This window comes from Crocodylus siamensis, chromosome 6, assembly GCF_052110815.1.
Source record: "Crocodylus siamensis isolate JL-2025a chromosome 6, ASM5211081v1, whole genome shotgun sequence".
Taxonomy (NCBI): Eukaryota; Metazoa; Chordata; order Crocodylia; family Crocodylidae; genus Crocodylus; species Crocodylus siamensis.
The window spans coordinates 45,786,882-45,922,871 of NC_143400.1; the positions used below are offsets into that span (position 1 = coordinate 45,786,882).

General features: G+C 54.9%; 8 protein-coding genes across 32 annotated transcripts in view; 5 read left to right on the top strand and 3 right to left on the bottom strand.

Moving 5' to 3' along the window:
- Positions 1–1,412: 1,412 nt before the first annotated feature.
- Positions 1,413–9,657, top strand: HNRNPC (heterogeneous nuclear ribonucleoprotein C). 7 transcript variants are annotated; one of them, XM_090052951.1, is made up of 10 exons: positions 1,413–1,561; positions 2,779–2,928; positions 3,207–3,232; positions 6,201–6,461; positions 7,015–7,129; positions 7,618–7,665; positions 7,895–8,055; positions 8,785–8,898; positions 9,104–9,261; positions 9,350–9,657. In XM_090052951.1, exons 4-10 carry the CDS (start codon positions 6,221–6,223, stop codon positions 9,431–9,433), a joined length of 921 nt encoding a protein of 306 aa, XP_089909077.1. In that variant the 5' UTR covers positions 1,413–1,561; positions 2,779–2,928; positions 3,207–3,232; positions 6,201–6,220; the 3' UTR covers positions 9,434–9,657. The 7 variants fall into 7 exon arrangements, with proteins under 7 accessions (XP_089909077.1, XP_089909079.1, XP_089909076.1 ...); XM_090052953.1 differs by lacking the exon at positions 2,779–2,928 and having other exon boundaries at positions 1,427–1,561; positions 8,785–8,886; XM_090052950.1 differs by lacking the exon at positions 2,779–2,928 and having other exon boundaries at positions 1,432–1,561.
- A 14,875-nt stretch (positions 9,658–24,532) lies between these two features.
- Positions 24,533–45,787, top strand: ARHGEF40 (Rho guanine nucleotide exchange factor 40). The gene is made up of 21 exons (XM_090053999.1): positions 24,533–24,605; positions 27,467–27,807; positions 28,284–28,481; positions 29,475–31,641; positions 32,112–32,229; positions 32,507–32,612; positions 32,918–32,995; positions 33,376–33,492; positions 33,907–34,008; positions 34,335–34,462; positions 34,841–34,967; positions 35,873–36,660; positions 38,630–38,870; positions 39,254–39,340; positions 39,719–39,952; positions 40,443–40,613; positions 41,613–41,790; positions 42,016–42,120; positions 42,656–42,874; positions 43,466–43,569; positions 45,047–45,787. Exons 1-21 carry the CDS (start codon positions 24,533–24,535, stop codon positions 45,140–45,142), a joined length of 5,778 nt encoding a protein of 1,925 aa, XP_089910125.1. The 3' UTR covers positions 45,143–45,787.
- A 154-nt stretch (positions 45,788–45,941) lies between these two features.
- ZNF219 (zinc finger protein 219) lies at positions 45,942–64,027 on the top strand. 2 transcript variants are annotated; one of them, XM_090051152.1, is made up of 7 exons: positions 45,942–47,902; positions 48,003–48,164; positions 48,502–48,633; positions 58,523–58,597; positions 59,941–61,477; positions 61,830–61,961; positions 62,239–64,027. In XM_090051152.1, the coding sequence occupies exons 4-7, from the start codon at positions 58,592–58,594 to the stop codon at positions 62,943–62,945; spliced, it is 2,382 nt and encodes a 793-aa protein (XP_089907278.1). In that variant the 5' UTR covers positions 45,942–47,902; positions 48,003–48,164; positions 48,502–48,633; positions 58,523–58,591; the 3' UTR covers positions 62,946–64,027. The 2 variants fall into 2 exon arrangements, with proteins under 2 accessions (XP_089907278.1, XP_089907279.1); XM_090051153.1 differs by lacking the exons at positions 45,942–47,902; positions 48,003–48,164; positions 48,502–48,633 and adding an exon at positions 48,652–49,917.
- A 5,956-nt stretch (positions 64,028–69,983) lies between these two features.
- LOC149862582 (uncharacterized) lies at positions 69,984–78,602 on the top strand. The gene is made up of 4 exons (XM_090054176.1): positions 69,984–70,073; positions 71,156–71,232; positions 72,041–72,130; positions 72,707–78,602. Exons 2-4 carry the CDS (start codon positions 71,184–71,186, stop codon positions 74,197–74,199), a joined length of 1,632 nt encoding a protein of 543 aa, XP_089910302.1. The 5' UTR covers positions 69,984–70,073; positions 71,156–71,183; the 3' UTR covers positions 74,200–78,602.
- A 154-nt stretch (positions 78,603–78,756) lies between these two features.
- Positions 78,757–87,414, bottom strand: LOC149862583 (uncharacterized). Of its 8 annotated transcripts, none has more exons than XM_090054188.1 (5): positions 87,108–87,414; positions 82,566–82,647; positions 82,070–82,242; positions 81,500–81,603; positions 78,757–80,851 (listed from the first exon to the last, which is right to left on the bottom strand). In XM_090054188.1, exons 4-5 carry the CDS (start codon positions 81,567–81,569, stop codon positions 79,830–79,832), a joined length of 1,092 nt encoding a protein of 363 aa, XP_089910314.1. In that variant the 5' UTR covers positions 81,570–81,603; positions 82,070–82,242; positions 82,566–82,647; positions 87,108–87,414; the 3' UTR covers positions 78,757–79,829. The 8 variants fall into 8 exon arrangements, with proteins under 8 accessions (XP_089910314.1, XP_089910313.1, XP_089910316.1 ...); XM_090054187.1 differs by having other exon boundaries at positions 81,500–81,606; XM_090054190.1 differs by lacking the exon at positions 82,070–82,242.
- Positions 87,415–87,880: 466 nt separating this feature from the next.
- Positions 87,881–96,689, top strand: LOC149862584 (uncharacterized). 5 transcript variants are annotated; one of them, XM_090054175.1, is made up of 7 exons: positions 87,881–88,014; positions 88,270–88,582; positions 89,292–89,572; positions 90,914–90,988; positions 93,236–93,337; positions 94,462–94,578; positions 94,837–96,689. In XM_090054175.1, exons 3-7 carry the CDS (start codon positions 89,532–89,534, stop codon positions 96,167–96,169), a joined length of 1,668 nt encoding a protein of 555 aa, XP_089910301.1. In that variant the 5' UTR covers positions 87,881–88,014; positions 88,270–88,582; positions 89,292–89,531; the 3' UTR covers positions 96,170–96,689. The 5 variants fall into 5 exon arrangements, with proteins under 5 accessions (XP_089910301.1, XP_089910296.1, XP_089910297.1 ...); XM_090054170.1 differs by having other exon boundaries at positions 94,462–96,689; XM_090054171.1 differs by lacking the exon at positions 90,914–90,988 and having other exon boundaries at positions 94,462–96,689.
- Positions 96,690–101,366: 4,677 nt separating this feature from the next.
- On the bottom strand, positions 101,367–111,995 carry NDRG2 (NDRG family member 2). 5 transcript variants are annotated; one of them, XM_090054179.1, is made up of 16 exons: positions 111,970–111,995; positions 109,463–109,548; positions 109,141–109,185; positions 108,399–108,504; positions 107,877–107,997; positions 107,595–107,657; positions 107,345–107,405; positions 107,024–107,110; positions 106,640–106,696; positions 106,243–106,346; positions 105,816–105,860; positions 105,484–105,535; positions 105,094–105,141; positions 104,485–104,520; positions 104,166–104,217; positions 101,367–103,190 (listed from the first exon to the last, which is right to left on the bottom strand). In XM_090054179.1, exons 2-16 carry the CDS (start codon positions 109,538–109,540, stop codon positions 103,027–103,029), a joined length of 1,119 nt encoding a protein of 372 aa, XP_089910305.1. In that variant the 5' UTR covers positions 109,541–109,548; positions 111,970–111,995; the 3' UTR covers positions 101,367–103,026. The 5 variants fall into 5 exon arrangements, with proteins under 5 accessions (XP_089910305.1, XP_089910304.1, XP_089910307.1 ...); XM_090054178.1 differs by having other exon boundaries at positions 111,930–111,974; XM_090054181.1 differs by lacking the exon at positions 111,970–111,995 and adding an exon at positions 103,946–103,979.
- A 12,833-nt stretch (positions 111,996–124,828) lies between these two features.
- VWA5A (von Willebrand factor A domain containing 5A) overlaps positions 124,829–135,990 on the bottom strand; it is a 16,655-nt gene continuing 5,493 nt past the window's right edge. The window contains exons 6-19 of one of the 3 annotated variants that reach the window (XM_090053112.1): positions 135,291–135,405; positions 134,326–134,498; positions 133,933–134,021; positions 133,418–133,562; positions 132,914–132,993; positions 131,239–131,353; positions 130,810–130,974; positions 130,312–130,415; positions 128,050–128,258; positions 127,197–127,343; positions 126,959–127,117; positions 126,322–126,446; positions 125,572–125,698; positions 124,829–125,095 (exon numbers count right to left, since the gene is read on the bottom strand). In XM_090053112.1, coding sequence (XP_089909238.1) covers positions 125,016–125,095; positions 125,572–125,698; positions 126,322–126,446; positions 126,959–127,117; positions 127,197–127,343; positions 128,050–128,258; positions 130,312–130,415; positions 130,810–130,974; positions 131,239–131,353; positions 132,914–132,993; positions 133,418–133,562; positions 133,933–134,021; positions 134,326–134,498; positions 135,291–135,405 — 1,833 coding nt within the window. In that variant the 3' untranslated portion in view covers positions 124,829–125,015. The remainder of the gene's footprint in view (positions 125,096–125,571; positions 125,699–126,321; positions 126,447–126,958; positions 127,118–127,196; positions 127,344–128,049; positions 128,259–130,311; positions 130,416–130,809; positions 130,975–131,238; positions 131,354–132,913; positions 132,994–133,417; positions 133,563–133,932; positions 134,022–134,325; positions 134,499–135,290; positions 135,406–135,990) is intronic. The other 2 variants (XM_090053114.1, XM_090053113.1) reach the window with 2 other exon arrangements.

Genomic DNA, 135,990 nt, shown 5'->3' on the forward strand with positions numbered 1-135,990 from the left:
CTGGGAGGGCTTAAAATTGAGAGTTTAGTGTCATCATCTGATTCCAGAGACAATAGCTGTACGGTAAATGCCTGATATTGCTGGTCTCATGAGAGCTGGCAACACTGGACAGGTGCTGTGTGAAAACCAGTGATGGACTGGGATCTAGGGAAGGAGACGGTTGAGAGGCGATAGAGTGGAGCAGTCTAGAGATGGTATTAACCCAGACGTGGAGATTTTGGAGGGGAGAATAAGAGGGGGCCTTTGTAAGCAGACCCACACTCACCAGAGGCAGCAAGGCAGGGCTGGGGACACCGGGCCATAAGCTCAACAACAGGACAAATACTGGTCCCTGCAGTGCCAGGCACTGCCCGTTCAGAAAGGGAGCCGGTCAGTTCTTGGAAGCAAGTGGTGGCAGCAGCTATTGAGCAGGAGCACAAGCACACAGCCTCTGACTGGAGCCGCCTAGAAGGGAGCGTCTACACATTTGCTTTCATGTGCATTTCACTGCTTTATTGCACATTAAAGAGTCACAAAAAAGCTGTGCACTTTTCCTAACATGCATTAAACTAACGTGCCTTTTTTCCAGTACCTCTCAGTGGAGGTATTAGATTTAATGCACACTAGCAAAAGCACATTAATGAACGGGTAGAGGCGCCCTAATTGCTGGAGGCTGCAAGGGGGACGAAAACCTCTGGGCGGACCCAGTTCACTCCCAGCCCCTTCCCGCCCCACCACCTCAGGCAACGGTGTCAATGATTTCAAACTGGCCAATGGGCGTTCGGGAAAGACAGCGCCCAGCAGCGATTGGCGAAGACCTGACCAATCCGCGCCTGCCTTCTCGCTCCCACTGAACACGCCGCGCTCGACAGCCTGCGCCGGCCTCTGACAAGCAGAGTGTGGGAGGGGAAAAAAGGAGCCCTACGTCACCCCCAACCGGGACCAATGGAAAAGCGCCTATGCCAAGGTCCTGGCCGCCAGTCACAAGCTCCGCCCTGCTCCCTGGGGCTTTTCCCGCGAGTCCTTCCGTTGATCCCGCCTTCTCAACTTCTAGCCTATAAGAGCTAAAACTACCGGGGAGTGACAGACGTTTCAGCCATTCACAGTGGACCGATGCAGAGAGGTGGGTCCGTAGAAAGCGTAATGACCAATCACAGAGAAACATGAGGCAGGGGCGGAATCGAATGTGCCCTTCACCCAATGAGAAAGGACTGCGGCGTGGACTGACAGCGAGTTTAACCAAGCAGAGGAGAGTGTTGGGCTGCGGGCGTGGAGCGATGGGAGCAGTAGCCAGTGGTTGCTTACAGCCTGCCTTCGCCGAGGCAGAGGGGCCGAACCCGCCCATTCCAACCCCTCAGAGCCTCCTCTCTTATTGGCCAGGAGCAGGATTGACTTCCGCGACAGCCAATGACAGCGGATAAGGCTGTTGCCCCTCTTCCAATGGGGGCGGGGACGGGGCGGACTCGGATTAGTCCGGGCTGAGCGGTGCAGAGGGCGGCGTGGGCGCCATTTTGTGAGCAGCCCGGAGCCAGGAGGCCGCGGCAGGAGCGTGAGCGACTCGGAGTCCGAGCGGGGCCTAGCGGTAAGTCTGTTGGTGCTGCGCCGCTGCACGCTAAGCTGAGCCGGGGCCCCCGGGACAGAGCCGGGGCCGCCCCCCCGCGCAGTGTGCTCCGCCAACCCGCGCCATTTGGGGGTAGCGGACACCCCCCCCTCCGGCGCGGCTCTGCCCGGCCGGGAGCGCGGGGGACTCCCCCCCCGTGGGCCTACAATGGTGCGTTCCAGGCACTACAGCCTGTTCTCTTGGGTGAGACCATCGTGGGGCCAGGGGGGAGCCGGGGAGAAGAATGGTACGGCTCAGGCGGGAGAGACCACCATGGCGGAGGGAGGGGATGATATTGCTGAGGGGCGGCCGGGCGCGGGCTGACCAATGGGAAAACGAGGAAACCGCGCCCCACCCCCGGGGGGGGGGGACAATGGTGCGGCCTGTAGAGCCCGGCTTTCCCGCTTCTTTGGGACAGACCAATGGGCGCGCAAGGGGGGGATGGCGCCTTCACCTCTATCCACCTCCCCCGCCACGCGGCAGTGGTCTCGGCCAGGTGGGGGGGTCTGGCTCCCGGGGCCTGTGCTGCAGGAGCCCGGCGAGGGACAGCCTGGTGGGCGGCAGCCGGCTGGGGCAGTCTGGAGCAGAGCCCCAAGAGGGCAGGAAGAAGGGGCACCACCTTGGGTCATGTCTCGGCCCTGCTGCTCTCTGCTTCCTGGGTCCTGCTCTGCGCCTCAGCCCTGCATGCGGATCCCTGCAGCCAGAGGGCACAGTCGGGATCTGGCCCCGGTGGGCCTCGTTTCTTTCCCCGTTCTGCCAGGGATAGGCCCCCTCCCCTTGCCTCGCCCCCTGTTTCCCGCCGTAGGTAACGCTGGTGCCTCCAGGGAGGTGTCAGCATTGCATTGGGTCCTTGGCTGGAGCAGGATGCGTGCCTGTGGACCCCCACACCCTCAGGGCAGCTTGAGCTCCAAAGATCCTCTGCCAGGATAGGCTCACATGACACTTCCCCGCCTGCAGGGATGTGCATTAGCAGGATGCAATCCCCTTTGAATTCCCTCCTGCTGCCGTGCTTGACGTCTGAGCTGCTTCCTTGGAGACGGAGGAGCGGAGGGGTTAGCGCAGGATGGTGGCAGAAGCCCTAGCTTGAGTGCTCGGGGGGCCCCTGGAGGCAGGCAGGCCTTTCTTGGGGCGGGGGCGTGGGAGGGGCATGCAGCATTTCTGAGGAACCCTGACTCAATCTGTCCCTTCTCCTTCCACAGGGCAGCGAGGCGAAACCCCATCCCTCCTCACTGGAGCTCAGCTTCGTGTTAACCCCCTCCCCCCACACACCTCCCCATTTTATAGAGCCCTTTTAACAGTGCCCCTGGGGCTCAGTGCTCCCCGCGCCACACTGGAGCTGGATTTAAGATGTAATTTTGAAAAGTGTCTATTTTTTTCTGCAGCAGCTGGGTTAGAGAGGAGGAGCCTTTTAGCCCCTCATGAGCTGACCTCTCGGGTATTTTTAGAGTGCAGTGGTGGTGTGCAAAGGGCTTTGATTGTCTCCTACCAAGAGCTCTCCCCACGTGGCTCTGTGGTAACCACAGAGCGCGAGAAAGAGGGAGAGAACAGAAATGATCATTGCTGACTTGACCTTTCGGCACCTCCCGTTTTTCTAATCTGGGCTATTTTTATTTTTGTTTTTTTACAGCGAGATTTTTTTGATCTTCAGCTACAGTAAGTTATTCCACATTTTTTTCCATTTTTCCTGCCTTTCCACTGATTTCCTTTTTATTGTTGTTGCTAGTTACTATTACTATTATACTACTATAATGCTGATGACTTTACTATGCTGATATATTACTGATGGTGATGATAAATGACACTGCTGATTTTTAACCAGATGAAATCGCGTTTTTCTGAGTGTTCCTGACTGAGCTGGGTTTTTACCCTTTGTGAGAGACAACAAGGTTTTTGCATTTTTAAAGTGGATTGATCACGCTAACTCTTTTTCCCCCCTTGACTGTTGAGAGTGGGACCTGGTTTCTCCTGAACTGTTTTAGAGCGTCTTTGGAAGTCTGTATTTTTATTTTTTCTTTTGTTTTTTTTTTATTTTTTTATTTTTTAATCTTTCGTTTGTGCCATTTTTAAACTTGCTGCCGTTTGATGTCTGTGGTGCTGATCGCCTGTGGTGGCGATGGCCCTTCCCCAGCCCCCTCCTCTTGTGCCCCCAAAACCCTCCTCCTGCTCTCTTCCTCTACGCCGTCCTTCCCTCAAAACAACCCACCACCACGCCACGGACACCTGGCCTGGAGCGGCAGCAACAGTCAATGGAACCACCCGTGGAGCAGATACAAACCCATCCCAGGCGATGGTAAGAGGTGTGAGGCCAGTAGGTTTCACTGTGAGCTTTGGCCACCAGAGCTGCAGGCCCAGGCATGGAGGAGTCCCCAGCACAAAGATCCTGTGTTATACTGGAGGCCTGGTTTAGGGTTAGAAGTTCCATGTCACAACTGTCACCTTGGCTGGCAAAGCTGTGTAGGAGCATGGTGGGAGCCCTGGCGCTGTGGCCTTAGTGCTGGGGGAATAGACCCCACAGGGAAGGCCCAGCTTTGGGAACCGCAGCGGCTCAGCAGAGCTGGTACCCCATGTGCGGTGAGCAGTGCTTCAGGAAGACATCTGGGTTTGACCTGGACAAAGGAGGAAAAAAAGCCACGGGAGTCTTGTTTCCCTGCCTTTGGGCAAGCTGGTGCCCTGCTAAAGGGGAGCCTTCCACCTCCTGTCCTTCAGCCTGCTTCCCCATCCCCTTCCCCAGTGAGGAAACCATCTCTGAACACAGGACACCACATGAGACCTCCTAGAACAGTGCTGTCCCTTGTAGTGGGATGGCAGGTCAGGCCTAGAGCTGTGTGCAGGGCCAGCGTATGTCTAAAAGGCTTTCTGTGCTTCTGTGCCGTGTCTGCAAAAGCAGCAGGAGCTTGAGCCGCCAGTGAGGAAGAAACAATTTTATCATAGTACTTAGTGCTACGCTCCTGATCTTCTAGCTCTTGAGTCCTCACCACACTCTGGAGGTGGCATTCAGTCTTGCCCTACAGCCTCTTGTCTTTCAGCTCCCAAGCTTCCCTCTCACAGCGCTGCTCAGGCCCCCTTGAATACTAAGGTACAGTCCAGCATCTCAGGACAGGTGACTGTTGACAGGCTTCCAAGCTCCTAGGAGATGCTTCATCTAGCCTGCTGAAGGAAGGAAGCTGTAACCCCTCCCCTTCCCTACTGCCTGCCTTTTTCCTTTGTGGAGAGGGTCATATGGCTTTTTCTCTGCTGGCCTGTCCCTTTCTCAGGACAGTGTAGTGTAAAGGCTGAGTGACACCTGGAGGAGGTAGGCTGGCACTCTGTCCCTCCCAGGCCCTCCTCCAGCTCTTCTGGAGTGCAGCCTGTTTGGTGTCTGCAAAGCCATGCTTTAAGTCTGTGCAGTATGACTTCATGGGTATGTGACCATTGTCTGCAGCGCATCTGCACCCCATGCCCACTGAGTGTTCTCCCTGTCCCTTCTCAGCAAGGGTTGCAGGGTTGAGCACCTTCAGAGAGGGTACACTGGTGCATTTTTGTGGCTGCCTTGTGTGTCTTTCTGCAGTGAGGCTGGGAAGGTGCGTGGGTCCATGAGGTGCTACAGCAGTGCCACGGTACCTGGGCCTGGTCCTGGTCCTTTGCACCTGGATGGGGGGAATGTGGGTGGCAGGAGCTGAAGGGCCTTGGATGGCAGGTCTGCCCTCTTCTGATGGTGACAAGGCTGAAGTAGTTCTTGCTGGCGAGGGTAGGATGGGAGGGGATTAGTGAGATGGGCAAGATGGAGCAGGTTGGTCAGGAGCTGCTATATGCAGTTTGCTGTAGGACTAAAGAAGGGGTTTGCTGGGAAGGATAAGCAGCAGGTACAGTGCCAATAGGTACTATCGTGTTGTGTAGCTACTGCAGCCTGTGGAACTCCCTGCTGCAAGGAGTCATTGAGGCCAGAACCTGTGTCAGGGTTCATAAAATATCAGGCACTCATCCATGTTGAGTGCCCTTAGCATGGTTGAGGTTGTGATTGCCAGATGAGATCCTTTGAAAATGCCAGCTAGACTTGAAGTGTGGGGGAGGTCCTGGTGCTTCAGCCCATGGTTTGGCCCCTGGGAGTGGTAGAAGGGCCAACTTCCTGAGGCCTGCTGCTCTCAAGGGTTTTCTAGCTTTCCTCTCAGGTGTCTGCTGTCAGCTTCCATTCAGAATGGGGCTGGCTGACTCTGGTGTGGGCTGTAGTCATGGGGGGTGGGGGGAGCCTGAACCCAGGAGCTGGACAAGGGCCTTCTCTCACCAGCTAGAAGCGTGTCTTGAGCTGGGGTGTTGGACCCCCTCTTTTCCAACCTTTTTGATTCTTGGAGGTGCAAAAGCGAGGGCAAGTGCTCTGGAGCCTATACCCAAAGCCAGTGGAGAATTTCTGGGTTTGCCCTGCATCACTGTATAGCCATGGGCGTGGTGTTTTTCTGTACAGACGGTGTTGCTATGTATTGCAGTGGGAGGCTGTGTGATTGGTCCCTTGTAATTCTGAAGCACTTAAATCCCTGGGGCAGATGATGCTGGGGACAAGATTGGGAGGAGGGAGTGGCTGGGGGGGACACTTCTGACCTTTCTAACCACCATGGCTGCCCCTTGCCTGACACGCCTGCCCCGGCAGGTCCTTGCTGCACGTGAGTCATGGCCAGCAACGTCACCAACAAGACAGACCCACGCTCCATGAACTCGCGTGTCTTCATCGGGAACCTCAACACGCTGGTGGTGAAGAAGAGTGATGTGGAGGCCATCTTCTCCAAATATGGCAAAATCGTGGGCTGCTCTGTGCACAAGGGCTTTGCCTTCGTGCAGTATGTCAATGAACGCAACGCCCGTGCAGCCGTGGCGGGGGAGGATGGCAGGATGATTGCTGGCCAGGTCCTAGGTAAGTGTCCCTGAGGTGTGCCTGGCCTGTACTTCAGGGATGGCAGGTAATTGTGAGTTGGGTTCTTGGTGAGTGTGCAGCTGTGGCACTGCCCTGGACCAGATGCCTTTATCCCACACAGGGCAAGGTTAGCCCTGGCCTGCTCTCATTCTGCCTCCCCCAGAAGTGCACGCTGGCCTATTTGTGTCCCATTGTGAACACTTAGGCCAGAGGCAGGGGAGGTCATTAGGAAGTGTCCCCTGGCCATGGCTCTGACCTGGCCTGTGTAGTCTGCAGATGGCAAGATGCCTGCTAGGTATTGGGTGAGCCTTGGCCTCTACCCCTATATACAGAGCACATGCCACATGACATGGGAGGAGCTGTTGGCAGTGAGGAAGCAAGTTGAACAGGAGTAAACAAGTTGGGGGCTTGGACTGGGGGGATGGGTTTGACCTTCTGTGTGCTGTGATGTTGCCTGTTTCCCCACCCAAACCCTATTTGGTCACAATACCATGGCTCTGGCACTAATGAGGAATGGGGCTGCTCCCTCATTGCACACCCATCTCTTCCTCAGACATTAACCTGGCAGCCGAGCCAAAAGTGAATCGAGGCAAGGCGGGTGTGAAGCGGTCGGCGGCGGAGATGTACGGGTCAGTAGCTGCACCACCTTCTCCGTCCCCTCTAGTCAGGTCGGGACCGTTATGTTTTCTATATCGCGTTGGTGCTGTGCGTGGGCACCTTCTCTCTTTCTGTCTCCCAGAGGTGGGGAGGGACTGTTGGGAGGCAGCTTGCTGGAGGTATCTCCGCTGGGGGAGCATGTCCTGGCCACTCAGCCCCTATCCTGGGCTGTGACTCCTGGCTACCTGGGACTGGGGAGTGGCGGCCCAGGCCTATGCCAGCTCACCTCAGTCAGTGCCAGGGAGCAAGCAGGGGCAGAAGCAGGCACTGGTGGGCTTGCCCAATAAAACTGCCTCATCTGCCTGCAGCACAGATGCTCTGTGTGTGACCTGCACTGGCAGTCTGGGGAGGCTGGGATGCTCTACCCTCCCTCCATGGGAGGTGGTGTGGTGCTTGGCACCCATGTTCCTCACCTCCTCTGTTGGGTCCCTCCCCACCTCCTCCCCTACTCCAGGGTGCCTGCTCCTCCTGATCCTATTGCCTGGGTTCTCTCTTTCAGGTCTTCCTTTGATCTGGACTATGACTTTCAGCGGGATTACTATGACAGGTATGTCACTGCCATTGCATACTGCAGGTGTTTTGGTGAGCTGCAGCCCAGGGGGAATGGGGTGGAGCCATTGATTCCCATGTGGGACCTGCAGTGCCACTGGCTCTCCGAAGGGCAGTGAGTAGCCTTCCCAGGTATCTTTGGTCCTGGGGTGCTTACTCTTCTGGGGCATTTGCATGGTAGCAGTGGAGAACTGGGGGGTCACCCTCCTCTCCTGACCTGCTCCTAGGATGTACAGCTACCCGGCACGTGTGCCTCCACCTCCCCCCATTGCCCGAGCAGTGGTGCCCTCGAAACGCCAGCGTGTCTCTGGCAATACCTCCCGCCGTGGCAAGAGTGGCTTCAACTCCAAGAGTGGCCAGCGGGGATCGTCCTCCAAGTCTGGTAAATGTATGTGTCAGACCCGTGGTGCTGCTTCTGGGGAGTGGGGGTGGTGGGATACAGTGTACCCCTTCTTTCCCCTGCCCCCCCAGTCCTCCATTCCCTTGCTGGAGCCCTGACTCGCTGATGGAAGGGGGAAGCTGTGTCTCATGCATCCTATGCTCTTCCCTAGAGAAATGCAGACAAGTCAGGGGTGATCTGATGGCCACCTATAAGTTTATCAGGGGTGACCACCAGTATCTGGGGGAATGTTTGTTCACCAGAGTGCCCCAAGAGATGACTAGGTTGAACAGTTATCAACTACTGCAAGACCATTTCAGGCTGGACATAAGGAAGAATTTCTTTACTGTCCAAATCCCCAAGGTCTGGAACAGCCTGCCATTGGAGGTGGTTCAAGCACCTACATTGAACACCTTTAAGAGCAGATTGGATGCTTATCTTGCTGGGATCCTATGACCCCAGCTGACTTCCTGTGCTTCAGGCAAGGGGTGGACTCTGATCTTCCAAGGTCCCTTCCAGCTCTAGTGTCTATGAAATCTATTAAGTAGGCAGGTCTGCCTTGGGCCACATATTTTGTTCCTAGTGCATCTGCTTCTTGCTTGTGTTTGGCATATGGGTCTTAGTCTCAGGCCCTGGGAGTGGAAGGGGATATGGAGTAGTCTGTATCTTTGTTGGGTTGGGCCTCAAACCCATTGGGGCCCACTGACTGATCTCTGCCCTGGTCCTCTTGGCTTTCAGTGAAAGGTGACGATCTCCAGACCATTAAGAAGGAGCTAACCCAGATCAAACAGAAAGTGGATTCCCTGCTGGAGAGCCTGGAAAAGATCGAGAAGGATCAAAGTAAACAGACGGGTGAGAGGGCGGGCGGTGATGGGTGTGGGGCTCCTATTTGGGACCCTTGGGACCATCCACTCTAGGGAGCCATGGGACGAGGAAAGACTTTTTTTTCATCTGGAGGATGGGGGGAGCTTTTTCTTCCCTCTGGAGCAGTTGTGCGGGAAGTCTCTAGGAGGCAGAATGTTCCCCTGATGTGCCCCTCTTCTCTTGTCCCCTGCAGAGCAGAAGAATGACAAGTCTGAGGAGGAGCAGAGCAGCAGCTCCATGAAGAAGGAGGAGAGCAATGTAAAGCTGGAGTCTGAGGCAGGGGCAGATGACTCTGCTGAGGAGGGGGATCTGCTGGATGATGATGATAATGAGGATCGGGGTGACGACCAGGTATGAACCTGGGGGTCCAAGAGAGCGGGCGTAGGGGCGGGCGTCCCTGTCTCTAATCCCGCCCCCCCATCCCTGTCCCCTCTCATAGCTGGAGTCCATCAAGGGTGACGAGAAGGAGGCAGAGGAAGGAGAGGACGACAGAGACAGCGCCAATGGCGAAGATGACTCCTAAGCACCCAGTGAAGCCCCCGGCAAGGTGCCCATCTGATATTTGAGCCTGTCACTGGCCCCTCCCCCGCCTCCTCCTCACTGCCCGCCCCCTGTGTTCATGGTGTTGTCTCCTGCCACATCCCTGCTCTCATCGTAGTTCTGTTAAGTCCCCTGTAATTTTCCTCTTTTAATTTTGATACCTCTTTATGACTTAACAATAAAAAAGGACATATGGTTTTTACCTGGTGCATTAACCTGTACCTGTTATTTCCGGGGTGAGGAGGTGAGGGACAGAGCAGGAGGCCAACCGCCTGTGGGCCTGGCCCCTCTTTGCCAGCAGGCTGAGGAGTAAAAGATGCTCATCCTAATGAACGGGAACCTGGTATGGAAGAGGTTTAGATGCTGCATGTGGGGCTTATGCTGATCACCCTGTGTCCTACACTTGCAGCTGGCCACTGTCAGTTTGCTTCCTGGTAGCTGCCTGTATTAACCAGGCTCCCAGAGCCCTCTGATTGGGGTGTTACGAATTCATGGTGCACAGCCACTGTTCCCTGGAGAAGGGCAGATGTGTGCTTTTTCTCTGCCCCTCTGGGCATCACTGGGTGGAAGAAGATGCTGGTTACTTCTCCAGCTGGCTTTCAGCATCAGTTCCCTTTGCAAGGAATTGCTCCTGGATGCAGTGGGGCAGCGTACACCCTGCAGGGGCCAGTATCAGTTTTACTGGGTGGAGGTGTCCTATGTCCGTCTTGGCCGCACACAGAGTGTTGTGGCCATGCTTGCCCTTGCTGCATCCCAGGGGTGATAAGACATGCTACAGGCTACCTGATGGCCACCCCCCACCCCCAGCACCTGTTCTGCTGCCTTGCTGCAGGTGGGGGGGTGGTGTGCTGTGTTTGGGCAGGAAGTATGGGGGCCCAAGGTGGGGGTGGTAGAGTTGAAGGGGGTGGTGGGCTGGAAGTGGGGGCTGTGGGCTGGCAGGGGAGTTAATACTAGAGCCATTGATTGTTGCTTCAGGGGCAGATCTGGGGAGTGCACTGATGCACTCGCTTCCCTGCCTTCCCCTCACTTTGATTCTTTCTCCACCCACAATTTCAAGCCAACTGCGTGCCAGCTGCAGCATATCTAATCGGGCAGTGCTAAGGGAGTCACTTGACTTCATAGCTCATTGCCATCTACCTGATTCCTGCTAAACTCTTTTCTCCCCAGGGGTTAGCAACACTCATCCTTCCTTCTGGTGTTCAGCAGTGCTCTCTTCGCTGCTTCTGGTCACGTTGCTTCCATTTCCCAGCCCTGCCCACTCTTTAACTGTCACTAAAAACATTTACTGTGGTGTGAAAATACCCCACTTCCAAGAGATTTGAGAAGGCTTGACTGGGTTTTATGAGCCTGAAAGCAATGCACAGTTAATACTAAGGTCTGCAGGACTAAAGATACTGTGTTTATCAAGTTTTTTTGTGACTTTAATATGTAAAGTGTGATGGGGCAAGCGAATGCACTCTCCAATAAAGTTACCTTGTTTTGTTTTGTTTCTGTCTAGAAGTGAGTAACGTATCCCTTGCTCTCCTGACCTAGGCATGCACAATCTTGATAGGCAGTGCCAGGTTCTGCTGGCCGGGTCCAGTCCTTCGGTCTGATCTGGCTTCAGGGGGTGGCACAGCCTTACCTTGATCTGTCTGCAGGGGCAGAGCAGAGCAGCCCTAATATGCCTGCCCTGGGAGATTTGGGGGACTAGCCCAGATCCAGATGTGCTGGTGCGAGAGGAGGAGTGAGAATCAGCCCAGCCTGATCTACGTGTCCAGGGATAGGGCCTGATTCCCCTTCACACCAAGAGTCTACTTGCGGCCACACAAAGCTTCCACTGCTCCCTGCTATGCTATGTCTGGCCAGCACTTGGGGCACACAGAGGTGCACATGGGCCAAGCGGTATCATGTTGCTGTCCTATGCACATGCATATAAGCAGTGAGCAGCACAGCTAGCGTCCCTAGTGTAGACTTCACCACTTGGAAATGCAGCTCTGCAACCAGGCCAGGAGGCAGCATCATCATGTGCAGAGACCTAAGGCAGTTGATCCCTCAGGTAGCAGCAGTGCCCTCTGCCCTAGCCCTGAGGTCCTGCTCTCCATCCCCCATGCCAGATATCTTTGCAACTGGAGGCGTGGACCCTGCTACCAGCTGCCCTTTGGTGTCTCAGTAACCTGATTCACGGTGCCAGTGAGCATGAAGTGCATTTCCCAGGGGTGGGATCTTGTGCTGTACCAGCTGGGTGGTTGGCATGGAATTTGGCTTCCCAGTGCCAGGACTGGAGGCAGGAGGCGGTGCATTGGCAAGCTTGTGTAACTAGCCTGGCTCTGCAGCTGGTCCAAGAAAAGATGCTGCCCTAAGAAATTCCTGCCTCTTTTCTGGAGCAGCAGGCCTCCAGCCTGGCTTTCCCACTCCACCACCACCCTGGCTTCTGGTCAAGGCCCTCAAGTAGCTTCACCTCTGCCTCTACCTCCACCATGGGGCAACTGTAGATCCTAGCGGTACCAGTTGGCATGCACAGTGGCAAAAGGGGCAGGGGCCTACTGACGTCTGGACTTCCCATCTGCCAACTGGAAGGTGTTGCCAATCAACCAGAGTGACAGCTACCTACAGGGCCTTCCCAGCCTACTGGGGCTCACTCTGCCCCAGTTCAGACCTTTGGCTTCTAGTAGACTGCTGCCCCCCTGTGGACACAAGGTGTCATAGCAGGGGGGGTGCTGCTGAGGCATCCATGCTGGGAATAATTGGTGCTTGGCCTGGCTTTCTTCACCTCCATCATAGAGATCAGAGAGAAGTAAGGCTGAAAAGGGACCTCAAGGGATCATCTAATCCAGGACTTGCCTTCCAGCCATGAGCAGCAGCCCAGTGCAGGGGTGGGTGGATGCAGGGTTTGGGAAGGTGGCATGTGGCTGGGGTGTCCCACCCTCATACCACCCACATCAGGCTTCTGATTTCTCCTTAACCCAATCACAGTGTAAAGAAGGCCAATCTGGTGCCTCTGGGCCTAGCGGGAAGTTGTGCTGACTCTCACTTCACCCTTGCTGGGAGGCAGCAGCAGCTGCTTGCCAGCCAGCACTGATGCCTTGAGATGTTGGGGGACAGCTCTAGGGTTTTGAAAAGGGTTGGGGGGGGGTGCAGACAGTGCACAGTATTATCTAACACAGCACTCATTTTTCCTCAAAGTAAAAAGCAACTGAAAGCTTCACTAATAAACAGGCCCTGAGCCCAGATTATTCAGTTTAAAACTTGGAGTGTGCATTCATTTCCTCTGTCATATATGATCTAGAAAAACACAACAGACACAAAACTAAATGCATTTCACCAAAAGACTGTTTCATTAGCTCTGGTGTCATTACAGTTAAATGTAGGTAAGGACTACAGAAGGAGGTGGCATGATTGAGCCAACAGGCAATTAACTGGCAGATGAAAGAAAAGTATTTATACCCGAAAGCTTGCAAAGAAGAATTTTTCCAGCTATTTGAGTTGGCCTAATAAAGGATACCGGATATACCCAAAGGACCTTCTCTGCCTACAGTGATGCATATGGGCAAAAAATAACCCAAACTATAGCTACGCCATGATGGGCTCTACATTAGCTATTACCAGACAGGAAAGATCTGGGAGTTAGTGCAGATAGTTCAGTAAAACATCAGCTGAGGGCTCAGCAGCCCTCAAAAAGGCAAAAGGTTAGGGATTATTAAGACGGGAATTGTGCACAAAACGGAAGGTATCATGATGCCCTTTTATAAATCCATGGCACATCCACATTTTGAAGACCATTCCCAGTTCTGTTCTCTGCCCCTAAAAAGGAGATAGAGAAAGGCAACAAGGATGATAAGTGCTATGGAGGGTCCTTCAGATGAGATGAGACTAAAGAGCTAGGCCTATTCAGTTTAGAACAGAGATGCTTGAAGAGGGGACATGGTAAGGGTTTACAAAATAGTAAATAGTGAAGAGATAGTCAATAGGAATTTATTATTTACTCCTGTTCACCATATAAGAACTAGGGGGGCATAAAAAGAAGCTGGTAGGTCATCAGTTTTAAACTAACACAAGGAAGTTCTTTTATATACACGGCACAAAATTAAAATGTGACACTCATTGCCATCAGATGTCGGGGAAGCTAACAGTTCAGCTAGATTCAAAAAGGGAGTGGACGCGTTCATGGAGGAAAGGGGCATTGGTAGCTATTGAGCATGGGTGTGAGGGGCACGGCCTCTGAATTAGAGCTTCTTAGACCCTCAGTGCTGGAGGCTGCAAGTGAGACAGGCTGGGGGGAACCCTGGTCAGGCCTAATTCACTCTTCCTTCCAGCATCGGCTCTCTGCCCCAGTGTGCCCTGGGAGACTGGAAATGACTATTCTTATATATTCTTATGACCAATATTTTGCAACATTTTTTTCATTTTGCACCCTCCTACACAGATGCCGGGTTGCAGCTGCTCTTCCTGGCTTCTCTCCAGCCCATCCCTGCAGAGCCTGACTCCTGGCTTTCTCCCACCTGCTCCCAGTGTCCTCGATGCAGAGAGGGTCACAAGTGGCTGGAGGAGTTGGGGCCTTTTCTAGCCAGCCTTCCCCCGTAGAAAGGAAGCTTGGGGGGGCGGGGGGGTATAATTTATACCAGATGCTTAACCCTGCCACTACTCCTCCTGCTCTGGTTCTAGGGCTTCCCTCCTCCCCAGTTTCTGTCTCTTGTTTCCCCCCACTCCCTTGCCAACTGCACCCCACTGCAGAATCAAAGTGGAGAGGAGGAGGATTGTTCACCTGTGGGCAACTGCATGTTTGGTCCTCTGAACAGTGAAGCCACAGTGCCCCAGCACTCCCTGCACAACACCCCTGGGCTCACAGCCAATGCTCTGCTTCTGAAAGCCCCCTCCCCTCCAGTGTCTTCCCCTGCCCTGGAGGGGCTTCATGTGTTTGTGGGGAGGGGGTGGGTTGCTGGCTAATTTTGGTTCTGTATATTTTTTGGTCTCCCCATCTGTCTTTGCACCTCCCCTCGTCCCTGGAACCCACCCATCCACTCTCCCCCTATTCCCTGCCCCCATATCTTCCTTTTTGTTTCTTAGCAGGTGTATATAATACCCTGCCATGAATGAATGAAACGGAACTTTTTTTGTGGGGGTGGGGTTGGAAAAAAGAAACCAGAGAAACTCACAGACTGTTCTTAGCTGCTGATTTCTTGACAATAAAGGGTAGAAGCCTTGACAGTGTGTGCCTCTGGGTCTGGGGTGGCATGGGGATATCTTGAGCACATGTGTGAGTATGGATGTCTGTGATCCCTATCAGTGCGGCGATTGTCCCTAGGGAGGGGGTTGTGCTTAACCCAAATACTGTATTTGTTTAGATATAAAGCACTCCACTGAATATATATATATGTGTGTGTGTGTATGTGTATGTATGTATATAATGTTATATATGCTATAATATAATATGCATCTTGATATTCTGAAAGGCAGAATGAAGGCAAGAAAGGGTTTTCTTGGGGGGGCAGGGGGAGGGTTTATTTTATTTTTTTTCCCTCCCTCCCTCCCCACCCAGAGTTATGGTTGTATAGAGCAGGCACCAAGCCTTGTCATAGAATCATAGAAAAGAATCCTAGAGAAGTCAGACTGGAAGGCACCTCCAGAGCTTATCTAGCCCAACCCCCTGCAATGACATAAGCATACACATTGCATATGATTTGTGTGTGCATGTGCATTTATACAGACATACATACATGCCTTTTCACTAAGATACACATTCAGACAGGATAGGCCAGGATTGTTGCTATCCAAACCACCCCATATAAACCATAATCTAAACTTTGCATAAGATGACTCAACCCTAACCCAACACAGACTTAACACCCTAATATGCTACAGGTAAAGCAGGGGAACCACAGCAGCCAATGTTCTGCATCTATGAAATGTAGTCAAAAGATGCTCAAGGGATCCCAAGCTAGGCCATGTCCCCCACTATAGAGGAAGGCAACCCTCCCTTCTCCCCACAGTCTGTAACAACTGGATCCTGGGGTAAAATTCCTTGCTGACCCCAAATATGGCAAGCAGTTTCACCCTGAGTGCAAGACCTTCTAGCTAAGAACCTCTGACTTTGCTTCTGGCAGGAGCATTGGCATACCCTAGTCAAAATCCCCAGCTTTAGCTGCAGCCGACAACCGAGGAAGCCTCTGAGGAAGGCTTAAAAACACCCTAAAACATACAGCAGAAAGTAGGGCAAGGGGGTTGGCAACCAGCAAAGCCCAGAAGCATGAGAAATACCCATGGTAGAATATAGGCACAGCTATGCCTAGATTTTCCCCAACCAGTGACTGTCCAACCTCTTCTTGACCACCTCCAGTAAAGTTGCAAATCCACAACTTTCTAGGCATTAATTTCCCTGATATCAAATCTAAACCTGCTTTACTGCAGCTTCAGGCCATTCTTCCATGCCCTACTCTCTGCAGCAAGACAGAAAAAGGTGTTTTTACTTTCCATGATAGTAGCCAACCATTGATCTTTCTGAATCATGGTGTGTGCACAAGATGGCACAAGACCCTTTGATGTATAGGCAGGAATGGAGTCTGCCCAGACCTTTCACCCCTCCTTTAGACCATTGAGATAGTACCCCAAGGCCAGACCAAGTCCTGGCACTCAGTATTTGAAAGCTGTAATTACATGCATCACCAGGAATTGAATGCAGATCTCCTACATGGGGGAGAAGGGAGAATGTCCCCCTACACTGAAGCACAAGTATTTGACAGTTGCTTTTGTAGCATCTCTTAAGTGCCTTTCCGAAAGCTGAATATGCCTACCAGCCTCTCCTCACATGACTTACTTTCCAAACCCTTTATCTTCTTTATCACTCGCCTCTGCACCCTTTCTGACTTCTCCATGTCCTTTTTAAAATGTGGAGCTCAAAACTGCACACAATACTCTAGATGAGGTATTGTGCTGTGTAGAGAAGCATGATAACCTTCCTTATTTTGCACCAAATGCTTCTATTGATACATCCCAAAATGATGTTTGCCTTTTGTGCAGCTGCTGCAGACACATACTGAGTTTGTGGTCTACTAAGATTCCCAGATCCTTCTCTGTGGTGTTGCCATCCAGCCAGGTATCACCCATTTTGTATTTGTGTTTTTGATTCTTCCTCCCAAAGTGTAGCACCTTGCATTTGTCAGCATCAAACTTCATCCTGTTAGCTCCAGTCCAGCTTTCCAAACTGTCAAGATCCTTCTGAATTATGCTCCCATCTTCCAATGTGTTTGTGATCCTTCTTCGTTTTGTGTCATCTGCAAATCTGTTCAAGACGCTCTCTATGCCAGCATCCAAGTCATTAATAAACACGTTGACCACCACTGGGCCCAGGACAGACCCCTGTGGGACTCCTTGCAACCTTCTGCCATTCTGACATGGATCCATTAATAATTACTCTTTGCTTGTGGCTATGGAGCCAATTGTCTATCCACCTTAAAGTAGTTTTGTTCAGGCCACATTTCTCCAATTTGTTTTTTGGACCTTGTTAGAAGCCTTGCTGAAAGCCAGATACATGATATTCACAGCAGTCTCTCCATCCACCCAAGTAGTTGCTTTGTCAAAGAAGATCAAGTTTCTTTGACATGATTTGTTCTCAGTGAATCCATGATGGCTGCTTGTGATCAGCTTTTCCTCTTCCAGATGCTTGCAATGTTGCTTCCTTAGGATAAACTCCAATAACTTCCTAGGTACTGAGGTGATGCTAACCAGTCTGTAGTTCCCTAGGTCCTCCTTTTTGCCTTTTTTAAAAAGAAGCACTACGTTGGCCCTTTTCCAGTCCTCTGATACCTGCCCTATCTCCCACAACTTCATAAAGGTCAAGGGCTCCACAATCCCTTCTGCCAGTTCCTTCTGTACCCTGGGATGAAGTTCATCAGGCCCTCCTGACTTTAATTCATTTAGACTGACCAAAAGGTCTCTGACCAACTCTCCTGTTATCTCCTCTCTCAGCTTGTCCCTTTCCTTATCCAAATAATCCTTATTGAGTGCCTGGCTGCAGCTTGATATTTTTTTGAAGACCAAGGTAAAGTAGCTGTTGAATAGCTCTGCTGTCTTTGCATCTTCTGTTAAGAATTCTCCTGGGCTAGTTACGCATGGACCTACAGCTTCCCTGATCCTTCTTTTCTGGCCAACATACTTACTCAACCTCTTCTTGTTGTCCTTAACTTCCTTCACCAGCTGCAACTCATTCTTTATCTTTGCTTTCCTGATTTTTTTCCTGCAGGTTGTTGCAATTTCCTGGTATATCTCCTTGGTGACCTCCCCATTTTCCCATTGCCTACACAATTTCCTTTTACATATGAGACATTTTAGAAACTCCTTGTGCAGTCACATCGGTCACTTGATGTTCTTCTTGTTCCTCCATTGTGTCAGGACAGTTTTTGTTGGCCTTTCAATACCGAGCCCTTTAGAAGCTTTGGCAGTCTCTCTATGATGTCCTGAGTTCGAGCTCCAGACAGACAGCACACTTCCCAGGACCCTAAATCCAAATGACAAATTGGTGCCTCTGTCCTCCACAGAAGGGAGTCACTAACCACCACCACTCTTCTTTTCCTTCTTATGCACTAGTCCTAGAGCCCCTGTTTCATAGTGCTCTCTAGACTGCTGCCTCCTCTGCCTCACTCCTGCAGAAATCCTCTCCTTTTTCTCATCCTCAGCATTTCCACCGCAGAGTGCTTGAAAGCAGCTGTTGACTTCAATCCGTTGCTCTTCAATCCTGGGGGCCTCCTTCTTCAAGTAGTAACATGCTGCCACTTCTCCTCATTGCCCTTTGGCCTTTCCAGTACCAACCTCTCATAACTCCTCTCCAGATGCATCCAGGACCAGGGAGAGTAACGCAGCATGGATACCTGTGCTTCCAACCTTTGAATCTTTTTCTCCAGGGCAGGCACCAGCTTACACCTGGTGCAGATGAAGTGCTTCCCACCTTCTGGGAGGAACATGAATATGGCATATCCCATGCAGGTCCTAGCTGCTGACCTGGCTTTCACTTTTCTCATTGCCCTAGGGCCAATAGGGCCGGCTCAGTCCACCCCATGGTTAATCCATCTCAGTCTGCCTCCTTAGGTCAAATTGGCCAACTTGAGCTGCCTTGGCCACTTCAGGGTCAATCAAGCTGACTTGGGCACTCCAGGGTCCATCAGGCCAAGTCAGTCACCCTGGGGGTCAATAAGAGTTACTCAGTCACCCAGGAGTCAATCTGACAGACTCAGTCATCTCAGGGTCAATTTGGGTGACTTGGCTACCCAAGGGTCAATAGTGCCAGGTTGCTTGACTTGGTCACCCCAGAGTTAGTTCAACCAGGTTAGACATCCCAGGGTTAAGCAGATTCAGTCTGACTTGGCCTACCTAAGGTCAGTGTGGCTGATGGTCACCTCAGGTCAGCTGGGCTGACTCAACCATCTCAGGATCAATCAGGGTTACTTGGCCACCCAGGGATCAGACTGTTAGATTCAGCCATTTCAGGGTCAGTCTAGCAGATGCACCTGTCCTGGGATCAGTCAGGCTGAATCAGCCACACAGGGGGTAGTCGGGCTGAGTCAGCGACACCAAGGTCAATTAGGCTAAGAGCTGCCAAATTGGCCACCTCTGTTCTCTTGTGCTGAATCAGCTGCCTTGCAGTTAATTAGGCCATTCCAGAGGTCAGTCTGGCTGACCCATCCAGTGCAGGGTCAATTGGGCCCACTGGGGTCAATCAGGCTAATTCAGCTGAGGGTTGTAACTGGAGTGGGAGCAGGCTTCAGGCACTCCAGGACGGGACTGGTGCTATAACCAGAGCAGGGCTCTGGGAACAGGGCTGGGACCTGAGCTGGATCTGAAATGGCTGCAGGCTTTAGGCACTCCAGGAACAGGACTGGAGCGGGCAGGGAGATCATCATGCCCACCTTCACCTTTCCAGAGGGGTAGAACCGAGGCAGGGAGTAACACAGCTGCCAGCACTGGTGGCAAGACCACACAAATTTCCCAGGGCTGCCACCAGAGCATGGGGGCAGAGGTGCCTCTGGGTTGTAGGTGGTCTGAAAGGATGAACAGGTGTTATAAGCAGCAGCCTGGGCCCTCAGCGTCTCACTCCTGCTGACGGGTCTTCATTGGAGCTGAAGGTGCAGTGCTTTGTCCTTGTGTTAAAGCAGCTCTGCAAGGCAGCCAGAGCCTGTAGGGGAACTGCAGTGGCTGAGGAGCCCATCACAGGGAATGGGGCCTGCCCTGCAGCAGACACTGACACTCTAGGGGTAGTGGAGGCCATGCAAGATGCAATGGGTAGAGTTGTGGACAGTGGCTGAGACCACCAGGGGAGGTGGTTAGACCACCAGGTGAGATGATGGTTAGGCCATGTGAGGCTAGTGGTTAGACCACCAGGGGAGATCCAGAGATCAGGGCAGAGTCTGAAACACAGGCCCAATCCAGGATCAGGAAGCAGATACCAAGGTCCCAGATCCAGGGGAAATCCAGGGGGCAAGTTCTGAATCACAAGCAGAGTGGAAGGTCAGGAGTCAGAGGCCAAATTACTGAATCAAGGGATGATGCAGAAGCCAGCGTGCAGGAACAGAACGAGCAGGGTCAGGAAGCCAGGACTGCTAGGTTGTAGTGGCTTGCCAGGACAGACCTTCCTCAGGAACTGCTGGCTTCCCTGGTGTCTACTGCCACAAGCAGGAGCTAAACGGGGAGACTGCTCTCCCAGGAGCCAAGCAGGAGACCCAGGCAGGTCTGACCCACTAGGGAATTAGCTCAGCTTCCAACAGTTATGCCCAGTTGTGCCACCCAGGGAGAAAGTCCAAACTGGGTTGCCTGGATCCTGGGCAAGCTTTTTGAGAAAATTATTCTGGCGCATATCCATGAGGGGCCAGCAGGGGAGATCATGCTTAGGGGCAACCAACACGGGTTCATTAGAGGCAGGTCCTGTCAGACCAACTGGGTGGCCTTCTATGATCAGATCACCAAATCCTGAGATGCAGGGGTAGCAGTGGACATAGTCTTTCTGGACTTTCGGAAGGCCTTTGACACTGTCTCTTACCCCATTCTCATTAAGAAACTGGGGGACTGTGGTGTCGACGCCCACACAGTCAAATGGGTTGCCAACTGGCTGGAGGGCCGCACCCAGAGAGTGGTGTTGGATGGGTCATTTTCGACCTGGAGGGACGTGGGCAGCGAGGTCCCCCAGGGCTCGGTCCTCAGGCCCGCACTGTTCAACACCTTTATCAGTGACTTGGATGAGGGGATAAAAAGCACCCTGTTCAAATTTGCTGATGACACTAAGATGTGGGGGGATGTGGGCATACTAGAAGGGAGGAATAGGCTGCAATTGGACCTACACAGGTTACAGGGGTGGGCAGATGAGAATAGGATGGGATTCAACACCGACAAGTGTAGTGGGGCTGACGGAAACCTGGTGGGATTCATCCCATGACTGGGCGGTACATATCGAGGGCTATAGATTGTACAGAAAGGACAGGGTGGGGAAAAAGGGGGGAGGGGTTGCGCTCTATGTTAAGGAGCAATATACATCAACCCTCAACAAGACAGAATCAAAGGATGAGGAATTAGAAGGACTGTGGGTTAGGCTAAATGGGGGGCATGGAGAAAAGGATTTGGTGGTAGGGGTCTGCTACAGACCCCCACATCAAGGGGAAGAAATAGATTTGGGGCTCCTGAGGCAACTCTCGGAGACCATAAAAGCTAAAGAGGCGGTGGTCATGGGGGACCTAAACTACCCGGACATCTGCTGGGAGACACAGACAGCAAAGTCCCACCGCTCACGCAGGTTTCTAACCTGTGTACAGGACCTCCACCTGACGCAGGAGGTACATGGTCCCACTAGGGGGAATGCCTTACTGGATCTGGTATTGGCAACGGGGGATGACATAGTAGGGGACCTACAGATCGGTAACCATCTGGGGGACAGTGATCACCTAAAAATACAATTCAACATAAGGCGTCGAGTGGGTAAGGTAACTAGTAGGGTGAACGTGCTGGACTTTAGGAAAGCTGATTTCAGTGAACTCAGGCAATTAGTGAAGGACGCACTACAGAGTAGTAGTTTTGAAATGATGGGAGCCCAAGAAGGGTGGCTGTGCCTTAAGGAAACTATCCTTCGAGCACAAAGCGAGACGATCCCCGTGAGAGGTAAAAGAGGGAAAGGGCCAGGAGGCTTCCCTGGCTGACCAGAGAAATCCAGGGCAGACTAAGGGCCAAAAGGGGAGCACATAAAAGGTGGAAACAGGGAGAGATCACCAAACAGGAATATACCTCTTCTGCTCGTGCTTGTAGGGAGGCAGTTAGACAGGCCAAAGCTACCATGGGAGCTGAGGATGGCAACCCAAGTAAAAGACAATAAGAAATTGTTTTTTAGATATATAGGGAGTAAAAGGAAGGCCCAGGGAGGAATAGGACCTCTGCTAAATGGGCAGAAACAATTGGTGACGGACAGAGGGGACAAGGCTGAACTCCTCAACAAGTTCTTCGCCTCAGTGTTCCTAAGCGAGAGGCATGACAAGTCTCTCAGTGGGAGTGTAGGGAGGCAGCAGCAAGGCACCAGACTTCCATGCATGGACCCTGAGGTGGTGCAGGGTCACTTGGAAGAACTGGATGCCTTTAAGTCGGCAGGCCCGGATGAGCTCCATCCGAGGGTACTGAAGGCACTGGCCGACATCATTGCAGAGCCACTGGCGGGAATATTTGAACGCTCGTGGCGCACGGGTCAAGTCCCGGAGGACTGGAAAAGGGCCAATGTGGTTCCCATTTTCAAGAAGGGGAGGAAGGAGGACCTGGGCAACTATAGGCCAGTTAGTCTCACCTCCATCCTTGGCAAAGTCTTTGAAAAAATTATCAAGGCTCACATTTGTGAGAGCCCGGCAGGACAAATTATGCTGAGGGGAAACCAGCATGGGTTGGTGGCAGGCAGATCGTGCCTGACCAATCTAGTCTCTTTTTATGACCAGGTTACAAAACGCCTCGACGCAGGAGGAGGGGTGGATGTCGTATACTTGGACTTCAGGAAGGCCTTTGATACGGTATCCCACCCCATACTGGTGAACAAGTTAAGGGGCTGTGACTTGGATGACTGCACAGTCCGGTGGGTGGAGAATTGGCTGGAGGGTCGCACCCAGAGAGTTGTGGTGGATGGGTCGGTTTCGACCTGGAAGGGTGTGGGCAGTGGGGTCCCGCAGGGCTCGGTCCTTGGACCGATACTCTTTAATGTCTTCATCAGCGATTTGGATGAGGGAGTGAAATGTACTCTGTCCAAGTTTGCAGATGACACTAAGCTATGGGGCGAAGTGGACACACCGGAGGGCAGGGAGCAGCTGCAAGCAGACCTGGACAGGTTAGACAAGTGGGCAGAAAACAACAGAATGCAGTTCAACAAGGAGAAATGCAAAGTGCTGCATCTAGGGAGGAAAAATGTCCAGCACACCTACAGCCTAGGAAATGACCTGCTGGGCGGCACGGAAGTGGAAAGGGATCTTGGAGTCCTAGTGGACTCCAAGATGAACATGAGTCGGCAGTGTGACGAAACCATCAGAAAAGCCAATGGCACTTTATCGTGCATCAGCAGATGCATGACAAATAGGTCCAAGGAGGTGATACTTCCCCTCTATCGGGCGCTGGTCAGACCGCAGCTGGAGTACTGCGTGCAATTCTGGGTGCCGCACTTCATGAAGGATGCGGATAATTTGGAGAGGGTCCAGAGAAGGGCCACTCGTATGGTTAAGGGCCTGCAGACCAAGCCCTACGAGGAGAGACTAGAGAAACTGGACCTTTTCAGCCTCCGCAAGAGAAGGTTGAGAGGCGACCTGGTGGCTGCCTATAAGTTCATCAGGGGGGCACAGAAGGGAATTGGTGAGTATTTATTCACCAAGGCCCCCCCGGGGCTTACAAGAAATAATGGCCACAAGCTAGAAGAAAGCAGATTTAGATTGGATATTAGGAGGAACTTCTTCACAGTTCGAGTGGCCAAGGTCTGGAACGGGCTCCCAAGGGAGGTGGTTCTCTCCCCTACCCTGGGGGTCTTCAAGCGAAGGCTAGATGTGTATCTAGCTGGGGTAATGTAGGCCCAGCACTCTTTCCTGCTTATGCAGGGGGTCGGACTCGATGATCTATTGAGGTCCCTTCCGACCCTAGCATTGATGAATAAGTGCAAAGTGATGCACCTGGGAGGAACAACCGGCACCATACCTATAGGCTGGGGAATTCCCTTCTTGTCAGTACAGAGGCAGAAAAGGATCTTCGAGTCATAATTGACTCCAAGATGAACAATGGGCCGGCAGTGTGGGGATGCAGTCAGGAAGGCCAACCGCACCTTGGCATGCATCCACAGATGCATCTCGAGCAGGTCCAAAGAGGTGATCCTCCCCGTCTATGTGGCACTGGTCAGGCCTCAGCTGGAGTACTGTGCCCAGTTCTGGGCACCACACTTCAAGAGGGATGTGGACAGCATGGAGAGGGTCCAGAGGAGGCCACTTGCATGATCAGGGGGCAGCAGGGCAGGCCTTATAAGGAGAGGCTAAGGGACCTGAACCTGTTCAGCCTCCACAAGAGAAGGCTGAGCGGGGATATAGTGGCCTGTTATAAACTAGTCGGGGGGGATCAGCAGGCACTGGGAGAGTCCCTGTTCCCCCGAGTACCGCCAGGAGTGACCAGGAATAGCGGTAACAAGCTGACAGAAGGTAAATTCAGATTAGATATCAGGAGGCGCTACTTCACGGTCAGGGTGGCTAGGAACTGGAACCAACTTCCAAGAGAAGTGGTACAGGCTCCTACCCTGGGGGTCTTTAAGAGGAGGTTGGATGAACATCTTGCTGGGGTCATTTGACCCCAGTACTCTTTCCTGCCATGGCAGGGGGTCAGACTAGATGATCTACTCAGGTCCCTTCCAACCCTAGTAACTACTATGAAACTAAGATGGTGATGTAGAGGCAGGCCACCCTGCATGACATGCTGAAATGGGCTACCTGGGGGGCATCCTACAGCCCAGGCTGCTTCCCTCATCCCTTGCTCCCATTCACCCCAGTCCAAGGACAAGGGAAATGCACTATCAAGGGAACCCTGGACAATAAATAACTCCTCTCTCTCATTGACTGGGAAGGGTAGACCGATGGATCATTTCCGGGAACCAGAGCAGAATGTGCATGCCCCCCGGTTGCTCCAAACCTTCCACCTCACCCCCTGTGAGCAGAGGGGGAAAGAGAAAGGGGAGCAGGGGGAGGTGGGTGGGCAACTCCTCAAATCATCCTGTTCACCTCCAGATTTCCCCCTGCCACATGGATCATTGCTCTGCTGCTGTAGTCACCCCCCAATCACCCCCTCTGTCTCCCACCGGTCCCCAGATTGCCCTCTGCCTCCAATTGGCCCCTCCATCCACAAATTGCTCCTTGCCACTTAGATCACTGCTCTTCTCCCTCCCAATCACCCCATCTACCCTCCCAATTGCCCCCTGAATCACCCTCTCAGTCAGCCCCATTTGATATCATAAAAAACTCCTTCACCATTAGAATAGTGAGGCAGTGGGATAGTTGCCTAGGGAAGCTGTGGATTCTCCACCACTGGAGATGTTCAGGAAGAAGTTGGACGCACTGGTCAGGGAAGATCTAGGCTTAGCAATGCCTACATTTTCTTGTGGGTATTTCCCATGCTTTTGGGCTTTGCTGCTTGCCGCATAGGGCCAGGAGGGGAATTTCTCTCCCCCACTCCTGCCCTCATTGCCACTATATGTTTCAGGGTGTTTTTAAGGCTTCCTCAGAGGCACTGGGTGTTGGCTACAGCCCAGGCTGGTAATTGTGACTGGGCAGTGCCAGTGCTCCTGCTGGAGATTCCTGGCTAGAAGGTCTTGCCCCTCCACTCAGAGTCAGACCCATTGCCATATTTGGGGTCAGGAGAGAATTTTACCCCATGGGGGATGGACACTCTACCTGGGCTCTCTTGAGCAAGGGGCAAGGCCCTCTACCTGGGATCTCTTGAGCATATACTGACATCTTTTACAGCAGCAGGACATTGGCCACTGTGGTCCCTCTGCTTTACCAGTGGCAGGTTAGAGAGTGATGCCTTGTGTTGTGTCAGGGTTGACTGTGAAGTTTTGCAAAGAGGTTAGATGTGGATTTGTATGGGATGGTTTGGAAATAGATGATCCTGCCTCAGACAGGGGGTTAGACTACATGACCTCTGGAGGTCCTGTAGCCTGACTTCTCCATGACTCTATGGTTGACTACGGTATGGGTGACCTATCTGAGTGGATCATACTAGGTCAGGGTTTAACAGAGAGGAAACTGAGGTCAAAGTGACGTATCAGCCTTTGTCCAAAAGAGTAAGCTAAGAGTCAAGATGAGGTAAAGGTCATGGCAAGCAGTAGATCCAGGCTGGGAGGTCCAAGAAAGGAACTGGAGCCAGCAAGCGAAGGCAGGAGGGTACAAGCCAGAGGTTCAGATCATGGAGTCACAAGTCAGAGATTCAGAGCACGCCAGAGATGCAGCAAGGCAATCTGTTGCTCATACAGTTACCTGCTGTCTAGTTTTATCTAAGCCAATGTGGGTAGGGTCTAGGCCCTACTCACAATGATTGCCTGATGTCTTCTAACTGGGGCATGGGACTGGATCTGCCGTGGCTGGGCCTCAGCTCCTTACCCTGTTTTTCCAGCATAAATGCATTTCTAACTACCCTTTGCTTGCAGTTATTGAGACAGTTGTCTATCCACCTTGCAGTAGTTTTGTCTAGCCCGTATCTTCAAGTAGCTTATGAGAAGGCCATGTGAGACTTTGCCAAGCCTTACTGAAGTTCAAGTACACTGCCTACACTCCCTTCATTCACCCAGCTAGCTACATTGTTAGTGAAGGAGATGAAGTCTGTCTGGCATGATTTCTCCTCAGCACATCCATGCTGGCTGCTTGCAATCAGCATTTCCTCCTTGAGATGCCTTCAAATTCCTGGGTATTGAAAACTGACTGGCCTCTCAAGCCCACATCCTCCTTCTTTTTCCTTTATTCTTTTCTTTTTTTTAAAGAGGGGCATTAAGATGACTCTCTTCCAATCTTCTGGTACCTCATCTGTCTCCCACTACTTGTCAAAAGAATTACCAAAGTCTCTTAGATCTCTTCTGCCAGTCCCTTCAGTCCCCTGGGAGGAAGTTCATCTGGCCCTGTTGACTTCAGTTTGTTCAAACACACCCGGGATTCACTCAGGGGTGAAGAGCCATGTAGAGTGGGATGCCTAAATCAAGGGTGTCAAACTCGTCCTGCCACGAATGCTGGATAGGAGGCTCAGGGTTGGTCTGTGGGTTGGATTAGGCCCACAGAGCAGCCCCATGTGCTGGATCCAGCCTGCAGGGCTTGTTTGGTGCAGGTGTCACATTAGTATGTGCCCCTAACTGATTGCATGCTGTATGCAGCCTGCACCAGATGGGCTCTGTGGGTTGCATGCAGCGTGTTGGGCTGAGGCCAGCGCGTGCTACATTCAGCAGGCAGCACTATGGGCCAAAGGATAGGACTGCATGGGCCATATCCAGTCCACAGGCTGTACTTTTGACACCCCTGCTCTCAATCTTCACACACACACACACACACACACACACACACACACACACACCCCCTTATGTTCCTGGCAAACATAGCCCTACTCACAAACCCATGCCCCCGGCAATATCAGCTTCTGACCAAAGCCCAGCAATTCTCAACCAGGTGCCACAGCACCCCGGGGAGCCTTGAGATCCTTTCAAGGTGGCTGTGGGGTGCCACACAAAGGTACAAACCATGCAAACATGATTCACAAGATAAAGACGGCGTCAATTTGCACCTTACAGACTAATCATAGTGTGTGTAGCACCATGCTTGGCTGAATGAAATGGCATTATCTATCTATCTATCTATCTATCTATCTATCTGTCCCTACACAGGACTTTCATTCATCCCTCTATATATCTATCCATCCATCTACTCTTTCCCTTCCTTTCTTTCCTTCCTTCCCATCCCCCAGCTACCCTTCTATCTGCCCATCCATTCATCCCCACACAGCCCTTCTCTGTATCTCCCCATCCCCACAGTGAAGTATCCATCTATCCTCCCCCGGCTCATCCATCCGTTCCCACAGACCTTCTTTCCATCTAGCAAACGCCGCACCGCCCTCCTACCCCTGCAGCCGTCGGGCTGTGTCCGTGGGGCCATCCCGCGCAGCCCGGGCGCCCCTGCCGGCTCCGAGCCGCGCCCGTGCCCCGCTCCCGCCCCCGCCCCCTCAGAGGCGCGGCGCTGCCGGGCGGCCGGCCCGGCCCGCGGGCCCGTGTCCCGCCTTTGTCTGGAGGCGGCCGCGGTCCGGCGCCGCCTCCCCGCGCCCCCCCGGCCCGGCCCCTCCCCGGCAGCGGAGCCCGCGGAGCCCGGCCGCGCCATGGTGGGTACCGCCGCCCCCCGGCCCGGCAGCCCTGCCGCAGCTCGGCCGCGGGCTCGGTGGCCGGGGGTGCCCGGGCTGGCGGCGGCCCGCCGCTGCGTCCCGGCCAGGGGCGGAAAGAATGAGCTCAGCGCCCTTAATGGCTGGTGGCTGGCGCGGCCGCCAGGCCAGCCCCGCTCCCAGCCCGCTGTCAGCGGCGGGCAAGGGCCCCCTGCGCGGCACCGTGCCACCCGGCCGCCCTTCCCGGGGCCCCTGCTCCTACAGGTGGGGGGCAGCAGGCCTGGAAGGCAGGCCTGGTGTGGCTGCCCCAGCGGCCCGCCGGCTGAGGGGCTGGTGGGATACGGGAGAGGCAACAGGGCTCCGGGATGCTCTGGCAGCCCTGGAGCTGGCCTAGGGGCGCGGGCAGGAGGGAGAGGCTGGGTGGTCGGGGGGCAGCTCCCGAAGCCGGGCGTGCCCCGTGACCTGCGCCCGCCCGGCAGGAATCGGAGCCGGTGGAGGACTGCGTGCAGAACACACTCTCGGCCCTGTACCCACCCTTCACCGCCACGGCGCCCACGCTGCTGGGCCAGGTCTTCGACGTGGTGGAGAAAACCTACCGCGAGGATGCCCTGCGCTACACCCTCGAGTTCCTCGTGCCTGCCAAGCATATCCTGGCCCGCATCCAGCAGGAGGCTTGCGTGAGTCTGGCTGGCTGGCTGTTTGTCTGTCTCTGTCTGTCGGGGAGCCTTCCCTGCTGCAGGCCTGACCTGACTTCCTCATGGAGGGGCAGGTGCGGGCACGGGAGTGGGGGCAAAGCAGGGCTGGCCAGCAGAGGGGTGGCTCTCATAGCTGGGAAGTGGGTCATGGGAGAGAGCATAGTCTGGGCAGAGTAAGCCGGGCAGTTATGCCTATGATCTACTGCAGGTATTTCCCGGGCTTCTGGGCTTTACTGGTTGCCCCCTTCCCCCTTTCTGTTGCACGTGTCTGGGTGTTTTCGAGCCTTCCTCAGAGGCATTGGGTGCTGGTTGCAGCCAACGCTGGGGACTGTGGCTGGGCTGTGCCAATGCTCAGCAGGGGCCAGAGGTTCCTGGCTACAGGTTGCCCCTCTGCTCAGGATCAGACCGATTCCCATATTTGGGGTCAGGAAGGACTATCATCCCATGGTCAGATTGGTATGGACTTGTGCTGGGGGGTGGGTTGCCTTCCCCCATAGCTGGGGTGTGGCATCTCCCTGGGATCTCTTGAGCATGTATTAACAGCCTTCCCCCTGATTTCCCCAGTGGCAGGTTGGGGTGTGATGTCTGGTGTTGTGCCAGGGTTGATGGTCGTTTTACAAAGAGGTTAGATAATGGGTGGGTTTGGGCTGGTTTAGATAGGGATGAGCCTGCCCCAGGCAGGGGGTTTGGACTACATGAGCTCTGGAAGTCCCTTCCAGCCCTGCTTCTCTAGGTTTTAATATTCTGTGGTGTGGGGATGGGTAGTGGGTGCAGAGGGGTGGCAGCGGGCAGAAGCCTAGTGAAAGGGACAGGGTCGTGTGGGCCTGAGCTCGGGGGCAAGGTTGTCTGGCTGGGCAGCAGCCCGGTGTATGGAGAAGGACTGCAAGGGGGAGGGGTTCAGAAGCAGGGTCACGTGGCGGTGTGTTGGGGTCTCTCGTGCCCCTCCAGCCCTGTCCCTTTTTCTTCCCCCGTCAGTCCCAGTACAGCGGGTTCGTGTTTTGCCATGAGGGCTGGCCACTCTGCCTGCATGAGAAGATCGTGGTCCAGCTCAGCTCCCTGCCTTGGCAGCAGCTCCGGCCCGGTGACTTCTACTTGCAGGTGGTGCCTTACCTGGCCCGGGCGCCCTGCCTGGTGCTGAAGTGCCTGGCGCCAGATGGACACAGCATCCAGGAGCTGCCAGTGCCTCCCGAGGCCTACCCATTTCTCTTCACTGCTGAGTGGCTCAATGGCATCAATAAGGACCGGCGCGCGGGGCGTCTGGAACGCTGTCTGCTGGCAGCTGAGGAGCGCGTGCTGCGCCTGCCCTGGACTGAGCTCATCTGCCCACAGTTCGTGCATGAAGGGGGCTTCATGGTGGGCAGGCGATGCCCACCAGGCACCAGCCCTGAGGGTCTGGGGGCACGGAGTCCTGGAGATGGGCACCACTCCAGCGGGGAAAGCCAGGAGGTAGAGGGGGGCGGCCCAGAGGGGGAGTATGTGCAGCTCCTGGAGATCAGCCCCCCCCGGCCCAATGCCCCCCCAGCCTTTGTGCCCCCTGATTCCCAGAGCCGTACCCTTCCTGCCCGCAAAGGCCACAACAAGGGCCGCAACCGGCGCCACCGGGCCTGGCTGCACCCCAAGCCAGGGCGTGAGGAGACCCTGCCCAGGAACCGGACCCGCAGAACTTGGGAAGGGACACATCTGGGAGGTGGCCAAGGCCAGGGGAGGGTGCTCCTCCAGGACTGGGACATGTCACAGCTGCCCAGAGCTAGGGGAGGGCAGAGATGCAGCCAAGGAGATGGCAAGGACCAGGGGGCAGATGTGCCCCCTGCTGTGGACACACAGAAATCAGGCAAGGAGGGGTGTTTGGCTGGAGAGGGGCAGCCAGTGGGAGACCCTGGTGAAGGGTGCTTGCCTGGGAAGGAACTATGGGAGGGAGGTCCTGGAGAAGGGGAGCAGGGAGGAGACCCCAGGGAGGGCTGTGTACCCAGAGAGGAGAAGCAGGGAGGGCACTCCAGAGAGGAGCGTTTCCCTGGGCAAGAGAGTGTGCCAAGGGAGACAGAGAGAGGAGGGGAAGCCAGGGAGGGGCAGAGAGAAGGGGACTGTGCAGACAGGCAGCTGAGGAGGGGTCTGTTGGAAGGCCAGCAGGCAGCAAACCCAGGGGAGAGGCAATTTGGAGGGGTCCTGAGGGAGGCACAGCAGGGAGAGGACCCTGGTGGGCCAGCCCCCACCCTCCAGCCTAATGCTGCCGGAGCACCAGTCAAGGCCAAGCCACCAGGCTTGAGCGAGGGGCTGGGGCCAGCTGGACCCCCTTGCCCTGGACAGAGGGAACAGAGCCCCCCGAGTGGCTTCAGAGAGGTGGCTCCTGATACAGAGGCAGCACCGGCCAGGGCTCACCTGCAGGCAGGGGGTAACAGAAGCTGCCCCTCAGCCCCAGCAACACCGCAGCGGGCCCCCAGGGGCAATCGCCGGAGGAGGAAGTGGGGTGGGAGAGGCTGCCCCACTGCTGCAGGCAGGAAGGAGTCTGTGTCTGCAAGGGAGCTGGCCGTCCCTGCCAGCAATGGGCAGGGGGGCATTCCCCAGGGGGCTGAATTGCCTAGCACTGCTGCCAAAGTAAAAAGCCAGGTGCCCCGTGGGACTGGGAAAGAGAGTGTCCCCACTGACACTGGGGTCCCCAACACCCTTGCCATGGGAGAAGAGGGCATCCCTGAGAGCCAGGAGGAGGGGGCTGGCACTGATGTCCCAAGGCATGAGGCTGGTGTGATGGATGAAACAGGGGACTCCACCCAGCAGGACGGGGTTGTCCCAGCTGGCCCTGGAGAGGCGGATATCCCCACTCCCCTTGCAATACCCAGCACTGAGGTTATGGGAGGTGAGGGTGCCCCTGCCAGTCCAGGGCATGCGGCCTCCCAAGCCAGCACTGAGGAAGAGACCGTGGCCACGGTCCCCAGCCCACAGGCCAGCGCAGGGGAAAAACTCATCACTGCGTCCCCAAAGCAGAGGGAGCCAGTCATGGCTGGAGAAGCCTCAGCAGAGAATGCCCACCCCCCTGGGGGAGCAACAGAGCCCAGCTGCCCCCCTTGCTCCCTGCCCTCCACCTCAGCTGCCCTTGGGCAAGATGTGGACTGGGACCTCCTGCGCTCTGGCATCTTCCAGCTGACAGGTGAGAGCCGTGGGCTGGCGCGTAGCACAGGCTGTCTGGCTGGGGCCTGGCACATCAGCACCTTCTGTTCCCGGGCTTAGGGTCTAGTGCCTGCCAGCCTACAGGCATTGCCCTACCAAAGAAGCAGGCTTCCCAGGGCACGAGCAGGCTATATAACCTGACAGCCCGGCTCTGGGACAACAGCAGCAGTCTCAGCTGCATGGCTAGATGGGACACAAGATGCCTTCACCCCCATATCCTAGGGCAGTCCTCAAACTGTCCCAGGCTCAGAGGCAAGCACCCAAAGGAGAGGGCTGGGGAATGGGGCATAGTGCCAAAGGTGGAGGTGTTGCTTGTACTATGCAGGACCACAGACAAGGGTTTAGCAGCATGATAGCAGTCTCCCAGAGATCACCATCTCCAAGTGCTGGGGGCCGCCATGGCTCCAACCGGTGCCCTGGGCTGCCCTCACCCTAGATTTGGCTCTGCAGGAGGTGTGGACCGGGCCGGAAGGGCTGTGCTGGCTATCACCCTGCCGCCCCCAGGGGATCAAGCCCTGGCCCAAGACGAGTTCATCAAGGCCCTGAGATACCTGCACTCGCTGCTCAGGTAATGCCAGTAACAGAGGAGGGGAGGAACAGGGCAGAGTCCTCCTTCAGAGTCCTCCATTCCTGAGGCTGCCCCACATCCAGTGTGCCTTCCTGTGCACCCCAACAGCTCTCTCTCATCTCTTCCCCTGTGCAAGGCCACAGCTCACCCCATGTCCCATATACCAGGATCCTTCCGTGCCCCCTCCAATCATTCCCCTCCACCGCCGCCACTGCTGCTCTCTGGGTCCCCGTGGAAGCTGCCACCTCTTAACTCCTCGCTGTCTTCTGCCTCGCAGGAAAGAACAGCAGGAGCTGGGGTTCACGGTGCTGCTGGACCTGCGGCAGGGGGGGCTCTTGTCCCCCCACTCCCCTGCGCTACTGGCAGCCCTGCAGGAGCTGCAGGTACCGCCCCTTGCACCCCTGCTGCACAATCAGCCCTGCTGCCTGCCCCATAACCCCTCACAACCCTACTCCCCACACCTGCTCCTTTGCCCACTGCCTGGTGCTTCCTTGCTGCCTGCCCCATGCCCTCTACAGCCTCTACCCCTGTTCCCCTGCCCAGCTCCCACCCCCAAACCGCCTTTCCCATTCCTCGCACGGCCTCCCGCCCTGCGCCTTTCCCATTCCTCCCTCCTTTCTCTGGGCCTACTCCCTGCTGCCCTTCTTGGCAGTCGGGGGTGCCAACCTCCCTCCTCCTTGCCCCACAGGAGGTGTCCCCAGCACTTGTGAACCGCCTGCTGGTGCTGGCCCCACCGGGGGGCCTTGGGAAGCTGGCACTTGCTCAGGTATTGGGTTGGCAGTAGGTGCAGTGCCTGGGTAGCAGTGAGGTTGCAGGGGGTGACTACAAGGAACTCATGCTCAGGAGGATGGAGGGTTATTGGGTTTTCTATGAACAGGAGGGCTCTGCCCACGAAGTGGGGAGGGGCAGTGATGGGCATGCCTTGTGATTCATCTTCTAGAGGGACAGCAGCAAAGGGTCTCTGACAAGGGTTTCCTTTGCAGGAGAGGGGCAGTCATGGCGGGGACTGCTGAGGGGCATGGAGGAGGCAGCGGGGAGGTCCCTGATGGGGGTGGGGGCATTTCCCACGTGCCAGGGAGCTCCTGGGGTTGAGGAAAGGGTTGTGGGAAGGATCCTTTCCACCGTGACAGCTGCTCCATCCTCCAGGAGATGCTTGTGCTCTCTGTCGCCGACCTGCCCCGCTTTGTGGAGCCCCAGCACCTGCAGCAGTGTTTGGGGGGCAGCCTGCAGCACTCACAGGCCCAGTGGGTGGCATCGTGCCAGGTGAGAAATGGGAGTGCTGCTGCCCCCAGCCAGAGCTGCTCTGTGCCTCTCACCCCAGCCTCCGGAGACACACCTGGGGGCGGGGAAGGAGTGGCTCCCTCTCAGAGGCCCCGGAGAGGTCCCCATGCCTCACAGCCTCAAATCACACCCCCTGTGTCGCAGAACCCAGGAAATCCAGTAGCTCCCCCCATGGTGCCCAAGCCCCATCCCCTGATGCTCAGGGTCTGTATTCCCAGCTCCTGGCACAGCCTATCAGCATCCCTCCATGCCCTGCAGAAAGTTTGTACCTCGTCACCCCTCCCTGGTGCTCTGCCTCTACTGCTGAGCCTTTCCCTTGTTGCCAGACCTTGACACCTCAAGTCCTCCTCAATGCAGCACCGTCTCCCCCTGTGCCTGGTGTGCTTCTCCCTGCAGGCGCTGGAACAGTTGTGCAGACTCTGCCGGGGCGTGCTATGCTCGGTGCAGGCAGCCAGCGTTGAGGTGGAGGAGGGGTCAGGAGCAGAGAAAAGCAATGAGGTATATGACCCTGCACTATGTCCCCTGGACTCTGCTGCTCTGGCTCCTGCAGTGCAAGGCCAGTTCACCCCTAGCTGGCCATGTGGTGTGTCTGCATTGACATGCACGCAGCAGCAGCATATTGGAGCAGAGCATTGGCACGTGAGTGCTTTGTGCCATGCCGTGCTGAGCAGGCTCTATCGGCAGCATTGCCTCATGGTGTTGTCTTGCACTGTACTGCTGTTTCAGGATGCTGGGTTCACCCTGATCCTGCTCCAGGCTGGGCTAGCAGGCTAGGAGGTCGCTGCGATGCCTCGTGGCATCTGCTTACCGTGCTGTGTTCCCAGGAGCTGACTGCTCAGATCGCCAGGCACCAGGACACCATGCGCAAGCTGCTGTCGGATGCACGCTTGCTGGAGCTGCAGAGTGAGGGAGGAGCCCTGTTAGCCCGACTGTGTCCCTGGGAAGCCCTCAGGTGAGACCACCCTGTGCTCTGATGTGGGAGGGAGAGCTGCCATGTGCTTGCCTCAGTGGAGGACCCCACTCCGTGCTCTGCACCACAACCTGTTCCAAAGTGGATACCCCCCCCCCACCCCGTACTGCCCCTGACACAGAGGATAGCCCCAACTCTGTGACCCATGCCACAAGGCAGAACCCTGCACCGAGGAGGAGATATTTGGTCCCACCCAGGGGGAAAAGTCTAGCCCCGTGGCCCATTCTGTAGCTCTCCACCAAGGCAGTGTTTAAACTCCTGTATCCTAGAGCACTGCCCGCCAACTTCTGTGGGGTGTGGAGTGGCTGGGCCGAGGTGACAGCATGCAGTAGGGACTGATGTGCTCCCTTCTGCCCACAGCGGCCTAGCTGAGACAGCTTCCAGCCTCTACCAGGAGGTGGACGACGCCATCCACAGGCTGGTGCAGCTCAGCAATCGGCGCCTAGGGGAACTGGAGCAGCTGCGCCACCACCAGGAGATCGGACAGGTCACTGCTTCCTGCCACCACCTGCTGTGCACCTCCCACCCATGCCCCACCCACCTTCCTGGCCCAGGCCCCTGTGCCCACTGGTGCATGACTGTGGGCATGCGATTCACGAGTGTGTGAGCCACCCGCCCTGCTTTCACTCGCATTGCCCAGCTCCTGTGCCAAGCTCCCACTACTCTTCAGCTTCCACACCCAGCCACTGCTGGTGGCTCTATTGGCCCCTGTGCCAATCTCCTGCTTACATTGTGCCCTATCCTTTTGCCAACCTCCTGCCTATGCCCAGTCCCCACTGAGCCCCTGCAGAGCTCTCTGCCTCATGCTCTGACCCTGGTGGGCTGGGCTGGGCTGGGCTGGACTGGCTGGCCCCCGGGGGAGGGGGCAGGAGCTGGCCAAACTTACCGCATGGGGCTGAAGGGTTTTCCCCCTGCTGCTCATCAGGTGTAGGCCAAGTTTGAGACCTTGCCTGCCCTTGCTGAGGTGACACGTTCTCCTGTCCTACAGGTTGGGGGCCACACAATACCCCAGGGAAGTGGGGAGGGTCCCTGGCCAGAGATGGGGAGGATAGCCTGGGCTGGAGGCTTTTGTTGGGGGTCCCTCCACCTGGCTCTCCTGGAGCTGTATTGCCAAGATGCGGAGGGCATCCCCCACCCATCTCACCGGGGCGCTCAGTGCCAGAGGCAGCAGTCTGTGAGCATTTGGGTACAGGAAACAGCCCCGCTTGGCCTCACTCCTTCCTTCCCAGGAGTGGTTGGCCCAGGGCTGGGAGTCTGTGTGTGTGTGGAGGGTGATGATGCCCTAGCAGCCAAGTGTCAGCTCCTGGAGAGCCACCTAAAGACCCCGGCCCTTGTGTCCCTAAGGCCTATGTCCCTTTCCTCCTCTGAGCCCATCTCCTGCTCTCCCGGCAGGCCCAGGATGGGAGCCTGGAAGATGAGCAGTGCCTGGCCGCCCCTGAGGATGATGCGGGGCCAAAGGCGGTGTACGGGACGCTCAGCCAGCACCATCAGCCCCCCGCTGAGACCTCGGGCAGCGTCTGCCAAGAGATGCAGGCACTGGCCCTGCAGACCCCCCGGGCCGTGCAGGAGTGGGGGCGCTGCCGAGCCCGCTGCCAGGAGCTGGGCTGCCTGCTGCAGAGGAGGATGCGGGCAGCCCTGCAGCCTGCCTCGCCACCCCGCCGGCGGGCTGGCAGCACCAGTGCCTCCTGCACATCCCAGCATCCACTGCGAGGCCTGGGCACAGGGTTGGGCTCCTCCCGCAGCATGAGCTGTGTACTGCCCCCACCCAGCAGCCCCTCACCCAGCCTGCAAGTGGCACCCTCCTGCCAGTCGCTGGGGCCTGCCAAAGAGCTGGCAGAAGACAGTGGGAAGGAGTGGGGCCCCAGCCCCACAGATGCACCCCCCAGCTCCTTCTTCCAAGCCCCAACCCTGCCAGCAGGCAGCTCCCCTCCTGTGGGCATGCCACCTGTCTGCCGGCCCACCTCCAAGGGACCCCCTGCTACTCAGAGGGCACTAAGCGAGCCGGGTCCCAGCAGCCCTCGCCCCGGCGTCCACATCCGAGGACTGGAGGTGAGCAGCCGGGAGGTGGTGGACAGGACCTGCTCTCCCCGGGAGCACGTCATGCTGGGCCGCACTGGTGCCCAGAGAGCCGAGGCACCCTGGGGAGGTACGCCCAGCACTGAGAGGAAGCGTCGCCTAGGGTGAGTCTTGGGGCCATCAATGCCTGAAGGGGCTGGAAGGGCCGGGCAGCTTGCACTCTTGAGGGCAGTGGGTGGCATAGGAAAGCACTGCCATGGGCTCCCGCCTTATGGCTCACTCATGCTCCAGCTGCAAAAACATAGGTGGCCTGGCTGGCCATGGCACGTTCTTGGTCCTGCCATGGAGGAGAGAGGGCACAGCTTCCTTGCCATGCCTGGTTTGGAGCAGACATGGGCTGAGCAGCATGCACAAGAGAGCAATATGCAGCCAGAATGGGGCAAACAGGGAAAGAATGAGTAGGGGCTGGACAGCCTATGAGTACTCATAGTTTCATAGTTTCTAGGGTCAGAAGGGACCTGAGTAGATCATCTAGTCTGACCCCCTGCCATGGCAGGAAAGAGTACTGGGGTCAAATGATGTACACCAGCAAGGTGTACATCTAGCCTCCTCTTATAGACCCCCAGGGTAGGAGCCAGCACCACTTCTCTTGGAAGTTGGTTCCAGATCCTAGCCGCCCTAACCATGAAGTAGCACCTCCTGATATCTAGTCTGAATTTACCCTCTGCCACCTTGCGACGGTTATTCCTGGTCACTCCTGGTAGTGCTCGGGGGGAATAGGGACTCTTTCAATGCCTGCTGGTTCCCCCTGACTAGTTTGTAACAGGCCACTAGATCCCCCTCAGCCTTCTGTTGTGGAGGCTGAACAGGTTCAGGTCCCGTAGCCTCTCCTCGTAGGGCCTGCCCTGCTGCCCCCTGATCATGCAAGTAGCCCTTCTGTGGACCCTCTCCATGTTGTCCACATCCCTCTTGAAGTGCGGTGCCCAGAACTGGACGCAGTACTCCAGCTGCAGTCTGACCAGTGCCGCATAGAGGGGGAGTATCACCTCCTTGGACCTGCTTGAGATGCATCTGTGGATGCATCATCTCATGGCACCCTCTGTATATGCAGAGCCAAGGCAAGTCTTGCCTCTCCACACACTGTAACCATGCCAGGGTCTGCCCCCCTGCTGTGCCCAGTGCCCCGACCACAATTAAGTAGGGGTCTCCAGTATGTGCCATCTTTTTCCAGTATGCACTGGATTCTCTCCAGTGTGCCAGGTTGTAGAAACATAGAAAATGAGCATTGGAAGAGACTTCAGGGGGTCACATCTAGTCCAACCCCCTGCTCAAAGCAGGACCAACCCCAGCTATCTTATCCCAACCAAGGCTTTGTCCAGCCAGGTCTTAAAAACTTCCAAGGATGGAATTTCCACAGCCTCTCTGGTTAACCTGTTCCAGTGTTTTACTACCCTACCAGTGAGAAAGTTCATCCTAACATCTAACTTAAACTTCCGTGGCTGCAGCCTAAGACCACTGCTCCTTGTTCGCTCATCTGCCACCACTGAGAACAGTCCAGCTCCATCCTCTTTGAAATTTCCCTTCAGGTAGTTGAAGGTTGTTATCAAATCTCCTCTCAGTCTTCTCTTCTCCAGACTAAGCCCAGTTACCTCAGTGTCTCCTCAGAAGTCATGTGCCCAAGCACCCTAACAATTTTCATTCCTCTCCACTGCACACTCTCCAATGTCTCCATATCCTTTCTGTAATGGGGGGCCCAAAACTAGACACAGGACTCCAGATATGGACTCCTCACCAGTGCCAAATAGAGGGAAAGAATCACTTCCCTCAACCTGCTGTCAGCAATCCCGCTAATGCAGCTCAGTATGCTGTTAGCTGCCTTTGCAACTCAGGCATACTATTGACTCCTGTTCAGCTCATTGCCCATTGTAACCCTCAAGTCCTTTTCTGCAGAGCTGCTGCTCAGCCAGTTGGTTCCCAGCCTGTACCAGAGCATGGGATTGTTCCATCCTAAGTGTAGGGCTTTGCACTTGTCCTTATTAAAGTCATGCCTTTCCTGATGCTCACCTGGCAGTGCCTGTGCCAGGGTGCTGCAGGGGCTCTGGCTCTTGGATGACTCCTGTCTCCTCCCCACAGCACCCAGCAGCATTTGGTGGCTGAGCTGATCACACTGGAGCAGGAGTACGTGAGCTGCCTAGTAGAGTTGCTGCCTCTGGGCATCAGACACCAGGAGCTGGCCTCGGAGTTGAGGCATGAGTGCAGCACATTGCAGGGCCTCCGGGACCGCCTGCTGGCCTTCCACCGTGCCTACTTCCTCAAGGAGCTGCAGGGCTGTACCATCCACCCCCTGCGCGTGGGCAGCTGCTTCCTGCGCTATGTGAGTGATTCTAGGACCCCCCTGGTGACCCTCATATCCTCATGGGATGCCAGTATCTCCCCAGGGACCCTCACATACTCAAGGAGGCCCCAGAGACTCCTCCATGAGAGGGAATGTGCTATGTGGGTGCCAGGTCAGAGCGTGACAGTCCCAAAAGGTGGAGAAATCTTTTGGGGCCCCCCTGACACTTCAGCAGGTCTGCAAAGGGGAGTTGTTGCCTTTGACACCTAAGTGCCTGGCTCTGAACACCCCTCTCACGGGTCCCCAGCACTTCTCCAGACCGCAGACCCCTCTTTGTTGCAGCCATTTGCAGTGCTGACTCATAGGAGGGCAGTAGTGTTGGGCTGGGTTTTGTTCTAATGCGCACCCATTCTCCGTGCCAGGGGGACCAGTTCAGTCTTTATGCCCTCTATGTGAAAAGCCAGCAGAAGCTCGAGGCCATGTTCACAACTCAGCGAGTGCACGGCAAGGTAGGGTGCCAATGCCCCATGGGCCCATGCTGCCAGGGAATGGGGTGTCTCAGAGTCTGGGGCTCCTTGTGTCTTGAGGGAATAGAACAGGGGGCTTGAACAGGGGGCTATGTGCCAGGACTCCTGGGCTCTACCCCAGCTCTGACACGGAGCTAGGAATCCAGCTTCCTGGGTTCAACCCTGGAGATAGGAAGGTGAGGTCTAAAGTTTAGAGTTGGGGTGCAAAGCACAGGACCCCTGGGAGTTTGTCTGGAGCTAGCAGAGGTGGGGATAGACCAGTGGGTCACAGCCCAGCTCTGGCGGTGGTAGGTTGAGCCAGGGGCATGGGATGGTAGCGAGGTTGGGGGAGTTATGTGCTCTGTTCTCTCCCTCTCTTAGGGTGGGCCTGGTGGGCTGGAGGGGCTCTGGGAAGATGGGGGACTGGTGCGCTCTCTCCAGAGGCCCCTGCTCCAGCTGGAGCACTACAGGCGCTTCCTGGAGGAGCTGCTGCGGGAGAGCGGTGCAGAGCAGACACAGGAGCGCGAGGCCCTGCGGGCAGCGCAGCAGCTCCTGGAGTCCCAGGAGCAGCATGGCAAGAACCTGCTGGCCGTGGAGCAGATCCGAGGCTGTGAGGTGAGTGCAGGCAGAGGCAGCGGGTATTATCTCAGCATAGACTGCTCCAGGGAGCTATCCCAGCATGCACTGCTCCCTGGCCCATAGGTTATCCCACCATGCCCTGCTGCATCTGTATCCAAAGCGTGGTCCAGGCTTGCTATCCCAGTATGCATCTGCATCCAAAGGATAGTCTAAGGATGCTATCCCAGCATGCCCTGCTGCATCTGTCTCCGAAGTGTGGTCCAAGGGTGCTATCCCAGTATGCACTGCTGCATCTGTCTCCAAAGTGTGGTCCAAGGGTGCTATCCCAGCATACACTGCTGAACCTGTATCCAGAGCCGGTCTGGGGTGCTATCGCAGCATGCGCTGCTGTGTTTCCCATCTGGCAGACTATAAGGTGTATCTCCCAGCTTGCCTTGAACTCAGCCTCTAGGGCTGGGCTGCTGCTTGGTGTTGAGCAGGCCTATGAGGTTTGGTCCTACCCTTCCAGTGTTTCTTCTTCCACCAGATTGATCTGAGGGTCCAGGGACAGCTGCTGCATCGGGACGAGTTCACTGTGCTGTGTGGGCGCCGCAAGTGCCAGCGCCACATCTTCCTCTTCGAACACCTGCTGCTCTTCAGCAAATGCAAGGGTCCTGAGGCCGGCCTGGACGTCTTTGTCTACAAGCAGGCCTTCAAGGTGAGCTCTCCAGCTTGCAGTTCAGAGCCATGGATGGCATTGTCTTCTGCAGCCTGAGGTGGTCCCATCTCCACAGTACTCCTGGGCCATATAGCAAACCCACCCTCTTGGTGTCCCCAGCTCTAGTGTCAGGTCCATAGTGCTTCTGGGACCTGTTCCAGTTCTAGCTTTTTTCTCCAGACAGCAAGATGAAGGGTGGCTGCCCTGGGTTTTAGTCATGACTCCCCCCTACTCCCAGGTCAAGGGCAGAGCCTGCATCCAAACTGACATGGTAGTTGATCTGATCCTGAGTTGTGGGGCAAGACCCTCTAACCAGGAGCCTCCAAGTTTAAAACTCCCAGCAGGAACACTGGCACAGCCCAGTCAAAATCCCCCAGCCCTGCTTGCAGCCATTCTGAGAACGGTGAAAAACAAACAAACCCTGACACAGGTAGCAGCAGGAGGGGGGAAAAACATCCTTCTTGGTCCTACATGGGAGCAACAAAAGCTCAGAAACCTGAGAAATACCCGTAGTAGAGCATATGACAATGGGATGGTTTGGACAGGGATGGCCTTGCCTCAGGCAGGGGGATGGACTAGGTGACCTCTGGAGGTCCCCTTCCAGCCCTACTTCTCTATGGCTCTATGATCGCTGACCAGTGCTTGATCAGCCTCTTTTTGACCACCTTCAGTGATGGAGAGTCCACAGCTTTCTTGTTCATCTGCCTCACTGCTATAACAGTGAAGAAGTTTTTCCTGATAGCCAATCCAAACCTACTTTGCTGCTGACTCCAAGCCATTGGTCTGTGTCCTACGCTGTGCAGTAAGAGAGAAAGGGTGTTCGCCCTTTTCATAGCAGCCCTTCAAGTATTTGAAGGCTGCTATTGTGTGCCCTCCTCAGTGCCTTTTCCAGAAGCTGAATGCCTAGCTCCTTCAGCCTTTCCTCATATGAATTGTGAGGAGAGGCTGAAGTAATCCCACCAGACCCAGTAAACTCACCTGGCTGTGCTGCCCCCCCAGACGGCCGACATGGGACTGACGGAGAACATTGGGGAGAGCGGACTGCGCTTTGAGCTGTGGTTCCGGCGCCGCAAGTCACGGGAGGCCTATACCCTTCAGGCAGCCTCGCCAGAGGTCAAGCATAAGTGGACCAGTGCTGTGGCCCAGCTGCTCTGGAGGCAGGCCACACTCAGCAAGGGTAGGACTATGAGCTGCAATGTGAGGGGAGGGGATGGAGCCTGTGGATGGACTGGCATGGAGGAGGGTTAGGGTTGGAGGGGGTGCAGGCCCCATCAAGATGGGATGCGGGACACATTGTGGCAGGACAGAGCGCAGCGTGTGGGGAAGTGGGGCTAGGGTGAGACAATGAAGGGTATGGTGGGGGAGGCACAGGCCTCTGTGTGATTGCCCTTCTCCTCCCCAGAGCTGCGCATCCAAGAGATGGTCTCCAAGGGCATTGGTGACAAGCCTTTCCTGGACATCCAGGCTCATAGCCAGGGCCACCTGAGCGCTCTGCTCATGGGCAGAGGTGAGGGGGCTGTGGTACATGGGGGTTGCAACTGAGGCAGGAATGTTTCATGTTTCATTACAATTAGGGTTGTGGACACTGAGGTATCTCTGGGGATTCCCAGGGTGGAAAGTCTCTAGGTAGGGTGTAGGTCCAGGAGTGTCTTCCAGGGCTGAGGTGTCAGGGTTCTCTCTCAGGGGGTGGAGGGTCTCAGGGCATTTTGAAGATGGGATTCTCTTAGGTAATGACCTTTTTGGGTGTGGGTTTGCCTTGGGGGAATCCCTCAGAAGTCTCCCTGTGGAGTGTCTAGAGGTGGAAACCTTTATTGCTGCTTGACAGAACCTCACAGACATCTCTGGGAGTGGGGGGCTCAGGGGGTATGTGTGGGTCTCTCTGGGAACTCTTTGAAGTGAAGGCTTCTCAAGAGTCTCTTTGGGTGTGAAGATTTCTCAGAGGTGCCTCAAGATTGGGATGAGTCCCTTGGGGTGTGTCTCAAGGAATATCTTTGAGATTTGGGTGTCCCACCAGCTGCTCTCAGCTGCTCCTTTCTCCACAGCTGCCCGCACACGCGCCTCTGTGGCTGTCTCCTCCTTTGGTGTGGTCCCATGCTCCCCGCCAGCTGCCACCTCATCCCCACGCTCAGGCCCTAGCCCCCTTAGTCTGTTCTGTGATGCCAGCCCAGTGACTTCTGCAGGGCACTCACCTGGAGGCTGCTCATTGCCCGGGCACTTGGAGGAGGAAGACTGGGAACTGGACATCAAGAATATCCCACGGGGTGAGACCATTGTGTGAAGCCTGCCAGGGCCAGAGGAGCCTTGGAAGAGGTGGAGGGCTTTGGGAAGAGGGCTGGGTGGGTTGACATAAGGTGCTGTGGTGTTTGCTTTGTGGGCATGTGGCTGGTGTGGGCACAGGGGAGGCAGCTGGCTCTTGAAGCTCTAGGCGAGGCAGTGTGTGCCATGGGAGACGTACAGCTTAAGACATGGTAGCTCATCCAAGACATGCCTCATCAGGCAGCAGGTGGTGAGAACATATTAGGGGGTTTGGGAGTGTGTTACAGCTGAGTCCTGGAGCTCTGGGAGAGGGTAGGCACCTGGGTCCTTGGACTCTAAGGTGGCCAGACTGTGGGCTGTGGAGGGGCAGGCAGTCAGACTCTGGGCTTAGGGGGCAGGTGGTTGCATTCCAGAGCTCTCTGAGAGTCCAGGCAGCCAGGTCGCAGTGCTTGGGGATGGGCATTCTGTCTCTTCCACATAGCCAGGTGGCTACTGCCATATTGGCTCGTTCTGCAATGCCACATATGCTCTTCAGCAGACACCAGCATCACAGCCCAACACTGTCCTCCTAAATTTTCAACCCCTGTCTGTTGCAGTGGCTGAGATGCCTGAGAGTGGAGAAGGCACCCCAGCACAAGAGGAGCCATGCCTTGGAGGCATGGAGTTGCCAGGGAACTCTGCCCCTGTGCACCGTCGACCAGTAAGTATGGGGCTGGGCAATGTGAGGGGCTTTTAGGCCAGTACCAGTCTGTCCACACTCTCTTCTTCTCTCCTTTTCTCTCTTCTGATGCACTTTGTGGTGTCCAGATTTTTCCTGTTTGGAGCTCCCCACTGATGGCAGAAGAGGAGCATGGGCAGGCGCTTTCCTGTCCCTCTGTTAGATCATTTGCTTGCTTCTGTCTGTGTGCTTGGCTGGCTGTCCATTGTGGCAGTCTGGCTCACTGCCCTCACCCTGGCCTTTCCAAGAGGGATGGGTGTCTTTTGGGAAAGCCCTGGGAAGGGGTGTATAGGACTCACAGCACCAGGGGAAGGCAGGGTGTGGCCTGGGCAGGAGCAGTCCCTTGCACTGGACTGCTGGAACTAGGGGTGTCCAGGTCATGTCAACCCCCGACAAAGCCCTCGGAGTGGATGGTGCTGGGGGACCAGGCTGCTTCACTCTGTGACCATCTCCATACCTCCCCCATTGGCTCTGCCATCATCTCCACCATGCCTCAGCCTCCCTAACAGACCTAGGGGCTTTCCTTCTCTGCCCTCCCAGGCACCGGATCTGGTCTCCCCGATGGGCCACATGCTTCCCAACATGTGCCTTACCTCAGTCATGGTCCTGACTCCCATTTTCCCTGGCTCTGATATCCTCAGCCCACCCTGTTCCTGGCCCGCTCATCTCCCATCCCCACCAGTCCCATACCCCACAACCTTCCCAACCCCACCCCATTCCTCACGTTCCTTCCTCCTGCCCTGCCATGATTCCCCGTATGACCAGGCCTCCTGTCCTCTTACCCCAGTCCCAGATGCCCCCACAGCCCCTTTGCTCCTCTCCTCAGTTTTCTGGGCATTGTCACAAATGCACATCTTGTTTGTTTGTCAGAGGGACAGCTGCGCCCCCCCCGACCTGGCGACCCCGCTTTGACCCAACCAGTGGCAAGGTACAGCGGCTAGGACGCCCGCCGGCGCCCATCCGTCTGTCTGTCTGACTGTGTGTCTGTCTGCCCTGCACCAGCACCTGGGTGGCGCAGCCTTCCCTCTCCTTCCCTGTGAGCCTGTCTGTCTGTGTCTCCACCTGCCCCCGTGCATCCACCCACCAGTCTGTGCATCTGTCTGCCCCCCTCAATCCTCCAGCAAACCTCAGGCACCGTCCTCTTCCCAATGCCTCTGTCTGTGCCCCTGGCACCTTCCCCCAACCCATATGTCAGTCACACTCCACCTATCTGTCTGTTTTCCCTTTACGTCCCTGTGTGTCCATCTGTTTATTCCTTGACCATCTTTCCTGTTAGTGTGTCTGTCTCCTTTTCTTACCCCATCTGTCTGTCCCGTCCTCTCCCTCCTCCACATCCATCCATCCATCTGTCCCTCTTCCCACCTGTCCCTCTGTCATTTGTCTGTGTCTGTTTGGCTGTCTCTCCAGGCCTGGCTGTCATGCACCTCTCCCTAGTACTCACCTACTTCTCTTCCTCCAGAGCTGGGTGAAAAGCCTGCACCGGAAGCTGTTTCTACCACGCAGCCGCACGGGACGGGATGAGAGCCCAGGGGCTGCCAGGAACCAAACGGTTTGAGAAGCCTCATGCTGCAGACCTCTGGCATGGGGCTGAACATGGACACCACAACTGCCTGCTCTACACGTATAGGGGCTTCTCACCTCTGCCCCTCAACTAAAACCATGCTTCCCTACTAAAATAAGACCCATTTTTAGCCCTTGGCCCCTACGGCCCTCCTTTCCATTCCTGCCACCTTAACTTGTCCACATTGGGAAGGAGGTACCAGGGTTCTTCCTGTTGTCTGATGAAGGGAAGGGCAGGAAACATCTCCCCCTCACAAAGGGAGCAACAGGGATGGAGGACAGAGGGAGACCCATAGCACGGCGCAGGGGCAGGGAGTGCCCCACGCTCAACCTATTCATTGAGCTGCCCCTAGCTTGGACACCTGCCAGCTCACGTGGAGACACAAACTCCCCTGAGCACTGATCCTGCTCACATGTGCTCTGCTCCCACCAGGTGGGATTTTCTACGCGGGGGAATCCCAGCAGAGGCCAGGAAGCATTAGTGCCGTTGCGCGAGGCTTCATTCTGCAAAAAAATCAAGTATTTCTCTCCACCAGAAATACCCCAGGGGCTTCTGACATGGTGCTAGATTAGTTTGTGAAGGGGAATTTGTAATGCCCAACCCTCTACCCACCCCCACCCACCCACAAGGATCCCTGCACACACCACCTTGTGGGGGTGCCAATCCCACTCATGCTTATACAGCTCTGATTGCGTGGATGCTGCCCGTCCTCTGCAAACAAACACCCCCTTGCCTGAATTCCAGCCTGAAGGGAGCTTCCTGTAATCCGATCGTCATGGAAAAGTCTGTTGGGGACCAGAAACTGAATGTGAGCTCAGAAGGGCCTGCCTTTTTTGCATGTTCAAAATCCCATGGAGTCCCGGCACAGCCCAGCTGACAGAGGTTGCTCCTCATTCTCTGTTGGCATGTCCCACTGTGTGTGAGTACAATGGGCAGTCATGCCCCATCCTTGGCCCTCTAAAAGGACAGGGAAATCAGTGCCTGGGAAGACTAGCATTAGGGTAGATTGGGTGTGTCTACATGTTCATTAATGTGCCATAGTTACTGTGCATTAAGTTTAGTACTTGGTTAACCAGGTACTAAATAAATGTGCAGTAACTCACACTACTGCGCAGTAATGCCTGTGCATGGTTTTTAGTGATGTTCACTGCGCAGTAGCCTAATTACACTGCACAGTAGCATATTAGCATGTAGATGTGCCATTGTGTATAAAAGGGAAGGGAAACATCATAAGGCCTTTACTCACACGGGTGCATGTGCACCCCCTGAGATTGCTGGTGCATCCCCTGAAAGAAGCACTGTCAGCGCTGCCTGTGGGCAGTTGCCTCTCACCCCCACCCAACACTGCCAGTGGCGTCTGCGGGCAGTCGCTGATCACGGCTGGCTGCTGCCAACATTGCCAGCGGCGTCTGGGTGGTCGCTGACTGCTGGTTGGCACTCACCACACCCATCGCTGTGGCCGACTGCAGGCAGTTGCTGTGCCCCCCCCAGCCTCCGGGGGCATGCGTTGTTCATGTCTTTCCTTTCCAAGCAAACTGGAGCATTATGGGAAATGTTGTGTATAGAAAGAGTGAGCTGCTGTGGAAAAGTCTGTGCCTGGCAAACTGGACTATTATGGGAAATTCTGTGCCTGGGGAACCTGGAGCATTGTGGGAAATTTGCTTCCACAAGAAATTGGGACATTGAAGGCAATTTCCTCCTGGGAGATATGAGGCTTCCTGGGAAACCCCATGCCTGGCAGACTGGAGCATCATGGGACTAAAGCATGGGAAATTCTGTGCGTGTGGACATGAAAGCATTATGGGAACTTCCCTGAAGGGGTGGGGGTAAGGTAGGGAACTAGCATCATGGGATATATGCCTGACAGACTGGAATGCCGTGAGGACTCAGTTACATCAACTCTCACATTGGGGTGACACGTATACAAATATTCATGACTATATGTACAATATATAACCTGCAGGAGAGAGAGCCAGCAAGACATGGCTACTATCATGGGTGAAAGCAGGGTTGGGTTGCCAAGATATGGGCATATGCCAAATACAGCTCCAGCCCTGAGGGTACCCGCTCTTGGGGGTCTCAGAGAAGGCTGGGGTTTTGCCAAGGAGCTAGGCTCTGTATGTACTCCCACTGTTTATCCTGTGTATTAATAAAGCAGAGATACTAGCCATCAATCCGTGTTGCAGCCCTGCGCAGATTTATGGTGTCCCACTTCTGTAGCTGCCTGTTCCATGCCCAGCACACCTGGCTGGTCACATCCATGGAGGTCTAGAAAAATGTTCTGCCCCTGGCAAGTCTAGGTATGTACCAAGGCATCACAGGGACTGAAGCCTACCAGTGTGTATTTCTGGTGTCATGGCAGGGACTTGTGACAGTCATTGCAGGGCCAGTATAGCCTCTTCCTGGCACCAGGATTGAGATTTTATGCTGGCATTGAGTCCTGCCAGGGCCAGGGCTCTTGTGAGACAGTGCTTGCTTCCACTTGACTGGACCCTGCATCCACCAAAGAGCTCCACAAAACATCTGGGAAACCCTCTTCCAGTTCTCCCTTCCTCTTTGCTTTCCTATCCTTAGCTGACCCCACATCAGGAAGCAAATAGCCTCAGCAGAAGTTGGGTGTGAGCACAAGGATGAGACAGGCCCAAAGCCATCCCAGCCTTTTCTCCACACGTGGGACCCCACAGGAGAGATAGGCGTGGAACCACCCAAAACCTGCATCACCCCAAGGCCTGGACCAGGGCAGTGCCCCTAGAGGTAGGTTGGTATTTGGGATGGGGGGCATTCTGGCTAACACTGCTGGTTGGGCCCTCTGCTCCGGTTCTGGGTCCTTTAGCCATTTTTTTTTTTTTACTAGGAATCCAGGCTCTATGGCTTTCCTGTGGATTTGGGCTTCTCCCAACACCCACTGCAAATACCTTCAACCCTCCCCAAGGTCCAAACTCCCTTTGGTCAATCACTATACCCTTCTGCTGGTACCACAGTGAAGAGAAGTTCTCTATCCTGCTACAAGTACCAGGTATGACAGGCTGGGAAATGACTATTCCCACCTGAATGCAACACCTAGCCATGGGACCAGCTTCCAATAACAGCACCCAAGCATCCTTCCATAGGCTGTAATGGGGAAGCATTTCTCAACAGATAATAATGTCCAACCAGCCCACCACCAGGGGCCAGTGTCTCATGAATCCCTCCCTCCCTATAATCAGCATGTCATAGAGCACCATGCGGTGTCTGAAGCATTCACATGCATGCCCCTTTGGTCTATGGGATCCTCATTGCTTCAGCTTAAAACCCCCCAAGGAAGGAGGGTCCCTAACTTTCCTGGGCAACTCACTCTATTCATCTCCATGCAGCCTCCACTTGGGATGACCATTGCTGCCCTACTCTGCAGCCTCTTCTCCTGGGGATATGCAGCACCAGCACCGGATGCCTGCTCGACAGATGGCTACCACTAACCCGCACTTGTGTACTCCCAGGAAGCAGAGGTAGCAATGGAGGGCCTTGTCACACGTTACACTTAGCATGTGTTAAATGAACTGCAAATGCTAGCATCCAAGCAGTATAGCACGTACTAAGTGCCACTGGAGGGTAGCAAAGCTAGGATTTTTCCAGTGGGATGCATTTCCAGAGCGTATTACCTAATATGCGTTAATGAGCTAGCATCTGACTGCTCCAGGGCAGCAAAGGTGCATTGCTCTGTATCTATATAGAGATTGGAGAGAGCTGAAGGCATGCCCAGGTTGGTGGGGGAGTGCCCTGGGAGCAGGCTGGTGCTGGGACAGGGGCCCTGTGCCTGGCAGAGGACGTTGGAGAGGCAGGGTCAGGTGTGAGGAGGTTGATGTGGGGCAGGGGCAAGACAGGCTGGGGGCAGGGCAGTGCCTCGTGAGGGAAGGTTGGGGCTGCTGCAAAGAGAGACGGGGCACAAGGGCATTTTCCCTGAGGGGCGTTGCTGGTAGGGGGAGGTAGGGCCACGGGAGCAGTGCCCCTAGGGGAGGCTGGTTCTAAGGGATGGGCGTGCAGCTCCAGGCCTCCAAGGAGGTTAGGACATGGTGGCTGTGTCAGCAGAGCCATGGCAGGCGGGTTGTGCTTTGTTGGGAAGCCGATGAGGTGGGGTGGAGGGCATTTCCCCAGGGGGAGCTAGGGCAGAGGGCAGGTGAGGCCAGAGGGCGGCAGGTTTGCTCTGGGGTCAGGGGGAAGCGATGTCAGGGGCTAGGTGTGGGGTCAGAGCATGGCTGCATGCCCAGCATGCTTTGCAACAGCAGGTGCACAGGGCCTTTCCTGTTCCCGCTCTACCCCAGGGGATCTGCAGGGTCTCCTCCATGCTGCCCGCAGCCCCTGCCCTGTGCCATCCTCCTGTCCTTCTGCTCCCCAGTTACTCTCTTAACAGCATGATCCACGTCCGGCCTCATCCTCCTCCTCTCCCCTCATCTGAACAAAGGGGGTACGAGTTGGAGGAGCAGGCTCCATGCCCCCTCTCTCTCCCCTGTCCCCATCTGGCCTTCCCGTGCCGGGACCCCCCTCCCAACCTTCCCAGCCTTGCCACCATTTTGCGCCAGGAGACGAGCGCAGGGGGGGGTGGGGGGGGTGGACGAGAATCCCTCTTGATCCGCTTCTGCAGCGATGAAAAGCTTCAAAAATGCAAATTGCTCCATGCATGCCTGCTCCATACAATGAAAAGGGGAGGCCGGCCGCTCGCCCGCCGCTCACCTCAGTCTCTCCCAGCTCAGCGCTGGTGCGGGGGGTTCCCGAGCTGTCGCCTCATCTGGCCCGTGAGTAGCAGCCCTTGTCGTCGCCTCCCCTGCCGGTGCCGTCCCCCCCGTTTTCCGGGTGCCAGTTGTCCCCCTCCCCCCCGCCCCTGGCTTCCAACTTGGGAGCAGGTGCCGTGCGGGCAGCGGGGGAAGAGGCGGCTGTTTGGGGGTGCTCTGGGCGAGGGCAAAAGTAAGCCAACTTTGGCCTCGACCCACCTGTGGGCCTGGCCAGGGCGGGGGGGAAGCTTGGCCATGCACCTGAGCCTCACCGCAGAAGGGTTTTCCCTGGGTAGCCCTTTGTGTTGCTGGAGGAGTTGGGGACCGGGTGGCAGGGAGGGGCACTGCTTCCCAGGGGCCAAGGGGCCTGTGCCCGCGGGTGGGGGGCCGGGGGCGGTGGGGGGCGGTGGGGGCAGGGGTTGTGCAGTCTGGAATGCACTGCTTTACATAAACACCGAGTGGCACAAAGGAGCCGGGGCGGGCGCTGCTGCCTCTCCTGGAGCCTTTTGTTCTCCTGGGCTGCTGGGAAGGGGCCGGCAGGGACAATCCCGCCCTTGTCTGGGCATCCTTGTATGGGGGGGATGCTCACGCCAGCATGAGTGAGGTGGGGATTGAGGGGGGGCAGCCCTCCGTGTGGCCTGGCGACCCAGGGTGAGGGGGGCCAGGCAGCCGGGCTCTCAGCAGCAGTAGGGGATGCCTCCGAAGGCCTCTTTTTGCTCTCCGTCCCTTTTGTCCAGGCCCCAGAAGTTTATGTGGACAGACGGACGGCTGGTGGTGGGGGAGGGGAAGGAGGCCTTTGGCCAGGGATTCTCACCGCTGCGCCCTGCCACCGGCTGGCGAGAAATGATCTCGGGTGGGAGTGGGTTGTCAGGCCGCACTGGCTCCCCGCCCCCCCGCCAAGCCCCCTTTCAATTCAAACTTTGATGCTAAGGTGCGCAGGGGGCTGAAGGAGCGCTCAGAGCTGGCAGCTTTCCAGCAGTCCAGAAATCTCCGGCCTGCACCGCCTTGGGCTAAAGCCATCCTCCCTCCCCCTCCCTGCTTTTGCTGGTACATGCTCAAGGCAGCCAGGATTTAAGAGCCTGGAGCTCACCCTGGGAGCTGCTCCCTTCCTCTCTACTGCCAGGGAGCCAGGGCATGGGGTATCCAGGCATTGTCACGGAAGGGGAGCCAAGGCCGGGAACAAAGCTCTCCCCCGAGGATAAAACCCCAGAGCTCCTTCACACGTGGAGTTTTTGGTGGACAGACATGCCCCACAGTGGGAGAGGGCACAGGGCCGGGGGAAGGCAACAGGCGCCACCATAGCCTCCCGTGGGAAGACTCCTGGGGGCAGGAAAACGCATTTTCCAAGGCTTGCTAGGCCATGGAGACGAATCAATCCAGCAAGCACAATGAACCAGGGGCCCAGCCTGGCTAGCAGTCCTGGCTCAGGTGGGCAATGAGTGGCACAGATGCCCCACACATCCACCCCTGTGTGCCTGAACCACCTTCCTCCCAAGGCACTTGTGCAAGGGGAAGAAACCCCTCTATGTGGGCTGCCTGGTGCCTGAGTCTCCTGTTCCTTGCACCCTCCCAAGCTTCCCCTCCATGTGCTTTTAGGGGGTAATGGAGGTCCAACTCTCTAGCATTAAATCATGCTTTGACATAACATGTGCGTATTTTAACAGCCTTTGCAGCCACTGCGCTTCCCCCTCCTTTACCTGTGGCACTTCAGGGTGTTACGCCTTGTGGCTGTATGAGGGTTGACCGTGTAGTGGATTTGTACAGGGTGGTTGGGATAGGGAAGATCCTGCCTCAGGCATGGGGTTGCAGGTCTCTTCCAGCCCTACTTCTCTATGCTTTCTATGACCTATACCTCCGGCAGGATGTATAGGGAGTGGGGGAGTGACTGAAAGGGAGACTATGGCCCTGTTTTTCTCTGCAGCAGGAAGGCAGCCGCAGCTGGATGCTGTAGTCAGGGCCCTGTCTCCCCAAGGGCAGTGCAAGATCAGAGGATGGCCAGGAGAATAAGCGGGAAACGCACCCCTGTATAAACAGAGTCGGAAAATGTAGTGTCGCTTAAGAGAGGGAAGGGGTGAGAGCTGTTAAAGGCTGGTTGGTCCAGAGAAGAAGGCCTGCAGCTCTTGGGCTCCCTATCTTACCACACAAGGCCAAGGTGATGGCATGTGAGATGGAAAGGCAGCTGGAGGCCCTGGGGGGAAATGCTCCCTCTCTCTGTGCAACATTGCTTGTGAAACTCATTGCCGCTGCCTGTGGTTGAGGCTAGGAGCTTAGCAAAGGAGCTTAGCTGGACAGGCCTGGGGGTCATGGTAGCACCCAGAGCTGTAACCGGTCACATAAGCCCAGCACTCTGCTTCCGCAGGGGGATGGCTGATCCTGGAGAGCAGGCTGAGACCTCAGCTGGGGGCAAATGAGCCATCCCTGCTGCCACTCACTTGACCTGATGCTGGGCCAAATGTACCTCAGCTCTGACCCTAACTAGTGTTGCTCATCCCTGTTCCTATATGATTTTTAATGCAAACAAATAGGTGGCTGAGTTGTTCAGATGCTCCTAAGGGATCCCAATGGCTGCATGGCCAAAGCAATTCACTGAACCTCTGGAGACCTTGATTCATTTCCTGCTTGTACCCTTGTGCTGTTGTGTGACTGGGGGCAAGTCACTTCCCATTCCTCAGGTTTTCCAGCTGGGAAATGGAACTAAGGATCTAAGCTCCTTGGAAAAGGTTGTTGAGTTCTACAACTGGCAAGTCTTTGGAAAGAGCTGGGGGCTGTTCATGAGCTCAGTAAGACCTCTAGCTGACCTCTGGAGGCCCCTTCCAGCACTAATTCTCAATAACAGTGGTTTTCAACTTTTTTCATTTGCGGACCCCTAAAAAATTTTGAATGGAGGTGCAGACCCTTTTGAATTGTAAGTGTGGGCATTCACATACATTTGATTGATTATAGTCATCTTTCATGGACCCCTTAGACAAAGTCAGTGGACCCCCAGGGGTCCGTGGCCCACAGATTGTAGAACAGCACTCTGTGACTCTTGTATGACATACAGCAACATCATACAAGACTTTATGACCCTTGTACAAATCCTTTTGCACTGCAAAATGCTGATTTGTGACAGCAAAACCTTTCATCAAGTTGTGCCCATTTTGTTGAATTGTTTTGGGGAATGAAATCTAAACTTAAAAAAATCTAAAAAATTAAAACATTTTGTTTTGGACATTTTTCAAATCAAATGTTGGGAGTTATCTTCTTTTTTTTTTTTTGGTTCAAAATTATTTTTCATTTCAAAATATCCTCTAATTTTATTTGTTAAAACAGTTCCAAAAAAGTGACAGTGGTAGGAATTAAATGGTTTTGATTTTGTCCACGCCAAATATCTAGTCTGACCTGAAACAATTTTCTTTTCTTCATTTCATTAGATGTTATGAATATTTCTGCCCCCACCCCCCAAACAAATGTTGGCCCAACTTTGTCAAATTTGCTGACAGATTGAAACGCCTGTTTCTTCTCGTCTCCAGTGAACACTGGAAGCAGCTATGGAATAGACTTGGGGACCCCAAGTGTTATGGTAACCAATGTTCAAATAGCTAGTAAAATTAACAGGCTGAATTTTGGGGCCTAGGCTTCCTCGACAATGTTACGGACTGTCAGCAGCCAGCACTGAGTAAGGATCCACTAACTTTGTCAATAGGGAAGAGATGGGCAGCTCCAGGCTAGAGAGAGGCCGCTCTTTCCACAGGATTCAGAACCATGAGCCCGAGTCAGGCCCTTCTAACCAAACAAGGTTGGGGGCAGAGGTGCTCTCCCTTTTCATCTCACAGCCTTCTGGTTAGCTAATACTCACCCAAGGAGGTGGATGAGTAGGCCTTGATGACCTCCTTTGCCCAAGGAGATTGAAATCTGTCTTTCCCACTTGGTGAATACTCTGACTACCAGGCTATGGAATAAATCCAAAGCACCACTATCTTAAGACAGGCTGTTCCAGACTTTCCACCTTTCCATGGCCTAATTAAATATAGGGTTAACGAGGGCACGGACAAGTGAATGGATACCCTGATGTAACTTACAGCAGTTCTGTACCACGACATACATTATGCCAGAAGCAGGAATTCTTTTGGGGCAGAAGAATTCAGTAACTTAGGTTACTGCACAGTAACCAAAAATTGCTGCACGGTACAGGTGTGTGTCTGCACAGTAGCTATGGTGACTTGTTCCGACTTGGGTGTAAGTTAGCTACCTGCATGAAGCAGGTAGCAAATTTATGCCCAAATAGTTACTGCACAGTAAGGCACGTGTAGACACCTTACTGCGCAGTAACCCTGTGTGTGGACTGATTTGGGACTAACTTTAGTCCCAAGTCAGTCCACAGTGTTACTGAGCTGTAATGCCTGCATGTGTAGATGGCCCCGTAAAAACCGCTTACTATGCAGTAACTTACTGCATAGTACATGCACATGTAGACACACCCAGGGAACAGGAAATAGCCTGTTTGACTTGAGCCAATGGCTACTCTGGGATGGGTTTGGCCAGATTACACTTACACTGGTAGTTCAGAAGAGTTTTACCCTTGAAGGAGTCAGGGATTCTTTCGGGGATAATTTGTCAGTGAACAGAGTGAAGTTACCCTGATTTTGGCATTTGCATTGCCCATCTGCTTCCTATGTAATTCTAGTTACACCAGCATAAATGTTAACCTTGGAGACTCCCAGGTCATGCCAGATTGGGAGCTAGGCTGGCTGCCATGACAGCCTTCCTGTATACTCTCAGCCACCAAGGACACCCCAAGGCTCTGGATACTCTATATTCCCTTGATTATCTATGCCATGTTGAGGACACTCTCACCAGAGCAGAGATATCAACAACAAGAGGTACCAACACAGCCAGCCACCAACCTCCATGCAGGATGGTTGTTTTGCAAATCCATCAGTCAGCTAATATTCATGCTTGCAGCCTGTGGTCAGATAACAATAAACTCTGGTTTTAAAGAAAATGTTGACTTTGTGCTGTGCAGCCCTGCAGCATGATGCTGTCTGTGCATGGACAGGACAGCAGAGGTGTGATCTACCTTTCCTACTTCCTCTCACCATGGCTCACTGGCACTGGGGGGGGGGAGGTGGGGGGTGTGTCACATCTGGGGTGATTCAGTTGCCTGGGCAGCTCTTGGATTTACTGACAGGGGAGTATCACCATACTACCATGAGGTGGTTTTCAGCCCATATGGTTTTATTTACCTAGCAGGAAAGAGACCCTTCTTCCTGGCCTTATTGACTTTGTGTAGTTAGAGGATGAAGGCCTGCTCTTTGCAGTGTAGGCAGGCTAGCCCCTGCAAGAATTTATAAATGCCTCCAAATGCAAGGATTTCGATTACATAATGGGAGGCTGCTCTCAGGCTTTCTCTCCAGCTTGCTCCTTAGCCTTTTGGCTAGGGGTGAAACTAGGGAGCATCTGAAAAATAAATGAAATAGTGAAAAGTACGGAGGGAATGTTTATTATTTGAGAAATTCAGGTCTAGCAAACTCATCTCATAGGGAAGCCACCAAACAGCTATAAGAAGGGGGAAATGGTTATTCTTCTAAGCTGGGCTGGGTGCAGACCAGTGAGGTTGAGCTGAACATCTGTGTGGAACAATCAGCCCTGAAATAATCTAAGTACTAATGTTAAAGTGTGAGCTACTCCCAGATGATTCACACCAAATATTTTTAACAGGGTTTTCTAAATCAAAAGTCAGCATTTTTTAAATTTTCACAGAGAAATTTGAAAACTAAATGAATTTGGGGGCACCATTAAAGTTCCCATTTCATTTCAAATGGATGTATTTGTATTTTTTTTATTATTCAACAACTGGAAATGGATTCAAATTTTAAAAGCTTGTTTTCCCACCCCTGATTTCTTCTTCCGGTTCTCCCATCAAAAAGCAATAGGATGAAAGTCATTTGGTGGCTCTGTTGTTTTCCCTGCTTCTTCCTTTTTTCACTGTGTAAATTTTCAAAACTTCTCTGACTTTGGCAACATTCCAGAGTAACAGAAGAGCCAACTTTCCTTTTCCATTTGCTGCTCACTAATTTTTCCAACTGGAAAACTGGAAAACAAAGAATGAGACATTAAAGAGGATAAAATACCTTGGGACATCATCCATGCCATAATATTCAGTAGCAACACTGAAGGGGGAGGGTGGGGGAACAGACTTCTGAATTTTTCAGTTGCTAATTTTGAAAATGTGCATGTTTTCAAAAAAAGGAAGCATAAAGAACGTTTGAGAATGGACTGAGATCCTTGTTGTGAATGTCTCCAAGAAAACCAAACCAAACCAAACCAAACCAAACCAAACCAATGTGTCCTTGACATTTTCCTGTGGAAAAAAATACATGATTTTAACACTCCATTTTATACAGAGGAAAAAGCTTTGGTCAAAAAAAATCTTTGCCCAGCTTACAGAGGATGAGGTTTTTATTTCCAGGACAATATATTTAGCAAGTCAAGCCCTGACCTTTTGGGCATTTAAACAGCCAGGATCTTCCATTCCCTGCATATTCTGTCCATAATTTGAAAAGCTTTTCGCCTGATTTCTTTAGACACAAAAATCCACTGACCTGAGAGCTAACAAAATGAGTATAAAAAAGTGAAAGGGTTGCAGGTCATAATAAGTAACAAGCACATCAGAGAGCTGTCAACAAATTAGAATGGATTTAAGACAGTAGCACCTGACAAACTTCGTAGGAAGCTGAAGAAACTGGCTGTGGAAATCTCATAGCCACTGACAATAATATTTGCAATGTCATGAAAGGCAGGGTCACTAGTTTGGTGGACAAGGGGAAATGTGGGGCACATCATCTACCTGGACAGTAGTAAAGCTTTTGACACAGTCCAACATGATATTTTCAAAAGTAAACTGGAGAAATGTGGGCTGAACAGAATTACGGGCACTATTAGGTGGATGCATAATTACCTGAACAACTATAACAACTATAAATGGATTGATGTCAGAAAGGCAAGAGGTTTCAAGCAGGGTTTCACTAGGGTCTGTTCTGAGCTGGTGCTGCTTAACATTTTTTATTGAAGACTTGAAGGCAGGAATAGAGAGCTTCCTAATAAAATTGCAGATGACACAAACCTAGCAGGAGCTGTAAACACTTGAGAGGCTAGGGTGAGCAGTCAAAAGCCTCTTGACAGATTGGAGAGCTGGGCTTTAGATGACAACATGAAATTTGACTAAAACAAGTGCAAAAGGACAGAAGGCAGTAATATTGGCTCTGCAGTGGTCCTGTGGGGAAGCAGCCAAAGGCTAAGGGAGATTATAAAATCAGCATGAATCAGCAATACAGTACTGTCAGAAATCCAGCTGCAGTTTTGGGCGACATAAACAGCAGCACTATGCAGAACAAGGGAAGTGATAGTATCTCAGGGCTGCTTAGGCCTCAGGTATAGTACGGTGACCAGTTCAGGGGACAGCATTTTAAGATAGCCATAGAGAAACTGGAGAGAGTCCAAAAGCAAGGAGCAAAGGTAATACAGGGATTGGCACACATGCTGTTTGAGGAAAGGTGGAGAAAAGTAGGCATGTTTAGCCTGGAGAAAAGGAAATTAAAGGGATGAGGGGAGGTGCAACTGCAATTTCCAAATGTTTGAAAGGCTGCTAGACAGACAAGGGAGACAACTGTTTCCCTTGACACAAAGTGCAGGACTTGAAGCAAAGAGTTTAGACCTATCTGAATCAAATCTCAGGAAAAACTCCCTAATAGGAAGAGCAGTAGGAGAATAGAGCAAGCCAACACAGGAAGGGGTAGCATCTCGTTCCTTGGAGTTTTTCAAGAAGACGCTGGACATGCATCTGTCTGGGATGGTTTAGGCCCAGATCATTCTCTCTCTGTGTGGGGAACTGAATGAGATGATGCTTGAGGTCCGTTCTAACCCTGCGATTTAATGATTTTTCAAAGAACTAAGCATTTTACATCATTCCAGTTGTTCATTGCACAACTCCGTCTTCACCTGCAGCTGGGAGAGCTCTACACTTCTGCATATAAGATGGTGGGTGTTTCAAATCAGGCCCCTGGAAAAGAAAGACCACCATGTCTACAAAGTTTGGATTAAGTGACTTGCTCAGCAGTGCATAGGAACTCAGTGGCAGAGGCAGGGAGACAAGCCAAAGGCTAGGAGCTGGAACCAGTAGGGGATGTTGGTGCATAAAATAGGACTTGGGCATCTAGGTGCAAAGCTGTTATTCAAGAAAAGCCTTTTAGCTGCCCAAACTTCTTCTAGGCACCTTGCTTTTTGGCCTGAAAGTGTCCCCAGTCCCTATAGTTCTGCTTCCAGTCTGAGCAGCTCACTGGTGATCTCACATCTAAGCCCAGTTATGATGTAGAAACAAGGCAGAGCAGTGTGTGAGTCCCCTGAGGGTCCTGAACCAGGGTGTGTGCTCAGAGTGGGTACGAATCGCTGTGCGTTGCAGGTGCTGGGCATGTATCTGGTTGCAATGAGGGTGTCAGGCGTTAATCCCTGTGTGGTGGGGTGGCATGTGTGCATCTCTGCAAGGCAGGTGTCGGGTGTGAATAATCTCCATGCACTGCACTCCCCAGTCTGAGCAGTTCTATCTTTTTCTTTTGCAACCCATGTTCTTCCCTATGGTGTCTGATGCCAGGCCCAACTGTAGGCTGCTGGCAGCCCCTTGCGCCAGATAACAGAACTGAAGTATGTGATCACTGCTACCATGGAGGTGAGTGCCCTTCCCTACTGCATGGGCTGGTTGGTGGAGATTTAGAGAACAGCCATGAGACCTATCACAGTCTTGGACTGCCATGTAGACAGACTGAGACAGGAAAGGCTCTTTTCTCTGATGAAAGGAGCTGGGGTAAAGGCCATTAAATATCGGCTGGTTCAGAGAAGGAGACCAGCAAGTGGTGGCTTCCCTGTTTCTCCACACAAGGCCAAGGAGACATTGTATAAGAAGGACAAGCAAAAATTGTAGACCCTGGTAGGCCATGCTCACTCTCCTTGCATGGTGTTGGCCTGTGGAACTCATTGCCACTGAATATGATTGAGGTGGGGCCTGTGAGTCAATGATAGCACCCAAAGCTGCAACAGCTCATGTGGGCCCAGCACTCTGGCAGTCGCAGCGAACTGCCTGCCTCGAGGTGTTGACTGGCTGGGAATTTTTCAACCAAATGGCATCTCATTGAAGCACGCTGATTTGATCAAAGCCAAAGCTTCCTCTGGGAAGACAGTAACCGCCACATTTTCACTGAAATAAGAAGGTTTTCAAAAAAGAGAACCTGAAATTGTTGAGCTCTGTCAATTTTGCTAGACATCTAAAAAAAAATAAATGATTGGAACTGAAACAAAATCTGGAGCCAGGTCCTGTTCCAACTCCTAGGCACATAAGTGAATGGACAGGCCTCTTCCAGTCCCCCAAAAATGGTCAGTGCAAAAGTCAGGGTATTCCTCCTCCTCCTTACTCAGCAAATGGTGTCTGACAAAATGAGATGCAAGATGGATTTTAAGAACTTGAATAGCAGAATAGAATTGCACTGAGGAACCTAAAGTCCACATAGATGCCTGTTTGGTAGCAGAGAAGGGGCCGTCAGTTACAAAAGAGTGTTTGACATGCCCTACATTTCTGGAGGGAATGTACAGTCCAGGAAACAGGTTTAAATGTTGAACTTGTGCCCCACTTGATGGCACAGTTATTGTCCCAAATCAGTATACTTCCATGGCAGCCTGCAGGCCGCAGTTAGCTATCAAGCATGTTTGCGACTAAGGCAGGCAAGTTTCTTTGGGTAGATGTGATATCTTTTATTAGACCAACTGAGTAGTTGGGAAAAAGTTATTTGCAAGCTTTTGGGTGCAATCACCCTTTTTCAGGCATAGGGAGTCTCTGCTGTTCGGGACTGAGGGGCACTTGAGGTGTTGATTGAAAGTAGCTGATCCTCAGGGACATGCTTAGTTGGTCTCAAGGATATACCCCAGGGATGGAGAGATGGGTGAAAGGGGTCTTCCTAGACCTCAGTTGTCCCCCAGCTGTCTTTGTAATCCTGTCCCTTTGCTCTTCTCCCTTTGCAGGAAGTGCATTCCCCATCGCAATCACCGCACAAAGTCACAGCCAGCAGCCCTGCCAGTTGCGCAGCCCTGCCATCCCCACCTCTCCTACAGGAACCCCTGTCCCCGCCAACCCAGGGGTCACCCGAGGAGGTGCCCCCTGGTGACGGCGAGAATGAGCCTGCCTTCAACGGGGAGCTGGACCTGCAGCGCTACTTCAACGGGCCAGAGCTGGGGGTGGCCCCTGGGGCAGGGCGCAAAGCCCGGCCATTCCCCTGCGCCGTGTGTGGGAAGCGATTCCGCTTCAACAGCATCCTGGCCCTGCACACCCGCATCCATGCTGGCGAGACCCCCTTCTTCACCTGCCCCTACTGCGGCCACCGGGCTGCCCAGCGCAGCCTCCTGCGTCTCCACCTGCGCTCCCATCACCCCAATGCCCACGCCCGCCTCAGCCACCAGAGCCGCCTGGTGCTGGAGCTGGAGGAGCGGGCACTGCTGCGTCGGGGCCCATCAGCTGCCAGTGAGGGTGAGGAGGAGGAGGAAGAAGAGGAGGAGGAAGAAGAGCCTCCCCCGCCCCCTGCGCCTCCACCCCCGGCACCTCAGCCTCTCCCCCCGCCGCCCCCGCCACTGCCCCCTGGCTTCCGCTGCCCCTTCTGCAAGGGCAAATTCCGGACGCCCGGGGAGCGGGAGCGCCACCTCCGCATACTCCACCAGCCCTACAAGTGCGGGCAGTGCCCCTTTGCTGCAGCCCAGGAAGGCGAGCTGCAGCGGCACGGGCAGGAGGCTCATGGGGCTCCCCAGGCACCGGCCCCCACGCCCTCGCCTCCTGTGGCCCCTGCTCCAGCTCCAGCGCCAGCGCCAGCACCCGCTGAGTTCCGGTGCCAGGTGTGTGGGCAGGCCTTCACCCAGTCGTGGTTCCTCAAGGGCCACATGCGCAAGCACAAAGACTCTTTCGATCACAAGTGCCCCGTGTGCGCCCGCTGCTTCAAGGAGCCGTGGTTCCTCAAGAACCACATGAAGGTGCACCTCAGCAAGCTGGGCCTCAAGGGCGAGCGGGGAGCCGTGCCGGAGGTGCCGGGGGGGCTGCTGCTGGGCTACGAGGCGCTCTACCCCACCTTCCTGCCACCTGTTACTGCTGACAAGGCTGAGGCCAGCTCCTTCCTTGGCTACGTCGAGCTGCGCCCACCAGGTGATGCCAGCTGTGCTGAGCGGCTTCACGCCACTGCCCGGGCAGTGGAAAGCAGCCAAGAAGCGGCAGCCCAGATATGGGGGGAGCGGGAGCGCCAGTGGCGCCCCAGGGGCAAGGAGGCAGGGAAGGAGGGCAGCCCTGGTGTGGACGGGGGACACCGCTGCCCAGATTGTGCCCGGGCCTTTGCCAGCCACCAGCAGATGGCTCTGCACAGCCGGAGCCACCAGGACGGGGAGTGGGCCAGGGGCCAGGTGCTGGGAGCACTGGCTTCACTCCATGCTGCGGCGGGACATGGGCTCGCCACGGACAGCAGGGGCACATCCAGCGTGGGGACAGCCGGGGCCACGGCCCTGCCAAGCCCAGGGAAACAGGGTGAGTCTAGGGCTTGGGATATCCGTTGCCTACCCCCAGCGTGTACCCACGAGACCCCCTACCCCAGAACTTCCCCTCTGAACTCTGTACCTCCAGCACGAGCCCCTGAGATTCCCCTGATCCCAGACTCACCCCTGAGACTCCGTGCCTCCCACGCCACCTTCCAAGACCCACCGTCACCCCCTATTCTGTACCCCTCAGACTCTCAGACTGGATCTCTGAGCACCAGCCCCAAACCCTGGTGCACCCCCAGCCTCAAATATATCCCTGAAACCCCCCCAGTCCTGAGTCACCTCCTTTGCTGAGGTCCCTTTGGTGTGACTCATTGCTGTCTCCTCTCCCCTCTCTCCAGAAGAGACCAGGCTGTGCTTGGGACCCCTGCGCCCAGAGGGGGGGCGCAGCATCTCCGGCAAGGACTGTCCATACTGTGGCAAATCCTTCCGCTCCTCCCACCACCTCAAAGTACATCTGCGTGTCCACACGGGTGAGCTGAGTGCTGGGGCAGGGGAAGCCTGGGAGAGGGGTGGAAACCAGAGGCATGGAAGGCACCAGAGGTCTGAATTCAAACTAGCAGCCCCTGTTTGTGCGTATGAAAATTTCGCCAAACAATGATAATGTTTTAGACTTTCCCCATTTGTGGCTAAAAACCAAAAGGACCTCCAGGGCCTATTGAAGGCTCCCCTGAGGCGCTTCGGCTGGCTCTGTGTCTGTCTGTCTGGGCTCTCAGATCTCACCTTGACCTCTCCCTTCTCTCCTGGCAGGTGAGCGTCCGTACAAGTGTCCCCACTGTGACTATGCTGGCACACAGTCTGGCTCACTCAAGTACCACCTGCAGCGCCACCACCGAGAGCAGAAGAGTGCCAACACTAGTGTTGGTGGGCCCCCAGAGCTACGGGGCCGTACCACAGCCAAGGCATCACCCTACCTGCCCCTGCAAGCAGCTGACAAGTACCAGGGCATCTTTCTGCCACAGGCCTGGGGTGCCAGGCACGAGCGTGGTGGCCGGAAAGGGGCCTGCGCTAACCCAGTGCTACGGAATGGTAGGGCCGACTTTGAGCCACTGGACCTCTCGCTGCGGCCAGCGCTGGAGGGCGCGTCCACTCTGCATCGCTGCCTCTTCTGCCCTTTTGCCACCTCGGCACCTGAGCTGATGGCCCTGCACCTCCAGGTGCATCACAGCCGCAAGGCCCGAGGTCGCCGCCCCACTGTAGCACCCTCCTCCAGGTCCTGTGCCCATGAGGAGGTCAACAGTGAGCTAGGACTACCCACTGAGGGGTCAGCGCTCCTGGGCCCTCCCAGCTCGGGGAGGGATGAGGAACAGCTCCTGAAGCATCCCGATGAGGGACTGGGACTTGGGGAAGAGCCACTGAGTGCCGCACACCAAGGGGAAACCCCACCATCCCACAGAGCCCCCATAGCCATGGGACCAGGCGAGACGCAGGAAGAGCAGGGGCCAGGACAGGCCTGAGGCTGGGCTGTGTGATGGAGCAGTGAGCAGGGGGTCCTGCTGCCCTTCACAGGGCCTAGAGACCTAGTGCCCAGGAGCAGAAGAAACCCAACCCACTCTACCCCCCATAGGGAGCCAGGTGGAGGCAGGGGCCATAGTGTAGAGGTTAAACTAACAGCAGTCAGGCAGGGAGGGGAACTCTCTAGGAGAAAGGTAGAGGAGTACCAGGGCAGCTATGAGCCATGGGGAGAGGGGAGAGCCCCAGAAAGGCATACCCAGGGCCATGGGGGAGTCCAGCGTTTGGGGTAGAGTCCCCTATACCTCCTGGACCTCTCCAGCCTGGCTGGCTCACAGGGGCTGTTCCCAGGTGGTCTGCGCCCTGCCTCTGCAGGGGGGGTTGCCCCCAGGAGCTGCATTTTATTGTTCTGGTGTCTATAACTGATCCTGTTGTTGGTACCAGTGTTTCTGGCACCAGGAATGGGCAGGCCATGGGTCCATGCATCTCCAAGCCATGGGCTCATCCTGGGAGCCACAGGTGCACCAGACCTCCTGTGCACAGACAGAACTGTACAGGAGCACCCAGGCCATGGGATGAGTGTGTCTGGTTTCTATGCCACAGGAAGGGGTCCATCTGGGGATATGTGGCACGAAGAGGGAGTCTGTCTCAGGCTTCTGTGCCACAGGATGGGATGTGCCTGTAGTTTCTGTGACATGGGTGCGTGTCCACCCGTGGGCATGTCTCTATGGCAATTCATGCTGCAGCGTGGTCTCTGTGGCGATCAATGCCATGGTCTCAACTCCATGATCAGCAGGGCCATGGCTTCATCTGCATGCTGATCATTGCTGGGGCCTCATTCAAAGGGCAATGTTTGCCATAGCTGTCACCATGATGATTGGTGTGGTGCCCCCCCACTCTATGCCAATCCATGCCATGACCTTGTCTCCGTGGTCACCAGTGCTCTGCTCTCATCTCTGTGGCAAGTCGATGCCGGGGCCTTGTCTCTGTGAAGATAGTTGCCTTGACGATCTGTAGAGTTCTCTATTTTTTTTATTCTTTTCTTGTAGAAAAGTTGAAACTGGAAATAAAGATAAAAACAAACAAATCCAAACAAACCCGAAATCTCCCCTCCCCTCTACCTGCCAGGGGAGGCAGGCCAGGAGGGGCTTGTGTGTGCTTCCTGGGAAATGCCTGCTGCTTTTGCAGTGTGAGGAAGAATTGCTTCTAGAGGATTAGATCCCCTTGTGGGAACACTTATCTACAGGGCTCCTCTGGCCTAACTTACAGGCCAGACAGACTCCCAGCAGCCAGAGTAGGCAGGCCAAAAGGATGAGAGTGCACACTTTAGGTACCCAGAATCATCCAGTCCCTGCCACACCAATGCTAGGTCTGCCCCAGCATTTCCCCCTTGGACTCCCTAAAACCCCCAGTCCAGGGACTCACTCTGCAGATGCAGAGCCTACCAGGGCATCCTAACTCAGGGACTGCTGCCCCAGCTGTGTGCACAGCTCCCCTGCCCGGCTACCCCCTAGCTCAGTGTCCACCCCCAAGCCACTGTCTCCTCAGGGACCCTGCCTTGCACAAGTGACCATGGCAGGTTGAGAAGGGGAGGTTCTATTCCCTGCTCTCTTGCCTCTGCCCTCCCTTATATATACTGGTACAGCACCCAGCATGTCCAACCACCTGGTGTGTTAATATTACCACCACGAGCTGCACCCAGCCTACAGCTATTGGAACCAGCTTATAGATTGAAGTCCAGACTCCCTCTACCCTGAGTACTGCACAGAAGCCAACCAGGGGCAAAGCCCCTATTGCATTAGGTGCTGCACGAACCCTGATCACAGCGATGAGTCTGATCTGCAAGCTGGAAGGGGAAACCAAACAACAGGCTGGTGGAAGCTGAGCTGGATGGACTCATGGGTTTGAGCTGGGGGGCTTCTGGGCTGGCTGGTTGTGCATCTGATTCCAGATGGTGGTATTGGATAGGGGGACTGCATCTCAGATCAAGCGTGTACCCATGCATCTTATAGGGGCTGAATTCCAGGCAATATGGACTTGTAAGTCTATGCCACAGGGGACACTGATTCAGTGAGATATTGCTCTGGATGGGTGCATGGGTCTGGCCTAGTGGGTTTATCAAGCTAGATGAGCTTCTGGGTTGCTCTGAGATGAGATTACCAGGTTGGATGGGCCCATTAAGACTATCTGGGGGACAGTACCAGGCTAGGTGGCCCATGGATCTAAATGGAGATGAGAGAGAGGGTGGGATCTTGAACTAAAAGGGCCCATGGATCTGACTGAGAGTTCAGATCTATTGGAACAGATAGATCCATGGGTTGCATTCACAGGGCTGGGATGGTCCCCAACCTGGATGGCCCTGTGAGCCTAGGATTAGTGGGCACCGTGGGACTTTGGATCTGACCCAAGGGAGATAGCGAGCTGTATGAATCCCAGAGCCCAGTCCAGGGGGAATGGGTGCGTGGGAAAGATGGGGAGGATTCCAGGCTGGATCTGCTTCACAGGCTGTGGCACTGGGCAAGGGGGATGGCTGCCAGGCTGTTACAACACTCATCTGCACCTCATGCCATGCACATGTTGGAGGCTCCAGGTCCTTACACCAGGGCTTGATCCCTCCCTGCCAACCAATGTACCAGGTGCCAAATCTACACAGTTCGGCTATCTACAGGCAGGCCATGACCATGGTACCAAGACAGTAAAACAGCAGTTGGCCTTAAAACATGGCAGGATAAGGCAGACCTTGTTCCCCATAGAGGCCCCTAGAGCTTTCTGGCCATAGAGATTCCCTCAAGCTGGACTTCAGCTGTATGTGTTACAAGAAAACTTAAGCACCATTCACCCAGAAAGCCAATCACACCAGGGTCAGAGGCAGGGAAGGTGTAGGGTGGGAGGAAATTCCAATGAGAAGCAGGTTAGATGGGGAGAAAAGCCAGGAGTGACTAGACAGAGGTGGTAGCAACTTGGTTGGCAGAAAGTGGCAAGAAAGACCCACCTCTATGAGTTTCTGAAGCTGGACTTCTTGAGGTTCAGTTGTAACCAGGAATGGAGGGTATTTTATCATCTCTGCAAGTGGGCATGCCAGGCTACGTGGGCTCAAGCCTTGACATGGCTGCAAGGTGCAAGTGGCACAGTTTTCTGAGTGGTGGCATCAGTGCCAGACTGCAATTGTCTCCAGCCCAGATGGGGAGGCTTTCATTGTGCAAGTTAAAGAAACCTGGGCACACAAATTCCAAGATGTGAGGTGAGAAGTGCCTGCTCCTTACACTGCTACAGCAGTATGCAGAAACTGGGACATGTGGGCAGTATCCCTGCTCTCATAGGGAATGAGATCTAGTGGGTAAGGTGGGAGAAGGGGAGGGAGGGAGGAGAGCTAGGTATCTGGACTCCTGGGGTCTATCCCTATTTTAGGATGGCACTGGCATCTGAGTGGTTAGAGCTGGAATAGAAGGATCAGGATTCCTGAGGTCAGTGACCCAATCCTGCTGCAGATTTATTGTGTGAATGCAGACATACTGCTTCATTTCTCTCTATACCTCAGTTTTCCCAGGGGGAAAGTAAAACCAAGAATCCTGTCTTCTCTGCCACCCAGCGGCCAAAGTGCTTAGGAGCTGCAGGGCAGATCGGAGTGAACATGGCTTCTGCAGACTGACACCAAAGAGATGGAGCGTGGAGCACAGCATGCCTTCTTCTGTTGTATCCATGGAGTCTCTGTCTTTCCCTGCATGTGCCATGTCCAGCGCTATGGGAGCCCTGATTTGATTTAGACCAAACCTTTAAAAAGGCCTGATCCTTCAGCTAGCTTTGGTGGAGCAGGGCAACCCATCAGAGTACAGGCATTTCCCAGGGATCTGGAGGCTGGGAGGAATCACTGGGGGAGTCACTGTTCCCCCGAGCACTGCCAGGAGTGACCAGGAATAACGGTCACAAGCTGGCAGAGGGTAGGTTTAGGTTAGATATCAGGAGGCGCTACTTCACGGTCAGGGCGGCTAGGGTCTGGAACCAACTTCCAAGAGAAGTGGTGCAGGCTCCTACCCTGGGGGTGTTTAAGAGGAGGTTAGATGCACATCTTGCTGGGGTCGTTTGAGCCAGTATTCTTTCCTGCCATGGCAGGGGGTCGGACTAGATGATCTGCTCAGGTGCCTTCCGACCCAGAAACTATGAAACTAAGAATCACTGCTGGTCCAGGAATGGCTCAGATCCCTAGATCTGGGGGAGCTCTGGGAGGACAGAGCAGAAGCACCAGACAAGGCCCCTTTGCCTTGAGCTCTCCCACAGGCCAGCAGCCAAGCACTTCCTAGCTGTGTGCACTGCGGCTACCTTTTTGCTGGCTGTGTCAGACAGGCACGGGTGACACTGCCTGGCTTGGTCTGGCTGTGCCAGCTATAGCCCAGCACAGAATGACCCAGCTCCGAGTAGCCCTGAGCTCTACACTGCCCGGATGCTGCAGGGGAGACTCTGCATGCTCAGCCTGCCTGCTGGGGGCTGCCAGGTCTGGCTCTGGGCATCCCTGCCCAGGCCCAGGGGATACTGAGGCCATATGAGTCTCTGCATTTTGATGGGATGCCAGCTTCAGTCTGTTGGTGGTGCACAGTAGGCTGAGCCCCTTGGGGAGCCTCATCTCCACCTCAGGGGCACAGCACCAATGCCAGCTGCTGCCCACCCCATGCCTAGGCCCTGAAGGCTTCCCTACCTGAGTTGTCCACCTGAATAGCTCCCCGCCTCCTCCACAGCTAGGGGGGAGGTATCACATTTCCCAGCCATCCACTACAACCAGGAATGTGCTATTTTTTTTTCCCAACAAGAGCTGTGAGCCTCAGTCCCTTGACCCCAGGAGCTGGGACTTCAGGAGGACACCAAATACAGTGACAAGGTAGGAGAAACTGAAGGGAAGGACAGGAACAGGGAAGCATGTTGCATTTTCCAGGGTTTTCAAAAGTGGAGAGAGGGGTTGCATAAGCTGAGAATACAGTGCCTTGTACCTCCATCCAGCAAAGTTGGAAATGAGTGTTGGGATGAGTTATTAGAACGGTGCTAATCAAGTGCTTGGTCAAGACATTTTTTTTTTGTAGGTGTTTTGTAGAGCTTAAGGTCAGAAGAGATTGTGAGAGAAGCTAGTCTGACCTCCTGCAGAGCAGGAGGCATTATGACAAAAAGTTATAATTATCCGAAAATAAAGGGAAACATTGTAAAGCAGCTCTAATGGCAGAAAATTGCACCACGTACATACACAATTTATTCTCTCTCTGCCACATCCTTATCACACTTTTATTAATGACTGAAAACTAAAATGTCTTCCTAAAATTAATTTAATGACCCAGCATCTAAATACAATTTTTAATGATAATAAATACTTTCTGTTATATCTATAGTTGTATCAGAGTTTACCAATCTGTGTATGTCTCTAAGAAATGGTGAAGATAAAGCATTGATTTGCTTAGGTAGTGTCTATTTGCATGGCTAAATCAGTGGACTATTTTTTTACCCTTTTTTCTGTACTGAGTGATATCAATCCTTCCTTCGAATGGGTACAGCTCAAATCAGCTTTGCAAATACATATTTTTGTTATAAATAATGAACACAGAAGTATGGAAGTGGCATTAGCATAAATGCTGGGCACACAGTCACCTACTCCACAGTAAGCAATAGGGAGGAGCCTGATGAACATCCATATCTATTCCTTACAAAATGTCTAGAGAGAGGATCCACAGATACCAATCGTTTTTTATTTCCGTGCCGTTTCAAAGTACGCGCCTCCCTTTGGATCCCAACTGCACAGCATTTTCAAAGCCCTCCTGCACAGTATTTTTGTCTGATTCCGTCCTTCCCTAAAAAAAAAAAAAAAAAAAATGCAAATAGTTTTGTCATTATTTCTCCCTGCTACTCTGCCCCCGCCCCACCCCATCAGCAGAACCTGAACCCTGTTTTTGTTTTGAACTCAAACTGGAGCAGGTGCAGGGAAGGGCTAGTAGGATGACCAGGGAATTAAAAGCTGCTTTTACCAGAAGAGACTAGAAGAGCTTGGCTTTCAAAGCAGCAAAAGAAAGGCTGGGAGAGAATGTGATCGCTGTCTATATCCATGAAGAAAGGGGGGAGCACTGGGGAGGCAGGCACGCTTTAAGGAACATGACAGTGCCAGCACCAGTGCAAATGTGGACAAACTGGCCAGGAACAAGCACAGGCTGAAAGCCAGAGGCAGGTTTCTAACCAGTGCAGCAGTGAGGCTCTGCAACAGCCTCCCAGTAAAACCCGGTTGAGGTGAGCAACATGCATGGTCATAAGATGAAGCCTGATGGGTTGATGAGAAGGGTGATGTGAAAGGGTTGCTTGTAATAGCAGGGGCTGGACTTTGAGAGGTTGTTCCCAGTCCTGCTTTGTGGCCCTTGTTTGTCCTTGGGTTATTTGGGGCTCTTGCCTTGGCTCTTAGGGCAAATAAGGATTATTACTAAATAATTAGTCCAGCTACCAGGGCTGGCTGCTTTCCTATCAGGGCATCAGGTCCTCAGTGGTGCTGGTGCTGTGTCTCCATCCATTTGGCCCAGGGCCATGCATGCCTGGCCTGACTCCTAGCACTTTGCTTAACTAGCCTCCATTGTGCAGCCAACGACCACAATTTCCTCCCTTTTGCAGAACCACAAACCCTTGGCAAATCCTTGTTTCCAAAGCTGGGTGGGCAGCAGATCTACATAACAATCCCCGAGATGGACTCAGTCCCCAGTCTGGGGAGACTCCAGGGAGGCCTGGGTGGAGAGGGGCGCATGGGGAAGGCCCAAGGGCAAGGGGTTGCGGGAGCCACCCCTGGGCCTGGGGCAGTGGGGCGGCCCCACAATGCACCTGCCAGGGTGAGTGTTCAGGCGTCGCCCCCGAGCTGAGCCCTCCTCAGGGCGACGGGCCCCAGCGTGCGCGTGAGGGGGGGGAGGGCCAGGACGTGGGGCAGGGGTGGCGGCGTCTGTGGGGGAGGCACAGGAGACAACCTTGCAGGGGGCTGGCAGGAGAGAGGGCGGGGAGCCGGGCTGCTGAGCTCCGGGAGCCCCGGACGCCTCCCGCTCCCGCTCCCGCCCGGCTCTGAGGGGGCGCGGCGCGGCGGGGCGGGCCCAGGCTGCGGGCCCAGGGCCCGCGCTGGGGGCGGGGCGCAGGTGGGAGCCGCCGGGGAGGGCGGGGCACCGGGCACGGGGGCGGGGTGCAGAGGACACGTGGGTGCGCCCGGGGGAGGGGGCAGTTGGGGTGCACTTGGGGGAGGGGGGTAGATGGGGGAAGGGTGACCCTGGGGTAGATGGGCGGTGGGGATGTGAGGGGCAGTGGGTGTTAGGGGAAGGCCGGGGTGCCCCTGGGGGAGATGGGGGCATTGGGGGGGGCACCTGAGGTAGGGGGGTGGTGTAGGTGCTGGGGAAGGGTAGGGTGCCCCTGAGGAGATGGAAGCACCTGGGGGTAGGGGGGCAGTGTGGGCACAAGGGGAGGGGAGGGGTGTCCCTGAGGTAGATGGGGACACTGGGGACGGGGAGGGGGGCACTGTGGTCACTGGGGGAGGGGAGGCTGCACCTGAGGTAGATGGGGACGGGGTGGACAGCGGGGGAGGCCGTGTGGGCACTGGGGGGAGGGGGGATGAGCCGTGTGCCTGGGGGTACTCTGGCACCTTGCCATGCTTTAGGGTTGTTGGCTGTAGCCCTGCTGGTCTAGGACACAGGCAGGCAAGGCTCTTTGGGTAGACGCGATCTCTTTTATTAGACCAACTAACTAGTTGGAAAAATTGTTCTTTGCATCTCACAGGGCTAATTCCCCCCCCCCGCACACACACACACACTTGCACCTTGCATGCTGGCTTCTATTCTACCCAGGCGAGCATGCACACAACCAACCAACTCTCCCTGTGCTTGAAGAAGGGAGAGTGTACCCGAAAGAACAATTTATCCAACTATTTAGTTGGTTTAATAAAAGATACCACATTTATGTAAAGAACCTTGTCTGCTCTGGTGCCCGGTGCACTCTTGGGTCCCAGGGGTGCTGGGCTATCTGTGCTGGGGTAGCCTGGTGAGGTGGGTGGTCTCCCTGAGGCCAGCTGGGTGGGGATGTCTGTGTGTGCGGGCTCCCAGCCTTTGGCCACCAGGACCGTTTATGGCAAAGACCTGTGCAAGGGGTTTGGAGCTGCTGTGAGGGGGTGCTACGGGGCAGAAGAACCAGCTGCAGCCCCCTCCGACCCCCTTCTTGCCCTTTATGACAGGAGGAGCATCCGGGCCTGGCTTGGGGGAATGGCCTCTGCAGAACCTGCTGAGCACTGGGATTCCCAGGGAGCTGCTGGTGAGTTCCTTCAGATTGCAGTGGTGCTGCAGTGTTGGGGAGCGGGTGCGAGGCCCATGGGCCAGCATGAGAGGATGGGCACTGGGGAAGGAAATCCCATGGGCATGCTCAGCATGGGGCCTAGCCCTGCACCCAGGTCCTGATACTGCCCCTCTGTGTGGGGGTTCCCATGGCAGGGCCCAGTGGTGCAACCCCCTTGTGGGAATTAAGTAGGAGTGGGGAACCAAGTCTTCCTGCTGGGCCTCAAGGGGCAGCTTGGTTCTCAACCTGGCTTCAGGAGTAGGCTCAGCTGGCTGGGTCCAGCCCCCCCTCCTATCCTCTGCTCCTGTGGACCTGGCTTCTGTTAAAGCCTTGCCATCTCATGTCTGGGGCTCTCAGCCCCATGCTGTAGCTCCTTTGGGGACTCTCTTCCTGTGGTGGCACACAGGCTGTCAGCAAAAGACTCTGCCTTCTCCCTCTCCACCCTGGGGAGGCAGCCTTTTCATGACCAAGACATTGCTGGATGTCCCTGCCTGGGGTCCTGCACCCAGAGTGGCTGTGTCCCAGTTCCCAAGGCCAGCTCGGTTGCTGCAGGGCCCTGTTTAGGGTTGAGTTGGGTGGGAAGCTGGCCAGATACCTTCTTCCTCCATCACCCTGTAATCCCACTCTCCTCCATGTTCAAAGCTCCCTGAACCCTGACAGGGTTCAAAAGTATCCCCCCCCACAGGGCCTGATGCACCAAACAGCTCTTGGCACAGTGGACTGTGCTGGTGTCAAGGGAAACCCTCCACAGTGCTGGCCCTGACAGTGCTGTTTCCTTTCCCAGCAGACTCCTTTATCCCCAAGCTGAAACCAGCCTCTTGGATGGAAGGGGATCAGCTGTGGGTCCTGGAACTGGAGCCCTATACTGAGTCTAATGGTGAGTGAGAGAGCAGGAAGGGACTTCTGACTCTGTGTTGGGCCCTGGAGCTCTGTTCTGGGATCTTGTCCCTGGTTTCAGTGTCTGTGCTTCAGGGAGAGACCTGAGAATGGTCAGAAAATGGGCCTAGAAGTGAGAGACTCGAGCTTATCAGAGAGAAGACTGGGCAGGGGACAAGGCTTGATCCCATCCATAAGGAGCTCTTTGGGGCTTGGGTCAAATCCAGTAGGCAAACGCTGACTGTGTTCTAGTGCCTGGAGCTGGACAAATCTGGGCTGGAACTGAAGGCAGCCTTTTACCAGGGAAAACTGGGTGGGGATTGGCTTGGAAGAGTGCCCAGGGCTGCAGTGGGTTGTCTCACATTGGCCAGGTTTAAATCGAGCTTTTTAAAAGATGCACTTTGGTTGCAAGGAGACTCACAACCCACGTTGTTGCTCAGGGAGATGGATTGGATGGGCACATTTGTCCCTTTCAGCTTGGGAGTTGGTGGGCTCTCCGACATCCCCTTCTCCATCCTTCCCCTGCCATAGGGCAAGGAGGGACTCGGGTGCAACTGTGCTCCACTCTGCATCTCAGCAGGTGCTGTCACTGCGAAGCAGGATGTCTTGGAGCCGGCCGTGACATGGGGGCTGTCACTGGAGCCAGAGTCAACGTTCGTGGAGAGCACCGCTGAGAACGTTGGCCAGAGCCCGGAGCTACGTCAGCACCAGGTAGTGAGGAGGAATCCGCCCAGGAAGATGAAGGGCAAGAACAGCCGCTATGATTCATTGCCTGGGAGGGAACGGGTGAGTCCCTTGCAGGACATCACCATAGCCCAGGACCCTGCTGCCGGGTGCCAGCTGTATATCTGCTCCACTTGTGGCAAGAGGTTCAGCCGCCCCTCCAAGCTAAACTCCCACCGGAAGAATCACAGCAAGCAGAAGCCCCATGCCTGCGGGGAGTGTGGGAAGAGCTTCCTCTGGAGGTCGGACCTGCTGAGGCACCAGCACGTGCACACAGGCGTGCGGCCCCATCGCTGCCTTATGTGCGGGCGGGGCTTCAGCCGGGCCTCACGCCTGCTGCAGCACCAGAGGGTTCATGCCATGGAGCCCTGCCAGGGTGCAGCAGGGAGCACAGCCCAGGGCTTGGAGCTGACTGCAGTGAACACAGGGCATGCGGAGGCCTGTCAGGACCTGGAGGGAAGTATGGCCCCAAGCCCAGCACTAAACAAAGGACATGTGGAGTTCTGCTCTGTGGCCCAGAGCTCAGAGCTGACTGTGGTGGAGAGAAGCCACGTAGAGGCCTGCTGTGGCACAGAGGGAGCCACTGTAGAGAACTTGGCTCTGGCTGCACTTCAGAACGGCCATGTGGAACTCTACCAGGGTGCAGAGGTCCACACTGCACAGAGCCCAGAGCTGCTTTCATTGCAGGGTGTCCACATGGAGCCCTGCAGTGGTGCAGATGGTGGCATGGCCCTCAGCTTGGGGCTGATTACACTCCAAAGAGTCCACATGGAGCAGTACAGTGGTGCTGAGGGGAGCACAGCACACGGCTCACAGCTAAGTGCACTTCAGGGAGTCCACATGGAACTTTTTGGTAGTGCAGGTGGACCCATGGCCCACAGCTCAGAACTGATAGCTCTTGGGGGAATCCCTGTGGAAGCCAGCCACGGTCCATGGGGGTCAATGACTCAGAACTCCAAACTGACTGCACCACAAGGCTACAATGCACAGGGGAGCGTGGCCCAGGGCTCAGAACTGATTGTATTGCAAGGAGCTCATGTGCAGCCCTGCCACAGTGAACAGGGGATTGTGGCCCAGAACTCAGAGGTGACTGCATTGCAAGGATGCCACATGGAGCTCTGCCATGGTGTACAGGGGAGTGTGGCCCAGAGCTCAGAGCTGATCGTTTTGCAAGAAGCCCATGTGCAGCCCTGCCATGGTGAGCAGGGGATTGTGGCTCAGAACTCAGAGGTGACTGTGCTACAAGGACGGCCACATGGAGCCCTGTCACGGTGTACAGGGGAGTGTGGCTCAGAGTTCAGAGCTGACTGTGTTACAAGGAGATCATGTGCAGCCCTGCCAAGGTGAGCAGGGGATTGTGGCCCAGAACTCAGAGGTGACTGCGCTACAAGGAGGCCACATGGAGCCCTGTCACGGTGTACAGGGGAGTGTGGCTCAGAGTTCAGAGCTGACTGTGTTACAAGAAGGCCATGTGCAGCCCTGCCATGGTGAGCAGGGGATTGTGGCCCAGAACTCAGAGGTGACTGCGCTACAAGGAGGCCACATGGAGCCCTGCCATGGTATACAGGGGAGTGTGGCCCAGAGCTCAGAGCTGATTGTGTTGCAAGGAGCCCATGTGCAGCCCTGCCATGGTGAGCAGGGGATTGTGGCCCAGAACTCAGAGGTGACTGCGCTACAAGGAGGCCACATGGAGCCCTGCCATGGTATACAGGGGAGTGTGGCCCAGAGCTCAGAGCTGATTGTGTTGCAAGGAGCCCATGTGCAGCCCTGCCATGGTGAACAGGGGAGTGTAGCCCTGAACTCAGAGCTAACTGAATTGCAAGGAGGCCACATGGAGCCCTGCCCTGCCACAGTGCAGGGTGGAGTGTTGCCCAGAGCTCAGAGATGACTGCATTGCAAGGAGGCCACATGGAGCCCTGCCACGGCGCACAGGGGAGCATGGCATGGAGACCTGCTCAGATAGTGCCACAGAGTTTCCAAGCTGAAAAGGAACAGGAGAGCAGCCTGCCAGAGGGTGCCCAGACCACGGGACAGGACAAGCCCTTTCAGTGCTCCGAATGCTGGAAGAGCTTCAGCCGCAGCTCCTACCTGGTGAAGCACCGGCGGACCCACAGGTTGGGGAAGCCGCATGAGTGCACGCAGTGTGGGAAGCGCTTTGGCCAGCGCTCCTACCTCTGCAAACACCGCCTCATCCATGGGGCTGGGCCAGCCCATGAGTGCATGCAGTGTGGCAAGCGCTTCCGCCTGCGCGCCTACCTCTGCAAGCACCGCCGCACCCACGTGCCATGAGACCGAGCACGCAGGGCCCAAATGCCGTCAGCATGTTGTGTCACAGCCCTGTTCCAACCCAAGGTGTCAGGGAGGGTGGTGGTACTGGAGCATTGTGGGTCATACTCTCACACTGCACAAGAAGCACTCCCATCAGAGCCCATGGTGCCAGTCATAGGAAGGCCAGAGGCTATGTTTACATGCTGTATAGGCAATCTAAGGGTGGCCATGACATGGGAGTCCTGGAAGTGCTACTGGCTGTACTCTGGTGGGACACGGGTGACAGAAATGACAGCTGTGCCCATGAGCTCGCCTGGTAGGAAGAGGGGCACTGATGGTAGAGGAGGGGACAGCGGTGCCAAGTGAAGACAGGTCATGGAGAGGGCAGGTGATGGGACTTGAGGGGTGGTGATGGGGTGCATGTGACTGTGCCTTTTAATAAACAGCTGCCAATAGGCCAAAGGGAACTGCCCTTGTTTTGCCTGGTCTCTTGTCTCTGCCATGGCTCCCATGGTGTTGGGAGTAGGCAGAGTGCCATGGTTATCCTGCAGTGAGTTTCTGGGGCTGTTGAGGAAGATCTGACCAGCACCCTGGTAGCCAGAGGCTTCCCTGCCACACTCGCATCACGAAGCGGCTCTGTGCAGTGCAGTTGCTGTCACCTGGGTCCAAGGCTGGGATTCCTCATGGCTGCCACTACATAGCCAGCTCCTGCTTAAACCCAGTGGAGTTCTGGGGCTGATTGCTCTGACCCATCCCCTGCAGGACTCTCAGTCTTGTGTGGGCAGCACAGATCTTCCAGTGACACACGGTGGCTGGGGTGAGCATTGGGGGGCATGGAGCAGGTCTTGCAGCTCATCAGAGGGCTGGTAAGGTTAGGGTCTCCAAGGTCTGCTCCGCTGCTCTTCTTGTGTCTCCATGGGTTTTTTGACTTCTAGGTTTGGGACCTGAGTGACTCCTCCATCTGCTCAGTGGGGGAAGAGCTAGGTGTCACTTCTGGGTGGGCCATGGGGCTCCAGCAGGAGAGCAACCCCTTTGGATGGAGAGCAGGACCAGAGCAGACCCAGGCTCTCTTCTGCTCCTCCTTGCCCCTGTGGGTAGGACCTGATTTTAAGCTTTCTTCTGACTGCCATGTTTCTGTGCCTGGAAGCTGAAGCCAGGCAAATTCCAACTTGAAAGGTATCATTTTTACCAGCAAGGCTGATTAACCACAGCAGGTGATGGATTCTGCCTCTTGGTGTCTTCTGGTCCAGACCTGAGGCCTTGCTGGACAATGCTTTCATCCAGTGCAGGCTGTTGAACTGGATGTAGGCATAACAGGGAGAATCTTGTAGTCATCAATATGCTGAGGGTCCACCGTGCCTTTGTGCTGTGCAGTTTGTAGTTCAGCTCCTCTTGTTCAGGGAGAGTTTAAACCTCCCCTCAGGGGAGGGGACTGTCATGTTCTGGGGCTGGGATTTTGTCCTCTGTTTCTGTAAGGGGTGTGACAGGAATCTTCTTTTTGGACATCAGGCTGTGGGCAGCGCCAATGGATGACAATCTGTGGGTTGTGCCAACTGCCGCCCCATCCCCAGCCTCTTCCTAGGGGCCAGCACACACTGGCCATTAGCCAAAGAGCTGGCACAGACTTTCCAGTCTTACACCACCATCAGAGGGTGGTGGTTGGGCCCCTAATGGCCAAACCACCCTTGTTTTCCCACAACTCTGTCCGTCCAGGGTATCACCCTGCTGCCCCATCTGTCTGCCACACCTTGATGGATGGTCAGTGCAAATATAAGGGAGGTTGCCTTCAGAGACCGGGATGAGGCCCTAAGTGCCTCACTCCACCCTGTTTGTCATCACAGGTGACCTCCCTTTGGCCTGATTTCTTCCCTAGCCCACGAATAGGGTGTTTCTCAAGTTAGTCTCGGCCTCCCCTCTTGGGTGTATGTTCCTAACTTTTCCCCTATTCCAAGCCCTGCCTGTGTGCTGCGGGCCCCTAAGCCCATGGACTAAAACACTGGTGGGCACCAATCATACCCTACTGGTACTAATGGTTTTGGCCTCCCCCATAGTTGCACCCATGCCTCATGGGTCTTACTCTCAGTGGCTAGCCTCAGCCATGCCTACCTCATTTGATACCTTCACCCTAACTCAGCTACAGCCCTTGAGCCTCCAGCCTCTTCTCCCACCTTGGTTTCAGCCCTTCGGCTTCAGCCTACTAGGAACACTTGCCCTAATTTGGCTTTGGCACTTCAGCCCGCTTCTCCCCATTATGCTCAGGACCAGAATATGCCTCTAACCCCGAAGCCAAGCCTATACATGTCTCATCTCCACCCATGCCAAACACCTGCCCTGCTTCTAAGTCAGGCCCAGGGGTTTCCCATGAATCAATCTAGGCTCGCTTCTCTGCTGCCTGCCTTCCTGCAAGCAGGCTTGTAGCTCTGCAGCCAGCCTCTCCCAATCCAGCACCTTCTGTTCTGCCTTGATTCTGCTGCTTGGCTCTGTCACAGCCCCATTTCCAGCTCTGCTGAAGCTGCTTTTAATCCACTGCCTAGAGTCCGGCCCTTGTAGGCTATCCCCTTTTCCATCTCACTCCAAGGAAGTGCCCTGGTGCTTCTCTGCAGCTCTTAGGCTGCTACTCTTTGCCCTCTTGGCTGCCTCCTCATGGCTGGCCCCCCAAGTCAGCTGCCCCTTTCCTCTCCTAAAGCAATGGGGGTAGGGCAGGGGTTCAAAATGTGGCCCACAGGCTGGATGCAGCCTGCCAGGCCATTCTATCCAGCCCACGGGGCCCCTAAAAAATTTAGAAAATATTAATCTGCCCCTGGATGCCTGTCAAGTGGGCTTGATGGCTTGCCAAAACTTGGTAAGTGGCCTTCCGCCTGAAATAATTGCTGGCCCTTGGGGTAGGGGCTGCCAGTAGGCACCAGGCGCTTGGAGAGGAGCAAGGGAGTAGGCAGGGCAAGGAGATCACACACAGACATTGCACCAGACTAAACCCCATGCCTACAGGATGAATGGGGGATGGTGCCCATTTATATCTGGACCTGGGAACCCTCCATCAGGCAAGTGCAGGAACACCCTGCAGGTAGCAGGGGTGTTGGGGAAGCTCAGGCCATCTTCCTGCTGGGAGCCATTGCTACAGATGAGCAGGGAGAAAGGATTGTGTTTAGGAAGGAGGCTCACAGGATACTTCCATACCCTTCAAAGAGCAGCTTATCCCAAGGGGATCCCTCAGACCCCTTCCCCACTGCATCCACCCTTCAAGGTATTATTTGTAGGGCTGTTGTCCCCTACATGCCAAGAGCAACAGCTCAGCCTGCCTGTGAAAAGCTGGACCAGTAAAGGAAACCACCGAGGTTCAAGCCAATGAGTTTGTGGAGAGCAGAGTTGCCCAAATCCACACTGGGAGATGGCTGGTACCTAGAAAACTTGTGGAAGGAAGCTTTGAGATGGAGGATTTGACCTGGGTCCACATACTCAGACCAGCAACTCTGAAACTTCCCAGAAAAGAGGAATTCCCCCAAATTCCTACATCTGGATGATGAAACAACACTTGGATTTTCATTTTATACCCTCCTCTTGCAATTTTTCATTTTTAAAAGCCATTTCATGTTTTATATGTGTGATGAGTATCAGGCCATTAATGACAACACAATTGAAACAACTCATATTTTATTTTTATATATTTTTAAATTAAATACAATAAATAAATTGTATTTTTTTTTTAAATGAGGGAAATGCTACTGTTTTGTTATAACAAGCTGGAGATGCTTTGAGCAAGAAAAACACGAGCCATTTTGGTTTGAACTGAGCAGCTACTCTTCATGATTTTAGAAATCAAAGAGAATGTTTCAGCTCTTGTGTCATCTTACAGCAGGTCACTAATCCTACTGCTTACTGTGAAATAAGAGAAATATTATGTGCTAACTACTGGTATGGTATTAAATAATACCGGGGGGGGGGAGTTCCAAACATTATTTCTGACTGATGTAAACCTTAAAAAAAGGTCCCAAGAAACCTGAAAGGAAAATTTTCAGATTTCCCCCAAACTTTCTAAATAAATAAATAAATTATAATGATCAAGTTGTCCTCAAGTCTGTCTGCCTTCCACCTGGCTCCATTCACAGTACAGTTTTATCCCAGGTTTTTAAAGGGGATGGGGACTGTTCAGACCACTGCCTGCTCCCCTGTGGCTGGAGCATTGTACTCCTAGGTCCAACCTTGGCTGCAGGTGCCCCAGGTGCTTTGTAAGACTCAACTTTCCTCTGTCCCACCCCTGTGCCTCTTGAGCTCCCCTTTGCAGTCTCCTGTCTGAGACGGCCCCATGTGAACCCATTCCATAAGTGATGCCTGAGCTTTGTGCTCATTTTATCATAGAAAGGATGTGAAAGCCCAGCTGCGGTTCCCTTTTATTCTAATCTCTCTGCTCAGCAGCCTCAGAAACGTGATCTTTCAGGATCTGGCTCCTCTCCTCCCCACTCCAACAAACAAGCCTATCTCCCAGAACCCCAGAATGACCCATTCAACCAGCCACCACTCCCAGGAATAAAGAGATGGCTCAGGTCCCTATGCCCAGTGCCCTGATGCTCTAGGCAGCCATGTCATATGATCTCTCTGCCCACCTGGCCCAGCCCCTGATGAAAAGCCAATCCACATGTTGATCCCAGCATCCCTCCACTGGGATCTCTTCCCTTCTCCCCAGGCCCATCCTTGCCTGCATGCAGGCTGCCTTAGTCATGCAGCCGCTGGTGGCGGGTGAGGGCTGAGCTCTGGGTGAAGCTGGCCCCGCACTGGGTGCAGACGTAGGGGCGCTCGCCAGTGTGAACACGCTGATGCCGCAGCAGTGCAGAGCTGACGGCGAAGCCAGCCCCGCACTCCCTGCATGGGAAGGGGGCCAAGCCTGAGTGGCCACGGTGGTGCTGGTGCAGGGCAGCACGGCTGGCAAAAGCCTTGCCACACTGGGTGCAGGGGAAGGGGCGCTCACCGGCATGCAAGCGGCGGTGGTGCAGCAGTGTGGCAGCACGGGCAAAGGCCTTGCCACACTCCCCACACTGGAAGGGGCGCTCACCCGTGTGCAGCCGGCGGTGGTGAATGAGAGCAGCGATCTGGGCGAAGCCCTCATGGCACTCCCCACACTGATAGGGGCGCTCACCTGTGTGGGTGCGCCGGTGGGCGGCCAGGTGGGCGCGCCGGGCAAAGCCGGCTCCGCACTCACCACACTGGAAAGGGCGTTCACCGGTATGGGCACGCTGGTGCCGCAGCAGGTTGGAGCTCTGGCTGAAGCGGCGCCCACAGTCAGGGCAGGGGTACGGGCGCTCACCCGTGTGGGAGGCGCGGTGCCGTGCCAGGTCGGCTTTCATGCGGAAGCAGCGCCCGCACTCCCCACAGGGGAAAGGTCGTTCACCCGTGTGTAGGCGCTGGTGGTGTGCCAGGTTGGCACTCTGTGTGAAGCGGCGCCCGCAGTCAGGGCAGGGGAAGGGGCGCTCGCCTGTGTGTGTCCTCGCATGTTTCACCAGGTGGGCATTGGTGTTGAAGGCCCGCCCGCATTCCCCACACATGAAGTGGCGCTCCCTGGAGAGGGTAGTGCTGGTGCCTTGGGCATCCACCTTTCTTCTCCTGGACCGTTGCTTGCCTTTGTCAGCTGTGTCCCACTCGGGCTTCAAGCCAACGTGGCCCTGGGCCGCTGGCTCTGCTGTTCCAAGCCAGCCCATGGGGCAATTCCCCTCTGCACTCTCACTCGTGGTTGCAGTGCCTGCCAGGACACACAGCACATGCACAGATGCAAGTTCCTCCTAGCTCCAGGGCAAGGTGAGGGGTTGTTTAGACAGACAGGGCCACCAGACCTCCCCACTCAGCTGAGGGGTTTGCTGTACTAATGACCTTTCTGACCACCTAGGCCCCTCTCAAGCCACCTGTGCAAGGACCAGGCTAAGTCAGGGAGGGCAGGGCACAGGTTAAGTAAAATGCTTGTGAACCCTGACAGGGCAAGGTTCAGCACTTCCCAGCCACATGGTGTTGGGGAGGGGGGTGTCCTATTGTCACCACCAGTGTGTCATTAAAGCGTGGAACTCACTGCCACAAGAGGTGGTGGGAGCTGACAAGTTAGCCAGATCGAAAAAGGAACTGAACAGATTCTTAAGAGGAAAGGGACCTCAGTAGCTATTGACCATGGGAGTTAGGGGCACAGCCTCTGACTCAGAACTTCCTAGACTTTAAATGCTGGAGGCTGCAAGCAGGAGAGGGACAGTGGAAAAAAACCTTTGTCAGACCCAGTTCACTTTCCATTTCAGCATAATGCAGGAGACTGGGCAAGATGGCCCGAGGGTCTGGCTCAATAAATGGCAGCTCTTATGTTCTTATGTATGTGAAAGTGTTGGGACTGAGTTAAAGCCCTCCTCACCTTGCTGGCCACTGCCAGGAATTTCTACGTCCTCACATCCCTGGAGATTCAGGGACTGCAGCTCCTCCATGTGGGCAATCACAGCAGCCTGAGGTCAGAGTGTCCTGCTGAGGAGGGAGACAGGAAATGTCAAAGGCTGTCTCATCCTCACTGGGTGTTGCCTGCAGCCTGAGACAGTGGTGCAGGGAGGGTAGGACTCCTGTCTATGACTGCTCTCAACTCAATTCCTTTCCAAATAGGCCTGACAGGGCCTTTGCGCCTCCTCCCATCAGAGACTATTGCCACTCCCTGGGCTATACTGACACTCCCCGGACAGAGCGCCACCAGGCAAGGGCAGAGCTAAAGCCCTGGTTCTGACCAGCTTCCAGCACCAGAGGCACCAGGGGCAGGTGGGTAGCAGCAGGGGTGGATCATCTCGTCCCATACAAAGTCTCAACCTGTTCTTAGGGACTGGTCAACAATGTGAGGCACGTGTCTGGGTACTTCTGCCAGAGCACTGGGGTGCCCACATGACCACGGGACCATCTAGACGTGCCTGGCACCTTACTAACCCCCTGGCTTCAACTACACCTGGTGGCAGAGCGTTCCACAGGCCACACGAAGGGAAGGAGGTTTTCCCGTCTGGGTCATCCAAATTGTCTTCCTTCCATCTCACGCATTGTCCTCTTGGTTTTATGCGGCACGGCAGGGAACCTAGGAGTCACCTCCATGTGCAGCCCAGTGCCTGACTTGCTTCCTGGAAGCTGTGATAGGAAGAATAAGTTTCCTCCAAGCACTAAGTTGCATTTAGCTATCACTTTGCCCATCCCTCCTTCTCATCTAGTTTCTGTCTCTTCTGAGGGCCTGTTGTTCTGTTTTCCAGTCCAATTCCTGTGGTTCTTCTTACACACAGAAGTGCCAGACTGGGTGTTATTGGTAAAAGACTAGTCACTTTCCTACAGCGCAGCCTCCATTCCCAGTATCACAGCCTTTCAGGTGTGTCAGCCTCTTTCTCTTCCCCCTCACAGGGTCTAGCTACCCCCACATCACTTCTTCAAGAGACGATGGAGAAAACATGGTGACTCACAGTGAATACTTGGCACACAGATCCACTGCCTGGGCTCTGGGAAGGAGAAACACCACAACACCTTACACAGCTCAGGAGACACCTATTGAGAAAAGGCAGTCAGGGCCCTGGCACTTGCAGCTGGGTGACAGCACTAGAAGGCCTCAGGGGTCTGTCTTAGAGCCATGAAATGGATTCCCCAAGGAATAAAGAAACATCAGAAAGCTCCTTACCTTCTGCTCCATTTTCTAAAGGATGTTGAGAACGGTCAAGATCATTTGGTCAAACACCCTACACAGATGGAGGATGCACTATTGCTTAACCATCCCAGACAGATGCCTGAGCAGCTGTTCCTTGAAAATCTCCAAGGAAGGAGAGCCCACAACTTCCATGGGCAGCTTGTTCCTACTGCTCTTTCAGCTAGGAAGGTTGTCTTGAGATTTCATCTACTTCTGCTTTGCTGCAGTTTAAACCCATTGCTATGTGTCATACGCTCCATGGCAGGGCAAAATAATGTTTCTCCTTTATGGCAGCTTTTCAAATATCTAAAAGTTACTATCACATCCTCCCAGTCACCCAAAACATCTCTTTTCCAAACTTAATTTACCTTTAGCCAAACTCAAGTAGCTGGGCTTAATACAGAGACAGCTGGGTGGCATACCCCGGCCTGTTATAAGGGTAGTCAGAGGAGATGATCTAAGGCAGCAGTTCTCAATGATTTTTGGATCAGATGCTTCTTTCTAAGCAAGGAATCATAGAAAGGTAGGACTGCTCTTTACTCTGAGGGCACCATGTGATGGACAATCAGAACAGGAGCACTGTACACCACTGCTGCCACTCTGTGACTATCCAGGCACCTAGGTAACCTTGAGTTATTCCCTGTATTTTCTTTTCCTTCCTTTTTTCCCCTTTCCCATATTGGAAAGGACTATGCCCAGCGGCAAAGAACGAAGGCGAGCTCTGTAACCATTTTAGTTACAAAGGAAGATTAAAGGAGCTGGGATTAGTTTATGGTGGTGGTATAATTACAGAAGGGAGTGAGGGGGTGGTTCTGGCTCCAGTAGGATGTATGAAGTGTGGAGTGGTTTGCTGTCCCTAGGTTGCAGAACAGTGAGGAGCATTTGGTCTTTCCAGGACTACATGGTTCCAGGAAGGAATTTTTTCCTCTTCTGCCAGGGTTTCCCCCCTCCCCCCACTTCTTCAGGAGCACTGGGTGTTAGTTGCAGCCAAAGCTGGGGGTTTTGACTGGGATGTGTGACTGATGATGATGCTCTTAGGGAGATAAAACTCCAGGTTCTTGGCTAGAGGGTCTTGCCCTGTAGCGGGTGGAGTAGGAAATTGGTGCTTCTTTGCAATCAACCTCAGGTGCCTGCTTTTCCTGCAGACTTCCCAGGCACTCAGGCTTTCTTTGCCTTTTATCCAACTGTGACTGCTTTGAAGGGGATTACACCCATGTACAGATGCCAGTCAAAGGACTGGGAACGCCCTAGTCTCCAGAAGACCTTCAAAGTGGCAATGGAATGGACCTCACTGCTTCATGGTTAGAAACCCTGGGCTCATTCCCACCCTACAGGTACCATACCCAGTTCTCTAAGCTGTTTTGGTGTCAACACTGTCCTTGAGGGTTAATAACCCTTTTCTCTCCCCCTGAGTATAAAGTTCCTCTGAAGACTCAAGGGTTTTTAATACCAAATTCAGTCTCAGGGGCAAAATAATAACTGCTTCTTTTGAAATGACTAGCTTTTTAATGATGGAATAAGAGTTGACAGGGATAGGTCAGAGCCAGGCAAATTCCCATAGTAGAGCAGTAGGGCTCCTCAGTGCCAGACCCAGAGGAAGAAACCACTCTGTTCCTGCTGCCCTATTTATCCAGCCAAGAGGGTGGTGGCCCTGGGAGGTGGTTCCCCGCTATGACCTCAAAACTTTTGCTAGTTGGCTGCTCTCCAGGACCCAGTGCTGGGACAACGGGGCCCTACCCCAGGCACCCTGGGCCTGCCAGTTATGGGCCTAAAACCAGGGCCTGGACCCCTGCCCCCACTGCATCTTGGTGCCTCAGGGTCATCCTGGGGAGCTCCCCTAGTAACTTTGCCAAGGGGCTATGGTGCAGACTGGAAAGAAGCCCAGAAGGGCAGAAGCCGAGCACTTGCAGGGCACCAGAGCAATTTCCCATTGTCACCCCCACACTGAAGGTACCAGGCGACATTAACTCCTTCTTGGCTGGGCACTACTAGGACTCTCCCCCTTTTCACTGACCTGGAGACCCAGGGCCCATAGTTCCTCCATGCAGGTGATCACAGCAACCTGGGCACAGGAGAGATCGGGGCTGCCTAGTACTTAGTGGATTCCAGCTCTGGCCCACAACCCTGAACTCAGTGCCTTTGAGGGTCAGGTCTTGATGTGACATGTCCAGTGCCAGGGCAGAAAGTACCTGGCCAGACCCAGAAAGGGCCCAGGGGCCCCAAATGCAGCTCACACAGGTATCCTACCAGCACTGTTTCCCTTAGCTGCCTCATTAGATAATGAACAGGGGGCTCCTTCAGGGGCTGTTAGAGTTCTCCAGCCTGGGGAAGGGGCCAGCCTCACCCAAGTTGGCTCTGACCAGTCACGGGCAGCCGGCCCTCAGCAGTGCCCTGTGGGGTGACCTGGGCACCAGAGGGCATAAGTCCACTCTGAGCCCCTGGGCTGAACTGAGCCAGCCGTCTTGGGGCTCTGCCCACAGACAATGGATCCATGAGCTGCAGCCAGTGTGTGTAACCGCAACCACCTTGGATGGCTGTAGCTTGGAGGGTTCCCAGACACAAAAGCTTAGACAGAGCCAGCTCCACAGGGAGATGCCCTCTCCTCCTGGGGCATCCTGGCACTACCCAGCCCCCTCCGCACTGCTTGTGGCCCACAGTGGCCACACAGACAGGGTGAGTGGTGCCATGGGTGGATATGCTTTGGAGGGCAGCATGGGCGACGTGGACAATCTAGCCCACAATCCTTGGGCATGGTTAGCGCTGGCAGCCCCATCAGGGCTCCCTCAGGGAGAACCCCTTGTATGGCACCTGCACATGCTGACTGGGAAGTGGGTTGAGGCCAATTTCCCAACAGAGGCTGCAAATAGGATGGTCCTCAGGCTTCAACCCAGCGGCATTCAGTGTGCAAGTGGCCAAAACCAGGGGCATTTAGTGGCTCTTGGCACTTAACTGTCTTGAGCTCCTGCAAAGTCTTCAGCCCTGGGATCATTTTCAAGGCAGATGGGAAGGGATTTCCTGAAGGACTGAGAGTTCCCAGCAAGCAGAGAGGCAGAGGGTTGAGTATTGCTCCACTGCACTTCAGTGCCTCATGTCAGGCTACATGCAAGCCTTCGGCCTGTCATGCCAGCCTAACCCCTACCAGATGGGTATGGGAGGTAGGTTAGCTAGAGGCCAGGGCACCAAGCTGGGCTTTTTTTTTTGGGGGGGGGGGGTGGTGTTCCTGTTCTTTCCTCTGCCACAGATTCCTCCAGGACCCTTGGTCAAGTCTCTTAGACACAGGGAGTTATAGACAGAAAATTTGAAGTGCACCCTAGCACGCAGACTTGGAAACTACAGCTTGCCCACACTTAACTTTATATTAATTCTCTGGTTGGGGTGGGGGACGGGGAGAGGGGCAACTCACAGTGGTTAAACAATTTGGATACAGAATATGGGGACACAGAGTGAAACACTGTCACCAGCATCTAGGTAATTTAGAAACCAAGAGGCGACACCTGCAAGACACGGGAGTGCCTTGAGAGCATCTCTGTGCCTTGGTTTCCCGGCCATGCAGTAGTCCTGTTCCTCACAAGAAGATGCTGATGATAAACTCATTAAAGATTGGGAAGCATTTAGTACTACAGCAGCGAGAGCCAAGGAAGCATGAGATGGATGGACAGAAGGAAGGGCCATATGGGGACAAACTGACAGCCAGAAAATTGACTAGAAAGGTGATTACGAGAACAACTAGAAAGGTGGATATGCAGCTAGACAGAAAAAGACAGACCACTTAAAAGGGTGTACAGAGACTATATGGATAGAGAGAGAGATGGACAATGAGAGACAGAAAAGACAGAAAGACAAAGACGGACAGCTTAGAAGGATGTATAGATAATACGTAGATAGAGAGAGCAATGGAGACGGAGAGAAAAGATAGAAAAAGAAACAAACACAGTCAGCTTGGAAGGATGTGTAGATAATATACAGACAGAGAGAAAGAAACAGAAATGATAGAAAGATAGAGGAAAAGAGACAAAGATAGCCAGTGTAGAAGGATGTGCAGATAATATGTAGAGAGAGAGATACAGAAAAGAGAGCTAGAAAGAGGAGGCAGAGAAACCCACGCAGCCTAGAAGAATGTATAGCTAGATAGATAGATAGATAGATAGAAAGAGAGAAGACAGACAGACCCAAGGGGAGAACAGAGCCAGCTAGAGGATGGGAGAGCAGAGGGGCGGGTGAGCAGGCAGGGTGGTGCATGGGGAGATGGTTAGGTGGGGGAAGGATGCTGTGCAGGTGACCGCCAGGGCTGGGGTGGTCACAGGGATCTAGGGGTGCCAGTTACCAGTGAAATCCAGAGAGGCCCTCCTGGACTTCTGCTCCAAGCTCCAGCTTCCGGAGTCTAGTGACTGCAGCAGGATCCCAGCTCTAGGCACAGGGACAGTCCCTTCTCGTCCTCCTAGTTCAGGGGCAGGCTAAGCACTTGGTCCCCAGGCAGCTGCTCTACGCTCTCCTGGTGTCCTGGGTGCCCGAGCACCCCAGGGTATGTGGGGCGAGCTTGTCCCCAGCATGTCCAGCCCTTTGTGCCTTGGCTGTGCTCGCTGCCCCTGCATGGGGCAGACGGAGAGAGCCTCCAGGCATCAGTGACTACAGCTCCCAGCATGCTCTGCATCTACCCTGCCCTGCCCAGCCTGCAGGAGAGCAGGGCATGCTGGGAGGTACCCATTGGTTCCAGTGCATGCTGGGAAATCACCATGGAAGCAGGGTATGTTGGGAGATGTGTCTCCTCAGCGCAGGGCATGCTGGGACTTCACCATGGGAAGCAGTGCCTTCTGGGAAGTGTGCCTCGCCCCCCTCAGTACAGGGCATGCTGGGAAATCTTGGGAAGCTGTGCATGCTGGGAGGTGCGTGTGTCTCCTTCTGGTTTCAACGCATGCTGGGAAATCACCATGGACACAGGACATGCTGGGAGGTGTGTCTTCCCAATGCAGGGCATGCTGGGAAAACAGCATGGGAAGCAGTGCATGTTGGGAGGTGTGTCTGCTGCTGGGCCCAGGGCATGCTGGGAGCTACCCATTGAATGCATGGCATGCTGGGAGATGTGTCTCCCCAGAGCAGGGCATGTTGGGAAATCACTGTGGGAAGCAGTGCATGCTGGGAGCTCCCTACTGAATACAGGGCATGCTGGGAAGGGTGGCTTGGAGAGACTGGCTGGTGCCCCAGGAAGGGTGGAAGCACTGACTCCGCTCCAGGTCCGCATCCCCCCTGGGGGGTGGGCTGGGGATGGGGGCATCTCCTCCTGGAGGTAGAAGGTGCCTCCTTCCCATGGAAGAGGGGGCACGAGGCCTGGTTTCAGAGCGGCATGGGACGTACCTCCTGTCTCCACGCTGGGGTTGCACCCCCAGGCTGGGGGGCCTGGGGACAGAGAGGCCTTCTCTCACTTGTGGGGGGGCGGGAGCATCTCCTCTTGCTGAGACAAGGGGTCCATCCCCTCTCCTCACCCCTAGGAGCGGCGTGCGGGAGCATCTCCTTATGCCAAGCTGCAGAGCTAGCGGTGAGTGATCCCCGTCGGGCTGCGATAGGCACTGGTTCTCTCGGAGCTCAGCGGAAAGGGGACATCTCTTCGTGTCAAGCTCAAGGTCCTGCCCCCTCTGCAGCAGCTGCACCCACAGATGTGCCGAGTATGTCCAGCCCAGGAAGACCCGCTTCGCTGCCCCTTCAGCCACCCGCAAGCTTTGCATTAAGGCTCCCAAGAGCATAGAGGGATCCTGGTGACCAGGCAATGGCCTTGACCATGAATGGGACAGACCACTACTGCTGGTATGTGTCCCTGGTACATCTCACAGCTGTTGTGCTGTTAGCTGGGAGATGCTGGGCGCTAACCTTGATGGAGCTGTTTCCAGTTGCCATAGGGTTTGAAGGCGAGAAGGGTCCAAGGGGTTTGACTCCCCTGAGCACTATCAGGAGTGACCAGGAATAACAGTCACAAGCTGGCAGAGGGTAGATTTAGGCTAGATATCAGGAGGCGCAACTTCACAGTCAGGGCGGCTAGGATCTGGAACCAACTTCCAAGAGAAGTGGTGCTGGCTCCTACCCTGGGGGGCTTTAAGAGGAGGCTAGATATACACCTTGCTGGGGTCATTTGACCCCAGTACTCTTTCCTGCCATGGCAGGGGATCGGACTAGATGATCTACTCAGGTCTCTTCTGACCCTAGAAACTATGAAACTATGAATAAAGGAGCCCAGGGGTTAAGGTGACCCTGTCACCATATAACACCAAAAAGCCAAATAGGCTTTAGGGCCCTGACCATGGAGCCCTGGCTTATCTCCACAGCATGTGATCAGCAGGAAAGTCCCAGACAGGGTTTCTAGATCGGGGCACCAGAGGGGAGAGACCTGGAAGCAGAACACACAAAACCTGCTAAAACAGAGAATGAGTATTCGGTCTAGATGAGCTAACCAAACAGTTGGCTGCTTAGGGAGTGGGCATGGGTCAAAAACGCATAGAAGGAGACTTTAATTTTTCAGGCTGTCCTGCGTGATGGAGCGAAGAGGCCTGGTTCTGGTCCGCAGCGCTGGACAGTAACAACAATGGTGTCTGTACAGCAGCTTTGACCCTGGGATGATATACAGTAAAGCCCATCAAAACCAGCCAAGATGTACAGTTGCTCACAAAGACCTGAAGAGTGACTTGGCTTCCAGACTTGGCACCAGTGGGAATGCCAGGTAGTCACCCCAGCACCAGCAGCACCACCCCCTGCCTGAGCCATGCAGGGCCCTGCTCTATCCTCAACCCCTCATATGGTCTGGTAAGACATTCTTCTCATTCACTCAGTCTTCCACCCTCAGAAGGTATTAACTTGCCTCTCTCTAGTCCTTGGGAGCGAGGGCTGGCTCAGAGGCCAAATGTGCATCTCAACGGCCTGTGATTCTAGAGTGGAGTTGAACCAAGAGACTGAAGCTGAGAGGGGTGGTGAGTGCGATTATTGAGGTATTGTCCAGGATCATCTTTTGAAGGGAAACAGGCTGCGACATTTGCATATTCTCAACTTTTTACGATCTCCATTCATTTTCCAGTCTGTACCCTTATTCTGAGACTGCAATATATTATTCCCATTTTGCAGACCAGATAGTACTAGTTCTGTTGTTTAGTTCTCAGTCTTTTTCCTGGCCTTCATCAAAGCAGGCAGACAGAAGGAGAGCGAAGAGACTGAATAGTAAAGGGCTGGGGGAAGCACAGCTTCTGCTGATATTTTCATAATATGCGGTGATGAGTCAGTTACGGGCAGGGGCCCTCAGCTGGCTGAAGTGGCTGTAGCTTTGGGCCCCCAGCTTCCTTCCTCAGCGTTGGATAATATCTGGCCTATCTGGTCATATTCCTCGCTGCTACTGGTCACGCTCAGGCCAAGCAGAGCTGGAGGGGCCGCGCCATCTCATTGCATTGGTGCCATCTCAGGATCAGGTGAAAGACCAAAAGAAAGAAGCAGAACAGAAAAAAGAAAGCAGACATGGGCAGGAGTAGATGAGAGGATAAGAACAGAGTCGAGTCATGCGTGACTCAAATAGGAGTCTCTGTGGGTGCAGTGGTGACAGTTCAGCATCCCCACAGTCATGCCAAATCCTGCCTGTCAATGAATCTTTCATGACTGAAGCTGGAGGAGATCTTGAACAGCCACTTAGTCCCAGCTCCTGCCCAGTGTTATGATCCCTAGACCACATGAACAGAGCACAGTGTCTTTGGCAGCCCACTTGACCCAAAGTCCCTTTTAAGGCCCCACAAAAGTGAGTGGTGAGTGAAGTAGCCTGTTACTTTCTTTAGCCCTTGACCTGGCTCTTGGTCCATTGTCTGGAGGCCTCATGGTTTGGATCACCGAGGTACTTTGCCTTCTGTGAGCACTGTGGCCCGTCAGCATTTATTCCTACAGGTCATGGCAACCTTTTAGACTCTGTCACCTTTTTGACCCATAGAGGTTGTAGAATCTCCATCCTTGGAGGTTTTTAAGACCTGGCTAGACAAAGCCTTGGCTGGGATGAGATAGTTGGGGATGGTCCTGCTTTGAGCAGGGGTTTGGACTAGATGACCTCCTGAGGTCCCTTCCAACACTCATTTTCTATGATTTTATGATTCTGCGATCTGCTCTACCTCACAGCATCTTAGGGATGGAAGAGACCTCCAGGGCCAGCCAGTCCAGCCACAAGGTTTCTGTGACATTTTGCAGGGGGAGGTATGAGACCACTGTTGTTTAATATTTTTATTAATGATTTGGAAAGGAACATAAAGCTGCAGGGGGTCAGATTTACAGATAACATGAAGCTTGGCAGGGTGGGCCAAAATGATGAGGCCCAGACAGTCATACAAAGTGATTGATGTGGGTCACTTAGTAAACTGGTGTTTCAGTACAGCCACATGGATCGAGGAAGAAGGAACACAGGCCAGAGCTACAGCGTGGGGGGGCTGGGTCTTGGCAAGGCTGAACTCAGATGATTTGGGGGTTGTTGTAGATATGTGACTCAAAGCGAGCTCCCAGGGAGACGCTGTGGCCAGAAGAGCTATATTGTGGCCCTTGGGTGGATTAATTAGTGGCATGGTGAGTAGAAGGGAGAGGGAAGGGGAGAACGGCCAGACCCTCCACTTGCGAGGGTCGCTCCTGTGGGGTGGGGGTGGGGGTGGGGCCTGCCTTTGGAAGCGCCCCGGCCTGCAAGATGGGCCTTTTCGGATGCCTGGCCACCTCAGTCCTCCCTCCTCTCTACAGTGTTGAGTGGAAGGAAAATCATCTTTACTTGACCTGCAGGAATGATCATCCTTGATCATCCTTGACTCTGAGAGATCCCCAAGGCCGACAGTGTTGAGAGAATTGAAAAGGGAGCAGTGTCCAGTTGTAGTGTCCACATTTCAGCAGGTTTCATAGGGGTGGAAGGGTCATCTAACTCCACCACCGATGGAGGAGAAACCAGAAAGAATCACAAGAAATGTCTTTCAGGAAGGAGAGACTACAAATGCTCAGCTTGTTTAATAGATCAATATGATGGAGAGGTGACTCCATTATAGAATAGTATATGTGTATATGTATATGTGCTAAAGAGCTCTGATCCTGTGGAAGAAGGCAGAACAAGGACCAATGGCCTGAAGTGGAAGCTAGACAATTAGAAACACAGGTTTTTGTTTTTTTTTGACTAGCCAAGGTAGTTTCAATTCCATGGAACAGACTCCCTGGGGAAGGGGGAGATTTTTGTCTTGTGCCTTCTTCAGATCCAGCCTGGAGAAAGTGCTTATGGTTAATGTGGGCATCATTGGGTGTGATGCCCTGGCCCATACTGTATTGGAGGTTAGATTAGGTGCCCTTGCAGGCATCTCTGACCTGAAATGCCCAGGTCTGTGAATTTGTCCGGAGTCTGCTGGAGCTGGGGTTACTTCTGTAGCTGCCCCTGTACTTCCTGTGTTAGGAGTCCCCCTCCCTGCTGCACCCAGGCTAAGCGGAGGGGTTGGGATGGGGAAAGCCTATTTTGGTTCAGGGTGGTTAGTGGTGTTGGGGCAGGAGCTAATTCCCCCTGATTGAGATCTCAGGGTGAGCTGGGTAGCCTTATGGCCTGGCAGCTGGGAGACCCCCCAAAGCACAACACTTGTATACATGTGTGCAGCTGCATCCACATATGTGCACGCATGTTTAGGTGTAGATTTGAATAGGCAGATGTGTATGCAGGAAGCACATGCTTCTGTGCAGTGATGTGGTTGTATGTGCAGGCGGCTGAACATATGTATACATGTCTTAGCATGTTGTGTGTGCTGATGGGCTTGTGGCTGTGTATGCAGATGTAGATGTGCATGGGTGTGAGTGACTGTGCACATGCATGTGTTTGCCTGTTTGTGCCCATGGGTGCATGCAGGTATGTGACAGTACCGACGTGTATGTGCACTTGTGTGAATGCATAGTATATTCATAGGCCTGTGCATGCATGTGTGCAGAGACATTCCTGTTATCTGTGCAGGCTTGTGTGTGTGCGTGTATGTATGCGTGTGTGCATGTATATGCATGTGTGTGGCTGTGTATGGGCAGTTGTGGCTTTATGTGTATATGTGGGTACGTGTGTGCATATATACATGCATCCATGTACATATGCACCACAGAATCGCCCTGAGATTTCCTCTTTAGTGACAGGTTTTTGTTCCAGTACCAGGCTAAATAGGCCCTTGCTCTAGTCCGATCTGGCAGCTCTCCTTTCACTTCAGGGGAACCACCCAGTACAGCCAGTCTAGGGTGGACCTTTCCCGGGGCTGACACTGACAAGTCCTTCCCTTGTAGAGCAGGTGGGGATGTGAGTGGCAATGGGGCTGGAGGGACAGGGTCCGAGCCCTGGGCCAAGGGCTCTGGATTGGGGGTGGGGGCCCAGGAGGGATTCAGAGCATTTCTGTCCAGGTTGCAGAGCTATTCCCAGAGACGTGGGACCTGAGCAGGTGTCTCTGCAAGGACAAGAGTCCAGCAGTTCAGGGAGATGACCTTGCCTGTTGGTCAGGCAGAGCAGACCGTCATTGGGGGCCTTTGTGCAGCAGGAAGCCGAGGCCATGGCTGTGACGGGTGAGCCCACCCATTCTCTGCTTTTGTAGATGCATTTCCAGCTGACGAGTGGTGGCTGTAGCTTTGTCTCTTGTCCTCCTCTGGCCCCAGGGGTGGCACCCAAACCCTGTGGGAGATGCTATCACCCCCTGCCCCACCTTTAGAGGCTGTTGCCTCCTCCTTTTGCACATGGAAGGACTTGTCTCCCTGGGAGAGACCCCTGTACAGGGCAGCAGGTAGCCAACAGGCCTGCCAGCAGCACAGCCCTGAAAGGAGCTCCTGGCCCATGGAGCCCAGCCTCTCATCACAGGCGGCCACATCCCAGAATCCCCTCAACACACTCATCAAGCCCCATCCTGAAACCAGTTCAGTTTCCTGGTCCCCTCCCTCCACTGGCCCCCTAGCTCTTAGGAGGATGCTCCAGTCAGTTCATCTCCCTTTATTCCCATGCCAGCACTGACCATTCGCTTCAGCAGCTCCTTTCCCAGCTGGTGCCAAGCTGATACAAAGTGGTGCTAAATGCCTCCTGCCTTTGTTTCCTGGTCACAGTAGAAATCCCACCTCCCTTCTGAGTGCTGTTTCCATGGGTACCAGTGCTCTCTGACATCCGGGTTTCACATCCGTTGAATGCATGCCACGGGTGATGCCGTGTCATTTGTGTTGTTGGAAAGAGGCCTGGGCTCTGGTACTGCAGTTGCAGCTGCCCCCGCAGGCTAGGACATTCAGAGGGGTTGGCCTGCCAGTCCCTATTTGTTTTAGTGGAGGACATCCAGACATTGACAAAAAAAGTACCAAGCGGCAAGAGGAGCGGAGAGCCCCTGGCTGCATTTTCAGGTGCCACAACTGTGGTTAAAAACACTTTGAATAGCTGGGTCAGGGTGTTGGAGGTTTTGGGGCATCTCAGCTCCAAAGCCCAGCCCTGAGGAGGGGGAAGGTCCAAGTTGGCATTACCAGCTGTGATGCATTGTGGTGATCTCCTGAGTTTCTGGGTGGGGTGCGGATTCAGAGAGAGAACCCCCCGGGCAGCTGTGAAAAGTAGCCTGGCCATTTGGGGCGGAGGAGGTTTCCCATATGGTGGTGAGCGCATGGAAATCCCGGGAGTCCTGGCAGAGCCAGTGAGATGTACCCACTCTGTGTCCCAGCAGGTGTGGAGCCATGAGTGAGCCTGTGGAGGGGGATCCTCAGCTGGGTGGGGCTGGGCTGCTGGAGCCAGGAGGGCTTTGCCAGAGTTTGGAGCGGAGCCAGCAGCGCCGGACAGAGAGGCAAGTCAGGAGCTGCCCCGGGGGCGGAGAGAGCATGGCTGATGCCATGGCGAGGCCGTTTGGCTGCGATGGCTGTGGGAGACGTTTCAGCCGCAGCTCCAACCTGCTGCGGCACCAGCGTGTGCACACTGGCGAGCGCCCTTTCCCCTGCGCTGACTGTGGGCGCCGCTTCACCCAGAGTGCCCACCTGGCCAAACACCAGCGTCTGCACAGCCCTGTCCCACCTGCTGACCAGGCTCCCTCGACCCCCCCACGCAGCTACAGCCGCAGCCCCGAGTTCCTGCGGTTCCGACGGGCCCACGCCGGGCAGCGGCCCTTCCCCTGCCCGGACTGCGGCAAGCGTTTTGATGCTGGCTCTGCCCTGGTCCAGCACCAGCGCATCCACACAGGTGAGCGTCCTTATGGCTGTGGGGACTGCGGTAAGCGCTTCCTGCGGGCGCCTGACCTGGCACTGCACCAGCGCATTCACACTGGTGAGCGCCCTTTCCCCTGTGGGGACTGCGGGCGTCGCTTCCTGCGTGGCCCTGACTTGGTGCTGCACCGGCGTGTGCACACAGGCGAGAAGCCCTATGAGTGTGTGCAGTGCGGCCGCTGCTTCAGCCGCGCCCCTGGCCTGCTCCTGCACCAGCGCGTGCACACTGGTGAGCGCCCCTACCCCTGTGCCCTCTGTGGCCACCGCTTCAGCCGCCGCTCCAACCTGGCCCGCCACCTGGGCACCCACCGGGACGGGGCTGCTGCTGTGGGGCTGGCCAGAGCCCCTGGGAAAGGGCACCTGGAACCTGGGCCGCCACACGTCAAGCGGCATGGCTGCCCTGACTGTGGTAGGGTCTTTGCCCAGCGCTCCCACCTGCTGGCCCACCAGCGTGTGCACACGGGCGAGCGCCCCTTTGTATGCCTGCAGTGTGGCAAGACTTTCAGCCAGAGCTCGGTGCTGGCGCGGCACCGGCGCCTGCACAGCGGTGAGCGTCCCTTCCTGTGCACTGACTGTGGGCGCCGCTTCACTGAGAGTGCTGTGCTGCTGCGGCACCGGGCCGTGCACAGTGGTGAGCGCCCTTATTGCTGCACCCATTGTGGGCGCTGCTTTCGCTTGCGTGCCAACCTGCTGCAGCACCGCCGTCTGCCAGCCTGCAGCGGCCAAGCACCAGGAGAGGGCAGTGCCCTGGTTGCAGCCAGCTGCACCAGCCCAGAGTCTGGCGGCAAGCCCTTTGGCTGCTCCAGCTGTGGCAAGTGCTTTGGGCGCCGCTCCACACTGGCGCGGCATGGGCGTATCCATGCTGAGCGGCCCCATGAGTGCAGGCAGTGTGGGCGGCGCTTCAGGCTGCCGGCCCAGCTGGCTGAGCACCTCCGGGTGCACAGTGAGGCCCCCTATGAGTGCGCCCGCTGTGGTCAGCGCTTCGCCCAGAGCCGCAGCCTCATCACCCACCAGGCTGTCCATGCAGAGACTCCCACCTGCCTCTCCTTAGCGTGGCCAGACAAAGGCCCCCATGGTGTCCCACCAGAGACTGCACGCACAGCAGGAGCCAGGAAAGAATCCAGGAGTCCCTGTCACCGCTTCTGCCTCGGAGCTGAAGACAGGACACAGGAATCCTGACTCCCAGCCCTCCCTGTCTCACCTGGTAGCCCCCAAATGTCTCCTCCCCCCAAATCAGGGCTAGATCTCAGGGGTCTCAACTCCCAGCCCTCCTGCCTTCCCTTCCCCTGGTAGAGGACTGGGGGTTAAAGTGGTGGAGGGTTGGGAGTGAGACTGCCTAGGTTCTCTGTCCTGCTGTGGGATGGGAGTGAGCCTTCTGGTTCAAGCAGGATGGAGCACTGGTTCTCAGGACTCCGTGCTTCCCTTTGTGACTCCTGCATCATCAAGGGCAGGTCATTTGCCTCGTGGAGGGCTGGTAATTAATTTCTTTGCCTGGCATTCCCTGGTGAGGCTGGTCTCTGTGGGTGCAGGAGGTCCTGCCTGGTCTCCCAGCTCCAGCTGTTTCTGGCACCTTGCTGCTGCTTGCGAAGAGGGGAAGGTCCCCCTGGCTGGGTGAGGGGTGGTTGGGATGGGCACCAACTTCTCTCTGGACTTGTGTTTTTCCATTGACGGGTTTTCATTAAAGGAAGGTTAACAGCAACTCTCACAGGGTCTGCTAGTGCCTTGGCAGCTGCCTGTGCTGCTCTGCTCCTAAGAAGGTGAAATCCCAGCCCTGCCCATAGGAACCCCCCTATCCCAGCACACATGCCCAGGCTGTGCCAGGTCTCTGAGCTGCTGGGCTGTGTTCCAGTCACGGGAGCCCCAGCTGGAGCATTCATTGCTGCTAAAGGGCGTGGGGGTCTCATGGGTTTCAGCTGCAGTGGCTGGGTGCCTGGAGTCCTGGGTTCTGTCCCAGGGGAGCAGAGGGGGCCAAGTTGGTGACAGGCTATTTGGTGTCCTGTCCTTTAGGTGGTGGTGACAGCCTCAGCCAGCTGCTCAGAGTCATCACATGTCCTGGCCCAGCTTGGTCTCAGCTGTCAGTTCCCATCTTATATCCAGAATCTGTCCCCAACCCCCTAGCATGTCACACCACTGTGTGGTCGGGTTAGTGTCTTCTCTGTGCCTTTCCCTCTGCATCACTAGGGCAAGTGGAAGCTCTAGGCTGTGTTGGTGGAGTGCCTGCACCCTCGGGCTGGAGATACCCTGCCTTACATGCTCAGGTGGGCTCAAAGACAGCATTCCCTGTTCACGTCACTGCCGCCCACAGCTCTGTTTACCACCCCAGGATTTTGGGGGAACTTTCTAAGCGCCATTTTCTCAGGTTGGGATGGGGGCATGATCATAACCTTGTGTGCCAAGGTTGGGTCCCAGCCCTTACAGAGGTACAGCCCCTGAGGGCTCTGGTGCCAGGGCATGGAGTTCACTGGCCCTGATGGCTGATGGGCTGTGGTCTTAGCTCAGGCAGTCTGCTGGTTTGGGACTTGTGGGACTGGCCCCACTTCGTGTTCGTAGGAGTGCGCTCCTGTGTACACAACTGTGCCTGTGTGTATATGGACATGCATGTATGTATAAAGTATCTGCACATGCGTGCACAAATGTACACATGTACAGAGACATGCAGAGGTATATACACATCCACCCACCAAGATATGCTCAAGAGGCATGCCTATCCATGGACATAAATACATGCATACATGCATGTAAATACACACATGCACACATGTTCACACACACACACACACACACACTCTTGCTGGTAGGGATCTGCAGATTTCCATGCAGCACTTATTCAAAAGTTTATTACTTGCCAGTCTAAGATGCTGTTGCGTAGTTTTAGGAATAGATTAGACAAGTGCTTTGTGGATAGGAACGATCCTGCCTTGAGCTGGGGCTGGACTACGTGAATTCCTGCGGTCCCTTCTAGCCTTTTCTATGATTCTGTGCATCTGCTGGAGGGCTGGGGGTAGGGAAGGGGGGTTGCCTGGAGGGTCTTTTCACTCTAGACTAGCAGCAAGGCCCCTTCCTTTGACCCAATAGTCTGTAGGCTCCTCACTGCACTCGATGGAATTATCTTCAAAGGCTGCTGTAGGACAGGGAGATTCAGGTCTCCTTGACACTTAAAAGTAGAGTTATAGCATTCTGCCAACAGATGCTGTCTGGCAGTTCCTGGAGCGAAGCAAGCTTCTGTGAACAGGCCTCTTTCAACACTAGGGCTCCGTGGGAGGGAAAAATATCTCTGCCTGAGAAAAGCCAGCACACGTTGAAATAGAATGCTGTGACATGCCCTGTTGGTTTTTTTTTACTGTGATGCCTAATGGCCTGGAGCCTGAATGTCCACCTGTGTGTCTGCACACTGTGGGAAGCCCCTGGGGGCCTAGTCGGCATCCTGAGACTTGGTGGAGGCAGGGGGTTTTCCTAGTTTCTTGGTGCCATGTCTCCCTCCCCATCACTCACAGCTGCCCTTCAGGACTCTGATAGCTTTGGTTGTGTTCAACCATTGCATGGTGCCCGTGGTATAGACAAACCCCAATGCATTCCTGAATATCTGCTGTCAACCATCTGGGTATTGGGACTTGCCTGTTTCTACACACGAGGCTATCTCAGATTCTCAAGTGTTCCAGCTCTGGGGAGGCAGGCGGGACTCGTTCTGTGATGTCCATCCACCCTGACTGATTAATGGATGCCAGCGCTTGTAAATCTCCATCTTGTACAGCGTGTTCTTGGCCTCTTTCCAGCCTTGCCTTGAAGTTGGTACAATGCTGGCAGGCCTGACGCTTCCTGTGTGCTTCTGCCTGCTTTGTATTTTTATCACATGGAGGATCTTGTTCAATCACCGCATTTTCGACTGCTGCTCCTGAGAAACCAGCTCTATGTCAGGCCTTCTTGGTAAAGTACCTCTGAGCTGCAGCATTCACTGAATGTATTGTGAGGCTCCTTGTTGTTATACACAAGCTCTCTGCTGCTCACCAGGCATTCTGTGCTTAAGTTTCCCATCTATACACAACACTTGTCAAAACTGCCACGCAAACACTGCTGCAGGACGCTCCTAGTCGGTGGGGGTGTACCTATTCCACTAACTCCTTTGATGGAAAAGGAGCTGGTAGTTCCATCTCTAGGAGTGATGTCCAAATCCCTCATTTTACTGACTTCACTGCTTGCTTCTTCAGTCAAAGTGGCATTTATCCCTTTACACAAGGGTAGAAGAATGAACACGTGACCTACAGCCCTACCTTGGAATAACGTACTTGAATCCTATGCAGAATCACCTCCCCCCAGGGGTAAAACTGTGCTGATATGAATTGCACTGGTGTGCATGTCATCTGTATCTAGCCCAGAGTGTGGCTGGACAAGTAAGACAGGCTGCCTGCCTGCCCCCCTGCCCCCACCTACAAGGAAGGTATTGTTATAGATGCCTACAGCATACAGTTCCTATGGAAAGAAACTAGTCACTTGTACAGCAAAATAGCAATCCAGTTTAGAGACCACTAGGGTTTGCAAAATATCTGTTGACATTTCTTCCCCAGTGGCCTCAGATCCTTGAAAACTCATGAAACAACTACTGGAAAAAGACAGTTAAGGGACATGTAACATCTTAAAGCCTGTGCCAAGGTGTACTTGGGCCCCTCTGTGCTCTGGGTCGTGGTGACAAAGGGGCAGCATCAGCTACCTCTTCCTGCCACGTAGTCACCCCAGTTTCCCTGGGCATGTCAGTCTCTCCTCTCAGGCAGAGCTGGGTGGGTCTGGGGTATTGCTGGAGGCTGGTTTCTGGATGCCTGAGATACTTATAGAGGCAGAGCTGGGGCCAAGACTAGGAGAGGGAGTGATACTCTCAAGGGCTCTGGTGGGATCAGCAGCCTGAGCCAGGAGTGCTTGGGGTTGTGTTGTGCAGGCTCTGGATGGTAGGACCAAGGCATTGCCAGTAGGGCTGGTCCCCCAGTCCCAAAGCAGGAGCCTACCTGAGGTAAGATCACACAGACGATCAGCTGTGGAGGCCACCTGCTTGGGCTGTCCCTCTGCTGTGCCTTTTGACTGAGGGTCAGGGTTTGACTGGCACAAGTGGGGCTGCCATCCTGCCCACCTCCCCCAATCCCCTGACCCCAGGAGTTGGGGCTTTGAGCGCACCTGTGAGCCTGGGGCTCCAAGCAACTGGGGGCTGGGCAGTGATATGGGGTGCCCCCTTTGGTTGAGCACGCCTGAGCCTGTGGAGCTGGGTGTCTTCTGCCAAGGAGAGCACAGCTCAGACCTTCCTGCTGGCCCTGGCAGCTTTCCCAAACACCTGCAGGCTCTGGTTGCCCAGCCAGTCATCTGGGAGAGCCTCGTCTGACAGGTCTCAGGGGGCTCCTCAGTATCCTAAGCCCCTCAACCATCAGGGCCATACAGCTGCTTTTTGGAGGCTCAGTGCAGAGAACAGCAGTCCCTTGTTTCAAGTTGGGCTCTGTGGAACAAGGGTACATTTGATGGGTGGGCTGTGCTGCCATGACTAGGGCCTGCTCCCACCCCTTGGTCCTGGCAGCAAAAGGCTAGGCTGGCTACCTGCATGGGAAAACTGAGAAATGGGTGGGGCTCGAGCGGCAAAAGGAAACCAGAGGAAGGAGCTGGGTGTCTGGGCTTCGGCAGCATTTCACTGGTGGCTAGCTTCTTGCCCAGCCCAGTACTGAAGTGAATGGAAACAATGGGAGGCCCAGGCTGAGACATGGGCCCTTCTGGGCCAGGCACAGGAGAGGAAGGTTTTGGCTCCAAGAAGCTCTGTGCTCCATACCTGGGGTCTTCAACAGACTCTGTGGCCTAGAGCAGAGGGTCCACCCCCACCCCCAGAGACTGGGAGCAGACTGACAGGCAGAACAAAGGCTCACTAGAGGGAGGTCAGTTCATGATTGTCTCTGCTCTGCTGCTCTGTGAGGAGCTAAGCACTCCTCCCTCCTTGCCAGGAATTAAGCACTGCAAGAAATATGTCAGTAGTATTTGCTTTGACATGACCTGGGGTCTGTGCCAGGTCACATCTCAAATGGCAGCTGTTACGGAGGTGTGCCTGGAGCCTAAAAAGGTGCGTTGAAAATACTGCAGCAAGGAACCAGCAAGGGATGTTGTGCTATAGAGGGTTAGGAAGGGGGTCCTGTGCTGCAGGGACTGGATGCACCATGGCATCACCTGGGTGTGGCAGCGTACCTCTGCAGGCTGTTCTTTGTGTCCTGGGCGTTGGGCCTGCTCCCCCTTCTGTGTTCTGGATCTTACCAGGCACGCGTCCAGCCGGGCCCAGCTCCTCTCGCACGGCCTCTGCTGGTACTCAGGGGAAGGGCTGACGGTTTCCTTCAGAACAGATGGGACGTGGAGCCTGGGGAAGATTTCTCTACAGACTTTATTGTTATCGCTGGGATATGCCATCACTCTGGTGTAGGCAGAACATCATGGGCACAGATTTGCTACAACCAGAGCCCTTTTACATCCGCAGCCCAGGTGGAGCTCAGTACAGCTGGAAACGGAGCCCCTTCCATTGCAAGTACAGGCAAAGTTCTGCTACATGTGAAACCCAGTTCCAACAGCGTCCACCATGCAGTCAACAGTCAAAATCCACTACACATACAGCCAGTTGGTCACACTCAGACCCTGTCCTTGCAATGTTCAGTACACTAGCAGCCAGATCTCAGTGCTGTCAAGAGGCTTTCAACATCCAGAGCCCTGTATTTCTGTGCCCGTTACAAACCTGCTACAGCTGGAGCTAAGACAGTCAAGAGCTGCTACAGTCAAGAGTCTTGTACAGCGCCCCTTATAAAGGCTAGCACAGTCAAAAGCTAGTACAGCAGTGGCCTGGGATAACTGGAACCTCTCCTAGTCAAAAGCCATTATAACCAGAGGCTGGTACAAACAAGATTCAATGCAACCAGCCCTCAATACAGTCAGAGCCCACTACAGTCTGAAACTATCACAGTCAAAGCCCACTAGTCAGATCCAAAACAGATAAAAACAAAGTACACTCAAGAGAGTGGTGTGGTTGGATCCCACATAGAACTTAATACAGTTGATGTGTGGTTGTCAAGAGTTCGCTACAGGCTGAAGCCATTTTGGCATTGCTTCCCAGAACATCACCTCTGTGCGCCATCCCAAGAGAAACACCTCCCCTTGCTCCAAGCCTCCCCCCACCCAACAGAACAAGTTGCTGACTCGGCAAATCTCCGATCAGCGGTGGTTCCCAGATCCCGTTGCAAACACACGCCACTAAACTACGCAGGGTTAGTGCACAGCGCCCTCCCTTGCCCCTTGGCACCTCTCCCTTACTCAAGAGAAGTACCTCAGAGACACCAAGGCCAAGACGAGTCAAGAAAACAAATCCTTTCAATGGGGAAAATTCTGGGGGAAGTTGGGGAATTACATTTGCAATGGATCCTGGAAAGGACAGAAGGGAGAGGGGAGATTCATAGGCATCAAGATACACCAAAAACAACACTCAGGACAGAGGGATGGGTGGGTTTGGGGAGCAGACAAGTCTCAGGATGGCAGAGTAACCTTTGGACAGATGGCACTGGGCAGGTGTTAGGATACCCAATAAGGTGGTCTCTGCACAGATAAATGGGTGGAGGCACCCCCAGGAAAGACAAAAAGAACAAGGACACAGATAGTGGCTGGTGGTTCTCCCAGGACAGATGGACAAAGGGGTGGGGGCGGGGGACAGAGAGATCTCCCAGAGCTTGGGGCAAGGAAGCAGGGGGTGCAGGGAGAGCTCCCCAGAGAGCCTCCTCCTTTCCCCCGTCCCACCCCCTGAGGTTGGGAGAGTGGGGGAGGGACTGAGGGGCTGGGGGGAACTGAGGGATTAATCCCATGTGCTTTTAGGCGTGTTAAAGGCGGCCCTCTCTGGCTGCCAGTAGTTGCTGGGGCTTTCCTTGGTTTAGTACCGTTATGGGGTGAGTGTGGCAGGCTGTGGCAGCCAGAGCCCCCAGCGGGGTGGCGGGAAGGCCCGGCAGGTCAGAGGCGGGATGCATCACCATCCCCTGCCCCTCTTCCACTTAGCAGGAGACCTCCATGGTGGGAACGGCAGGTGTCTGCGGGCCCCCCGACTCGCTGCTCTGGGACAGGGTGCGTGAGCGAGAGCGGTTGCCATCGCCCGAGGCTGCGCTGGTGAGCGAGGCGGTGCGGGACCGTGACAGGCGCGTCATGCAGGAGGAAGCCACTGTACAGGGAAGAGAGAAGGGAGAGCAGTCAGATAGGAGGGGAGCTGCCCCCTAGACTCACCTACTAGCTACAGGCTCTGCTCCTACTCCCACTGAGGGCCAGGCCTCACCCTGCTCACTGCCACAGAATGGCAGTCCCCTCTACTCCCACCACCAGGGACATGGCCCTGTCCCACAGCCAACAATTCAGGAATCTCCCCTCCTACCCCTAGTGACAGGCCCTCTCAAGCTCAAGGGCCCCTGACCCTCCGCATCTCCTGCCCACCAAGCTGTACGCCCAGCCCACAACTGCAGTGCCCCATGCAAATGTGCTGAGGGATGCAGGGGATGGACTCAGTTGGCTCACGCAGGGGCAGAGAGTAGGGATAATTTCCTGACCTGAGCTTCTCTGCCTCCCTGGACTCACCCCCTCTCCCCAGCTGCCTCCGAGTCCCATGTGCAGGCATCCATGCGGAGAGTGGGGGAGCAGAGCGTGAAGAGGCTGGCAGGTAGTGTGCAGGCAGGAGGAAGCTCACAGAGATTGGGAGGCGGTGGAATAGTGAGGGGCGGCGCCTGGGAGGTCATGGCAGTTGCGGAAGTCAGTGCTGAGTGTATGGGATCCATGTGTGCCCGGGGGCGGGGGGGGGCAGCTGGATGGGTGTGGGAATATGCCCGAGCAATGGTGGGGAGTGAGTAGGGGTGTTGGAAGTGTGCAGAAGACATAATGGGAGGCGTGGGGGGAATTTGTGGGCTGATAACATCAAAGGTACCTGACCCCTGGCTGAGTTTTCTGTCGAGGATGTGGGGGACTGGGGGAGAGAGACACAGAGATGTCAGCCCACAGGAAATGTTGGGGACTGAGGCACCGGGGCAGGGATGATGCGTGGGTGGGAAATGGGCAGCAGGATGGCAACACCTGGAAGCTCCTGGTGTATAGTCGAGGGGCTGCCAGGATCAGGACTGCTCCTGCCCCCACCCCCAGTGCAGTTACTTACTGTATCCCATGCCTTGGACGAAGTACTTGAAAGCTTCAGTGAGCTTCCCAGGCTGTGAGGGAGATGAAACAGGCAGTGGTTAAACCACCCCCCATGGCAGCAATACCTAGCCCTGGTGGTGCCTCACTGCCTTCTCTATACCCCACACCAACCCCCAATGTTCATCCCCACACAGCTTCTTCTGTAAGACGAGACCCCATCTGACATCATGTACCCCATCACCACAGCAGCATCCAATCTGCACCCAGCAATGCCTCACACTGCCCTTTAGCCACTTGTAGAGCTCATCTCCCCAAAGTCCTTTGGAAATCTCACTTACCTGGGTCAGCTGGGGCTGCCCTCCAGAATCTGCCATCTGAAGAAGAAGAGAGAGAGAGGGCAGGATCAGCACCAGTGAGACCACGGCCAGCACGCAGGAGGCAGCTCTGGGTAAGCATGGGCTAGATAAGAGCACAGCCTTGTGCAGGGGCAGAAAAAGACTTGGGAGGGCCAGAGGTGCATAGGAGACTGGAAGAGCCTGCTCAGCCAGGCGAAACAGGGATGGCTGTCTAGAAGCACAACAGAGGGTTAACATCAGGCAGAGAGAAAAGCAGTTGGAGGATGCCACATCAGATCAAACAGGGGTGGCCATGGCGGCATTCCCACTAGGAACGGGCAGAGAGCTCCAGAGCAGGACGGGTCTGGAACGGCTTCTCAAGAAGAGCAGCAAGGGTTTCAGCCTGAACTGTGTGAAGCGGGTGACGGGATACTTGGCCTGCAGGAACTGGGTGTGATAAGCAGGGAGGTCCCTGCCAGGCCTGACTCTGATGGTGTCAGGATGAAACAGCTTCAAGCTGAGCGTGTGTGTGTGTGTGGGGAGCCCAGGGCTGGAATAAGAGGGGGAGACAGTGGATCAGGAGTGAGGGCATGGGCTGGACAGGTCACTCACCTTGAGGAAAGAGGTCTGTGTGGGGTCCAGCTTGGAATTACACTCCACCTGGTGGGTGGGGGTAGGGGGGAAGAGATGGCACATGAAAGAGGAGCAAGGACACACCCCGACATTGGAAATACAACCCACCCCAAATACAGCATAGGGCAGAGTCCCTTAAATTCCCCATGAGGAGGAGCACCACAGTCCAATGCCAACCTTCCCCTTGGCAGCAAATCCCCAATGCGGGGCCACGTGCAGGCACGTATGCTGCATTGTGTAGCTGCACACGTCAGGTCTATGCTTAGGCAGACGCGCATCACTATACTGTGCAGCTGTATCAAACTGCATGTTGCATGACTGGTGTGCAGTGTTATGGGTGTGCTGTTGTTGGACTGCTGAGCTACTCACCACAGCATCTTCATGGGGGGCTTGGTCTCCCACCACAAGCATCACAGGGCACCTGCACAGACATGTGGAAGGACTATCACAGCCCCCTGCTGCTCCCTCATGCTACCATGCCTAGGCAGCTGCTGGGGGGTGGGGGAGGCAAAGCTCATAGGAAGGGGGTAGGCACCCTGGAAGAGGTGTCTGGCAAGGAGAGAAGCTTCCTTTCCTGCTTTCAGCCTCACAGACAGGCAGCCTCCCCTTCTCCCTCACACACCTCTCCCCATCTCATGGCTGCTGCAGGGTCCTGGGACGAGGGAGGGAGCCAGAGGGCAATAGGTGGAGCAGGCACTTACTTGAAGGTGACATCTCCTCCGCGCTCCAGGTTCAAGTCCCTGCGGCTGTGAGAAGGGAGTGGGGAAAATCAGGCGGAGCCTGTACAGCTGCTCTGTGGCTGTCCCAGGCACTCCCCAGGGCATGATGCCCATGCCCCCAACACCCGTTCTAGAAGCTGCAAGCAGATCCAGCCCCAACCAGTGTTCTATGGCTCTTGCTCAAGGGCTTGCTTCCCCTGCCTCCAGCAGTGTGCCTGTCCTAGGAGCCAGTACCAGGCCCTCCCAGTGACCTCAAGTCTCACTGCCCTCCCCCTGCAGCCGATTCCAGCTGCACAGACCCCTAGAGCCATCAGTGCCACCCTCTGAAAGTTAAAGGCAGCCTCCCAGCTCCCTCCAAAACCCATAGCACATTATAATGTCTGCATCTCAGCCCCTGCTCGGTGCTCACCTATTGTAGCTGCTCCAGTACAGCTGGATGTTGCTGAGGTTGGGGGCTGTGCTCAGCGCCTCTCTGCGTTGCTGTACCAACTCTGTGCTGTTAGAGATCTCCTCCTGGGGGTGGGTGAAATGTTACATACTGACCTCTACATGCTCCCCTAGCAGCTCCCTCTCACCCTGATGTGCCCCTTGGTTATCAGAAAGCTCCTTACTGCCACACCTTCCTCCAGCCCTGACCCTCTTCTTCTCTGAGCCACCTTCACTGTGGCTGCTGTCCGCATGCCTAATCCCTCTCTCTACACTCTCAGGCCCACCCCACCTCCCTCCCAGCCCATGAGAAGGGTCCAGAGCAGCCAAGGGGGGTGGGGCAGGGGGTGACATGCAAAGAGTTCCTTCCCACCACTCACCTGGCTGAAGAGATGTGCTAGGATCATCTCAGGTATGGATGAAGTCAGGCCAGTCAACTGTGGGGCAAGGACAGAGAGTGAAGTTAGAGGGCCATGGAGAGAGACAGGGTCCACAGAACAGTGTGAGGGGACAGGGCTGGGGCGGGGAGGGGATAGGGCTGCTGGGTGGTGTGGGAGCTGTTGCTTTTGCCTCCTACTGACAAACTGTAGGCCACAGCTCCCACTGGTGTAAAGTGGGTTCACACTGATCTCAGAGTTGGACATTTGCTCCACATCTATTCCAGGACAGAGCAGAAGCCTGGTTCCCCAGTAGTAAGGGCTCTGAGGTAGCTAGACCTGGGGTCTTGGGAAGGGTCCCCCTCATGTCCCACCACACCCTGTTACCTTGTGGGCTGCCCAGTCCATCCAGCCCTTGGCATTGGGATCAATGTTGATCAGTACCAAACCTTCCACAGTATCAGCATGAGAAAGCTAGGGGGAAAGATAAAGGAGTGAGAATTAACTTGACCTCCAGCCTTCCTGATGTTTTTAACTTCCAACCCTCAGTCCCCTGCTAGCCCAGACCTGGGCTCCCTAAGTTTGTGCCAGTGTAGCCAGAGCCCTTCACTCTTGCACCCCTGCTCCCCCCAGCTCTGCCTGTGTCCCTCGTTTTTAATTCACAGCCCCTTCTTAGCCCAGCCTTGGCTCTGAATCCCCATCACTCACGCCATAGCGGCCAAGGACGTAGGCACCAGCTCCCACTCCAATGCCGATGATGCTGGTGAAGCTGCACAAGAGAAGAAAAGGGGGCATTAATGTACTGTATCACTGGCTGTTCTCATTGGCTTATATCCCCTCCCAACCCTACCAAGTCCTACACAGTTATGTTCCCCTCTTTCTACTGCATGGGGTGCCTCTATCTCTGATAGCTTCCAGTTATGGCATAAGCTGGACCTCCAGACATTCTCATACTCACTTAAGGTACTGCAGGATGCAGGGGATCATGTCAGCCAGCTGGTCCAGTGAAGGGTACTGGTACCTGAAGCCAAGAAAGGGTCAGACAGTGAGAAGAGCCACAAACTGGGGCCAAAGACGGGGGGGAGGAGGGGCAGACCTAGGGCGAAGCTCAGAAAGGACCTTAATGGGTGGCTCACCCCAGGGGAAGGAGTGGGATGAAGGAGGCAGCACTTGGGGTACAGGTAGCTCATCCTACAGGAACAAGGTGAAGGAAGGGGCAGGTGGGGCCCAGGTAGCTCACCCGATGGGGAACACTGGAGCACCATCCTCCATGCCTGGTGCATCAATATGGACCACCACAAAGTTCTTGACGATCTCCTGCATGTCCTCATAGTGGAAGAGTGTCTCGAAGCAGGACTTGTCTGGGAGGGAAGAATGGGATGAACATGGTGGTTACTGCAGGAACAGGATGGAGTGCAAGAGGGTGCTGGTGTCTCCCAGCAAAAGTGTTAGGTCTGTAGGGCTGCAAGATAGGAGGGCACTGGGGTGAATGGAGCAGGCCATGAAGCTTTTACCAGCTAGGAGAGTTCCTGCAAGCAGGGCCAAGGTGCCCTGGGAATGACAGTAAAGTAGGGGCATTGGCTTCTCCAAGCACGGATGCACTAGCATGTGGGAATGGGTTCCTGCCTTTTCTCACCCAAGGGTCCTCTGGGGAGCAGGACAGGGCTGAGGGAGAAGAGTCCACTGCTACTTCTGCTCCAGCCTTTCTTAAAAGAAGCCCTGTAGGGAGTAGGGGTGCAGTCCTTGCCTTAAGCACACTTACGGTTGAGGCCCACATCGTGGTAAGTCAAGATGGCTGGGCGTTTCGGCTTGGGGGTGCCATGGATGGTGAAGGTCACCAGTCCATAAGGTGTCTCCACCGAGTGCTTCTGTCCAGGAAAGACAGAGGGTGTGAGGCAGGATCACAGTGCAGTGAGGGCAGACAGTACTGGGGTACATTGGGCTCTGGTTACCTGATGTGTTGGGCTGCACTGTCCCTGTATTAGGGGAGCTGGAGATATTGCACTCCAAATGATGTTCCCTTACCACCTGCCTTGGCACACTCACAGCACAGCGCCCGCATACCCAGATAGAGTTCACGGGAGGAACCAGGGCAGGGGCATGGGGTTCCTTAGGCTTCCCAATAACAGTATGAGGGCAGCAGGAATGAGAAGTAAGTCCCAGCCCTGTGGGTTCACCCTCAGGGGATTCAGTACAAGTTGTAGGTAATGGGAAAGGTGGATGTCACTCCAGCACCAGGTCTATCCTGGGCACCCAGATTCAATCCCCAGGTCTGGGAAATGTGTGCGATGCATGGGGATAAAACAGGAGCGAGACTGGGAATCAGGACTCTTGGGTTCTTTTTCAACCATGGGAGGTGAGGAATGGTGAATTGTGGAAGCAGGCAGGGCTGGGAGCCCAGTACCTGCATGCTTTTCTGGCTGTGCTGTAGTCCATGGGGCTGAACCATGCTGCCCAGACCCCATGGATTTCAGCACTATGGCCCATAGGGGCTGGCTGGTTACCTGGCCATGGTCCTGTGAGAGTCTGGCAGCTAATAGCTCAGCATCCTAAAAGAGAGAGAGAGAAGGGGCAGCAGAGGAGGGTTGGAAGAAGGGGCAGTAGAAGAGGGTTGGAAGAAGGGGGTTGCAGTGGATTCATGAGGGAAGGGACTGGTGAGGGGCTGGCTGATTCAGGCCAGGCTGGGGCTATTACAGGTAGGAGAAGGGGCAGGGGTGTAGAGATGTGTTGGGAGGGGGAAAGGAAAGGGGTGAAACCAATGCAGAGCAGGGTTGTGGGTGCTATGAAGAAAAGCCATCCCCTCCCTGTGCCCACTGGCCCCCTGACCTTGCCTGGCTCAGACTGGGCAGGGGACACCAGCAGGGGCTTCCCCTCCGTGATCTGCACCTCATGGAGCTCTGTCATGGCTGCGCCTGGAGGGAGAGAGGAGGGGAAAGGGGACACAGCAGGGAGGGATGATGGCCACAGCAACCTCAATGCACTGCTCTGCCCCTAGGCTGCCTCCCAGACCTGGCATGTCTGGCCATCACCCACCACATCACTGCCACACAGGAACAATGCTTCGGAGCACTGCTGCACGGGTGCACAGAACTGGGGCTGTGCCAGTATGCAGCAGGCAAAGAGAATTGGGGCCCCTGATAGCCCAATGACAGGGCCTCTAAATGTGTAGTTCACTTGCAACAGAGGTTCACAAAGACCTCCAATTCTTACTTCTCTCCAGCGGTGGGCCAATGCACAGACCCCCCAGCCACTGCACCAATTCCAAGGCAAATGCCCCCCAGCATACTGCTCCCAGCATGCAAAGCCTCCCAGCACTGCAGTACTGCAGACAAACAACTCCCCACTCATGCAGTCCCACATCCACGCCCATGTCTACACTTCTATATCACTTCGACCCCCACCCACCTGCAACCCAAAACCTCCATTCACCCCATCCTCAGAGCCTACTTCCTCCCCATTCTTCTGCCCCATGCACTCACCCCGCTCACCTGCCTGCCCCCCCAAACTCCTGCCTCTCTCTGGTACACCTCAGCCCCACTCCCTGCTTTGACCCTGCTTTCCCACCAACTTGACACTTCTTCCCACTTGTGGAGAGCGAAAGGAGTACATCAGCAGCTGCCAGCATAGGGTTATGGAGCCAGGCAAGGGGAGCTGGGAAGAATGGGGATCAAAACCTGGGGCAGTGATCCTGGTAGAGGCTATGATGAAGCCAGACAGCTGGCGGGTCAGGGCAGAGAGAACAGGGTGAAGAGACAGGCTGGCAGAGGGGATAGAAAGGAGGGACTGGGGAGGCCAAGGAAGCAAAGGGCAATGGAGGGACAAGGGCGCCTGGGTCTTATATAAGAACATAAGCAGTGCCATATTGGGTTAGAGCAATGGCCCATTTAACCTAGTATCCTGTGTCCAACAGAGAGATGTTTTTAAGAGAGAGTATACGAATAGTACGTGTCATACCCTGCCCAGCATCAATCACCATTGATTTAGGGATGTCAAAGGATATATCCCTGGCTGGTCTAGTCTATCGCTCCCAATGAAGACCGTTCTATTTCACAGCTCCATGAATAGGTCTAATTCAAGGGGTCAAAGATTGAACCTGGTTATATCATCTGCCTCTGGAACCTCCTGTGTATGAGCTTCACAAGTCAATGAGGTGCTGTGCAAAGAAGCTCTTCCTTTTGCTTATTTTCAACCCATCTCCTGAGTGGGTGTCCCCCTAGCCCTTGTATTTTGGGACATGGTGAATAACACATCCCTATTTTGCTTTGTCCACAACCTTCCCCTTAAGGGAAAGGATACTTTATTCTATAACCCCGGGGGACCGCAGGCCATGGGTGATAATATGCACCCGGCTGGCTTGGATGATTCCCATACCTCTTTGGGCCCAGCCTCTCCTCACCCTGTCTAATGGTGTACGTGGTAGAGTCACCGAGAGGCAGAGCTGCAAAGGAGCTCCACAGGTCTAGTCCAGCATTTCTCAACCTGTGGGTCGTGATCCAAAAGTGGGGCGGAGGAATACATGGAAGGATTGTGAAAAAAACCCTTTAAGCATGGATTCTCCTTTCAAGGACAGAAACGTGGCAACCTGTGGCTTTTCCCTTGCAGGCCGCAGAGCTCGGGGCTGCCTGGGGTCCCCCCAGCCCACACTGCAGGGCCGCAGGTCGGGAGCGAGGGGCACTGGGTGGGAACCAGCCATCGATGTTTACAAGTGGGCCCTGGTGCAAAAAGAGGTTGAGAACCGCCAGTCTAGTCCGGAGGCAGCATCACCCCTGTCCAAACCGCCCCACGCAAAGTGTTTAGACGAGGGATTCGCAAGACGACCAGCACCGCACGGCGCACCCTGCCACCTGCCGCAGGTGACGCCAGGGGCCGCAGCTTCTGTGGAAGTGCTCACACAGGCTGCACCGGGGCCCGCTCCCGACCCGAGGGGCCCCAACTCCGGCACCGGGCTGGCCCTGAGCCAAGGGGCCAGACGCTGCAGCCAGGACCCTGCGGCCCCCCCGCCCGGCCGCGCCGGGAGAAAGGCTTCAAAACACCACCCCCGTGAGGCGCGGCGGGCCGGGGCCGCGGCCGGGGTCGGGTCCCCCCCGCGCAGCCGGCAACAGCCCGCCCGCAGCCATCACCCGCACCGCGATCCTGGGCCTGGCGCGGCCCGTCCCCGCGCGGGGGTCCCGCCCGGCCCCACAATGCTTTGCGGCCGCTTCTCTTGGCATGACCCCCCGCCGGGGGCCCGGGCACCGTGCGGGGCAGCGCACAGCACCCCCGAAAGCCCCCGGCCCCACCCCGCCCCCCCTACCTGCCCCGCCGCGCCCCGCGCCGCCGCCACCTTCACTTGCCTTTGACGGTCTGCAAACAACCCGCGCCCCGCCCCTCGCCCCCCCTCGCCCCGCCCCCCGGCGCCGACCCCCCCCCCCCCGCCCCGCCCCGCGCCCCGCCCCTATTGCCCCCCGCCCCTCCCTCCCAGTATGACGCAGAGCCCCCCCCCCACGGCAGAGCCCCCGCCCGCCCGTGGCGCTGGGTGGCAGGTGGGGGCGGGGCGCGGGGTGCGAGGCCAGGGCAGGGCAATCCGGGCCTGACCTGACCAGGGCAGCAGGAACAAGGGACAGGCCCCCAGGTCCCCCCGAGCCCCTGGGGCCAGGCCAGGCCGGTCCTGCCCGCGTGGCACATTCCTGGACCCGTCCGACCTGTCTGGCAGGAGCCCGGGCACCTGCCTGCACCGCTGTGCCATGCTGCACGCGTCTGGGCGGCCAGCCCGCCACACCCGGCTACCTGCCACCGGGCACCCCAGCTGCCGTGGGGGGAGCGGGGAGACGCTGCGGGACGGGCCATTTGGGCTTGGGCATTTGGCTCCCAGAGGGAGCGCTGTGTGGCGTCACCACAGGCCCGCCGTGCCCACCAGCCCTGTGGCTGCATCTCCGCTCATCTCCTCTCCTTTCCATTGCCCCAGCCCCGTCGCCCCTGTGGCCCGCGAGCTGCCAGCTGGGGACGGGCTGCCGGCATTCGGTCTGTCGGGTTGGCGCCTGCGCATCTTCTCCAAGCCCTGCCGCTGGCCCGCTTCCGCTCCCTTTTCTCGCGGGGAGGCCGGTGCCCATCCAAAGGCCTAGCCCTGACCGGGCCGGGCCAGGATGACTTCCTGCAGGCAGAAGGTCGATAGTCGCCTAACCAAGGGCCAGGACCTCTTGCCCCCCAAGGTGATTGGCCTGTAACCGAGGCACCTGGGGTTCACTCCTGGCTCCACCCAGGCCCCCAGAGACCTGCCCTCCTGCAGCGGCTCCCCGCTGGCAAAGGTGCCTTCCTAAATCCAGCCCCAAGCCCCCGTGTAACCTGAACAGCCCCAAGCCCCCTCCCTTCCCAGTGCCGTACCCAGATGTCCCTCGTTTCCCTGGCTGCCCCCCTCCTGCTCCTTCCCTTCCACCCACGCCCCATCCCTGCCTGAACATGCTGTTCCGGAAGCAAATGCTGTCATGGGCTTGGAGTGGCCAGGGAGGCACCAGCCCCTCCTTGGCCCCCCGAGCCTGGGCCTCATCACCCCCAAACTGCAGCTCAGCTGGGAAGACCCTTGGCTGTGAGTGGAGAGAAACTTCCCCCCCACACCCTCAAAATAGGATGTAGGAAAAGAGACGCTGGAGAAGCTCCAGTCCGACTGGCACCACCGCAGCATCTAGTCCTTTGCCTGGCTGGAGGGGGTTGGGGCTGGGCTGGTAGGGGGGCTCTGGGGCAGGCGGGAAGGGCACCGGCAGGGCTGGGGCAGGGGGAACCCCGGGCCTGGGCAGGAGGCTCCCAGCTCTGCTTGGCATGGGCCCAGAGGAGCTGGCACGGGAAGCTGCAAAACAAGCTGAGGGGGGTCAGCTGGGAGACAAAAAAACAGCTCTAAAAATAGGAGGCTTGGCCAAGCATGCGAGCTGGGACAGGAGTGATTTAAAGGGGCCAAGGCTGGGGGCAGGGAGGGGGCCAAGGAGCTGTGGAAGACAGAAGGCCCTTGATTGGGGTGCCAGGGCTGGAGCTCCCCTTGATGGGAGGTGGCACACGTAACCCCTTGGGGACAGGAGAGGGGAGTGGGGCCTGGTGAGTTAAGAGCCAAGGGGTGGGCGGAAGAGGGGGCAGCCTGTGGAGCCAGGACTCCTGTGTTGCATCTTTATAGCTGAGGGGGTTGATGTTGAGAGGTTGGAAGAGGATGCCAGGACTCCTGAGTTGTATCCCATCTCTGGCGGGGGAAGGGGACCTGGTGGGTGGGAGCAGCAGGGCTGGCAGCCAAGACTCCTGGGGTGTACCTCTAATCTGCTGTCACTTCCTCTCTCTGTGTGGGCCCAGAGGTGCCTGGGCCCTGAGTCAGTAATTGCAGAGGCTTCACTGAGGATTTATTCTTCTATTTAATTAAATAAAATTCAGCTGGCAGAAGACAGCAGTGAAGCAAGGGAGAGGAGGTGCTGTGCCCATGCAGGAGTGCCCCCTGCTGGAGGAACCAGTATTATGGACCAGGTCTAGCAGGGAGGGTGTGGGGTCAGGGCTGACCACACTCATGGGTGCAAGAAATTCCCAAGGAGGGGAAGTGTGCATATGTCTGTGGGGAGATTGGGGAAGGTGTCTGATGCTGAGCGTGCCCTGGGACTGAGGGGCATGGGCAGGGCTGTGTGGCCAGGCATGGATGTTCTCCTTCTCTCTGGGATTTTGGGGCTCTGCCGCTCCTGGCAGGGAGCCTGTCCGTGCCCTTGCTCTGTGTGCACTGCTGCTTGCTCACTTGCAGGGAAGGGAACAATGTCAATGGGGTAGTCGGTGCCAAGGAGGGGGTGGGGCAGGGTGGGGTGAGGAGGGTGACATCAATGCCCCTCTCTGTGGCTCGCTCCGTGCCTAGGATGCCAATGGGGTGTGGTGGAATGGACAGCACGCTATGACTGTCCTGCCCCACACACCCTGCTCTGCCCCCCCAAACTCAGTGGCCCAACTTTGGGTGCATGGGGGCTGGGCATCAGGGTGCAGAGATCTCTGTGGCATATGGAAGACGAAAAGAGGGAATAAGCACTCTGGTAGCTGTAAGACGGGGAAAAAAAGATTCCTTCTCAGCCCCATGTGGCAACCAGCAAAGCCCAGCAGAAAAAACAAAGACCCAGTCTGCGCTGTGACCTGGGGACAGCAAACACATCACCACACTTGACAGCCTCTTTTTGTCATCCTTTCCATATTTTTTTCCTGGCCCTTTAAATTTTCTTTTGGAAGTAAGCCAGCTGTGGTGTTCTGCTTCATTCTCCTGCTCTTGAGTATTGTCCTTCCCAGTACCCACTTGCAGAGCTTTTCTTGTGATCCCTGGTGTGTGCATGTGTGGGTGTGTCTATGTGCATGTGTGGTGCTTCTGGGCTTGCATGTGTTATTTTTTATAGGGCACTCCAGGCACAGCTACTTCTACATCATCCCTTACCAACCTCTTCTTGAACATCTCCAGTGCAGGGCCTTCCACTGCCTAACAGTGGGGGATCTTTTCATGGTATCCCCTCTAAAGCCACTTTTCCTCCCTTTCAAGCCACTGCTACTCTCTGCTGAGATGAAGACAAGGTGTGCTCCCTCTTCTTTGTGGCAGCACTTCAGATATTTGAATACTGCTATCATGTCCCCTCTTAATCACCTTTTCCACCAGCTGAACATACCTAGTTCCTTCAGACTCTCCTCATATAGCTCACTTTCTAAACCCTTTATCATTTTTGTCACCTAGACTCCTTCTACCTTCTCCATGTCCTTGTTAAAATGTGGAGCCCAAAACCGCACACAATACTTTAGGTGAGGCCTAACCAGTACGAAGTAAAGAGGCACTATCGTCTCCAGTGTTTTGTACCTGGTGACCCTGCAGATGCAGCCCAAAACCTCATTAGCGTTTTATTTTTTTTGCAGCTTCATCACCCTGTAGAGTCATGTTGAATCAATAATCCACCAGGACTTCGAGATCCTTCTTTGCAGCATTGCCATCCAGCCCGTTGTCACCCATTTCATATTTATGTGTTATTCTTTCTGAAGTGTACAAGCATTGAGCTACATCCTGTTGGCTATATCCCAGGTTTCCAATCTTTCAAGATCCTTCTGAATTGTGGGGCTGTCCTCCAGTGTTTGCAATCCTTCCCAGGTTCATGTCATCTGCATATTTGCTCAGGAAGCTCTCTATTGCAGCATCCAAGTTGTTGCTGGTAATTAACTTGTTGAACAGCACCAGGACCAGGACACACCTCTCAAAAATGACGTGTATCTATTTATAATTATTTTTTGCTGGTGACTATTAAGCTAGCACACATCCATGAGGGGCCAGCTGGGGACTGCATGCTTAGGGGCAACCAACACGGGTTCATCAGTGGCAGGTCCTGTCAGACCAAACTGGTGGTCTTCTATGATCAGGTTACCAGATCATTAGATGCGGGGGTAGCAGTGGACATAGGCTTCCTGGACTTTCGGAAGGCATTTGACACTGTCTTTCACCCCGTTCTCATTAAGAAACTGGGGGGCTGTGGTGTCGACACCCACACAGTCAAATGGGTCACCAACTGGCTGGAGGGCCGCACCCAGAGGGTGGTAGTGGATGGGTCCTTCTCAACGTGGAAGGACGTGGGCAGTGGGGTCCCCCAGGGCTCGGTCCTCGGGCCCGCACTGTTCAACATCTTCATCAGCAATTTGGACGAGGGGGTAAAAAGCACCCTGTCAAATCTGCTGATGACACTAAGATGTGGGGGGATGTGGGCACGCTAGAAGGTAGCATCAGGCTTCAATCAGACCTAGACAGGCTACAAGGGTGGGCGGATGTGTATAGAATGGGATTCAACACAGACAAGTGCAAGGTAATGCACCTGGGGAGGCACAACCGGCATCATACCTACAGGTTGGGGAACTCCCCTCTTGTCAGCACGGAGGCGGAAAAGGATCTTCGAGTCATAATTGACTCCAAGATGAACATGGGCCGGCAGTGCGGGGAGGCAGTCAGGAAGGCCAACCACACCTTGTCATGCATCCACAGATGCATCTCAGGCAGGTCCAAAGAGGTGATCCTCCTCCTCTATGCGGCACTGGTCAGGCCGCAACTGGAGTACTGTGCCCAGTTCTGGGCGCCGCACTTCAAGAGGGATGTGGACAGCATCGAGAGGGTCCAGAGGAGGGCCACTCACATGATCAGGGGACAGCAGGGCAGGCCCTATGAGGAGAGGCTACGGGACCTGAACCTGTTCACTCTCCAAAAGAGAAGGCTGAGGGGGGATCTAGTGGCCTGTTATAAACTAGTCAAGGGAGGTTAGATGAACATCTTGCTGGGGTTGTTTGACCCCAGTACTCTTTCCTGCCATGGCAGGGGGTCAGACTAGATGATCTACTCAGGTCCCTTCCGACCCTAGAAACTATGAAACTATGAAGCCAGTTGTCTCTCCGCCTTCTGGTAGTGATGGCCAGCCCACGTTTCTCCAATTTGTTTATGAGAAGGTCATTTATGAGAAGGCCAATAGCCTGGCTGAAGTCCAAATACATATATCACTGCATTCCCTTAATCTACCCAGCTAGTTTCTTTGTCAGAAAAGGAGATCAAAATATGTCTGGCACAACTTCTTCTTGATCAATCCATGCTAGTTGCTTATGATCAACCTTTCCTCCTCTGGATGCTTCCAAAGGGGCTTTCTTATGAGAGACTCCAGTAATATTTTGGATATCGAGGTCAGTGTCAGGCCACAACCTTAAACCTGGGGCCTTGGCTTGGCCGGGATAGCTGCTCATCTCGGCTGGCCACCCTACAGCTGACCACTGAGACTGGTGAAGGTTGGTGTGAAACCTCCAGCAGGACTTAACCATCAATCTGCTCCTGCTCTGGCTGGGGTCAGCTGACCCTGCACTTCCCACATCTAAACCCCTGAACAAGAACAAAATGTATGGGCCATAAGTCTTTACCTGTCCCATGACTGCTCTGTCACCCTCCTGGTTCACTCCTAGACTATGCTCTTGACGTGCTCTCCTAGCTTCCGGATTCAGCTCATTGGTAACCTCACTCTCTGTCTACTCATCTTGTGCTCGAGACTTGACATACTTTCTGACTCCACTTTATGATAGACCTCCCACTTCTCTGACCCAGCTTGTTCCCCAGATTCTGCTCACCCACCCCGAACCGGGTTGATGCCTCAATACCTGAGTTGTTCCAGACCCAGCTGCCCACATCTTAGTGTGACAGTTTGCTTGAACCACCCCATTAAGTGAAGAGGATTCAGCATGGAGCCAATCCCCTGCCGGCGCTTTTGGATCTATCTACTTCAGATGCTACAGCTCAGGGAGACTTGCAGGGCAGAGAGGACCAGCTGAACTGGCTTGCCTCCACCCATCAAGTCCTGGAAGCCTGGGTGCAGCACCTGCTGGCCAAGAACCAGTCTCAGGTGGTATGTCATCAGGACAATGGCCAGCTCTGGTGTGAAGAGGCATTGCAGTACTCCTTACCTGTCATCCTAGAACAGCTCAATTAATAAAAAATTACCCATATATTCACTAAACTCAACCTCTGAAGCACATATAACTTGGTATGAATCACTGTTGGTGATGAATGGAAAACTGCTTTTCAAACTTGGGATGGGCACTTAGAGTATCTAGTTATGCCTGTCAGGCTCACCAATGGCCAGGCCACATTCCATCACTTCATTAGGAACAACCAACTTGATTAGGAACAGTCAGCATGGATTCATCAAGGGCAAGTCATGCCTGACCAACCTGATTGACTTCTATGATGACATGACTGGCTCTGTGGATGCAGGGAGAGCAGAGAATGTAATATACTGTGATGTTAGCAAGGCTTTTGATACGGCCTCCTGCAACATTCTTGCAAGCAAACTAAGGAAGTACAGATTGGATGAATGGACTGCAAGGTGGATAGAAAGCTGGCTGGATCATTGGGCTCAAAGGGTAGTAATCAATGTCTAGTTGGCAGCCTGTCTCAAGTGGAGTGCCCCAAGGCTTTGTCCTGACGCTGGTTTTGTTCAATAATTTCATCAATGATCTGGAAGATGGGATGGAGTGCACCCTCAGTGAGTTTGCAGATGACACCAAGCTGGGGGAAGTAGTAGATATGCTGGAGGGTAGGGATAGGATTCAGAGAGACCTCCAGAGATTGGAGGATTGGACCAAAAGGAATCTTATGAGGTTCAGAAAGGATAAGTGCAAACTCCTGCATTTAGGATGGAAAAATCCCATGCACTGTGGTACAGGCTGGGGACTGACTGGCTAAGCAGCAGCTCTGCAGCAAAGGACCTGGGAATTAAAAGTGGACAACAGTGTGTCCTTGTTGTGAATAAGTCTAATGGCATACTGGGCTGCATTAGTAGGAACATTGCCAGCAGATTGGGGGAAGTGATTCTTTCTCTCTATTTGGCACTGATGAGGCCACATTTGGAGGACTGTGTCCATTTTTGGGCTCCCCACTACAGAAAGGGTGTAGACAAATTGGACAGAGTCCTATGGAGGGCAACAAAAATGGTTAAGGGGCTGAGGCACATGACTTCTGAGGAGTGGCTGAGGGAACTGTGCTTATTTAGCTTGGAGAAGAAAAGACTTGGGGGGCAATTTAATAGCAGTCTTCAGCTACCTGAAGGGGTGTTCAAAAGAGGATGGATCTGGACTGTTCTCAGTTGTGGCAGATGACAGAACAAGCAGCAATGGTTTCAAGCTGTAACAAGGGAAGTTGAGGTTAGAGATTAAGAAAAACTTTCACACTAAGTGGGTAGTAAAGCACTGGAACAGGCTACTCAGAGAGGTTGTGGAAACTCTTTCCTTAGAGGTTTTAAAGACTTGGGAAGACAAAGCCTTGGCTGGGGTGATCTAGTTGGGGATAGCCCTGCTTTGAGCACGGGGTCCCTTCCAACCTAATTTTCTATGATTCTGGCATTAATAACATGCTGCAGGACCTTTTGGACCAATTCATTATTACTTACTTGGTAGACATCCTAATCTTTTCAGAGGACCCTGACTAACACAAGTTGCATGTCCAGGTGGTGCTAGAGAGGCTGTGCCATCATGTCCTATTTACAAAGTTGGGGCGCCTTCAACCATACCTTCATCAAGCTCTTCATTTTTATTTTGTCCTTGGAGGGCTTCAAAATGGACCTCTGGAAAATACAGGCTGCCCAAGAGTGGATGGTATCCTGGAATATCAAGGATCTCCAAGGATTCCTGGTGCTCACCCACCTCTACCAGTAGTTTGCAGCCAACTTTGCCCAGTTGATGGCTCTTCTCACTTTGCTGTTGCATAAAAATGTCCATTTTTACTGGTCTGCTGAAGCACAGTGAGACTTCAAGTCTCTAAAGGAGGGCTTCACCTCCGTCCTTGTGTTAACCCACCCAAATCCAACCTTGCCCTTTGTGGTGGAAACAGATGCCTCTAGCACTTCAATAGGTGTGTTACTCTCACAGTGACAGGGCCCAAAACAGGCCATGTAACCCTGCACCACCTTCTCCTACCAGCTCACCCTGGTGGAAGAAAATGATGAGATTTTGGACCATGAGCCCTTGGCCACTGGAGCAGCTTTAAGGGAATAGCATCATTACCTCAAAGGGCCGCATCATAGGGTTCAGGTTCTTACTCACTGTAAGAACCTGGTGTATTTCCAAAAGGCTAAGGTGCTAAACCAGAGACAGTTTTGGTGGGTGCTATTCTCCCAATCTGACTTCCAGATAATTTACCAGTCTGGGATTAGAATTGGGAAGGCAGATGCCCTCTGCCAGAAGGCCGAGTATGATGCAGATCCATCACAAAAGCCACCTGAACCCAACCTTATTCTGAAGCATCATAACTCCTTTGGTCTGCTTGGCCAGCAGACCTGCTCTCCTTGCTCTATTCCACCCCCAGAGGAAAAATACCCCCAGAAGAGCAGACTGTCTTTGAGCAAAAACAAGATGAGGCTCATGTTTATCCAGGGTAGGATCTACATGTGCCTGGGTCTGGCTTTGCTTAAGCCCAAGAGTCCACGCTAGCAGGAGTCTGGAACTGAGACCTTCCATCTCACCTCCTGCTACTTTTGATGGCTGTGACTGCACGAGATGGTGCAGGCTTTCATTCACTCTTGCAAGATTTGTGACCGTATCAATATACCCCTCTCAGATGTCTTGTGGACTCCTCCAACAGAGCGTCCCACCTTGCCTTGGCTGTGATCTGCAATCTCCCACATTGTAGGCCTCGTCCATGTCACAGGTCATCATGGGACAGTGGTCCAGCTGTATGCTCATTGTGGGGCACCAACCCTGCACAGACGCATGATGAAAGGAGGACCTGAAGCCACCTTCTAGGAGGTTGGAGTTATATAGCTGCAAGTGGGTAGGGTGGATGGAGGCTGTCAAATAAAGGGAACAGGAAAATGCCCCACAAAGGAGGACAGGTAGGGTCCTCCTCCCCTGAGGGCTCCACCTCATGCACAAGGTGGGGTTAGACCCTCAGGATCTTGAGGGCAGGGAGGGCCCTGCAACAGGTCTCCTGCAAGCCAAACGTCACCTCTGGTTCCAGCTCCTGCAGTGGTGAATGAGCTGGTGAACAGGCAGCCTGTGCCAGGGAGAATGAGTGAGACTGACCCCTGGGCAGCAGGGTTTTAATGTGCTGCAGGGAGGAAAATTAAAGCCAGCGGGGCAAGTGTCTTGGGAGTCAGGATTCCTGAGTCCTATCCCCAGGTCTTGGGGCCTTGTAATGTAGTGGGGTGAAGAAAGGGAAAGCCTTGAATCCAGACATCTGGGTTCCATGCTTGGTTCGGGGAAGGGAACAGGGTCTAACTGAGTCAGAGCTACACTGGGGTCAGAGTCAGCACTCTTGGGAGATGGATAAGTGAACAAGATCTGGGCTCTCAAACACCAGATGAAATTTTGATCTCAAAAACAAAAGTCAGAGCGAAAACCAGAAGAGCAAAGGATATAAATATCTGAACAGCAGCTGGCTCCTTTCAGAGAAAGAAGACCTTTCAGCAGGGAGTCTGGGAAAGGCTGAAACCCTGTTTGGAATGGCAATAGGTTTCCTGGCCTAACAGCAAAACACAAGCCTGGGAAGAATCCAGCTCGGAGTCTCCGGGAAGAAAAGGAGCCTGAGAGGCGTTACTGTCGGATGCCATCGGCTGGAGGCCTGCGAGCACTGCAGGCCAGCTCTGAGCCGTGGCGGGTTGGCACAGAACAGAGAAGTCAGTGCACAGCTTCCTCCCCCGGGCAGGCCTCAAAGCGGGGGCTTTGCTGAACAGGAAATGCACATTAGTTTAAACAGAGGTTTGCTCCAAGTTGAGCCAGGCCCAAACTGCTTTCCAATTTCTTGTGCGTTAGAAGCACCTGGGACCCTGCAGCAATGCATGAAGGGCATGGCCTGGCTAGGTCCCCTCTTAATGCCAGCTATGAAACAGCCACTTCACTGACCCTCTGCCTGTAGCCCCCAGATCCTTGCTCTATCTCCAGCATCCCCAGTCCTCCAGGGATCCAGGCAGGGCTCCCTTGGAAAGCTGTCAGGGGTCTTCACTGCAACCAAGATGCTTTTAGTGAACGGTTGATTGAACAGGGATCAGACAAAGCTCCTAATGGAAACTGTCTGAGCAGCTGTCTCTCCCCTGAGAGCCTGGGGGTGAGGGGACAGAACTGGGCTATCCCCGTGGGAGTCCAGAGAGCTTGCTGCACCCCTGTGCCCCTAGCCAGCCGTTCAGAGAGGTGAGGGCTGAAGGAGACATGGAGACTCACTGAACAACCCACAGCTCTGGAGGAGCTGCTGACCTGGTCCTCCTTTCCCCAGCACCACCAGGATGCAGAAGGGGAGGATATCTAGCCTTGTCTTTCTCCTGGCCTGTGGTGCATTGAAGTAGGGGGTCCCAAGCATCCATTCACCTCCAGGCACAGAGGTGAGCAGGTTGGGTCAGCAGTGCTGGGAGACACTGTTGCAGCCCCTTTTGTACCAGACAGCTTGCGTGGCAGAGACCAAGCTACTGGGAGTGCCTTCACACCAGCATGTCTGCACCCTGGCAGTGTGGGGAACCACGTTGGCCATGGGCAAGCCTAGTGACAAGCAACATGAATAGTGCCGCTTGCTGGTTCAGTGGTTGGGTCTCCTAGCCCTTGCTGATACATGCTTGCAAGGCTGTGTGGCTGCACCAGCTGGGGCCATCTTGTCTCTACACTGGGCTGATGGACCATTGCAGATATGGCCCTGGGAACTAATAGACCCTTGGGCTGTGAGTGTCCATGAATGTACTTTTAGGCAGAAGAAATGGAAGTCTGTGGAATCCTGAGACAGAAGCAGAGGCAGGACTTGGGGGCAAGAGCCACTGGGATGGGAGGGCAGGAGGTCTCTTGCCCTGCTCTCCAATTTTACTCCAGTTCTAAGATCATGCCTTGGAGAAAGGGGTCTCTGTGGAAGCTGATTCAGTGACTGCATTGGCACTCTCAGCTTTCCTCCCTGCCAGTTGCAGGGACTCCCAGGCCAAGACATGGGATGTGGCTGGAAACCATGTGCAGGACTGAACCCGGCATGGTGGCCAGGGGGGTGACTGGGAAGCAGGGAGCCTCATGGAGTTGCCAGCTGGGCTGGGGCAGGGATGGGCACATAGAACTCAGCACAGAGGGCACCAGTTGCAGGCAGCAATATTTTCCTGAGCAGGGAGGGAGAGGGGATAACATCTGGGGGAGGAGAGGGGGCAGGAGCCATAGTGATTGGGGCTGGGGGCTTTTCTGAGCACTCCAGTTTCCCTGGCCCTGTGCACCTGAAGTATCAGAGCAGACTGGTGCAGCCCAGGCAGGGACATCCCTGGTTCCCAGGGGGAAGGCGCACTCAGCACTCTTCTGGGGACCTGGTACCTTCTCTTCATGCACAGGACAAAGCTTGAGGAGATTAAACTGCTCCTTGTTAATCCCTGCCCTCTGGCAGGGAGAACTGGCCAACTTGCCGTCCTGTCCTTGCCAGTGCACCGGGGTGGGGGTTGGTAACCAACCCCTTGCTGCCTGCAAAAGCTAATCTGTTCACTGCACACAGGTGGAGGGTACCCCCTACAAACCCTCCTGGCTGCTGTCAGGAATCTGCCGCCAAATCAGACAACCCCTGCTCCTCACCCAGCCCTGGCAGTGGACTATGAAGGCCCCACCCTGCAGCAAGGGGCATCTCTTGACACGGCAGCCAGCACCCCCTGCTCCCAGCATGTCAGAAACCCAGAAGTCCTCAAACACCCTCTGTTGGCACAGGGCGCTTCTGCAACAACCCCCAACCCTCTGCATTGCCCTTATGAGATAACAACAAGGTGGAAATTCATTATCCCCACCCCTCCTGCCCATGTCTCAATGGGAAAAGTAACATTTTCAGGGAACAGTGCATGGCCTGTACTTCGTTCCTTTCTCCAGCCCTCTCTCTTCCTGTGTTCACCTGCATGTACTTTCCTCCTGGAAAAATGTGAGAGAGAAATAGAGGCACCTTTCCCTCCACTGCAAATCTAAGACTGCCCAAATATTCAAACGCTTGAGTCAAAATGCTACCAAAATGAGACATACGAGATGTTGAGAGCAGTTAAAACCCTCTCATTTTTGGCTGCTGGCACACAACGTTGCCAGAGCAAGTCCCCTGGCTTCCCTGTGTCACCCTGCCTACCTCCATCGTTTCTCTCTTGCTTCATACAGACTGCCCAGCCCTAGGACAGTTCTGTGTCTGGCCAGCCCCTAGTACCGGTGGCATAGGCCAGGGCTGGGCCTGCTAGACACTACTTAGGGCTGGTCAAGACTTTTGTAGCCAAAAGAAAATGGGGCGCTCTGAGAAGCATCTACTTTTCAAGGGAAATGCTGGCACTGAAAAACCAAAGCCCTGAGAACTGAGAAATTCTGTTTGGAAATGACAGCAGTGCCTCTGGGAGCTGCAGTTCAGGTGATGCAGGACATCCTTCTCCCCTCTGGGCTCAGCTTCCAAGCTGGATTACATCTCCCATGATATACCATGGCCATGGCACTGATACAGGAAGAGGCAAGACCATACTGTACCCTGCTCCATTCCCCCCTGTGCTTTTTCCTGGTGCTCCCACATCAAGTTTCCCTAGTTCAGAGCAGCAGCACAGAAGGAACAGGTGGCTATGCTGACTTCACCCCTCCAGAAGCAAAACAGGCTGGCTATCATGCTGAAGGAGAGCAGGAGATTGCCAGTTCGCTGTTGACCATTACAGGACACTGAGTTTCCCCTCCCACCCTTGCTCCTGCCAAATCAGATCAGAGACCAGCTTGAAGTAAGGCAGAATTTACTGAGCAGCGGTTTGGCTGGGAGCGGAGTTGGCTGCCAAATCTGTCAAGCAGCTGGCAGCAGATGTTTCTGAACTGGTCTGCTATTGTAGCTGGGGGCGGTGCAAGTCTATTCCCCTTGCAGGTCTTGGAGCCTGAGGGCCAAAGCATGGGGTGGAGAAGCAGAGTCTCAGAGCCCAAAGACAGTGGCAGCCACGGAGCAGCCCAGCAGGGCATTGGCTGCCTCCAGGCACTTGTCCAGCTGGGATCCTGCAATGAGAGGGGTGGGTCAGCAGGAGAAGTTAACACCTGGCTTTGGTGTTGGAAAAAGCAGGGCTCAGGACCCTTGTGCTTGTGCTCAAGGGGGTTTTCCCTCTGTGCCCCACTATAAGGCGGAAGGGTTGACTTAAGGCTGCTCAGGACTGAAGGCAGAGTACAGGAGGACTTGGAACAGGGGCTTGGGAACTAAGGCAGGGAGTCCTGGGGGCATTGTGCCCCTTGGCAGGAGTGCTTAGGGAGGGAGGTCCAGGCCCCAGTGCACCAGGGGGCAGGAAGCATCAGGATAGGACCCCCAGGGGAGCTGTACTTATCACTGCAACTGTCAACTTGGGAGGCCTGACTGTGGGGTCTGCTGGGGAAGGAGGTGGTTGTAAACAAGGGTTGTGGGGGCCTGAGCTGCAGCTTTGGGATGTCAGAAGGGGTCAGGTGAGAGGACCCTGAGTACCAGAAGTGGGGGGCCCTCTCACCAGCTTGACTGAGCAGCCAGCCCACGGCCTTGATCTCCAGTAGCTCCCACTCATCGTGTTGTGCTGCGCTGCGGCTATGCAGCCAGACCACAGCCAGCACTGTCGCCCAGACCCCGGGCTCCACACCCTGTGGTGAGAAATATGTCCAAGACCAGCACCTGGCCTCAGGGAGGCACTGCCCTACCCCCATGTCCCATATGCCATAATCAGGTCCTCCCAGCCCACTGAGCCAGCTCCCACTGGATGTTGAGTTTGATTTCCCCCAGGTCACTCCCAAGGGCCCATTTCCACCCTGGAGCAGAGAACGGATGTCATGAATTGAGAGGGATGTGGGTGGGGTTCAGGGTTCAAAGTCTAGGAGACCAGTGTCAAGGGTCACAATACTGGGAGTCCAAGAGCTGACACCAAGGGTTACCGTACTGGGTACCAGTGAGAGCCCAAGGGACCACACCAGGGCTTAGACAGGTTCATGGTCAAAGCAAGGCTTGGGTCATACTAGGAGGTCCAAGATGGGGCAAGGCCTGAAAACACTGTTGCTGAGACAAGGCCCCAGGGAAAGTAGGAGGGTTTCTACATCTCTCCCATCAAGGGCTTGTGGCCTCTATTGGTCCCCCCAGGTGACCCCACTGAGAACGGTGAGAGGGCCCAGGTGGGGCTGGGGCTAGCATCTGGCTGACCCAGGGGTCCTGACAACAGGCCCAGTTCACGATGCCCATTTCTTCTTGCCCCAACTCATCCCAGCCTGCTCACCTCACTGGGCATTTTGCCCTTGACATCTGTTTCACTCACTCCAAGCACAGAAGCCAGAGCAGAGTCAAGGCCCCATGAGCCATTGGCGTTCTGAAGGGAGACCAGCTTTATCAGGGGAGATGCTTCTGGGGAGGTACAGGGACAAAAGGGGAAGGTTACCCCAGACCAGACAGGCAGTACCAAGGAACCTGCCTTCTGCATTGGGCACTCAGCTCCCTTTAGCCGGTGAGAAGCCATTGAAGTTAGGACCTCTCAAATAGCGACCAACACAGAACCATCCCCAATGACACCCCAGGGCACAGACAACCCTATGAAGATACATGTAGGCACATCAAGTCATGGGCAGGAGGCATGTCTGTCATCTGGGGGAGCAGAGTTAAGGTGCTTCAGCATGTGGTTTTCAGCACAGCTTTGACTTTAAATCTGCTTCTGGGGAGGGGGAGGCTTTCCCAGATTTCTTCCCTTAGGCCCCTTCTCTTGTTGACACAAGGCCTTCCATGCTCCCTCATCTCCCTCAAGCCCACATGCATGTTGACACCTAGGAATCCATCCTCACACAGAGGTTTCCACTTAACTGTGCAAGCTGGGTGCTTCGATATAGAGGTGGTGCTGGGAAGTGGTGCTAGGACCCTCTTACCTTCCTGTGCCACTTCCTGTGGCATCATCATCATATTGCGCTTTACCAGTTTATTTGTCTTTATATTTGGGGGCCTGAAGCTGCAGCAACTCCAGGAAAAGCTGTCGGTGACCATCTTCATTGCTCTTTGGTTTGGGCTACTACCAATCTTACAGTAGCCTGTCATGAAGCATGAGATGAGGACACAGAGATGTGGGGGGCTGAGTGCCACAGCTGGGTGAGGGAGACCCGTACTCACCTGCAGCTTGTGGGATGGGATCAAGAAGGCAGCTTTCAGTGCTATTCAGTTGAAGACTACAGCTTTGCATGAACATCATGGGGGCTGCCCGACGAAGGCGATGCCCATAAGAACGGCAGCCCACTGGTAGCAAGAAGGGGGCTGGAGCTATGGTCATAAATGGGAGATAGTGGGATAGATGGGGGTGAAGCCAGATGGACAGAGGCTATCCAAGTATGGAGTGTTTCCCTTCCCTTTGAGGAAGACAGGGTCAGGCCCGCCTGACTTGAGGGCTCTTCCCTAGGGGACAAGGTAACATCAGACCTTTGGGATCTCAAGGGCAGGCTGGGCCCTTCTCTGGGGGTAAGGACATCCATCCAGGCCTGGGCCCAGTTCCTTCCTGTCCCCACCCGGACTGGTGAGCTCATGACAGTGCTGCCTGCCTCAGCCAGCCCTGTGTCTGTCTGGGCCTGGTCCTCTCAGTCTGGGGAAAACACAGACACCTTTTCTCACTTGGACTGGGCAGGCTGGGAGCTGGGCTCACATTGACTTCCATCCATTTCTTGCTGCCACTACCCCCTGCTCTCAGCCCATCTACAGAAAGGCAATTGGGGTGCAGCAATCAGGACATCTGGGACAGGGGTATAGGAATGGGGCAGGCTGACCCCGGTGCAGCCCAGGAGGTCTGGCAAAGAGACAGGGCATAGTACGGCAGACACAGGGACATTTAATGACTATCATGAAGTCCTCTATTCCCATGCTGGGTTTGGCCCCTACTCCACACCAGGATCCAGTCTATGGTGCTGGGATCTCCCATTGCACTGGGACTAGCCCTCCCTCAAGCCCTGGGGTCCCCCGCTTCTCTGCCAGTTACCTGCCAGTGGGATGAGGTGTCTTCTCAGGGGTCTCTGCACTGGCTGCCTCTGTTTTGTGTCAACCCCAACGTAGGCTGTGAGGGAGCACACCACTCCTGAGCTCAAACTTGCTTCCAGTGCCTGGCGACGGCTCTCGTCTGAGCCAGATGATACCCCTGGCTCCAGCTCCTGCAGTAGGGCCTTGGCTGCCAGGCGGTGAATGGGCAACCTGTGCCAGGGAGAATGAGAGAGAGAGAGGCTGAGCCCTGGACACTGGGGTTCTGCTTTACTGCAGGCAAGGAAGTCAGGAGTCTTGGATCCTATCCCCAGCTCTGAGGGGTTTGGGGGTTGGGTTACAGAACAGGAGGGATGAGAATCAGGGCTCCTGGGTTCTATTCTTGGTTTTGGGAGGAGAATGGGGTCAAGTGTGTTGAAGCTGGGTGGGGGTAGGAGTTTAGACTCTTGATTCTAGCTCTGGTTCCTGCATGGGAATTGGGTTTAGCAAGTTCAAGCTGGCTGGGAGTGGGCTCTGGCCGCTCAGGTTCTACCCTGGCCCTGGGAGATACAGTCACAGAACCACAGAATAGTAGGGCTGGAAGGGACCTTTGCAGGTCATCCAGTCCAACCCCTTGCCTGAGGCAGGATCATCCCAGTCTAAACCAACCTGTACAAATCCACTGTCCAACTTAGTACTAGAGCTATCGCACAACTACAAGGCATAACCTGCCACACATAAAGCAGAGGACTCATGGTGGGCAGCAAGAACAAGAAATGAACAACAGCCTGGATCTCAAACATCAGGTGAGATTTCAATCTCCCAGACAAGGGGGAGAATGACAGTCAATGTCCAACTGCTGCCTAGCATGGAAATATGAACGCCCTTTCTTAAACAGGAGGCTTTTCAGAGGACAGCCTGAGAAAGGCTGAAATACAAAGGCTCCCATGGGCTACCAGGAAGGCACGGTCTTGGGAAGGATCCAATGCAGACAGCCTCCGGAAAGAAAAGGAGCCTAAGACTTGTTGCCTTCGGATGCCATCCACTGGAGACACAGGGGCACTGCAGGGAGGCTCACTGGGGGTGGCCTGGCAGACTTGTGCTCTCCATATATCTTACTGAGTTAGTCCCTGTTAATACCAGCTGTGAAACTCAGTTGCACTGACCCGGACTGCAGCTCCTGGGTCCCTGCTCTGGGGAAGACCCATCCAGGCCTGAGTGAGCCTCTCTGAGTTCAGCAAACAGGTCCTGGGACAAGACAAAGCTCCACTACAAAATGTTTGAGCTGCTCTTTCCCCTGTGAGCACCAGATCAATGGGACCAAACCCCACTGTTTTGTTGTGAGTCCTGAGAGCACCCTGGACCCCCAGGCCACCACTCACAGAAGTGAGGGCTGGGGGACACGTGACTCACTGAAGAACCCACAGACATAGAGGAGCTGCTGATGCTGGGGCTGTAGGCTGACCCTGGCCTGCTCTTCCCCAGTACTACCAGGATGTGGAATAGGAGGTGGGGAGATCTCGTTGCCTTTCTCTTTCTGGGCTGTGGTGCACTGGACTAGGGGCTCCCAAGTCCGAGTCCATCTCCAGGAGAGTTGGATTAGCACTGCTGGGAGACACCTTCACAGCATTTAAGGTCATGTCTGCTCTTTCTGTACCAGACATCTCGAGTGGCAGAGACCAAGCTCCTGGGAGCACCCTCACACCACTGTGCTTGCACCCTAGCCGTGTAGGGAACTGCAACAGCTAATGGTGCTGCTTGCTGGCTCATCAACTGGGTCTCCTAGCCCATGTAGACATGCACTTACAAGGCTGTGTGGCTGTACCAGCTGGGGACATCTTGTCTCTACATTGGGCTCATGGACTGTCACAGATGTGGCCCTAGGTGAATTAAGAAACCCTTGGGGTGAGAATGCCCATGTTCTGATGTGGGAGATCCAGTCCTAGGTAACAGCTGACCTCGCAAATGGGCCAGTGAGTAAGCTGGTTCCGCTAGCCCAGGGCAATGGGGTCTGCTGATCAGATGCCATCTGGGTAGTTACTGTTGCCCCTACACAGCCAGTAAATCTGCCTCCTCAAATTTCATCTTTGAAGTGTAAGGGGCACCCAGGCCAGTTCAGAAGCTTGCCCCCCTGTTTGGGGTCAAGTGCAAGGGTTGGGAGTCTGGACTCCTAGGTTTTAGCTCTGAATCTGTGTGAAACCTTATGCCCAGCAGTTTGGTACGTGGAGGTGGCGGAGCCGGTGGAGCACTAGATGGAGGAAAAGGGGCTGGAGGGGCTGTGCCTCACCTGTCTCCTTCCTGTGGTTGCAGGTGAAACTGCACTGTATCCTTGAAGGTCTCATCTTTAATGGTATACTGCAGGGTGACACTTCCCACAGAGGACTCTGGGACCTGTGGAGAAAGGGTCAGAGCTGGGAAACAAGAAAGAGGTAGCTCTGTCTCTGCCAGCCTGAAGATATAGAATATGGGTTGTGAGGGGAAATTATACCCGCTGTGCAGCTGACCACAGTCTCCACCTGAGCAGCAGCTGACTTCTGTCAGCTATGGATTTGCCTGCACCAGAGCTACAACCCGTTTCCCCAATTTGGGGACCTAAGAATTGCTTAGGCACCATCGTGAAAACCATTCAGGGGAATGAACAGCATATTGGAGGGATGGGGATAAGAGCCATCATCACCCATTATCAGGGGTTGGGTTGATCCTGCCAGCGAGAACACTGGCCCAGCTTAGTCCTTGCCCTGGAGCAGGGGTGTCTCAAGAAGTGGTGGGGGTGTCTTGCTCTCACCTGTGGCTGTCCACGGAGCTGGGAATAGATGAGGAGGCACTGTCCCTGGAAGATCACCTTTGGGCCCGGCCTCAATGGTACTGCCTCCATCCCAGGGGGCAGCTCCCAGCTCAGCGAGATCCCAGTAACTGCTGGCTGTAGGGCCCGCTTTAGAGACTGCAGTACCTGGCAGGGGACAGTGTAGAGTCACATGTAAGGGGGGCCGGGCAGGGTGCCTGGGTTCTCTCTCCATTTCTGGCAGGGGAATAAGGTCTTGTGGGTTACTGCAGAAGGAATGGGAAGAGGGCTCTGGGGGGCTTTCTCCCCAGCCCTTTGAAGAAAGTGGGACACAGTGTGTCAGGACAAGGAAGTAGGAACCCAGACTCCTGAGTACTATCCCTGACTCTGGGAGGGGAGTCAAGTTGAGGCCTGGCTTCTTGGGGTCTGTACCTTGGCGGCCATGCGGTCCTGGCCAGTGATGAACTCAGCGCACCCCCCGCCTGCCTTGGCAATGCCTTTGATCAGAGCTGTGGAAGCCCCTTCTCCAATGCCAAACGAAAAGCACCTGTGGTGAACAGGGGGCAGAGTACATGGTTGGGGGAGGGGGCAAAAGTAGAGTTGGAAGGGTGGAAAACAGGACACTTGTGAGGGCAGGTATGGATAAAAGTTTGGGAAGGTTTGTAACATCTTGCAGGACTGCATTTTCTGCTTGCTCTTCTTGCTGCCACCCAGCTGGGAAGTGGTTCAACTTCCCAGTCAGAGGACAATTGGAGGGGGTTCATGGGTCACAACAAATGTACTGTCAGGCCGTTCACCCACAAAGGACACCCCAGCAAGGCCCTGGCTGCTTGGGTTTGGCCCAGGGACTATGGCAAGGCCTTGACATTGCCCCAAGAAACAGAGCATGGAAAACAAAGGGGAGACTCGGGATTGACAGAGTCTTGGACATGCTGGGATGGTGAAAAGCACAACTATAGGGGCCAGCACTTGAGGTGAATCCTGAGACGACAAGTGAGAAAGCTAAGACTTTTCTGCAAAGGCCATTTTGGTAGTAGAAGGACCTGCTCAGTAATTCTGGGAACTGGGGGGCCAGACAGAGATGGCTTTGAACCCCCAGGTCTTCCTGGGAGCAGGCAGCTGACACTTCAAGCCATGGGGGCTCTGGCTAAGCCACAACCACCAGGCCCTGGGGGGGCCTTGAAAAGCAGCCCAATGCTCTGGCAAACTCTCTAGGGACAAGTTCACTGCTCTAAGACAGAGCTCCTGCGGTCCAAAGGCATCTATCTGGACCTGCTGGGGCATCAGGGGGCTGAAGCCAATGGTCCAGAAAGGGGCACTTTTCAGGCTTGGTATTGTAGGCCTCCCTGGAGTATTGATTAATATAAGCACTGGTCTATGAATATATAACTCAAATAAAGGCTTTGCTGAGGCAACCAAAGCAGGCCAGACTGAAGAATAGCTCCATATCCACCAGAGCTTGTGAATAAGGTGTGAGCTGTACACTGCAAAGATGTACTTGAAACGAGGCTTTACAACCCTCTAACAAAAGGTGACTGATCAGACTCACTAATAAGAGTGACACGAGATTGTCCAGAATTCCCGATAGTGACAGGAAGTCTGAGGATTTGGTAGAGGGGTTGATGTTGGTTATGCAAATGTCTGATGTATGCACAACTGTTTGGATCCACAAATAAGAGGGGGCCTGGAAATCTTTGGGACTTACCAATGGCATCCAGGGCTAACAACCCATCGTGCTTTGGACAGGTGTGTTAGCGAGTTGGAGCCATGCAGATAATAAAACCCGGCTTAACTCTTGCCAGTGAACCAGGCTTTGGTAATTCTTTGCGTAAGTCTCCAAGAGAGCACACTGGTGACAGCTGCAGCACAGACAACACCCTGGCAAAGTGTGTACATTGCTCAAGAGGAAACCCGGAGGACAACAGCTTTGTTGAAAGCTACACCCAAGGCTGTCAGATAAATGGGGGAGTCCCCAGGGAGAGCAAGGATGAGGACCAATGACTCAGGCAGCCCCACAAATCCATGACAGAAGTGGGGCAGAACCAGGGGTGAGGGGGCAGGGCAGCAGGGGGCTGGGTAGGTTGGGGTGGGCTATGGGTGCTGTTACCTGTGGGACCTGTGATGACGCTGCACTTCAGTGATGACCTCCTGCGTGTTGCACACCTCCCCATCAGTGAAAACAAAGATCTGGGGGAGAGCACATAAATTCTCAGAGCTGGAGACCCCAGCCCACCTCCTTTCAAGAGACCTCCCATGCACTGGGATGGGGAGGGGACCCCTAAATCTTGAACCTGAACTGCCAACTCTAACCCCTCTCCCCCAACACCTGCCTTGAGCCCCTGGCCTACTTTCAGACCCTGACCCCAACCCCAGGGGGCTCCTCCCTGCCTCACATTCCTCCCAGTGTCCCCAGTAGGTAGCTCCTGAAGTCCTTCCCATACCCCCTGCACCTGCAGTACAGCCTTGGCATGGATACGGGAGACTGGGTATTGCAGTTTCTCCCCAAGGGCATGTACAGAGAGCCCTCCCTGGCTCTACCGTTCCTGGGGTTCCCATATGGCTGGCCCATTTCTGAGTCCTCCCCATACTGTCCTGTTGATGCCCCTGGTACCTGGCGAGGGTGCCCATCCCGGCAAGGGCTGCCATAAATGACTTGTAGTGGCTTCAGGATCTCAGTGCCTCCCAGATCTGCCTGGAAGGACTGGACGCGCTTCAGGGAGTCGGCCATGGTGTCCTGGGTGTATTCCACACTCTGCCTGTAGGAGGCACTGGGAATTACTGACAGGGCTGGTTGCTGTTCATAACTCACCTGAGAGACCCCCCCGGCCCCAACCATGCCCCAGAGCCTCCCTGGCCCCCCTTCCCAAAGACAGCACCTCAACCCTATCACAGAGATGCCCCCAGAGCCCAAACCCAACTGTACCACAGAGAGACACTTCCCAGGTCTCCTCCCTGTTGCGTAGCCTTGGACATCGCTTCTCTCTTCCTCCCTACCTTCGGGGCCATTTTCCCCCTTGGACACAACCCCCTTTCCCATTAATCTCAGCCAGACTTGCAGAGGTGCCTGCCCACCCCCGACTCCCTTCCCCAGTGCAGGGGTATTTCCTCCCTCCCCCACTTCCTCACGGGTAAAAGGACTCAAAGTTTGATCCAAATCTGTAGATGTTAAAGTAACAGCCCAAGGGCAAACTCTTCAAAAGCATGATCAGGGTATCCTGGGGACAGAAGGAAGGAGAGACAGACAAGGCAGAGTCACACAGACAGTCACAGGTACAGGTCCAACCCACAGACCTGGGGCCTGTCAACCAGAAAACCTCCCTAGGTCATGCCCACGGGGCCATCTACCACAGTATCCTTTCCTGTATCAAACTCCTGTGTGGCACAATACCCCTTGCACCCTGGGGTCAGACCCTAGGGTCCCAGCCAGCCCAGCCATGGTATCTGCCTCTTAGATATGCCTCTCCCATCCCTTGGCTTATCCCTCTTGAAGGGTGGGTGGGGCAGGGGGGAGGGAAGTACCTTGGCACTGTCAATGCGCAGGGGGTGGCGGGCATTGCTATCCATGGGACAATCCATGCTGCCAGAGCAATCAAGCAGGAAGATGAACTCCCCAGCCCAGCTCTGGGCCAGCGCTGCCTCGGGGATGTTGGGCAGCAAGGTCAGCATTACAACGGGGTCACCCATCAGGGTGCCTGGATGATGGGCATGCTCAGTGAAAATGGGGAGCGAGACCCCTGCAGCCAGCCAAGCCCAGCCCAGCCCAGCCCAATGCCATGCCCAGGCCCTGTGCTCCTCTTCCCTCCACAGCACCACATTCAACAGGGGTACCAGTCAAGTGTCTGCCCTCTCCAACAGCTCCTCTTGCCCCCATTTCACTGGCCTGAAGCAACCCCCTGACCAAGTCCTGCTGGGAACAGAGGGTTGCTGGAGTCTGGGTGGGAGCTGCTCTGTGGGGATGGGGGCATCACAGGGTCCTCTCAGGAAGGGGCAGCAGGTCCCTGTGGTCTAAACCGCTCCAGGGTGGGAAGTGGCTCTAGGCCTTCGAAGCTGTCCTAGGTCATGCCCATCTGGAAGCTTGGATGCATGGAGAAGGGGATGTGGGTGCCTGGCTCCCTTGGGCTTTGTGGCATCTAGGGGTGGGGCAGTTGTAGTCAAAGCAGGAAAGGAGGATGGAGGGAACCCAGGCCCTGGAGACACCTACAACCATCTTCTACCCCAGCCCTTTGCCCCAAGCATAGAAGCCCTTCCTGCCTGAGGTGTGGGGCCTGGCTATGGTGCATGTAAGGGAACAGGTCTGGATGGGGCACCAGACCTGTTCAGCTGAAGGGCAGCACAGGCCCCACATGGGGTTCTCCCAAGAGCCCCCTGAGCCCAGCCTGGTGTGGAGGCAGCTGGGACTGACCACCTGCCCAAGGGCCAATCTCTTGAATCCAGCCAGAGCCAGGGTGCCTCTCCCAGCACCCCTCCCTCCCCTGCCAACTCACCTGGCTGTGCAGAAGGCATCCTGGGCTCTAGCATGGCACTGGGCTTGTGAGCCCTGGTATAGTAGACCAGCAGCTCCACGTCTCGGTCATGCGGGGCAGACTGGGCCAGTGACACCTGGGAGGGAGGGAGACTCTCTCTCAATCTGCTGCCCAGGGGGTAGGCCAGAGCCTGGTGTAGCATTTGCCCCCTTCAGGCCAGGCTGGGAAGCAACACAGGGGCACTGGCAGGGCTGGGAGTCTGGCATGCAGGGTCTTTAGGGGTGACCCTCCTTCTCTGAGGGGACCCTGCTCGAAGGGGGATTGCTAAGGTGTCCTCGTGGACCCAGCTACCCCACTTTGAACAGACCCTATTCTGTAAGGGGCAGACTGAAGCCTCTTGTTCAGGTGGTGGTGGGGCAATAACTCACTGATGCCTAGAGCATATGACCCAAAAACTGGCCCCAGTGCTCTACTGTGCATCTCCAAGCAGACCGGGGTCTCCACAGGGATTTCACAGCACTACAAATTATTGGGGAAGCTCTGCTCAGCCTCAGTGGGTCCCCCTGCTCCCAACCCCAAGCACCTCACCCTTGCGATGAGATGGGTCCAGAGCTGACCTACTCCTAGGGCTCTTGTACTGCCAACAAAAAGGTTGCCATTTTCCTAGGACACTTTCCTGGCCCCGCTCCCAAGGGCCAATCTCTGGAACCCAGTCAGAGCC

Coding starts and splice junctions, on each gene's coding strand:
- LOC149862583 (XM_090054190.1), bottom strand. CDS start 81,569: ATGGAGGAGCTGCAGTCCCTGAATCTCCAGGGATGTGAGGACGTAGAA. Junction 80,852..81,499: donor TCCTGGCAGTGGCCAGCAAG/GTGAGGAGGGCT, acceptor GTGTCCTGGCAG/GCACTGCAACCACGAGTGAG.
- HNRNPC (XM_090052951.1), top strand. CDS start 6,221: ATGGCCAGCAACGTCACCAACAAGACAGACCCACGCTCCATGAACTCG. Junction 7,666..7,894: donor CAGCGGGATTACTATGACAG/GTATGTCACTGC, acceptor ACCTGCTCCTAG/GATGTACAGCTACCCGGCAC. Junction 8,056..8,784: donor GTCCTCCAAGTCTGGTAAAT/GTATGTGTCAGA, acceptor CTTGGCTTTCAG/TGAAAGGTGACGATCTCCAG.
- NDRG2 (XM_090054181.1), bottom strand. CDS start 109,540: ATGACAGAGCTCCATGAGGTGCAGATCACGGAGGGGAAGCCCCTGCTG. Junction 108,505..109,140: donor TCTCACAGGACCATGGCCAG/GTAACCAGCCAG, acceptor TTTCCTGGACAG/AAGCACTCGGTGGAGACACC. Junction 107,111..107,344: donor ACGTCCTTGGCCGCTATGGC/GTGAGTGATGGG, acceptor CTTTCCCCCTAG/CTTTCTCATGCTGATACTGT.
- ARHGEF40 (XM_090053999.1), top strand. CDS start 24,533: ATGGATCATTTCCGGGAACCAGAGCAGAATGTGCATGCCCCCCGGTTG. Junction 24,606..27,466: donor AACCTTCCACCTCACCCCCT/GTGAGCAGAGGG, acceptor CCATCCCCACAG/TGAAGTATCCATCTATCCTC. Junction 39,953..40,442: donor AGCAGATCCGAGGCTGTGAG/GTGAGTGCAGGC, acceptor TTCTTCCACCAG/ATTGATCTGAGGGTCCAGGG.
- LOC149862584 (XM_090054170.1), top strand. CDS start 89,532: ATGCAGGGCCCTGCTCTATCCTCAACCCCTCATATGGTCTG. Junction 89,573..90,913: donor TCAACCCCTCATATGGTCTG/GTAAGACATTCT, acceptor TCTACCTCACAG/CATCTTAGGGATGGAAGAGA. Junction 93,338..94,461: donor CGAGGCCATGGCTGTGACGG/GTGAGCCCACCC, acceptor GTGTCCCAGCAG/GTGTGGAGCCATGAGTGAGC.
- LOC149862582 (XM_090054176.1), top strand. CDS start 71,184: ATGGCCTCTGCAGAACCTGCTGAGCACTGGGATTCCCAGGGAGCTGCT. Junction 71,233..72,040: donor GGATTCCCAGGGAGCTGCTG/GTGAGTTCCTTC, acceptor CTTTCCCAGCAG/ACTCCTTTATCCCCAAGCTG. Junction 72,131..72,706: donor GCCCTATACTGAGTCTAATG/GTGAGTGAGAGA, acceptor TCTGCATCTCAG/CAGGTGCTGTCACTGCGAAG.
- ZNF219 (XM_090051152.1), top strand. Junction 61,478..61,829: donor GCCAAGCCCAGGGAAACAGG/GTGAGTCTAGGG, acceptor CCCTCTCTCCAG/AAGAGACCAGGCTGTGCTTG. Junction 61,962..62,238: donor ACATCTGCGTGTCCACACGG/GTGAGCTGAGTG, acceptor CTCTCCTGGCAG/GTGAGCGTCCGTACAAGTGT.